The sequence below is a fragment of the Chanodichthys erythropterus genome, chromosome 2, assembly GCF_024489055.1.
Source record: "Chanodichthys erythropterus isolate Z2021 chromosome 2, ASM2448905v1, whole genome shotgun sequence".
Classification (NCBI taxonomy): domain Eukaryota; kingdom Metazoa; phylum Chordata; class Actinopteri; order Cypriniformes; family Xenocyprididae; genus Chanodichthys; species Chanodichthys erythropterus.
Window position 1 is genome coordinate 13,510,731 of NC_090222.1, and position 119,270 is coordinate 13,630,000.

At 37.1% G+C, this 119,270-nt stretch overlaps 5 protein-coding genes across 12 annotated transcripts in view; 4 read left to right on the plus strand and 1 right to left on the minus strand.

The window, feature by feature from the left end:
• The first annotated feature begins 3,649 nt into the window (after positions 1–3,649).
• ccdc106a (coiled-coil domain containing 106a) lies at positions 3,650–21,441 on the plus strand. Of its 5 annotated transcripts, none has more exons than XM_067401620.1 (10): positions 3,650–3,858; positions 4,507–4,584; positions 4,696–4,797; positions 6,955–7,140; positions 8,083–8,133; positions 10,681–10,911; positions 14,185–14,391; positions 14,497–14,800; positions 16,960–17,025; positions 17,163–17,953. In XM_067401620.1, exons 2-10 carry the CDS (start codon positions 4,530–4,532, stop codon positions 17,263–17,265), a joined length of 1,305 nt encoding a protein of 434 aa, XP_067257721.1. In that variant the 5' UTR covers positions 3,650–3,858; positions 4,507–4,529; the 3' UTR covers positions 17,266–17,953. The 5 variants fall into 5 exon arrangements, with proteins under 5 accessions (XP_067257721.1, XP_067257707.1, XP_067257729.1 ...); XM_067401606.1 differs by lacking the exon at positions 3,650–3,858 and adding an exon at positions 3,874–4,026; XM_067401628.1 differs by lacking the exon at positions 3,650–3,858 and adding an exon at positions 3,874–4,026 and having other exon boundaries at positions 16,960–17,012.
• A 439-nt stretch (positions 21,442–21,880) lies between these two features.
• Positions 21,881–37,523, minus strand: arhgef5 (Rho guanine nucleotide exchange factor (GEF) 5). 2 transcript variants are annotated; one of them, XM_067401586.1, is made up of 15 exons: positions 36,969–37,523; positions 32,901–36,053; positions 32,167–32,215; positions 31,627–31,667; positions 30,179–30,543; positions 29,142–29,302; positions 28,066–28,218; positions 27,829–27,958; positions 27,260–27,334; positions 27,042–27,131; positions 26,804–26,952; positions 26,574–26,717; positions 25,728–25,798; positions 25,537–25,641; positions 21,881–23,144 (listed from the first exon to the last, which is right to left on the minus strand). In XM_067401586.1, the coding sequence occupies exons 2-15, from the start codon at positions 35,893–35,895 to the stop codon at positions 23,008–23,010; spliced, it is 4,665 nt and encodes a 1,554-aa protein (XP_067257687.1). In that variant the 5' UTR covers positions 35,896–36,053; positions 36,969–37,523; the 3' UTR covers positions 21,881–23,007. The 2 variants fall into 2 exon arrangements, with proteins under 2 accessions (XP_067257687.1, XP_067257695.1); XM_067401594.1 differs by having other exon boundaries at positions 33,309–36,053; positions 36,969–37,521.
• A 5,773-nt stretch (positions 37,524–43,296) lies between these two features.
• Positions 43,297–51,472, plus strand: m6pr (mannose-6-phosphate receptor (cation dependent)). Its single transcript, XM_067392876.1, has 7 exons — positions 43,297–43,630; positions 45,375–45,541; positions 45,647–45,804; positions 46,218–46,324; positions 49,323–49,453; positions 49,565–49,691; positions 49,791–51,472. Exons 2-7 carry the CDS (start codon positions 45,393–45,395, stop codon positions 49,914–49,916), a joined length of 798 nt encoding a protein of 265 aa, XP_067248977.1. The 5' UTR covers positions 43,297–43,630; positions 45,375–45,392; the 3' UTR covers positions 49,917–51,472.
• A 4,029-nt stretch (positions 51,473–55,501) lies between these two features.
• casp2 (caspase 2, apoptosis-related cysteine peptidase) lies at positions 55,502–71,460 on the plus strand. 2 transcript variants are annotated; one of them, XM_067401660.1, is made up of 11 exons: positions 55,502–56,019; positions 57,744–57,905; positions 61,060–61,209; positions 62,023–62,098; positions 62,553–62,644; positions 62,767–62,946; positions 63,037–63,165; positions 63,311–63,401; positions 66,709–66,903; positions 67,016–67,125; positions 68,887–71,460. In XM_067401660.1, the coding sequence occupies exons 2-11, from the start codon at positions 57,753–57,755 to the stop codon at positions 69,019–69,021; spliced, it is 1,311 nt and encodes a 436-aa protein (XP_067257761.1). In that variant the 5' UTR covers positions 55,502–56,019; positions 57,744–57,752; the 3' UTR covers positions 69,022–71,460. The 2 variants fall into 2 exon arrangements, with proteins under 2 accessions (XP_067257761.1, XP_067257771.1); XM_067401670.1 differs by having other exon boundaries at positions 66,709–66,897.
• A 10,975-nt stretch (positions 71,461–82,435) lies between these two features.
• Positions 82,436–119,270, plus strand: part of clcn1b (chloride channel, voltage-sensitive 1b) — a 70,360-nt gene continuing 33,525 nt past the window's right edge. Inside the window, exons 1-16 of one of the 2 annotated variants that reach the window (XM_067401692.1) lie at positions 82,436–82,532; positions 82,768–82,820; positions 102,519–102,738; positions 102,843–102,974; positions 105,530–105,658; positions 106,137–106,270; positions 109,217–109,294; positions 109,746–109,824; positions 114,791–114,916; positions 116,209–116,293; positions 116,503–116,604; positions 116,799–116,883; positions 118,150–118,305; positions 118,415–118,484; positions 118,758–118,868; positions 119,015–119,228. In XM_067401692.1, the coding sequence (XP_067257793.1) occupies positions 102,675–102,738; positions 102,843–102,974; positions 105,530–105,658; positions 106,137–106,270; positions 109,217–109,294; positions 109,746–109,824; positions 114,791–114,916; positions 116,209–116,293; positions 116,503–116,604; positions 116,799–116,883; positions 118,150–118,305; positions 118,415–118,484; positions 118,758–118,868; positions 119,015–119,228 (1,565 nt within the window). In that variant the 5' untranslated portion in view covers positions 82,436–82,532; positions 82,768–82,820; positions 102,519–102,674. Of the gene's footprint in view, positions 82,533–82,767; positions 82,821–102,518; positions 102,739–102,842; positions 102,975–105,529; positions 105,659–106,136; positions 106,271–109,216; positions 109,295–109,745; positions 109,825–110,272; positions 110,352–114,790; positions 114,917–116,208; positions 116,294–116,502; positions 116,605–116,798; positions 116,884–118,149; positions 118,306–118,414; positions 118,485–118,757; positions 118,869–119,014; positions 119,229–119,270 lie in introns of both variants that reach the window. The other variant, XM_067401682.1, reaches the window with a different exon arrangement.

Sequence of the window (119,270 nt, forward strand, 5' to 3'; positions counted from 1 at the left end):
TGTACAACCGTGTAATGTGTATTATGTACTAAACAATGGTTCATTCTGAAATGCTTGAGTAAAATATAAATTTTATGTCCAATTAATAAATGTTTATCATTTTTAGTGTTCAAGCTTTGTGTTCAAGTTTTATATGAACTTAATATTTAATAAAATATATAATAAAAATATTTAAAAGGTTACAAAGAGGTTTAATACACACATAGGCTATCTATCTATCTAATTTCAGTTAGATCGTTTTAATAAAATATTTGACATTAACATGGTTTTAAACTTTAAAACACTCCAAAAGGAGCAATGACCTATGAAGATAAATTTGCTCCACCCATTTCCGGCCTCAGACTGTTAGTCTCGTGCTGTCATCCTCAGACTGTCATGACATATGGTTCTGCAGTTATTCCTATTTCCATTATGCGGGTCTTTGTCTTCTCAGGTGTGAATCATAACATTATTCATGAAGATTCACACCTCCATGCATTCTGTGTGTCTTGACAAAAAGTGTCTAACAAAATTTAAATCAATATATTGTTTTATATGAACGAGTAGGCAGGATAAATTTACATCATTTTGAAGTAAAAATTCTAGTCTACAACCTCCAATACAGTCTTTTGAACACATATTTAATATTTGTTTTTTGGCCTTATTTCAGTGACTTAAGTTTTTTGTTTTTTCAATAACCATGCATAAACCTCATTCCTTCAAAAATACAAACATGTACATACATGTTGCTCACATATTGTAGTAGCCTAGTTCGTGGTGAGTACAGTGTAATGACACTTTTTCCATTAATATGTTTATGAACATCTGAAAAAAGCACAAATGTCAGGGCATGTCAAAACTTCTCCAGGGCCCCAAATCAGCCTCAGAGAGTTATGGAATCCTGGCTGCAGTTCATCAGCAAGTTGCCACACATTCACGTCTGCACTGAAGCATCAGATTCCCAGCACCTGGGAACACTTGCACTAATTTCAATCTTTGTCACTCAATAAAGGCCCCTTCGGGGGAATTTCACTACGCATTGAGTCTGGCCCTCTTTTTTCCCGCCACAATCTCAATATATTATTATTATAATTGTATAAAACTATACTGACTGACAGAAAGAAGAGGAGATGACTTTACCTCAGTCCAACAAGATCTAATGTAGAGTTGTCCCTGATTCCATCATGAAGAATGAATGAATGGTTCAGGATTTCTTATATAAGAAATCGGTCTGGTCAGATTTTAGTAACTAAAATCACTAGCAAGGAACTGAATAAAAAACACCTTCACTACAATAAAGAAATGACGTGTCTTGCTCTAATTTAAGCATTCAATGAAGCACATCTAGTTTTTATTTGACTTAAACTGTGTATAAAGAAAAATACAGTCATGAGTCATCAAAAAAAAAAAAAAAAAAAAAGTTATTGTAAACCTTGGGAAAACCAGAATAAATGAGAATATTACTTTTGAACATCTGTTCCACTAACCTTGTTAACTTTAAAAGACATTGTGGTCAGCATGATATATGACTTTGAAATATTCAATATCAATTATGTATCATTAATAAATAATATAAAAGTAAGCTATTAATTTTGACATCATATATTTAGGCATTGTCTGGAAATAGAAGTTTCTGCTGAGAACGTTATTACGCATTCCCAAAAATGCCATACATTTTCATATTTCATATTACACATTTCAAGCCAAATGGAATGTACTGTAGTACAGCCATACACACAATACGACTTATTCCAGTAAACTGATGAGCGAAACTTTTAAGGGAAGTAAATCTCTAGCGATACCGCAAGTTTCCTGCTCAGCAATTCTAAAGCCATGATAATATTGTGGATCACTGGTCTCATCATTTTTTCATGAAAATGTGAAAATTCATAATTAACTGTCTTCCCATCATTGTATGAATGTAACTGAAATATAGGAACTTGAAGGGATAGTTCACCCAAAAATGAAACTTCTGTCATCATTTACTCCCCCTCAAGTTGTTCCACACCTGTATAAAGCAGAACAAAGAAATTTATACAGGTGTGGTACAACTTGAGGGGGAGTAAATGATGACAGAAGTTTCATTTTTGGGTGAACTATCCCTTTAATGTTGTGATTTTAATAGTTTAATAATTAGGAATCAGGAAACAGAGAGATTGACAACTGAAAATGGAGAACACAATTTTTTTATGAATTTTTTTATTTATTTTTTTAAATGAAAAACAATTCCAAATGATGTATTGTATGTATATTATGTATTATTCAGCATGAAGATTGACTGTTAATTAATCATGCGTGACTTAATAAATATGAATTTAATAATACCCTGAACACAATTCCTTTCAGTTCAGTTCTGCCTTATTAATTGACTCTGGTCCTATGTTTTATCATGTTCACTTGTTTACCCAACATATATAGCAAAAATATCTCTGTATTTGAATGTTAGTTTGGAGGACAAAATTTAAATAATAATAATGATGATTTTCTTTTCTTTTTTTTAATTAAAGTTTTGAACTCCTTACCCCTTGAGTCTGACAAGCTATCTTTCTCAATTCTGTAAAGTTTGTCGAGTCAGTAAAGATAATAAAGTAAGATAAACTAGTAAAGATGACAACTGGTTAAAACGCAATGCGCACAGAGCTGGATTTATCCAATCATCTGTCTACATCTGGGCTTGACTCTGCAGTAACCTGTCTTAGTAGCCATGGCCATGCCAAAATACTAGGCCTAATGACTAATGACTAAACTATAGTGAATAATGAGAATACACCATCTGAACCAGCTGTATATGGTGTGCACTGTGCAAACATCCTAAAAATAGTGCATTAATCCATTTTATGCATAAAACATAATCTTTGTGAAAACATCTGAATGTAAGATTCTGACAAAGTTTGTTGACCAAAGTCTTCTCAATACCATGTCAAACAAAGACATTCATTCAATTATTAATAGATCTCAGTGTGAGTTTTTGGAATAACATATTTAGTGATATAGAATGGGAAGAGTTTTGGCTTCTTCGACAAAAATTCTTCTTATCTAATAAAGTTGTTGAAGTCTCTATTAAAATTATCCAGAATTGTTATCCGATAAATTATAAACTTGCTAAATTTAACAATAGTATTTCACCCAATTGCTCATTTTGCCTTCAGTATGAAGAAACGATCAATCACTTGTTTTGGAACTGTACTTTCTGTAAAGTCTTCTGGATTGATTTTTCAAATTTTGTTAAAAAAATATTTATATCCAAACTTTTGTATAAGGCATTTAATATAATGTTTTTTGGTTATTCTTTGAATTTAGACCCTTCTCACTGTAAATTTATCATTAATTCATTGGTTTATTGTGCTAAATTTTACATTCATAAGTGTACATTTTCAAACAATTGTTTTTTTCTTTTTAGGAAAGATTTTGATGTGTATGTAAACTCTTTAAGAAACTCTAATAATTCTATTGCATGTAAGACTCTTTCATAAGTCTTATAAGATAACATAGTTTGCTTTTGGAGTATTGTTTGTAACCCTCATTGTCTTTGGTTCTTTGTCTTTGTTATTGTATTTGTTGTTCTTCTATTGCATAATAACAATAAAAAAAACATTCTGACAAAAAACATGTAGTACATGTAGTACGTGTGCATTCAGTATTAAGCACTCTGCGAGTTTCCCTCTTGTAATTTCGCAATTTGTGGTGATGTTCATGTACCTTATGATCTTCCCGCCATAGCCTATATGGGATCAACTAATCTCTTTTGCAGTTCCACACAATTTTATAACCAGTTATATAGACCTACTACTGCTATACTATATACTATATATTACTACTGTCCTTTTTGTGACATAAAAAAATCTTCAAGGCTTTTATTTTGAACGTGCATATTTTAAGGTGCGTAATTGTGTCTTCCTTCCCGTTGTTTTTAGTGCTGCTTGCTGCTGAGGTTAATTTACTTGTTATTGTTAGCAAGCTGGTTCTTCCACAAACACAGACAGATGAAAGTGCGCTGAGAGACGCTTCAAATACGTGACAGGGAAGCACGTCCACGAGTGAGCCACGGTTTGTACATGTTTTGTGTCATCACGTGACAGAAATACTGCGCTTGATTGTAGCTTCTGTCTGGAACGGTCTAAAGATTAGCCAGTTTGCTAGTCTTCTTTATGCAGTTAAATAATGGTGCATTATTATGCAGACACCACTACACTAACCATAGTATTATTGATTTTAAGAAGAGTGCAGCCCATGTAATATAACCTATCTTGTTGTTGTTATAAATGTTTTGATTGTGGATAGCTAATTAGTCTTAAAGTGAACGGTAGATACTGACAGTCAGTTTGACTGTTTTTACTATGTTTCGTGAGTGTTTAAGAGAAAAGACACGGATGCTAGTCATCTCACAGCTCGTTAGATAGTTCATGTACCTGATGTGTCGCTGCACGCGCATCTGCAGTCGATGCTCTGCAGAGGAAATTTTCCAAATAAAACGGATGTCATGAGTATTTTGGGCTTAATACAGACGCTCTCTGTGTCTCAACTCAGATTAAAACTGAACAGACGGAAATATGAATGATGCGGATTCAGCCACGAGGAAGCACGCGGGTTCCCGAGAGCTACAGAGTGAGTGCACGCGCTCTAATCGCAGTCGGTGTATTTACTTGTGAGCTGACACCTGTTCATTTCCCAGAAGAATAATGTGAATCCTGCGTGTTTTTAATCATCATTCCTCAGCACCCAAGAATGAGGATGCCTATGAAATCTCCATTCCCTTTGAAGACAACAACTTTGAGCAGCAGGGAGGCTTTTACAACCAAAATGACCAGAACTTTGATGGTCAGTATAGTTGATTTATCACTTCTTTTGTGTTCCATACTCTATGCACTTATACACTATGTACTTACACACTCACCATGTAGTGTATGATTTTCATAAGGTTTTTTTGTCATTCAACATCAGAGTCTGATAGCTCTCCCCCCTGCACTACGTAATTACAGGGTTAGTTCACTCCACAAAATTCTGTCATTAATATCTCATGCTCATGTCAACCCAAAACTTTAAGACTTTAAGATCTTCAAAAGATGTTTTTGATGAAATCTGAGAGCTTTCTGTCCCTCCATTGACAGTCTACGCAACTACCACTTTCAGGCCCCAGAAAGGTAGTAAAGGCATCATTAAAGTATCCATGTGACTCCAGTGGTTTAACCTCAATTTTATGAAGCAACACAAGTGTTTTGTTTGCGCAAAAAACATAATTTACCACTTTACGAAATATAAATCTCCAAGGCACATTCATGAGAGCATCACAACACAATATTACGATAGTACTATCGCATACTCTCTTGAGAAGGTATTTCTACTCTCTTAAGTAATTACTTCACGAACGCTAAAAAAATATGTTCTGTATACAGTAAGAATGTGTGTAGTATCTGGACATACTACATTCAGCATGTTGTCATTATCATGTGACATACTGCATCAGTTACGTCGCTTCGCTGCCATTCACAAATCCACTCCCGTGGCCTCATGGGATAGTTAAGTGTCCATCGTATGCACACTTCAGAATCTCGCCAGAAGTAATAGGTTATCCGGGTACTTCTTGCCTACTCTTTTATGAGTATTGAGAATTCGGACATACTTTTTTTTGTCATACTGTTTTTCACCTACTATATAGTAGGGAAGTATGTGATTTTGGATGCAGCTATCTTTTTTTTTCTTCAGTTAATTTAGTGCATCATCTGGGTATTCAAAGTGTACTTTTTATATTTGGAAGTTTCAGTGTGAACACACTATTTGCTCTATTTATACAACAAAATGTCATAGAATAATGCATAAGTACACAAATTTGGACATGCCTCTTGTGTCTTAGTGAACATTATATGGCTAGTTAATTGGGTGCAAAAATTAAAATTCTGTCATCATTAAAGGGATAGTTCACCCAAAAATAAAAATTTGATGTTTATCTGCTTACCCCCAGTGCATCCAAGATGTAGGTGACTTTTTTTCTTCAGTCGAACGCAAATTATGATTTTTAACTGCAACCGCTGCCGTCTGTCAGTCAAATAATAGCAGTAGATGGGAACTTCAACTATAACAGTAAATAAAACTTGCTTAGACAAATCCAAATTAAAACCTGCGGCTCGTGACGACACATTAATGTCCTAAGACACGAAACGATCGGTTTGTGCGAGAAACCAAACATTATTTATATAATTTTTACCTCTAATACACCACTATGTCCAACTTCGTTCAGCTTCCTGTTAGTGAGGTCAAAAAACGCATTCTGGTGACGGAAGTGATGTCTCGCCCATATACTTCAATGAGCGCGAGACATCACTTCCGTTGTCAGAGCGCGATCAGACCTCACTAGCCGGAAGCTGAACGAAGTTGGACACAGTGGTGTATTAGAGGTAAAAAATTATATAAATACTGTTCGGTTTCTCGCACAAACGACTGTTTCGTGTCTTAGGACATTAATGTGCCGTCACGAGCCGCAGGGTTTAATTTGGATTTGTCTATGGAAGTTTTTTCGACTCTTATTGTTCAAGTTCCCAATGACCGCCATTATTTGACTGACAGACGGCAGCGGTTGCAGTTAAAAATCATAATTTGCGTTCGACTGAAGAAATAAAGTCATCTACATCTTGGATGCCCTGGGGGTAAGCAGATAAACATCAAATTTTCATTTTTGGGTGAACTATCCCTTTAATAGCAGAGTCCACACCGCAACTATAATGGCACAGAGAAACAATATCATTGGAACCACTTTCAGAAACTCTTTCCAGCTGATGAACGATAAAAACATTGACAGCCAATCAGAATCCACCTGACTTTAAAGAGCTCAAGCATTTAAAGTGGCAGGCTTCATAAAATGTGCGCCTATAATTATCTTCTGTTGGCGTGCACACTAATATATATATCATTATAGTTATCATTACAGTTATCGTTCTTGGTGTGTAAGGGCCTTTAACCCTAATATATGTTGTGATACAGGTAGTGATCCTCCAGCACCGAGCAGCTCATACCTGTTAATCACTAACCTACGGACACAACTACAGATCTCACTGGAGAAAAATTCATGGCTGCAGAAGCGCATTGAGGACCTGGAGGAGGAGAGGGACTTCCTGCGCTGCCAGCTTGATCGGTTCATCTTCTCAACCAAGAGTCAGGAAAGCAATGGTAAGAAAGCTGCAGAGAGAAGAGACAGAAGCTGTGTCCCAATTCAGAGTCTGCATCCTTTGAAGGTCGGACCGAGCTATTAAATAGGACCGTTTAGCCTACGGAGGATTGTTCTTGTTGCCTAGTAACCGTGACAGCTGCAGTTGACGAGCACCAGTAAAGTTTGTTCTGGAATTTTTTTGAAAGTTATATTCAGCTGGAATAAAAACGGGGTTCACGACATGTCTAAATATATTCACCTTGGTCTATTTATGTACATAAAGTATGTACAACTGTATAAAATCATGTCTTAGTAAGATACAAGTCAACATTTTAACCACTTGATAGTTTTTTTTTTTTTTTTTTTAATTATTTGTATCAGACATTCAAGTAAGAAAAAAAATCTTGTCGTCAGTAGAGCGCAATGAATTCTGGGGTAGGCAAGGCCACAAAGGATCCATCTGTTGTATCCTTTACTGTCCGGGAAACGATGCATTTAAAGGATAATTCAAATTGGGACAGCCTTTGTCATACCTCTGTGACACAGTCGGCCTTTGAAGGATGCAGCCTCTGAATTGGGACGCAGCTAGAGTGTGAGCCAACACTGTGCTAATAGAGGATATTTTAGGGTACATTTACACAACAACGATGAACTAAAAACTGAAAAGTTTTTCCTTTGCGGTTCTGTTTTTAGTTGAAAATAGTGTATATAAAATCTTATATGGGCAAATTCAGTAAAAAATTCAATTCAGCTACTTAAATCACACCTCCTTTTTATGCACATGTATATTATGGACTGTCCTCTATCAATGGAAAGAATGTAATAAACAGTTTTATTTTAAAAAGATGTTCCTGTAAATTTTCTTGTGATCATGGCTGCAGTAAATCATATGATGCAGAAGTCGGTCTGGGTGTATTGATACAGATTAAAATTTAAGGCTAAAATTTCCTTTTTCTCTGTAGGCCATGATTCCAGGAGTTTTTCTTGGAGAAGGAGAAGAGAAAATGATCGGGGTAAAGTGTTATTTTAGTATTCATATACTATTACATTTTTTTTTTTAAATATGTACCTCTTTATATATACATAAAGTACAGTCCAAAAGTTTGGAACCACTTTTTTTCATCTGCTCACCAAGGCTACATTTATTGAATTAAAAATACAGTAAAAAGTCATATTGTGAAATATTATTACAATTTAAAATAACTGTGTACTATTTAAATATATTTGACAAAGTAATTTATTACTGTGATGTCAAAGCTGAATTTTCAGCATCATTACTCCAGTCTTCAGTGTCACATGATCCTTCAGAAATCATTCTAATATGCTGATCTGCTGCTCAAGAAACATTTAATGTGTACAATTGTACAAAATATTTGTGTACAATATTTTTTTTCAGGATTATTTGATGAATAGAAAGTTCAAAAGAACAGTGTTTATCTGAAATGTAATCTTTTGTAACATTATAAATGTCTTTACTGGCACTTTTGATTGATTTAATGCATCCTTGCTGAATAAAAGTATTCATTTCTTTCATTTCTTTTCAAAAAAATAAAAATAAAAATTATTACTGACCCCAAACTTTTGAATGGTAGTGTATAATGCTACAGAAGCTTTGTATTTCAGATAAATGCTGTTCTTTTGAACTTTCTATTCATCAAGGAATCCTGAAAAAAAAAAAAAAAGTACACAACTGTTTTCAACATTGAAAATAATCATAAATGTTTCTTGAGCAGCAAATCAGCATATTAGAATGATTTCTGAAGGATCATGTGATACTGAAGACTGGAGTAATGATGCTGAAAATTCAGCTTTGCATCACAGGAATAAATTACTTTGTCAAATATATTTAAATAGTACACAGTTATTTTAAATTGTAATAATATTTCACAATATTACTGTTTTTTACAGTATTTTTAATGAAATAAATGTAGCCTTGGTGAGCAGACGAAACTTTTTTTAAAAACATTAAAAATCTTAGTGGTTCCAAACTTTTGGACTGTACTGTATGTGTGTGTGTGTGTGCGTGTATATATATATATATATATATATATATATATATATATATATATATATATATATATATATATATATATATATATATATATATATATATATATATATATATATCATACACATACACACACACACACAGTGCCCTCCATAATAATTGGAACAGTAAAGACAAAATTGCTCTGTTAGCTGTGGTGTCAAGACATCTATAAATATGATAAATTTAGGGCAGAAGTACAGAATGTCACATTTTATTATTGGCTGTTTCAACACAAAATGTTTTACCAACTAAGAAGTACAGCTTTACAGTTTCATCCCTCTGCCTAATGTGAGCATAAGTACTGGGACGGTTTAACAAATGTAAAAGTGTAAAAGCTCATATTTAGTTGTAAATCCCTTGCAAGCAATCACAGGAGCGAGTCTTTGACCCACAGACTTCCCCAGACTCTTGCTTTCACACTTTGAAATGCTTTTCCAGGCCATTAATGCAGCCATTTTCAACAGTTGCTTATTTTGGGGAGTTTCTGCCTCCAGTCTCCTCTTCAGCTGGTGAAATGCTTGTTCAATAGGAATCTAAGACCCAACATTTCTTTACCATGATAATCTTGATTGAGTTAGCAGTAGTAGTGTTTTGGGTCATTGTCCTGTTGCCATATGAATCACTTCCCAGTGAGTCTGGTGGCATGACATGACATGCCCTCCACCATGCTTTCCAGATGAGGTTATATGTCTTGGATCATTTGCAGTTTCTTTTTTTCTCCACACTTTTGCTTTCCCACTTTGATAAAGGTCATTCTTTGTCTCATCTGTCCATAAAACTCTGTTTTAAAACTCTACTGGCTCATCTCTGTGTGTATTTGCAAATTCAAATTGGCTTTCCTATTTTTGGTACTGATCAGATGTTTGATCTTCTGTAATTCTGTTGGTGAAGTCTCTTGCGGACAGCAGATTGTGAGACCATCACTCCAGCTTTCTGGAGGTTGCTGTTGATTTTACTGACAGATATTTCATAGTTTTTTGTTTTTTTTCATTTTTTTCATTTAAGTCCTGAAATCCAGATTTCACCAGCTAAAGAGGAGACTACAGGCAGAAACTCCCCAAAACAAGCAACCATTGAAAATGGCTGCATTAAAGGCCTGGAAAAGCATTTCAAAGTGTGAAAGCAAGAGTCTGCTGATGTCTATGGGTCACAGATTCACTCCTGTGATTGCTTGCAAGGGATTTACAACTAAATATTAGCTTTTACACTTATACATTTGCTTTAAGTTAAACCTTCCCAGTACTTATGCTCACATTAGGCAGAGGGATGAAACTGTAAAAGTGCTTAAAAGTGTAGTTTCAGCTTTATTTCAGTTAACGGAAATGTTTTATTAGTTTTAGTTAACAATAATAACCCTGCGCAGAACATGAATAAACCCTAACTAAAACATCATACTTTAATAATTACAAGATGCTCCATTTCCATTCTGGTCAAAGTCTGTTCTGTGTACGATAAGGGGGAGAGTGTTTTCTGTAATATAAGGAATCAACTATAATCATTAACATTTCAGATCAACAAGCAGAGAGCCAGCGGCCGGCAAACCGTCAATCATTCCAGCAGAGGCCAACCCAACAGACTTCTGCCAATCCCAAGGCCTTGAGCTCTGTTCCTGGTCCAGTCAGTGCTCAGCTCAATTCCATGTTTGGACCCCCCCACCCTCAGCCTCTCTTACAGGGCCACGGTGGCGGCAGCACCAGCAGCAGCTGCAGTAGCAACAACAGGTCCCTCAATGAACTGCAAGGTGTGTCAGAAATGTTATTTTTTTTTATTCTAACATTTTCATTGTGGTTGAAATATATATGCCTAAAATTATTAAAGGTGCCCTAGAACTTTTTTTTAAAATATGTAATATAAGTCTAAGGTGTCTCCTGAATGTGTCTGTGAAGTTTGGCCCTTTAAATCTGGTGCTCCACGTCCCAAGAGCTCACGCTTGCCTTAAACAACATAAACAAAGTTCACACAGCTAATATAACCCTCAAAATGGATCTTTACAAAGTGTTCGTCATGCAGCATGTCTAATTGTGTAAGTACAGTGTTTATTTTGATGTTTACATTGATTCTGAATGACTTTGAGGCTGTGCTCCGTGGCTAACGGCTAATGCTACACTGTTGGAGAGATTTATAAAGAATGAAGTTGTGTTTATGAATTATACAGACTGCAAGTGTTTAATTATGTCTCCGTAATTATGTCTCTTGTCTCCGTGAATACAGTAAGAAACGATGGTAACTTTAACCACATTTAACAGTACATTAGCAACATGCTAACGAAACATTTAGAAAGACAATTCACAAATATCACTAAAAATATGATGTAATCATGGATCATGTCAGTTATTATCGCTCCATCTGCTATTTTTCGCTATTGTTCTTGCTTGCTTACCTAGTCTGATGATTCAAAGGATATAACTGCTAATATGAAGCCCACCAGGTCTCCTGGTGATGTGCTTCCTTCTTCTCTGTTTAAGCAGGTACTTGATTCAATTGGCCCAAGTATTCTGTCTATTATAAATACTAGTTTGTCATCTGGTGGTGTTCCGGTTAGTTTTAAGCACGCGGTTATTCAGCCCCTTTTAAAAAAAAAACAGCTTAGATCCCTTTGACATGAGTAGTTTCGTCCGATTTCAAAATTGCCTTTTATTTCAAAAATACTAGAAAAAGTTGTGCACGCACAGCTTAATGACTTTTTAATTAGGAATAACATCTGCGATAGATTCCAGTCAGGTTTTAGAGTTGGTCATAGTACAGAATCGGCTCTTTTGAGGGTGTCTAATGATATCCTACGAGGTGTTGATTCTGGAAACTGTGTTGTCTTGCTGTTGTTAGATCTTACAGCGGCATTTGATACAGTTGATCATAACATTCTCATGGATCGTCTTAGGAATCAGGTTGGTATTCAGGGCTTAGCCCTGAAATGGTTCTCTTCCTATTTAAAAAAATAGGACTCTTTCAGTCAGCTTAGGGGATTATTTTTCTTGCATTGCCCCCCTTGTGTGTGGGGTTCCACAGGGCTCAATACTGGGACCAATTTTATTTTCCCTTTATATGCTCCCTTTAGGTTCTATTTTTGAGAAATTTGGGATTCAGTATTATCTTTATGCAGATGATTCTCAAATTTATGTACCACTGAAACATGGGCATAAAAGTGCCATTCAGTCTCTTCATGCATGTTTGGCAGAAGTAAAGTGCTGGCTTGCAAATAACTTTCTCCAATTAAATGAGGATAAGACTGAGATCATTTTATTTGGAAATAAGGGGTGTGTGGATGATGACTGCCTGGGGATGTTTCCTGGGAAAAAATTGTCTAGCGTGAGGAACCTTGGTGTCATTTTTGACTCTGAGCTCAAATTTGAGCAGCAAATCAATGCTGTTGTTAAGAATAGTTTCTTCCATCTTAGATCAATATCTAAATTAAAATCTATTCTTACCTTTAATGATATGGAGAAGGTTGTTCATGCCTTTGTATCTTCACGTTTGGATTATTGTAATGTATTGTATTTGGGTGTGAGTCAGGCTTCTCTCTCCCGTTTGCAGCTCGTTCAGAACTCAGCTGCTAGACTTTTAACGGGTACTAAGAAGAGAGAACACATTACTCCGGTTTTAATTAAACTACATTGGTCACCCATACGTTACAGAATTCAATACAAAGCACTGTTGTACGTTTTTAAGTCCCTGAGTATGTTACTAATTTAATCAGCCGCTGTCAATCCAGCAGATCTCTGCGCTCAAACGATCAGTTGCTTCTTGTGGTTCCACGTACGCGTTTAAAATGTAAAGGTGATTGGGCGTAATCTGTTGCAGCTCCTAGGCTTTGGAATGACCTTCCTCTGTCTCTAAAAACTTGTCCTTCATTGGGTGTTTTTCAGAGTGCGCTTAACTTATTTGTTTTCTTTAGCTTTTGACAATGCTTTGTAAGTGTGTATGTCATATGTCTTTTTTTGTTTTTTATGTTCTTTTATACTTTCTGTACAGCACTTTGGTTCCACTTGTGGTGTTGAAAGTGCTTTATAAATAAAGTTGAGTTGAGTTGAGTACTTTGGCATATATTATTTAATAGTTTTCATGAGTTAAATTTTTAAATTTTTTTAAAAATATTAAAATGTTATTTTTGCATGATCATGCATCTAATTATTTGTCAGCCCTATTGCATTGTTACACTCCTGTTCGCTCAATTTGGTCATCAGACTCCAAACTCCTCATTGTTTCTCATTCCGTTTCTCATCCATGGGTGGCCAATCATTTAGTGTTATGGTCAACTCTGGCTTTTTGTGACATCACCTCCATTTTTTCCTTCAAGTCTCAAGTTAAAACACATCTCTTCTCACAGTATTTTCATCCTACTTCTGACTAGATTCCTATTTGTTTTGTTTGTTGTGTTTGTATTTCTGAATATTTAAAAATGGGTGTGTCCAAACTTTTGACTGGTAGTGTGTGTATATCATATAATGACAAAATTGCTGAAATTAACACATTTTACATGATATTAACTCAAAATTAATATTCTGTCAAGTGGACATGGTTATTATCAGGATTTGACGTTAATATAAAAAAATGGCCGGCCATCGCCTGATTTGTCCTAACGTGATACACTACGATTCAAAAATTGAGGTTGGTAAGGTTTTTAAAAAAAATATGTTTTTGAAAGTTTTTCTATTTGAATATATTTTAAAATGTAACTTATTCCTGTGATGCAAAGCTGAATTTTCAGCATCATTACTCCAGTCTTCAGAGTCACATGATCCTTCAGAAATCATTCTAATATGCTGATTTGCTGCTCAACATTTATTATTATCAGTGTTGAAAACAGTTGTGGTGAATAGAAAGTTCAAAAGAACAGCATTTATTTGAAATTAAAATCTTATTAATTTAATTTGTCCTTGCCAAACAAACATTAATTTCTTCCAAAAAAAGAAGAAAAGAAAATTGCTGATCCCACACTATTGAACAATAATGTACTATATATTACACAACTCAACTACTCAGCTTGACTCAACAACATTTACTTGTGCTTCCACAGAATCCCTCTCTCTTCTGGGAGATGAGGAGGATGACTATCTTGAGGATAGCTACTTGGAGGAAGAGGAAATGATGTCAGGAGAGGATGTGATAACAGACAACATGTCACTTCGGAATATCGGCGCAGCTGGAAGACCCTCCGGCAGTCATCCAGCTCTGAAGAGAAGGAGGGTTTTCAGAATCGCCAGAGGGAGAGAAAGACAGAGAGGTGAGCACGAGCATTCAGAGTCAGAAAACATGACAGCCAAGTGATTTTTCTCTTACTGAAGGCTTGTTCCTCTTTCTCTGTCTCTCTTTTTTGCTGCTGTTCCAGTGAAAGACGCAGCAGGTGTATTGTTCCGCTATAAAAAGATCCTGGTGACATACCAGAGGCTAAAGAATATGTCCAAGGCCTTCCAGATCCACGGTGTAGATCGTAATACGGTGGCCTCGACCACACCCATTGCTGAGCTTCTGCTGGTGGCTCCAGAGAAGGTGGCTGAGGTGGGCGAGTTCGACCCCTCTAAAGAAAAACTTCTGGACTATGCCCGACGCTGTTACATCGCCCTCGACCCACAGACTCTCAGCAAAGTGCAAGCTCTGAAGAAGAACAACCTCCTCCTACCCATCTCATACAGGTATAATACATGCATACATACAGACAGGTGTTTAGCAATCATAAGCTCCTTTAACACAGTAACCCCAGTAAATTACAGTAAAATTACCTGAACGACTTTTCCGGTAAATACACAAATTTGCTGTCCACACAAGCAACAGCATTCTTTGTAACGGCAAGATATCATTCACATGTCAATACCAAAATACTAGTTAGTCATTGGAAATTACCTTTTAAACGCTGAGCCGTTTTCTTCATCCACCTGGATGAGTAGCAGCACTTTAATAGTTTCACTATAACTTTTTTTTTTTTTTTTTTTTTTTTTTTTTTTTTACTTCTGAGTGACAGGCATAAGGGGATGATCACATAGAACAAGATTTTGCTCTTAAAAACATAAGATGCAAAATAGTTACTATAGTACTGCAGTTACTAAAGTATGCAATATTATCTGCAGAGTAACATTGCTGATGAATCTAAGATGCTGCGCTACGGTTAGACTAGCATGTTTACATAGAAATACAAGTACGACAGAGCTTTTGGTTGGCCCAAAGCAGAATTCTTACGTCAGCCCATTCTGACCTCGTATGTGCTCATACCGGTAATCTTTTTCTTTGTTCATACACCGCATCATACTGGTAATTCACTGGTAATATTACAATTTCTCATACCAGGAATTTGCCAGAACTAATTTAATGGTATTATGAAATTGTCTTGTTCACTCATGATCTCTTAACGGTAATTTACAAGTAAAGACTGTATGTGTGAAAGGGAGGGGCTATTGCAACACTTAATTTCCATTCTTCTAGAAGATAATCATTGTACATAATTAATAACCGCCTGGCTCACACTAGGCTGATTTATGCCCAGTTTTCCACTCCCGAGAATCTGAGAAAAAAATCTTGTCGAGGACCTCGATCGGCTCCGATGTTCGGCGCAGATTATCTGGTAATGTGAGGCATTCACAGATCGAATCTTGCACCTCCCGATCTGCTCTCACACAAATCGTGGCCGCTCCGATCATATCAAACATGTTTGATATTTAGGATTTTAAATCGGGGAAAATTACGTCAGTTCTTTAACAACAGCCAATGAGAGAAGTGAATGAGAGCGCTTTTGAAATTGCAACCGCGAAACCAACAACACAACTCCTTGAATAACACGTCTTCAAAAACATGACACAAACGTACGGACAAAGAGAAAACTGAGGAGAAATCGCTGTGGTTTTGAAATTACCGGGTGAGTGTAGAACGCTGCTAGCAAACGTAAACATACCTGTTTATGTCAGTGACGAATATGTTTACATCCACTTCCCAATGAAATCACGTGAGGTGCTCTTCTGGATGTGATGATCTTAATAATATTCTGTAGTGTGTGCTGCGCTACAAATTTAAAATCTTGTAGTGTGTGGATGTTTGAGATTTGTGAGAATAATATCTGCAACCAGATTTCATATTCGGTTAGGATTTAAAAACTCCTGTAGCGTGAGCCAGGCATAAGTAGTTAAAATTAATTACTTCTGGCCTGATAGCAATAAACCAAAGAACTGTTCTCAAGTTTGAAATGGCAGATATTCAAATTCTGTATTTTTTCTCTAGATAAATTAAAAACGGCTCACTAAAATTTTAAATGTTACAGATAAACTTATAATTTACAGTATGAAAAATGTATATTGATTTGAGATTTGCTAAAGATGTATCAATGTTGTTAAATTACTATTCATTTATTGTTTTTAAAGATTACCTTTGCTGCCATCCAGTGCTCACTTAAAGGTGCCCTAGAACCAGTTTTTACAAGATGTAATATAAGTCTTAGGTGACCCTGAATGTGTCTGTGAAGTTTCAGCTCAAAATACCCCATAGATTTTTTTTTTTTTATTAATTTTTTTAACTGCCTATTTTGGGGCATCATTAACTGTGCACCAATTCAGGCTGCGGCCCCTTTAAATCGCGCGCTCCTAGCCCCCCGAGCTCTTGACTATAATACAGTGCATTTACAAAGTTCACACAGCAGATATAACCCTCAAATGGATCTTTACAAGATGTTCGGATCATATGAGTATAGTATTTATGTGGATGTTTACATTTGATTCTGAATGAGTTTGATAGTGCTTCATGGCTAATGCTAACATTACACACTGTTGGAGAGATTTAAAGAATTAATTTGTGTTTATGAATTATACAGACTGCAAGTGTTTGATAATGAAAATAGCGACGGCTCTTGTCTCCGTGAATACAGTAAGAAACGATGGTAACTTTAACCACATTTAACAGTACATTATAAACATGCTAACGAAACATTTAGAAAGACAATTCACAAATATCACTAAAAATATGATGTAATCATGGATCATGTCAGTTATTATCGCTCCATCTGCTATTTTTCAGCTGTGCACATCCAGACGTTCTGCCCTTGTCTAATGCCTTGAACATGGGCTGGCATATGCAAATATTGGGGGAGTACATATTAATGATCCCGACTGTTACGTAACAGTCTGTGTTATGTTGAGATTCGCCTGTTCTTTGGAGGTCTTTTAAACAAATGAGATTTATATAAGAAGGAGGAAACAATGGAGTTTGAGACTCACTGTATGTCATTTCCATGTACTGAAATCTTGTTATTTAACTATGCCAAGATAAATTCAATATTTGATTCTAGGGCACCTTTAAAGTTAATCTAAATGGAAATAATGGAAATAGTGGAAATGGAAATAATGGAAATAGTGGAAATGAACATGAACAATTTAAATATCCAGTATTGTATAAATATACAATATTAATAGATACTAATAAGTAAAAACAAAAAAATCAACTCTAATATTGATAAACCTCTTTGGTACTGAAATATACTAATATCACTAGTAATTTATTTTGTAATTTTTGCAGACTTTTTTTTCCTACTGTTACTATAACTGTCCTCTGATTTTTATATAGCTTTATGAAAGATTTCTTGTTATCAGTGGGTCTTTTTCATGAAACATGAGCAGAATAAATATGTGTAAATCATAAAACCGTTCTTACATAAACTGTTGCATTGGATTTGATGCATCAATTTAGAAAAGAACAAATTTATAAATGGATCAGAAATACACATTCTTACATAATCATGAAGTGCAAAATCCTGTATTAACATTACTTTCGTAAGTACATAAAAACTGACCAATGTATTGTCTCTTTTTTTTATACTCCTTCAGGTTGAAAGGAACAGATAATCGATAATTGGAGGAATTAGTGGAGTGATTCTCATCCTGCTGTACAGTGAAACCCCTTCACTGTATTTTAATGTACCACAGTACACACATCTACCATCTCACCCTCCACATTGTGCTGTTCAGATCCACTGTGCTCTGAACCAAGTCTACTATTACCTCTGTTTACTCACTCATAGAGCAAGATGCTCACACTGGGCTACACACTTATGCTTTCAGGTTTGCTATTTTGTAAGAGTACTTGGTTCTCAAACCCATTTGTTTCATAATGGACTTAATAGTATCTGTTCTGATTGATTGTTGCTACGGTTGAAGCTAGGGATGTGATTCATTGTCGATTAATAATTGAATCGATGAACCTAACTGATGTTTACTGATTAAGCAAGGTCACCATCACAATGTGTAGTTTTGAAGTGCAAGCGGCTCATGCGCAAAACACGTAAGGCGCAAGGAAAAATTAAGTGAGTGTGCCATAATTATGTATTCTAAGTGTATTAATATCTCCAAGCCATGCAATGGAATAGATGGGCTAGCCATTCATTTCGAAACATAATTAACCAAGGGTCCAAAAAACACTAGCGATTTTAGTGAACATAAATACTACTTACAGGTACTTGTGTAAACACCACAATAAAAGTACATAGAATAAGTAAGTAAGTGAGGTTTGATCTTCCAGCGCTGTTTCAGCTGTGCGCTCCTATTCTGTGGCGCACGGTAAATCAAGACCTGAGCAATCAATCCAATCCAAGTGCGCTCCAGCTGTAAAACAGTGTTCGATTTGTTTCTAAACAACATCCCCACCAACTATACCCACCCACCATACCCGAGATCCAGTTTCCATTGGTTGAACTTTTAAATGACGTTGGAAAACACTGCTTCATGATCACAACGCAATCAAAACCTGAAAGTCCTGTAGCTTTAGCCAAGCAGCATGTCAAGTCACTCTGTGATCTACACATTGTCGTATGTGGCACAAAAGCATCATGTGTATACACATATGCCGACGGCCCTTTTTAAATACAAATGCTTGGTATAGTTGGTCTCTAACTGAAAGAAATATGCTGCTTGTATTCTGCTAGTTGAGACCTTTACAAAGATATAACACAAGTCTATCTGTTATGTACGATGATTTTACAGATCACATTTTCATGTAAAGCAGTTATTTTTTCAAGATATGAAAATATAGCATTTCTAATATGTCAGCAAATTTAAAGGCACTTGAAGAAGTGATGGTCATATTCCCTATATGCACTGTAAAGCCAGGCATCTAGGCTTTAAAACAACACCTATTTAGTGTTAGTTAAGCAAGTAGTTAAGTAACGTGATACACACTCCAAATCAGCTTCGGATTTAAGAGTGTTAGGTTAATGATTAATCAATTAATTAATTTAAACAACGATTGATTATGGGAATTTATGTAAATTGACATCTAGTTAAAGCTCAAGAAATTCACTTCAGTTAAACATCAAACTGAAATGTGCAATGACGACATCAGCCCTCTGTGCTGTGCAGCTCTGTAGCGGCAGACCTACGTGTTGCTCAGAGGTTCTCTGTTGGGTCATGAGATCCACTCGGTGGTCTCAAGTGTGTGTCCTTGTTCTGTCCAGACTGAAAGACTTTTGACTTGTTTTGACTTGATGTTTTTAGCATTCTGTTGACTAAGTAAAGTTGTATCTACATGTCATCTAACTCTTATTAGATTATTTGTTGAGTATTAGTAGACTGTTAGGGGTAGAGTTGGTAGACTAAGGGGTTTGGATTAATAGAATAAGTTGGCATGAACTTGGAAAGTTAATTATAGTCAGTAGAATGTCTGTTGGGAGCATCAAAATAAAGTGTTTGCAGATATTAAGCAGACAGTATAGTAATACTCCAATGAAAGTTAGTTGACATGTAGGTGCAACGTTACTTATAGTCAACATAATGTCTAAAGGGGACCATCGAAAATAAAGTGATACCAACATTTGAAATGTTGGATTTACTGAGAAGCGGTGCACTCACAGACCCATGCACTTCTTCCGTTTTAACACTGTGCTACTCTACACAAGCGGCACCTGTATGTGTCATTAGAACCCCATTGGATTTGATTTGTGGAGTGTTTGTGCATGTGTCTCCCTTAATCAAGCCCTGACTCCTATTAGACAACACTGACTTGTTCAGCATGTGAAAAGTTTATATAGTGTAAATCAGTGATAATACATGTTAAAACAGTTGGTAATAGTTCTGGTCTAGTCTAGTACCGCATAGTGCAGACGATGAGGAGTTGAGTGAGTGCATGAGTGAGTTCCTGTCTTACCTGGTGCTGAAGTTCTTATGAGTGTGTGCATCTTTGAGATTGTGTGTCAAATTCACTGTGTATGTCTGGATGAGTTTAAGATTAGACTATTCATGGCTCCTTTGAGCACATATTTAAACCTCCAAGTGGCTGATAAAAAAACAGCAAGTTTCCTTACCACCAGAGTGTTTTCAGGAACACTACAATAAGTTTCAGTTTGTTAACATTAGTTAATTATAACAAGCTAAACAATTAAGAATCATTTTTATAGCATTTATTAATGTAGGTTAATGTTAACCTTGTTTTTCATTGTTTGTTTTTGTTTATAGTACATTATTGTGTATTATACAACATGAAATGTTGTACTGTGTTTTGGGCATGGTGACAGCGCACTACTAATGCAACTCAACAAGGACTTGCACCTTTATTTTGCATCTGCCTTGGGCGGGAATTATTTAAATGAGGAATATTGTGATGTGTACATTCCCAGAAGAAAACTACAATCGAGGCGTTTCAGGGAGTTTAGAAACGGCACACATAGAGTATAATTCCCCTTGGAGTGGCTTTGTGCTTTGTAACTTTGCAGATCTTTTTCATGCTTAAAGGTTTAGTTCACCCAAAAATGAAAATACTGTCATTAATTACTCGCCCTCATGCTGCTTCACACCCGTAAGACCTTCGATCATCACAAAATAAGATATTTTTGATAAAATCCAATGGCTCAGTGAGGCCTCTATTGACCACAAGATAATTAACACTTTCAATACCCAGAAGACCATATTTAAAACAGTTCATGTGACTACAGTGGTTCAACTATAATGTTATGAAGCGACGAGAATACTTTTTGTGCGCCAAAAAAAAACCAAATAACGACTTTATTCAACAATATCTAGTGATGGGTGATTTCAAAACGCCTCTTCTTGAAGCTTTACGAATCTTTTGTTTCGTATCAGTGGTTCGTGTATCAAACTGCAAAAGTCAAGCCCCCTAGTGGTGAACCATTGAAATTTCAAAACACTTATGATGTAACGAAGCCTCGTTCACTGAAATCATGTGATTTTGGCAGTTTCGCTCCGAACCACTGATTCGAAACAAAAGATTCATAAAGCTTCGAAGCTTCATGAAGCAGTGTTTTGAAATCACCCATCACTAGATATTTTTGAATAAAGTCATTGTTTTGTCTTTTTGGCGCACAAAAAGTATTCTCGTCGCTTCATAACATTAAGTTTGAACCACTGTAGTCACATGAACTGTTTTAAATATGTCTTTAGTAGCTTACAGGTTTAGAACAACATGAGGGTGAGTAGTTAAAGACAGACTTTTCATTATGGGGTGAACTAACCCTTTATTTATACAGCAACATAACACTAAAGAAAGCTGAAAATGTAAAAAGAGCATAATTTATAAAAAATAAAAAAAATCCATTAGCTCATGAAACCTAATGTTAACAAATTGAACCTAATCATAAAGTGTTATGTTGTTCACATTATCTTGTACTTTTAATGTCATTTTACCCTCTGCAACCTTTGATTACGGGTCAGGGCTCAAGTAGATTTCAGTTTTGCCTCAGGAACCAATCATTTGTGGATATTTCAAGTACAATTCAGTTGATCATAAACCTATTTCATGTTTTTTTTTTTTTTTCTCCATGTAGCCATGAAGCTGTTTATGGTCTTTTCTTGTCATGCTGACAGAAACATTTATTAAATGAATTCGTATTGATTCTTCGTATTGTAAATGACACTAAAGCATTTGATTTCCTACTGAATCCTGTGCCTCTTTACTCTTTCATTCTGATTCCTTTTTCCTTGAGGTCTTGCTTCCTAACGACCTTCCCATAATTACAAATAAAAACCAAAGTGCACTTGATAAGAATAAAAATCTCATCTGCTAAACCATGAAATGTTCTTTCAAGAAACAAATTATCAGTTTATTACAGTTATATGCCACCCTGTTTGAACGGGGATGGAATTATTCCCTGAAAACATAATACTTTATATCTTTAAAGTTAAAAACCTATATTATGTACATTGTAGGTATTATGTACATTGTTACAACCTTGGGTGTTCTACCCTATTTTTGGTCTTAAAAATTAGCCATCTATAATTCATGATCCTGAATAAAATTAGTACAGTTTAAGGAAAAGATTTGTCCTTTTTGCATCTTTGTCCTGGAGCACAACAATCTCCTCTTTAAATCGTATTTCCAAGAGGCTGCAGTCAGAATTTGTATTCCATGTTGAAAGGAATGTAATGTTTATAAATTGCAGGTGTGCAGTATTCAGAATTTCTCAATGATTCCACTGTTATATATCCAGCTGTAGTTGCTCCTCAGTGAGATGACTCGCTCATTAAGAGGAAAACAGACTGTGGTCCAATTGTCTGTCCAGGTGTGACACCCCACTTCCAAGTTATAAGACAGACTTTACATGATGTTAACACAAACACTGTGGAAGCCGCATAGATACTCATTTGGTTGCGCCATTTGCACGACATCATGAGATATCCAAGAAGCTCTGTTGGTGCAATTCAGCATCTTTCCAGACCCTTTCTCAGGGTGTGGAGTACCATGACATGGGTGTGCCCATATCGCCCACATCACCCTTATCGGCTTGAGTATCTACACAAAATAAATAGAAACTTCCCACATAAATCCAAGTTCTTGAAAGTCTTTTTGGATAAGACTTTAACACAAAAAAATTGTGGTTGAAACTGTCCACCTGAGAACTGTGAAGATTGTACACATTGCTTCACATTGCTGCTGTAGCAATTCTCATAGTGTCCAGCAGGTTGCGCTTTCTTGTTTTGTCGCTGACTATCGTCTCCAGGTGAGCCTCCGGGGCCCAGCCTCGTTGCCTGTCTGACAGACGAGTTCCTTCCACCCAGCCTGAAGCAAAGGGAGAGAATTCCTTAAATGAAATTTTAGTCGAAGCATTCATTCCATTTGCAATTCAACAAGTCTGCTTGTAACAACATTAGCATCATGCCTGACATGTCTAATAAGAACTTGTTTCAGTAGTAGTTCCTAAGAATAGAAATATTCTCAGTGGAGTATTAATTCATTTTTTCAGTACTGTTAAGTCATTTCAAATCAATAACAGTTGTAAAATTAATCAATTATGAAATTAGTTCAATTCAGCAGTGAGTATCTCTGCAGACCTCAGTGGTGTCTCAATTCAGTTGAATAAGTGTATTTAATAAGTGTCTTTTTAAACCCCAACTTAGCAAGCCAAAGGTGACAGCAGCGGGGAACTCCATCAGGTGACACTGTACAGGGCACCTCATCAGTACTACAATCATATCATACAGTGTGACTATGGAAACTTGGAGTAAAATCTAGTCATGAAAGAATGTTTATCACCTTAAGTGTTTATCTCCAACCCTAATCAAACACGCATGAAAAACCTAATCAGTTTCTTACTTATGCCTAGTCCACACGTACACTGGTATTTTTATAAACAGAGTTTTCCTTCTTTCGTTTTTAAAAAACGAACATAAAAACACTATATGAAGTGCTGTCAAGAGCATGCCAAACCAACAGGTGGCAATATAACCCTAACCGCAAAGCCATTTAGAGCCAAATCCAACTTCTGAATTTTATTAGACATTCTACAACAGGCGTATTCAATCTTGCTCCTGAAAGGCCACCTTCAAGCAGAGTTTCGCTCCAGGCCTGATTAAACACACCTGAACTAGCTAATCAAGGTTTTCAGGATCACAAGAAACTTCCAGGCAGGTGTATTGAAGACAGTGGCGTGCACAAACCTCCACGAGGGCAGGGGTGCAATCGCGTTCTGGGGGGGATAAATGGGAACGTGGGGGCACCGCGATGCGTCCACAAAGGGCACTTTCGCGATCAAGGGGGCAGGGGCTCAACCCCCTATGGGAGTAGGATTGGACACTCCTTTTTTTCACCTAAATGATCCTAGAGTGCCCCCAACACTGAATATTTTATATATTTCCCTGATTCAGTGTTTTTCAGTCCTTGTCCTGGGGACACACCACTCTGCACATTTTGTATGTCTCTCTTATTTGACTGTTCTCTTCATGGAACTCTTACATAAAGAGCTGGTGATCCAAATCAGGTGTGTTAAATTAGAGTGACAACAAAGGCTGCATCTGAAAACTTAGGCAGCTGACTTGCTACCTCGCAGCGGTGGGTCCCCAGGACCAGGATTGAAAACAACTGCCTTATTTAAACATGCTGGATTCAACTCATCAGCACGTTAGAGCTGTGATGGGCAACTCTGTTTTTGGAGGGCCACTGTCCTGCAGAATTTAGGCCTAGTCCACACGTATACACATTTTTATAAACTGAGTTTTTCCACCTTTTAAAAAAAAAAATCATCCACACAAGCATGGTCCACATGAAAATGCAAAAACACACTATTAAACGCTTTCAAGAGCATGCCAAACCAACAGGTGGCGATATAACTAACCGTAAAGACATGTTGGCCAATCAGAAGCCTAAGTCTGCCATTGCACAGGCGCGCCTCATGTAAACAAAAAAAGATAGCGCCACACGATCTGACATCAAAAAAGGAGATCGCACTCCTGTGTTACATGCCAAAATCTCCGGTCTCACCGGCTACACGACAATACTGCAACCGGAGTTTCTGAAAATCTTCACCCTGGCAGGAGTTTTCAAAAAGGTTCGGTTTCAGTGACCTACTACTTTGTTTGCATGTGGATGAACTGCTATACCGCATAGAAAAAGCTGTAGTTACCCATGTTTGTGTGGACAGGGCCTTAGCTCCATCCCTAATCAAACACACCTGAAACCTAACTCTTTAGGATTGTTTGAAAATTACAGGCAGGTTTATTTGATTAGGGATGGAACTAAACTCTGCACAGTGTTCATCCAGGAATGAAGTTGCCCATTCCTGCATTAGGAGGCAACTGGTGTCAGATAAGGGAGACATCCTAAATGTGCACTGTTGAGCGTACTCCAGGAACAGGGTTGCTAAACACAGATACACACCATACTTGACCACACGTCACTACACTTTTCACAATATTGTAGGTTTGAATGCAGTGATCCAAGAACTATCACCATTGTAGCCTTGAGCAAGAAACTTAACTTTAGGTTACTCCAGAAGGACTGGTCCTGTAACTGTATGGTAATGTAAATGTGCTAATGTTCAGTAGTGGCGTTTTGAATGTGGTAGTGTACTGTGGTAGAAAACCAAACTGAGTTGGCCTCAGGTATAGTGATAGAAAAATAAATTCTATTCATGATCTTTCCTTTAGGTGTTCATGTGTTTAGTATTATAACTCACCATCACTACTCTGCTGGTGAACTAATAGAACGTCAGCTTTCTCTAAACTGAGTTCATCTGGTTGCTGGGCAACAAAGGCTTTGATGCACTGCATTTGTGCAAAGTCTGCAAATGGGAAAGGAGAAAAATATTAGCATTAGAATATTTATTTTGAAATTGCAATTTCCTTTAGAGCAGGAAGTGGCACATACCCTGAACTGCACTGAAGTCAATCTCAGGATAAGGACGTAAGAGTGCTGATATCCAACGTAGTTTATCAGCTCTGAGAGAAGATGTGATATGAGAGATGGGCACAGATTAGTTTAAGGCATCATTTTGCTCAACAAGATTGCAAAACACTAGACAACCTGACTGAACTAAATTTATGCTGTGCAATAAAGTTTTCCATGTGACAATGGGGGCATCTCAATCAGCTCCCTAATATCCTAAGTCATGAATCATTATATCGTGTACATGAATTCAGGCAATGGTAAGGACAGTAAAGGATGATGTCTCACTATTTGGGACATATGACAACGTCCTCATTGTACAACATTACTACTGGTATTTATGAACAACAGCAGATCTGATATCTTTCTGACATTATTTTTTAATGTCAGAAAGGTCATTTTTGATTAATTTTTGAACGTTTCGGAGCACTGGTAGGATTTTACAATTGAGACATACATTAAAATGGCTGACTCCCTGACCAGTGATCTGAGTATTCAACAATAAAGCTGATTGAGATGCACCCAAAGTTTACAAATGAGGAAACCCTACAGCAGGGGTGTTCGATTCTGCTCTTGGATGGCCACGTTCCTGCAGAGTTTAGCTCCAACACACCAGCCTGAAAGTTTCTAGTGATCCTGAAGAGTTAGTTCAGGTGTATTCAATTAAGGCAAGAGCTAAACTCTGCTGGAAGGTACCCTCCAGGAGGGTACTGGGACACCCCTGCCCTGCAGCCTTGTGGACTTCACAGGCAGGCGCACATGGCAGCGTGTTAACAAGACTGAAACTGATTTCTTCCCATAAATAAACATACGCATTGAAATACTTACTGGGTATCTGTCTTCAAAAGCAGGGCTTTTTGCGACATGTGCAGACGGAACAGGTTTTTCTGTAAGGAATGCAGTTTGAACCTGCAGTTCTCAACCCGCAGCTCTGATACTGGAGCATGATCGATAACTGTAAACCTACCCCCTCTGCAAACAGGAAGTTAAGCAAAGTTATGCACCATAAACATTTCATTTTTTTTTTAACTATGGATGTTAGTGAAGGTCAAACTTACTCTTTCCGCAAAGAGAGCAGGAGATAGTCATTAAAAAGGTGCATATAAACGCTTCTCTCATCTTCCCTGTCTCTCAGGGAAAAGTCTCTCAGTTCAGTCAGAGATCCCTCTCGTACCAGTCTGCGGGACTGACTGATCAATGGAAGAGTCTAACAGACACAAAAATGAAATATGGGGTCTTTATAAATATCATTATTATTTAGATGGCATTCAGAACAAATGAGGTTGCATTGCTTACCCTACACTCAAAGTCAACTTTGGCATTGAGAGTCACAAGCGACTCAATGTTCTTCATTTGAGAGATACTTTCATTACTTTCCTGGATCATCTGTAAAGCAGCAAGGAGGCATGGGACAGTGGTAAGAGAGAGAAACTGAGATAACTGATAAGAAATTCCAATGCAGATATGTGGGTGACATAACTACATATTTTCAAGTACATAAAGTGAAGTCTCACCTTCTCAAGTAGTTTCATGGCCTTAATGGCCTGTGCTTCATCCTTGGTTTTTGAAGCGGTTCTCTTTACAATATTCTGCCGACAAAAATAAGATAAGAGAGCATTTAAAATACAGCATGTTGTATTCTCTGTGAAAGGAGACAGAGGAAGTATAGTATATCATGTTGATATACTATTGGTTTAGTTGGACAATACAGATGAAGAAGGCTGGATACAAATTTCAAAGTCAAGAAAAAAAGGTAAACAGGTTGCCGTGATTTTGCCAAGTAAGACATGGTCCTGAATCAACATCTATTGTTGATCCTGGAACAACATTCCTGCTACTCCTAAACCTAACCCTACCCATAATTTAACTTAACTTCAGAGGCAAATGATACAGTAGGTGATGGTGTAGAAGCCCCTAAACCTTGTTGTTAGCCTAAACTTCACATTAACTTAAACTATCCCCTAAATCTGATTGGTTGATTGGAATGTTGTTCCAGGATCAACAAGGCATGGCATTCTCTTCAAAGGTAGAATATATCAAAAACAAATGTGATAGATTTAAACAGGACAGAGGAAGACAGTACCTGCACTAGCAGTTTGAGGCGGGTGATCCTTTGGAATGGCAGAATGAGGAAAGACCGTAAAGGCAGTCGTTGACAAACCGGGTTACGCTCTAACTTTTCCACAACTCTACGGAATTCATGACTCTCATCCCTATGAGAGATGGTTGAAAGAAGCAAAGAAATCATAGACAATCATGGACAAAAATAAAAGAGGAAAAGCACATTTTCCACTTTAGATAAGTGCAAACAAATACTCACATTAATCTTTGATACGTCTTGTCCTGATATGATTGGTTGGTAAGGTATGGCACGTAGACCTTTCGGAATCGTGTACAGTGTTTGATAATAACGTCGCAGACGGTAAAGTGCATTATGTCGTTCTCCACTGTTTCTTCCAGCTGAGACAGAAAACTAAATTAAAAAAGAAGCTTATATTAGTGGCATAATTCTGACGACGGGCCAGTTGTTCAAAAAGTTTAATCTGGATCAGAATGATCTGGATTCGGAAATCCCATGTTTTGCTATCCAGGATCAGGTAATCCAAAATCACCCTGATCCAGATACACACTTTTTCAGATTACCAAACAAATCTGGATTACTAGTGCTCTATGGAGCCCCTAAAGGGACATGGTGATGGGGAAAAAAAATATTTCAATGCTTTTGCGTTCTCTCTGAAAAGTTTCGTGTAGCGATCACTCCATCGCGTTCACTCGCAAAAAAGCTTGGTTGGTTCATCTCTTATGATTGTGCCAATGTAGTTTACTAACAGTGACAAAAAAAAAAAACACCTCAAATTAAATATATTTTTGTTTGATATTTACTGTTTGGGGATTATTTTATGACGGCAAAATCACTTTTTTACTGCAGACTACTAAATATGTGTGTGTATATTACATGATAGAAATGTTGTATTTTTTTATGTTTTAAAGCTGGATCAGTACAATCCTGATGTTTTGGATCAAAGGTATCCCAATCTTACTAAAAAGTTTTGAACAACACAAACTGATGATTTGATTCAGATCAAAAACCAAGATTGGATTTTGTGATCTAATCTGATTTCAAAATCCTTTTTCTTTTTCTTTTGAACAAAACATTTTCAAGATTTGATCCAATCCGATAGCCGAAATCTGATCAGATTACTTTTGAACAACTGGCCTCAGGATGTTGTCAGTTAAACTGGAAAAAGATGAAGATTTCATGCACATTTAGGGAGTCTTAAAGTTATCAAATGGCATCAGCAGCACACAGCAGATGTAGAGAACTGAATATTTTTTATCAAAAATAAAATGTTTTTCTTCAGTAATTCTGTTATTGTTTAATGACATGATTGTAACCTGTGACTGGTGGCTCTAACATCAATTAGCCTGGAGAACAGCCAGTTTTTGTCTTGTGAAGACAGGATAACGTTGAGCGGCTTGGACATGACAAAGTTCTCCACCACGATGTCCAAACTGCGGCAGTATGAAGCCTCAGAGGTCACGACCTCAAACCTCACCTGAAAAATACAGATTCTTTATGGTTATGTCCTTACTAATAACAAATGAATAATTACCTTTTTATTTTTCACAATAAGGGCAGAAACAGAATTACATAATGTCCAGATTATGTATTGTACATGAACACTTTAGCCTAGCTTAAAAATGTATGAATTTCATGGCATTTGATAACAAAATATCATAGTGAATTCTCTTCTGTAAACAAGTGTTAAACCTTTTCTCAGCTAACTTCACTTTTCATGACATTTTGTCAACCACCAAGGTCCTTTATTTGTGAATGTACGAGTCAGTTCCCCCTGAGTTGATTGTTTTAGCTTATGAAATGTTTTGTTGAAAAGCATGCTGCTGTTTTTCTTTAAAATATACGGCACTTGGTTTATACTGTTATTATCTAGCGCAATGGCATTCATATATTTTTAAGTATATGACTTAGGGTACGTTTACACGACAACCATGTACTAAAAACTGAAAAGTTTTCCTTTGAGTTTTTCACGTATAGACGGTTCACACAGATCCGCGAAAAAGACTAAAAATGCTGTATTATTCATGCCAGGCCAGTAGTTGGCGATGTTACTTTGTAAAGAAAAATTAACCACCTAGACTAAACACATAATACACATGCGCATGGTGTAACCGTTTTCACAAATTCTAATTTGAGACGATAACGGCATCGATTTTAAAAACTTGCACATTGAAACCCGTTTTCAAAAATGAGCATTTTCAGGCCCCCAAAACGCCATTGTTGTGTAAATGAACGGTCAAAATGCATAAAAAGTTTTTGGGTTTTAGTTGAAAATTGTGTCATGTAACAGCCCCTTAGTGTGTCAACATACATCTTTATGCAATGTTAGGTGATATTGAATTAATAATTCTACCTCCTGTAGACGTCTCTCATCTTCAGCGAGTATCTCAAAATCTGGGCTGTTCCTCACTCCCGGGAGCTCCTGCCACAGTGTGGGTGAGGAAGCAGAGATGGGCACGCGAGGGGAAGGGGGTCTGCCTATGGATTGCTGAGGCACATTAAGACTTTTAAAGGAGTTGGTTTGAGACAAAGTGTGGGGGTGCAGGAGGACTTGAGGAAGAGGTGGGAGGGGTCTGTGTGATAGCTTAGGGGAATGATTTGGGGAAGAAGATGAACGGATAGAGAAATTATCGCTGCTTATTGATATAGAATCGGTATGAGACAGCAGGATCTCTCTGTTCTGGGCCACCTCATTGTATTCCTGATACAACTGAGAGTCTGCAAGAGAAAAAGACAGAGAAATCATCTATATGGTTCTAGAGCATGGTTCTTACATTGATTTTATATTGGATATAGGGAAGGACTAGTAAAATGTTACAACAAATGTCCTTAAAATCAAGCAATGCCTTTATTAACATTACCAGGAACTACACAACCAACTAATAATTTGCACATAATACTTTGTGGTTGGCACAAACTAGCCATGTTTATTTTCATTGCATGTGATCTCGTATTTAATGTTGACTGGACAGTAATTTCTTTTACCTCGGGTTGTTTTGTTCATAGTTTACAAGGATGAGAGCATGTCATGCAACTTGTCTATGCTGGTATCTGCCTAATTTGGCTAGCTTTTACCAAAGAACAGCTGAGTTTTCTCCAGCCTCTAATAAGTCAGTTGAATTTGTTTTATCTAACTTTATGTTTATTTGTTGATTAATCATAAAATCGTGTCTAATTAGATACAGCAAAAGCAGAAAAAAGGCTAAACCAGTTTATCCACCAGTTGAGAAACTGAAAATTGAGGAGAGTACAAGAAGTCAGGCAGAGCATAGTTTGTGAACAAGTACAAGTCAGTATATCAATATAGCCAAAAAAGATTTACAAGCAAAAACATCCACAATTTTTTTTTTTCTTTTTTTTTTTTGTAACTCTAAGTGAGTATTTGCAGCTGTTTATCTGCAGTTCCAATTGATGTGCAAGCACAAACCTGTTCTTTGCCTAGAGGACTAGCAAAGTAGCATAGTTAGGAATTTCCTTCTCTGAACATCTGAACTGTAACCCATATATTAAGAACCATACATAACATCCAGTTATAATTATATTATGTACACTACAGTACAATGAGTACAGAGGGGCATGTAAAATGGTTCTTGTCAACAACAACAACAAAAAAAAAAAAAAAAAAAAGGAGGGGGGGGGGGTGTATGACTGGGAATTGTATGTCTTTGTAATGTTTTAATGAACTTTAAAACAGAATAGAATGAATAATCTGTAGTATGTTATAACCATGTACATGCATATTGTCATGCACATGTAAAGATGAGCCAAGTGTTGCATAACAAGAAAAAATCAGACACTTACTATAGAATTTAGAATTCCTCTTTTTTGTCCTCCCAATTTTCCTGAATGTAAGACAAAGAGAGAAAATTATAACTGTGATATCATGGTATTTGTATTTGTAAGACTGTCTGCAAACAAAATACTGTCAGTAGTGATGGAATGTATAAAATTTAGAAACATTACCAAGCCAAAACAAAAAGAAGAGTGGCTGGTTTCATGCTATCATTTCCATTTTTTGTTTATTTTGAGATATTATACCCCCTTATCAGTTATAACCACAAAACTCAATTTTCAACTGAATGATTTTAGCTAATCATTTTGCTAATCATGTAACAGGGGATAAAGAAACAAGCATGTCAACAAGTCTGCCCACCTGAGATGACATATCTAAAATAAAAGCAGCTTTTATTAGGCTATATGACTGGACTGGAGTCTTCATCTCAAAAGTACAAAACATTTTAATAAGGGACTAAATACTGAGTGCCCCTTATAAAGCGCATGTTTGTTGTGGTGTTTTTGGAATATGGGACATGTACATGCTGTAAAGTCTGGTTCTCTTACCTTAGATCCATTTCACTCCAGGTCAAACTTAATGCATCCTCCTCGCCATCTAAACAACCAAAACACAGAAATCAGCTGTTATTTAGCATCACACTTCCCTTAACCAAGATAGAATTAGAATTTAAGCAGCCTAAAACCAAGTAATACATCAACTCAAGCAAAACAGATGGGGAATGTTATATGTGGCCCTACACAAGTTGTAAAAAAGGGAAACACTTCAAGATCTTGCTTTCCAGTGTAAAAATTTGAAGAAAAAAAAAACAGGAAAAGGTACTGGGGGAGGACTTGTTCGTGAATAATTGAGAATGGTTTAGTTTGTGAAACAAAGGAAATCTGGCAGTTCAAAATTTTGCCTCTTCCAAGAAAGTCATGACTCTAACCCCCACACGAATCCTCAGGAGCCTTCTGTAGCTTCCAGGCTATTAGAATACGACCACCAAAAAATCAATCAAATCATAACTGAAGTGCAGACTTGTAACTGCTTATTACTGTTCAGTTGTTTGGGATACTCAGTTAGAAGTCAGGAAAATAAAGCTGACATTTTACCGCCCATGTTGACACTTATTTATGGGAAGATGACTCATAGAATTCTGTTACACTCTTGCATAAGCACATTTAGTCTCTACTTGACATTGCAGCACTGGTATATTAACTTTGATAGAATAGGTTCAGCAAGGGTGGAGCAAAGTGTTCATTGAATGTCCGATTTTATCTTCTTATGTTACTCCTCTCACCTGATATGTTGAATATTCTTGTCCTGCGGTCCCTTCCAACTCCTTCTCCCTCTTCCTTTTCTTCTTCCTCATCCTCTTCTTCTTGGGTTTTCTCCGTCTTTCGGAACCCTCGCCTCCTTATACGAGCCCCATTCCCCAAATCTTGAAAACTACTAGAGCTTAGAACGACTTTCTTTTTGCTATCTTTGTTCTTAGCAACTTGCTCTTCTACCTTCCTATCTGCCTCTCCTTCTAAGGAAACAGTGTACTGGATAGAATTAGGATCCAGCTGGTAATGTTCCTCACTCGATTCTCTCTCCATCCCTCCCTCTCTTTCTCCTCCCTCTGTCAGTTCTTCCTCCACCCTCAATTTGTCTATTTCTTTCCCACCCTCTGTTTGTGTATTGGTTTGTATGTCCATGTGTGTACCTCTTGTATTTTCTGTGTCCCCAAACTTCAGACCCAGGATCTCTTTCACCACGTTCTTGGCCCATCTAAGATGAGGAGCAGTAGAGCTTCGTTTTCGTTCCTCGGATGTGCTCCATGTGTCATCTGAATCAAAATGCTTAACTGTTTCTTCAGTAACTTCTTTTTCTCCTAGTTGTGATGTGTCTTCATTATGAGTCTCATGACATGGCCCTAAAGTTTCAGAAGGCTGTGTTGAGAAGAGTTGGGTGTCTTGTTCTGATTCCTCATGGGAAAGAATCGTTTGGCCTTCCAGTGATGTTACACCCTCTTTTGCCTGGTCATCAATTCCTGTTCCCTCCCCTTTGTCCTCATTAGGAGAAAGAGTGAGGTCATCCATCGCTCTTTCAATTTCTTGTTCACTGTGTTCAACCTTTTCAAATGCATTAGCAGTGCTCATTTCACCTTGGTTGTCCATGTTTTGACTTGAATGCTGATTGCCTGCTTCCTCAACAGTAGTATCTTCATACGCATTCTGTTTAGTTAGGATCTTGGGAAGGGTCTGAGCAATCACACAAAAAACTTTTAGGGGTCCTTTTGGAGCGCTACGATCTGCTCTCTTGTTCGCTTTTTTTTTTTTTTCCAGTTCTTCATCTGTCCTGATCTCTCTGCCCTGAGTGGCTCCTGAGTTTCCAGAGACATCATCAGCAACTCCACCATCCCAGAATTCTTTGCAGTCTTCAAAATCCTCTTCCTCGGCATCATCCCCTCCACTGGAGACAGTCACAAATCCATCATCTGCTGACATCATTCTGCCTTTCTCTGCTTCCGATTCTCCCTCACTTCCTTCCTCTTTCCCCACGTAGTCGTATCTATTGTTCTTTCTCTGTTCTTCCTCTTCCATGTTATTGGGCACATTTTCCCTTTCCATCTGCCACTCTGTTTCTAGGGCTTCTCTGTCACAAACCACGTTCCCTTCCATGCATTTCTCCTCCTGTTCTACCTCGACATCCCTCACAAACTCCCCAGCCATTTCAAGTTCTCTATACTTGTCCTCAAGACTCTTTTTGTTATTTTCTTTCTTTCTCTTGGGTTCTTCTTCATATCCAGTTGTCTTGCTTTCTTTGTATCTTTGGATGTACTTCTCTTTTTCTCTCTTCCTCTGTATGTACTCCTCTTCTAAATGGGATTCTTTTCTCTCACTTCGAGGTTCCAGCCACATTTTCCTTATCCTAGGTTTCTTTGTAACTGCCTCCTCAGCAGCAAAGCGTTCACCCCCCTCTTCTTCCCTCAGAGCACTCTTTACTTCCTGCTCTTCCTCTGTTCTTCCTGTCAGTTTCTCTTTATCAGTCTCAGAAGTGTTTTCTCGTTCTCTGTCCTCGGGGTTCTCTCTCATTGCCCTCCCTTGTTCATCACTTCCTGAAATCAGCTCTCCGCTACTTTGTCCACTCTTGTCCATTTTACTTCTCTCTGTCTCTCTTTTCTCTCTCCTCCGCCTCTCCTTCTCTTCAATCTCTCTTTCAGAATACCTATCCCTCTCTCTTATCCTTTCTCCATCTCTATACCTTCCTCTCTCAGTTGTGTATGAGTAAGCATCTCTGTCTATTCTTTTATCTTTGGAGTCTCTCATTCTATCTCTTGGTTTATCCATCTCTCGGAGTCGCTCCAAATTTCCCCCTTTTGGATCATAATAACCTGTTTCCCGGTAATCTCTTTCTCTTGGCATCACCATGTCTTGCCGTCTCTCTGCTTCTCTATCTCTACGTCTGTCTCTCTCTCTAACTCTCTGTACCTTTCGTTCTACATCGCTGTCTCCTTCACTCTTGTAGAGTTTGTGTCCATCTTTAGCATCCTCTTCTCTCTTCCTTTCCTTACCCCTGTCTCCATCACTGTCTCCTTCGCTTTTTGTATCTCTTTTCCTAGATCTCTCTCCCTCTCTCTGTCTCTCAGTCCTCCTTTCCCTATCGGAATAGCTTTCTATGTCTCGTTCCATGAGTCGAGGATAATGCCGGTCTTCCTTGTCTCTTTGTCTGAGTTTGTCTCTCTCTCTGTATGTCTCTCTTTCCCTCACGCCTGAAAGGTCATTATCCCCTGGATAACTTTCTCTCCTTCTTTCTCTCATTCCAGAATCAAACTCCTTATTTCGTTCCCTCTGTCTCTCTGGCTCCTCCTTCACAAGCCTTCTCATTTCATTTCTCTTCAACTCCTCCCTGTATCTTGTGCTTTCTCTTTCACTCACTGTGTCCATTTCTCTGTATCTCCTTCTTTCCCTCTCTCTTTCATTTTCATACAGGATGTCCTTCTGTCTTCCTATGTGACGCTCCCTTTTATAGTCTGAACCTAGTATCCTTCCATCTTTCTCTTTGCTTGTTTTTGTCATTCTCGGAAAAGTGTCTCCTTTTCTCCTCTCATTGTCTCGGCCTCCATATTCAGCCTGCTCTGACAATGATGGCTTTCCATTTGCACGTCGATCACCATCTCTCCACCTCTCTCTTTCTCTCCAGTCCATCTCTCCATCTCTTCTTCTGGTTGCAGGAAATTTCTCCCTCTCTCTAGTCCAATTATAGGCATCTGGCTCCACTTCTCCTTCTCTTTCTCTTGGTTTGTCCATCTTTTGGTGTTTCCAAGTCTTTCACGTAGGTCCTCTTTGCTGATTAGCTGGTCACAGTTTGCACTTGATTGACACAAACTGTCTAGTGCACCTTAAGAAGACTATATTTGCACAGTGTCTTGAATGGCCCAATTAGTTTGACTGTTTTCCATGGCAACCTATAAAGGATGAAACATGGTTCAGTTCCAAGTCAAAAAATAAACCAACTAAAAATCATATTCCAAGAGGATCACAGTCAAACATATTCTGGGAAATCTTTAAAAATTTAGAGTGTCTTGTTGCAACTTGTCAGATATACATCTTGGCAGCTTCCACAGTTACGATTAACGTGGCCTATTTTAAAAATATGTTGAGCTGAATATCTAACATTAATTTGGCAGATGCTTATCCGATGTGACTTGCATTGGATTCAAAGTATACATTTTTATCAGATTTTGTGTTCCCTAACAATTGAACCCATGACCTTGGCATTTCTTGCACCAGACACTACCAGATAAGTTACAGCACAATAGAAATATACAGTTCTTGTCAAATAAGTCACTTCAAATCGCATGATTATATTGTTACAATGCATGTATGATGCATACAATGCAACTTCTCTTAACAGTCCTATAAACTAATTCGAACTTTTACACTATGAAATATATCAATGCATTTGATATACAAACAGCCTGATTGTCAGTTCAGCAAAATGAAAACGTATCAGTGCTTTACAAAGAATGCAGCTAAACCAACCACTGCCCTATGCTATTCTTGTACCTTGTTCAGAGGCATTTCAAGTAATTCATGCTTAGGAAGAGCCAAAGCACTATTAAGAGTGGTTGAAGGAACATGGCTTCAACATAGCTGACTCATGTCAAGATGTAGTGAGTTATATAACGAAAAAGCATTAAGAAATTCATTCGAAAAATGAGGGCGGTGAATAGCATAATCACAGATAAATGTTCCCAAGCATGACAAGGCAATATCTGCCTGCGATGTGGACATGTTTGTTTACAAGAACAGTTTGTTTTACTAAAGTTACACCAAAAAGGAAAGAAGAAAAAGTTTGGGGAATAATGCAGAGGACTCACCTGAGAAGTGTCTTGGGGGACGCTTCTCCGTCTCTCCCCTTCTTTTTCTTCTCTTTCCAGACAAAGTGAATCTAGCAGGAATTGCACAACTCATAGACATTCCACATATCAGTGTTTGCCCATTGAGAGAACCAAAGTCGAGTGAGATAAATGATCTTCTGAAAACACTGATTTAATTATCCAGCCTGCCTCTGTCCTACTTAATCTGTTCATGTAATCAAAAATAGTTTTCAACACAGTAAAAAGTTTCTCAGTGTTCCTCTCTCTCTTTTTCTGTTTCTCTCTCTCGTCCCCTCCTCCCGCCCTTCTCAAATTCCCAAACAAGTTTGAACAGATTGACACTTATCTTCCTTCCCTCCTCCTGTTTCTGTTTTCCTTATACTTTTCCCCTCCAGCACTGTCTTAAAGAGGAGTCCACCGTCTGTTTAGACTTGTACGCAGCTTTTCTTCACTTCTCATAAACTCAGTAGACCCACAGTGATTGCGTTACAGCTTGTTCCAGTAATTCAGCCCTTCACTCACCTCACCCTCTCTGGCACTGCATGCTTCTGTCTCACAGAAACAGGAAACAGTGCACAGTCTGGGCGGCTCTCTTCTGTGCTGTGATTGGTGGGGTTGAATATGCTGGGTGTGTCTGATTTCTCAGGTAAAGGCATGAGAAATAGTGAGAGCAAAGGGGGAGGGGCGGACGAGTGTGAGTGTGTCAATACATCGTAACGTCGTCAGCAGCTTACGTAACACTACAAAAAAAAAAAAAAGAAAAGTATGAGTTCTCAGAAAAAGCTGTAAAAGTTAGTGGGAAGCACAGATGACACATTAGAAAGGATAAATTATAAAACATAGAACAATGATGTATTATAAAACTTTAGAAACTTTGCTCTTTATGTGCAAAACCTTTCAAAGTAAAATTTTGTGTATTACTAGAGTAAACTTTGTGGTTTAAGATGAAAATAGTTTTGAGTGGCGAGTAAGCAATATTGGATGCAGATTTTAATCCAAAATTCTTAAGTTTAATTGATTATTTTTGTTAAGTTTATTGAACCATACTGAACCATCTGAACAAGCTCAGCTCCAGAGTGAGCTGTTATCTGAAAGCAACCAAGCAAAACACAATCTAAACAAAACTTATACAGATCAATGAAATGTCCTGGTCAAAGGTTAAGAGAAATTATCAACCATCATCAAGCATGCTATATTGTAAGGCAAAAAAAGGACTAATTTGAGAAGACTGCAACAACTAATCAGATACTTCCAGTACAGTGATAAAGAGCATAACCTGACATCCTAAAAGGAGAAAAATATCATAGCCTTGGTTAGTTTCTAACTAGTATCACAAAAAAACTTATTGCAGGAGAACATATAAAGCATATAGGCTACAATACCAAAACACATCTCACAAAACTTTTGCACTTTAATGACTTTGATATTAATACAAAACTGATAAAAGAACTGACTGTATTAAAAAGATTGTTGCTTTTCTCTTTATAGTGAAGTCATGTGATGACCAGGCCTTAACTTGTGTAAAGAATCTTTCCAAACTCAGCAGGAGACTGAAAAACATTTGACATTTGGCATTTTTTCAATAAACATGCACAAAATAGGGCCTAAAACTCTTAAAACGCCCTTCTTGCATCTTTTTAAACAAATTAGTGATCATCACTCATGATAAGGAACACAATTTTATGAGCTGCTCAAATGTATGTCTTAATGTTTAAACCCCTGATTTAGGAGATTTCGCAATTATAATTAAATATTAATTAATTATGAGACCACAATAAAAATTAGGGATGCACCAATAAGAAAATGGCCGATATCGGTAACCGATAATCTTTTATATTTGAAAGCCGATAACCAATATATTGGCCGATAAATCTAAATCTAAATTACAAAAACAATAGTTTCACTATTAAAAGCTATGTCCCAAGCACACAATTATAATGTTCCATTATAATTTTATGTAGCCTATATTACAGACTTGTGCTGAACATGCTGCACTTAACTGTATTTTCCTTTTTGAAGTAACTCTAATCATTTTTCAAGCAATTCAAAACCATCATGGTAAACAGTCACAGTGCACATCTGAAGTGTCTCAGCTAAAGGAAATAATCCATTATTTATTGGCTTTAATATATATCGGACAAATTTTCTTATTGCGCTGATAACCATAACATTAAAAATGAACATATATCAGCCAATACCCATATGGTGGCCAATATATTGTGCATCTCTAATAAAAATGAAATAAACATCTAAATTAAAGGTGAGTATTTTATGTTATATTTTTCATAATAGATTATCAAACATATTTCATTTTTGTTACAACAAAAACATGGTATTTGTGCATCTGATGTTTTATATATGCAGCAATACGTGTAAAACTGTAAAAACTGACTTTTTGTTATGGTTCCTGCAGAGTTATTTTTATGCATACAGATTCATTATTGCCTTGGTGGTTTTCAAATTGTCTGTGGACAGCAAGTAGCCTAAGCTATGCATGTTCAGACAGAGTAGCAGTGAAACCCCAGTTTGCTGTTTTTGTTCTAAAGGTATCAAAACCACAACGCATATCTATTTTCATCTATCTTGCATCTATAGCATTTGACCTGTGTCCGAAATATTAAAAATGCTGCAGTCGGAGGATGCTTTGCAAGGTAGGAAGGCATCAACGCACATCTGAAACCAATGTTGGCTTCATGTCCTGTCACCTATACATTCATTTGATCAACTTTTGAAGGCAGCATAGATACAATGGGTACGGAAAGTATTCAGACCCCCTTAAATTTTTCACTCTTTGTTATAGTGCAGCCATTTGCTAAAATCATTTAAGTTCATTTTTTTTTCCTCATTAATGTACACACAGCACCCCATATTGACAGAAAAACACAGAATTGTTGACATTTTTGCAGATTTATTAAAGAAAAACTGAAATATCACATGATCCTAAGTATTCAGACCTTTTGCTCAGTATTTAGTAGAAGCACCCTTTTGATATAATACAGCCATGAGTCTTTTTGGGAAAGATGCAACAAGTTTTTCACACCTGGATTTGGGGATCCTCTGCCATTCCTCCTTGCAGATCCTCTCCAGTTCTGTCAGGTTGGATGGTAAATGTTGGTGTACAGCCATTTTTAGGTCTCTCCAGAGATGCTCAATTGGGTTTAAGTCAGGACTCTGGCTGGGCCATTCAAGAACAGTCACGGAGTTGTTTTGAAGCCCCTCCTTCGTTATTTTAGCTGTGTGCTTAGGGTCATTGTCTTGTAAACCTTCGGCCCAGTCTGAGGTCCTGAGCACTCTGGAGAAGGTTTTCGTCCAGGATATCCCTGTACTTGGCCGCATTCATCTTTCTCTCGATTGCAACCAGTCGTCCTGTCCCTGCAGCTGAAAAACACCCCCACAGCATGATGCTGCCACCACCATGCTTCACTGTTAGGACTGTATTGGACAGGTGATGAGCAGTGCCTGGTTTTCTCCACACATACCGCTTAGAATTAAAGCCAAAAAGTTCTATCTTGGTCTCATCAGACCAGAGAATCTTATTTCTCAACATCTTGGAGTCCTTCAGGTGTTTTTTAGCAAACTCCACATGGGCTTTCATGTGTCTTGCACTGAGTAGAGGCTTCCGTCGGGCCACTCTGCCATAAAGCCCCGACTGGTGGAGGGCTGCAGTGATGGTTGACTTTCTACAACATTCTCCCATCTCCCGACTGCATCTCTGGAGCTCAGCCACAGTGATCTTTGGGTTCTTCTTTACCTCTCTCACCAAGGCTCTTCTCCCCCGATAGCTCAGTTTGGACGGACGGCCAGCTCTAGGAAGGGTTATGGTCGTCCCAAACGTCTACCATTTAAGGATTATGGAGGCCACTGTCCTCTTAGGAACCTTAAGTGCAGCAGAATTTTTTTTTGTAACCTTGGCCAGATCTGTGCCTTGCCACAATTCTGTCTCTGAGCTCTTCAGGCAGTTCCTTTGACCTCATGATTCTCATTTGCTCTGACATGCACTGTGAGCTGTAAGGTCTTATATAGACAGGTGTGTGGCTTTCCTAATCAAGTCCAATCAGTATAATCAAACACAGCTGGACACAAATGAAGGTGTAGAACCATCTCAAGGATGATCAGAAGAAATGGACAGCACCTGAGTTAAATATATGAGTGTCACAGCAAAGGGTCTGAATACTTAGGACCATGTGATATTTCAGTTTTTCTTTTTTAATAAATCTGCAAAAAATGTCAACAATTCTGTGTTTTTCTGTCAATATGGGGTGCTGTGTGTACATTAATGAGGAAAAAAATGAACTTAAATGATTTTAGCAAATGGCTGCAATATAACAAAGAGTGAAAAATTTAAGGGGGTCTGAATACTTTCCATAACCACTGTATATCCTTTGCTGCCTTTGGTATCTCACAATCCTGTGCATTCTGTGACAGTTGAGCTAAAAATTAAAGATGGCGTCTGAAAGTTGGGGTTGGTAGTCAGTTTGAGTGTAAATGTAAATTTTTCCACTACTGATGTCATTCCTAGCGAGAAATTAGTATTGTAGTAGCCTAATTAAATATTCTTTTAGTTCACCAAAGCTTGCTCTATTTTGCTGTAGATCATTAAACCATTACGCTGCCTCAGAAGTCTGTCCAAAATCAGTTTCATGAGATGTCTTTGTGCGCAAATGCTGCCTACAATGCCATTGCCTGATAAGGCAGAAGGGCATCAAGGGCACCAAAGTATAGTTCACTTTTTACGATTGTCAGCTTACAGTGCACGATGCAAATTTCATCATCAGAAGAGTACACACATACTGTACGTGCACAGGATTTTTGTAACTGTGTGTACTTGTACGCAGGTCGCACATGCACATTTAATAGTTTTTTTGCATTAATTAGTTTATCCACAAGGTGGCAACCGTGCCCCGGGAGTGTTGATTCACAAGGTCAAAGAAAAACTGCATAAACAGAACAGACCAGAACGCATGCAAGCTACAGCGACAATGGAGGCCTACACAGACGATAGTTTATGCGAATAGGTCAGAAAGTACCCTCATTTGTACAACTCTAGCATGAAAGAATACAAAGATGTTTACATGCGTTGAAGCAAAGACTATAGACTAACAAGGCGCATTACTCGTATTGTTTTGAATGGGAGAACGAAAGCAGACTGCCGGGTTGGCTCACGTCGGCAGCATCTGTGTCCAAAGTTGCCTTGATACACCAAACCAACGTTCGACAGCCGACAGACAAGTAGCACGTCTGTTCTGCGCCTGCGTAAGATGAAATGCCTTTCCGATCCAGCAGGTGGCAGTATCTGAACAGCCAATCAGAATGATCAGATGGCCCGACGGATCGACGAGCTCCGACGCGGATTCAACATGTCGAATCGGCCGAAAAAAAGCCGACGAGGACCAACTTCAGCCGACGGTGCGGAACACACTGAAAAAAATTAGTCGGCTGACAAACAAAAACTGCCCGACGGCCGACCGTCGGGTTGGTGTGTTCCTGCCTTTTGAAACAAAATTTATGAGATGGTTGTTGTCAGATTTCATTGTTGATTTCAAATATGAAATTTAATTGAAATATTTGCAAACAGCTTTGGAGAATTTGATGTTTCAAAGAGATAGGAGCTGCACTTGAATGCCTGAGAGGCGTTTCAAAGATGGCCGCCAAGTGAAATAACTGGTCTTAAAGTGACTTTCCCTGTTGAAAAATACAGCATATGCTGGTAAGGTATAGGTTTTGAAGCTGGGATGCAGCATAGGACCATCATAGGACCAGCAGGACCAGTATAAACCAGCTCAAACTAGCATCCCAGCTTCAAAACCTACATTACCAGCATATATGCTGTTTTTTTCAACAGGGTTGGTTGTAGCTTGTGGCGAAGGATGCGCATACGTCAAATGCCTGTGTATGCATACGAGTCAAATGAAGTATACTTTCCAAGGCCGTGCGTTTGACTGTACACATATAGGCTACTAAAAAAAACTAAAGCCCAGGTCACACCAACCTAGCTATTACACCAGAAGACCTAATACAGGGGTGCCCAATCCTGTTCCTGGAGATCTCAGTTATTAAAAGTATGATTCTTATTTACCCAAATGTATTCTTTGGTTGCTATTCCTTTATTCTTTTTAAAAATAAAACTTATTTTTCATCCTCACTTCTTTGTCTGACTGGACCTTTTGTCATGCAATTTACTTTTACGATAATATCTAAGTCAAACAGGATAGCTGACTGAGCCTTATCAGGTAAGGACACGTCTTGTTTGATGATCAACTAGATCTACAACACTAGCTTGTAACTAAGGCAGCGCTCAGACTTGTTTGAGCAGCACTCAATATCCCATGTTCACGTGCTGCTCGTCAGCTTCCGCGTCATGCACAGTCACATGTGGCGCCTGTTTAGTTTCACTTCCGCGTTTGAACAGAAACAATTAAATCCTTTAAATCATGCAATCTTTTTAATGCTAACATAGTACGAAGTTTGTTTATTCAATGTGTGATAATCGATACCAGCGGATATTTTGACGTAATGTCGTTAAGTGTTGTTTAAGGACGTCAACTAGTGCGACAGCTTTGGAAAGAGAAGAACCCCAGGCAGGGTTCTACATCTAGACAACTAGTTGAAACCTTCCACTTTTAATTTATATACAGTAAACACTGGCATAAGAATTCTGAAAGGTACGTTTGTGTTTGGCTTTGTGCATTTATTTGATTTTATATACATTAGCTGAAATGTGACAGCTTATGCTAATAGCAGCTTGTTTATCTGGTTTCCTAACTAAAGTTCTTAATTACCGTTTACTTCATTGCTTACTTGAACTTGGATCAATGCAGTTTACCTTTTTATTGTCTTTTTCGGAACCGTTTTCAGTGATATTGCATTAAGATTACATCGTTTTTGACATTAGAACCAGGCTTTGTAGTAAACATACAGAGTAAAAACAATTTTCCACGAATTTTATAAAATTGTACTTTAGAAATAAAGTAATGGTTTCCATCTGTGGTCTTTACAAATATCACGTATTTTTGAAAAAACAGTAATGACCTTTCAACTTTGGCCTTTCAGAGTGTTATGCAGCCAAAAATATGAGCCAGATTTGAACAAACATATTTCTTGTTTTAAGAGTTTTTGATTTATTTTTTGTGTGAAATACACATAAGATGTGCACCATTAAAAAAAAAAAAAAAAATGAATAAAATGTTATAAAATATGCAAGCTGTTATGAGATACCAAAAGTGAAGAAAAAAGGACAATGTTTGTCTAATTTTTGTCCCAGAGTTTTTTATTAATCATATAATACATGATTTTAATACATGATAAAATATTTATTATATATATTCTATGCACATATTGTGTCAGTTTTTTGTTACACTGCCCACATTTCTATCATGGGGTTATGTACAGTTGTGGTCAGAATTATTGTCACCCTTGGTAAATATGATCAAAGATGACTATAAAAATAAATCTGCATTGTTTATCCTTTTGATCCTTAATTGATAAAATTACCAAAAATCTAACCTTTCATTGAAGGAAAAGGATTGAAAGTGGGGGGAAAATCACATATGAAATAAATGTTTTTCTCCAAAACACGTAGGCCACAATTATTGGCACCCTTTTATTAAATACTTTTTGCAACCTCAAGGTAACAGCTCTGAGTCTTCTACTATAATGCCTGATGAGTTTGAAGAACACCTGACAAGAGATCAGAAACCATTCCTTCCTGCAGAATCTCTCCAGATCATTCAGATTCCCAGATCCATGTTGGTGGTTCTTCTCTTCAGATCACTCCACTCATTTTCTTTAAGGTTTAGGTCAGGGGACTGGTATGGCCATGTCGGAAGCTTCATTTTGTGCTCAGAGACACATTTTTGTGTTGGTTTTGATGTTTTTTTTGGATCATTGTCCTGATAGAAGATCCAACCACGGCCCATTATTGGATTTCTAGCAGAAGCGTTCAGGTTTTGATTTTTTATCTGTTGATATTTGATAGAATCCATGATACCATGTATCTGAACAAGATGTCCAGGACCTCCAGCAGAAAAATAAGCCTACAACATTAAAGATCCAGCAGTATATTTAACCGTGGGCATGGGGTACTTTTTATCCATGTGTGCACCAAACCCATCTGGTGGGTTTGCTGCCAAAAAGCTCTTTTTTTAGTTTCATCTGACCAAACGGTCCCGTTTGAAGTTCCAGTCCCCCACTTTCAATTCATTTCCTTCAATGAAAGGTTAGATTTTTGCTAATTTTATGAATTAAGGATCAAAAGGATAAACAATGCAGATTTATTTTTAGAGTCATCTTTTATCATATTTACCAAGGGTGCCAATAATTCTGACCACCACTGTATGTACTGTATGTATGTATCAGTCAGTCATTGGATAAATTCACCAAGTTTATTTAATGCCCTTTTCCCATCAGGCACCACCTCTGAAAGTCATGTTGCTGTCTGTGAGAATAATCACTCCTCTTTTTGTACTACTTGCTGGAGTGCAAGCGAAGTACAACACGGACAACTGCAAGCTGATTTCAGCCAGCGAATCTGGGACTAAAACGCTCCATTTTTTGGAGCCTCTCACCAATAAAACGTAAGCCAGTTTTTTGCAAGTTATTCTTTCATTCATGCTTGCAGGTTGTGATGGTCTTGTTATAGTTTGAAACTTCCTAACTATCCTTATATTCTCTCTGAACAGCTTCACCGCAACAGGACAAGAGAAGGAGCCATATGAATACATTTTTCAGGTGTGTGGAGATGCTGGTGGAGAAAAGAACGCAGGTCTTGTGCAGAAAGACAAAGATGGAAAGCTGGTCCAAATTGGAAGCTACAATACAACACGAGCTACTAAAGGAAGTATGTTACGTTGCTTGACCTTGCGAAATGACATGTCACCATTTGCTTCTTTTTGCTACAGGTGGATTTTTCTGAACCCATTATGGTCTTCAGTATCTCTTTCCAATTGAATTTCATATTAAATTGATGGTTAATTCAGTAGTCATTCATATGAACGTTCATTTATAATAATGACAACTGCAATTTTCTTTTTATGGTTTGCTGATTCTTCTGCGGATTGCGGATTTTAAGTTTAGTTACATAGTAGTAGATGACAGGGATTTATTTTTCATTTATGTTATGATTTATGTTCTTTTGCAATGCAACACCTATAATACACACATTAAATTTCACTACATTACAGAACTTATTCTGGGTGTCATAGGAAGTCTTGTTAATTTTCTACATTAGTTCTCCTTTTATTCTTGGTGCAGGTGACTGGGTTTTGCTCGTCTATGAGGGGGGCGAGAGATATGACACCCACTGTTCAAAAGAGCCAAGAAAAGCCATGATTATGATTTCATGCAGCACGAGTGCTGAGGTATGAACTTTTTATGCATTTGAAATGGTACAGATAGCATGTTGAGATGTATACATGAGGAAATGCTTGCTAGGATTTGAGGGATTATCTGTTATGATTATTTGTAAGATTATTTGTAAGAAATGTTGAGTTTGGCATTCCTTGTTGCATTAAATGACAGTAGTGACAATTCAGAAACACTGACCCCCCCCAAAAAAAAAAAAAAAAACTTTGCATGCCTGTAACTCAAGAAGTATTAAAGATATCTTAACATCCTTTTAGATGTTGTTTTTTTTTTTATATTTTTAAATAAATAAGAATAAAAGAACTTGCTATTTGGTATTAATTAGTATTATTTTACTATTATAGTATTTATTCATATTTTAAATGTGCTTTAATTTTTATATTTTCATTTTAGGTACATTTTAGTAGTTTTGTTATATGCTTTTGTTTTCTTTTATTTTGAGTAATTTTAGTCTTTGAGTAATTTTTACTTCAATATAAACGCATTTCATTTCTAATTTTCTTTTAAGTTTTTTTCATTTAATATTTCTATTTTATTTCAGCTTATTTCAATTACTGAAAACAATTTTAATAGTTTTATTTTTAGTTAACAGTAACAACACTGACTTCTTACACTACTCAAGCTTTCCATTTAAAACATGTAGTTCTTTTACTTGAGGCATTTTCTTCAATATAATGTCAGGACAGTTATATCACTGACATTTTTACTTTATATCCCTAAAATAATTCAAATAAAAAATGCATCTATGAAATGACTTTCAATGTTTTTTAAATAGATTCGGACAAGTAAAAAAAAAAATATATATATATAATCATTTTATTGACCCTCATAACATAAACATTAGTTGTACTTCTGTCAAAACGTGACCCACATGACTTTAATATTGTTGCTGAAAATTGTGTAATATGGAATATGGTGTTATTGCATACTGCTTTATAATATACTACAATACACTACAATATGTAAATACTATTTTAAATATAGCTGTGAGCAGCAATTATCGGGGTTCAAGCTCTTTAAGGCCTTTAAGCATATTCCTAAAAAGGTATTATGTTTTATTTAGCAAGCCTGTAGCCATCTTGCCATCATTACAGCCAATACAGGCAATTTACCATAGGAAATATGTGTTTTAAAGCTTTTTAACAGTTATCTAGTTTGAGCCAAAAACCTAGGATCATTTCGCCAAAGTTGTTTTTTTAAAAAAAAATATTATCTCCAATATTTAACGATTCATTTGACAGCGGTGGTCCTAGAGGCAAACTTGCTTAGACTGAGGAGTTCTGCCCTGTGGTATGAACGTCATGGGCCTGTGCAAAAAAATCATCTGATACACAATCCTTTACGCATGTGAAAAACACAAAGGCTCCCCCTGGTGGCCGTATTTTTTTCCCCCTGTTGTAGCAACACCAAGCGGCCAGTCGCCGCGTCCTTTTTCGCACGACCACAGAATGAACTCTTTCATAGATGTGCTGAGTTTGGTGGAAATATTGCATGCTGTTCATGAGTTATAGCCACTTTATTAAAATTGGCTCCGCCCCACTTCAAGTCCTGGTGGCCTTTAGGGATCGTGAATCGAAATTTCAACTTTTTTTTTTGATAATTAATGAAAGTCAGACTCCAGAGAATCTCGCTGCACTGGTTGGGTTCCGATTGGGCCAAAAACCTAGGACTAGTTTGCAAAAGTAGGTTTTTCAAAAAATCCAAAATACCCCAAAATTTCACGAAAATAACGATCGAATCCGAGGCATGTATTTTGTCTGTCTTGAGCCAATGATTCCAACAATATAAGACACTTGAGCCTATGCCTAAAAGTTGAGCGATTTCATACCTTTGACCACTGTAGCGCCCCTGTCATACCGATCGGGGCGAACCTTGGTGACATTGTAGGTGGTGTGAGTACAAAGTTTAAAGTCTCTATGACTTAAAGGGATCGTTCACCCAAAAATGAAAATTTGATGTTTATCTGCTTACCCCCAGTGCAACCAAGATGTAAGTGTCTTTGTTTCTTCAGTAGAACACAAATGATGATTTTTAACTGCAACCGCTGCCGTCTGTCAGTCGTATAATGCAAGTCAGCGGGAACTTGGACTATAAGAGTAAATAAAACACGACAGACCAATCCAAATTAAACCCTGCGGCTCGTGACGACACATTGATGTCCTTAAACATGAAATGATCGGTTTGTGCGAGAAACCGAATAGTATTTATATCATTTTTTACCTCTAAAACACCACTATATCCAACTGCGTTCAGCATTCGCTTAGTGAGGTCTGATCGTGCTCTGACAACAGCAGTGATGTCTCGTGCTTATACTTCAATGAGTGCTAGACATCCCTGCCGTTGTCAGAGCGCGATCAGACCTCATGAATCGAGTGATGAATGCCGTTGGATATAGTGGTGTATTAGAGGTAAAAAATTATATAAATACTGTTCAGTTTCTCACACAAACCGATCGTTTCGTGTCTAAGGACATCAATGTGTCGTCACGAGCCGCAGGGTTTAATTTGGATTTGTCTGTCGTGTTTTATTTACTCTTATAGTCCAAGTTCCCGCTGACTTGCATTATACCACTGACAGACGGCAGCGGTTGGAGTTAAAAATCATCATTTGTTTCTTCAGTAGAACACAAAGACACCTACATCTTGGATGCTCTGGGGGTAAGCAGATAAACATCAAATTTTCATTTTTGGGTGAACTATCCCTTTAAGGTTTGGTCTGCCTGATCACTTTTTTAGGGGAGAATGCTGATCCTTGGAAATTTTAACAATTATAAATAGCATCTAACAACTATTTACACTTAGTGCGAAAAAAAATAGCCACCGCCAAATTATATACCTTAAACATGGTTACTCGCATTAGTGCATTGTCATTTCTGGACTAAACAATTATCTCAGGTATGCAAGATAGCTTTTACCTTGACAATAACCAGAATAACCTACTAATTTCAACTCAGTCCTTGTCTTATCAATCATTAATTGCTTTGTGTTTTGTTAGGATAAATTTTCTGTGATTTTGGAGGACAATCAGAAGCAAGAGGACTGTTATTACCTGTTTGAGCTAGACACCAATGCAGTCTGTCCTGTAATCCCATCCAAACTCAGTGCCGGCTCCATATTCCTTATTGTGTGAGTGCTTCAACATTCTCAGAGAGATCATACCATTAATGGCTATCAAGGAGACACATGAATCACCTCTTCTCATACTTTACATGTAATGTTGCTGTTTGCTGTTCATAGTGTATTCTCCTGCCTGGCTGTATATATTACCGGTGGATTCCTCTATCAGCGACTGGTAGTTGGAGCCAAAGGAGTTGAACAGTTCCCCAACTATGGCTTTTGGTCACAGATTGGCAACTTATCTGCTGTAGGTTTCATTACGTGTGCACTTGTCTCAGCCTCTGACTCATGTTTCAGTCATTCTTCCTCTTTATGAACCAAATATACCCTTTTATTATCCTAACAGGACGGATGTGATTTCGTCTGCCGATCCCGTGGTAACAGAGAAGAACCCCCCACATACAGAGGTGTGGCTACCGAACCTCTTGGGGAAGAGCCAGAGGAAAGGGATGACCATTTACTTCCCATGTGACCAAATCGTAACAACCAATGAGAAGATGCTGGACAGTTATGGTTTTGAAACCCAAAGAGAGATGTTCAGTTCAGCAGGCGTGTTCCTAGTTCAGAAGTGCTGCTGTTTTTCCGTGTTTTTTTTTTTTTTTTTAACTTCCCAGTAGCACTTATTCTCTATTTATCCATTAAAAAGTTAATTTGGCATTTGTTTGTTAAATATACAAGTTTTCAGAAACCCAAAGACCTACAGATATATTTGATATTTATGACAAGATATCATCATAAGCATGCAACACTGCCCCTGTTTTCTGTCTTTATAGGGAGTAAAAGACATCAGTGCTGCTTGACTGTGTGATATGGTCACCACATAGATGTAGTTTGGTATAAAGTACTTATTTTGATTTGAACGGTTAATCAAGTTTTACTTGCAGTGTGAACACGTTTGATGAAACTGAAATGAAGTTTTTAAGCTTATGCTCCGAAACTCAATCGATTCAATGTTAAAAAATGATTTTTTCTATTTCAGAGTTTTCAAAAAAGTAACTGAAATTGATTATTTGAAAAATTATACTCACAAATATGCTTCGCTTTACATTCCAAATCGGCTGTTTTGTTGTGGAATATTGTGTTAGTGTGGAGAAGTTATAAGGATCAGGCCTACCTCTTCAGCCTGTTACAACCTATATGCGATGTTTCTGAATGATGGTATTAATGATAAATTGCGATCACGAATGTTATCAAAAAGATACATTTGAGGAAAATGCAGCTTTCGGAAGATAAAAAGTTGTTCTTGGAAAGAGCCATTTGTGGCACATTGACAACAATTAACAGTTAAAGTGGTGAAACAACTTGAAAGGAAATGTTTCCATTTGGTTGGCTTTCTTTTAATTTAGTTTTTTCTGAATTTTGGCTACTAGATGTTAATGTGTTAATGTGATTCTTTGACTGTGGGATCTATTTCATACGGTAGGTATTACTGTAAATCCTCACTGGAAACCACAGGACAAAATTTCAGATAATGACAGAGCAGCAGTATATTTTTCTTTCAACGCTTTTTGTTATTGTGTGTTTGAATGCACTGAAGCTTTAAGCTTGATTTTTGTTTTTAGTGGAGTCATAGATTTTCTTTATGCCCTTGAGGAGCTGAGATCATAAATGAGCATAAACACTTCTGTTTTTGAGCTGTAGATCATAGAATTACAACTCTTTACAAAATCAGGAGGAACAGAACTGATGGTTAGAAACTCAAGCCATACAAGGTGCTCTATTATTATGTATCATTGAAGTTTTGGTCTGTGTATAAAGGTGAGATAGAGGCTCCTTGAAAAAACACTTCTGTAGTATCAGATTAGAAATGCTGGTTTAGCTTCTGCATTAATAAGTAGAGTCCACTCCATATTAATAGCAGAAAGGTATGACGCATTTGGCTTGATGTTATCCTGATGTACTTCCTGAGATACAGGCCTGTGTGAGGGGTGACTTCACTGTACTTGCAACTGCTTTATTGTTCTTTACAATTTTAGTGTGAAAATATTCATTTTGTTTGCTTTGGAAAGTATGAATAAAGTGTTTGATTACTGATTTGTGTATGCACTACAGTTTTTGCTGGATATTCTAAAAATGATTTTCTATAGAAAACTTGTTTCTGGCTTGCACGACTAAAGCTTTACAACTTTTACTATTCTTTCAACTATTCTTTAACCAAAACAGGTCACTTTTATTATCTGCGTAGTTTCATGTTCTAAAATTTAAATTGAGGTTTTATGGCATATGCCATTTTGGGTGAAAATGAATATTATGTTACACAAAATTTCAGTGAAATTATTTTTAGGTATACAGTGCTGCTTGAAAGTTTGTGAACCCCTTGCAGAATCTGCAGAATGTTAATTATTTTAAAAAATAAGAGGGATCACAAAAAATACATGTTATTTTTTATTTAGTACTGTCCTAAATAAGTTTTTTTTTTTTTTTTTTTGTGATGGTTCTTCATGGGTCCCTTGTTTGTCCTGAGCAGTTAAACTGCCCAATGTTCTTAAGAAAAATACTCCAGGTCCTGCAGATTCTGCGATTTTCCAGCATCTTTGGCATATTTGAACCCTTTCCAGCAGTGACTGTATGATTTTGAGATCCATCTTTTTCACACTGAGGACAATTGAGGGACTCATACACAAGTATTAATGGTGCTAAAGAGGATGTTTTGTTTTGAAACTTGAAACTGTCTTTACTAATTAATAAAAGACTATTTATTATGTGCACTGAAAGGAATAATATTAATATACATCATCTGTGCACGAGGTAGGGCCTTAAAAACATCAGCCAGTCGTTTACGCGATCATCACGTAAACGATTGGCCCTTTGGCTTGTCAATCACTGCCATGACGTTCCTTGTGTGAGACGTGCGCGGCTGCGCGCTCCAGTAACTTTCCACACTCCACAGGCGCCGCATGCAATGTTTTTGTCAGGAGTAACAACTGCAGATTATGAGTTACCTGCGGTGAGTCCGACACAATGAATCCACTAACACGACACAGCGAATGCCGGTGGTAAACACTCGTGTTCCAATACTCATGCACAAGTTTTGGGAGGCGTTCCCTTGAAATGAGCTGTGAAGGAGGGGGGTTGTTCTTACGCATGCGCTCATTTCAAAAACTCACTAACAGTCTTTGGTTTCTCAGTCGACGAAAAGATCCTCTTTAGCACCTTTAAGGGCTACAACAAATGGCTGGTAGAGACTACAACAAGCTTCTTCCAGAGTTAGTGACATCACTAACCCTAAAATTTACATAAACCCTGCCCCGAGAACACGCAACAAAGGGGATGAGGCCATGTTGGGCTGCTTTAAGCCCAGGGTATACTTCATTTTTTTTCATGTACGCTAGTGTAAACACACAGACGAACGCACAGCCTTGGAAAGTATATTTCATTTGACTCGTACACATACACAGGCGTTCGACACGCATGTGTATTGAGAAATCATCACCTCATAATCACCCTCGTCTGGAAAGGGGGCCGGGGGCAGCAGCTCATTTGCATTTAAAGGGACACACAAAAATGGCGTGCTTTTGCTCACACACAAATAGGGGCAAATTTGATAAGCTATGATAAATGATCTGTGGGGTATTTTGAGCTGAAACTTCACAGACACATTCTGGAGACACCAGAGATTTATATTACATCTTGTGAAAAGGGGCATTATAGATTGCCTTTAAAAAAGGTTTGAACAATTACACTCTAAAAAATGTTGGGTTAAAAACAACCCAAGTTGGGTTGAAAATGGACAAACCCAGCGATTGGGTTGTTTTAACCCAGCAGTTGGGTTAAATGTTTGCCCAACCTGCTGGGTAGTTTTACTTAACTCAATTATTGTTTAAAAATTATTGTATTGCTTACTTAAAATGAACCCCAAATATCTTGCAAATTAACATTTATTAATATGTTGAATAAATGAACATTTTAATTTCATTTTAGATTAATTTTAAGTCAGCCATATAGTCATTTTCAAACAATAGTTGGGTTAAATAAAACTACCCAGCAGGTTGGGCAAACATTTAACCTAACAGTTGGGTTAAAACAACCCAATCGCTGAGTTTGTCCGTTTTCAACCCAACTTGGGTTGTTTTGATGCTCCAGAAGGAAACACGATGCATTAAGAGACCTGGGGTGAAAACTTTTGAACAGGATGAAGATGTCCAAATTTTTCTTTTTTTGTTTAAATATTATATATTTTTTTAGTACTGCCCTTCGGAAGCAACAGAAATACTTACATGTTTTCCGGAAGACAAATTTAGTTCAATTGACCTCGATTTTCAAATTTCAAAAAGTCTACAACCCCTGGTTCTTAATGCATCGTGTTTCCTTCTGGAGCTTCAGTGAATGTTTGAACCTTTTGCAATACTTGCGTATGAGTCCCTCAACTGTCCATAGTGTGAAAAGATGGATTTCAAAATCATGCAGTCACTGCTGTAAGGGGTTCAAATATGCAAAAGATGCTGGAAAATCAAGGAATTTGCAGGAACTGGAGGACTGTTCTGATTTCTCAATGTTAAGGATGTTAAGGAAAGTCTGAAATATGGAAACTTGCAGTGGTGTTATGTAACAAAGTAATAATACTTCGTTACTTGAGTATTTTTTGGGAGAATCTGTACTTTACTTGAGTTTTTATATTTCTGTCAAATTTTACTTTTATTCCGATACATTTTCCCAATGCATTTTCGTTACTTACTATGAAATAAAGTAGGAAGAACACAGACTGCAAGCAAGCATGTGCAAACAAGTGCTAGCACAACCGCGGTTGATTTCATTTTCCCGGTTGCGTCCGTTGCTGGAGTGGCTGAGAAGAGTGAGCTGTCATTATACAGTATGAGAGCGACCTCTAGAGGCGAAATAAAAACTATCACTGACGCATCGGAGAGTTTGTTTTGACAAAGATTTAAAACATAGACTACAAAATGGTACGTTATACAGTGTACACTACAGTACATGTTTTTATATCGTTATAAAGTAATTAGTTTGTTGATGCTGCATTAGTGAAGAACAGTAGTATTTTTGCCTTCGAGGCTGAGAGGATGCTAACATTAGTAGTATCTCAAGCAGTTAAAACAATGTGACAAAAACACCAACTATTTAATGTCACGATTGTTACCATTCATTTGCATTAGTTTATATCCATTTGTTCTCTTTCATGCATTCGTTATCCAGCAAAGTTGCATATTTAAACTGTATCCTTATCATGCAGTGATAGAAACATAACAAAAAAGAAATGCATTCGATTTCAGTTCTTTTTTTTATCAGCACTGTAACACATTTTGACTAGCTAATCATCAAGTTTTCTAAAATAGAGGCAAATAATGTGTGAAAGTATACAAATAATAGATGCTATGCCTTTGTGTGTAAAGATGGCAATTTGGATTTATATAAAATGTTAACACTTTACAATAAGAGTCCATTTATAACATTAAATAAGGTTAATAAAAGTATTGTTCATTGTTAATTTCAGCATTTACATTTTAACATTTTAAAGTTGTATTTTACATTAGTTATAATGCACTACGAATTAACATGAATGATCAATGTATAATTAACATATTAGTATTTTTTATATTTAAAACTTACAATAAACATTTTGTCTGTGTATAGAACAATTTTTAATATTTTTTAATACTTTTGCATTTTACATTTACTTGTACTTTTACTTTCAATACTTAAGTATGTTTCATTTAAAAAATATATATACTTTTCAATATACTCTTCTTAAAATTTTTACTCAAATAATATTCTAAACAGTAACTTTAACTTCTACCAAAGTCATTTTTAGTAAGATATCTATACTCAAGTATGGCTTTTAAATACTTTATACACCACTGAAAACTTGAAATAATAAAAAACTGCTCAGTGAACGGAAATGAGTCTTGTGCTGATATTTAATGTTCATTTTAAATCATGGAATCACTAAATTAACTGTCAGTGTGGAATTACACAAGTTTCAAATAAGTGGATGAAACATCAATATCAGCCCCTTTAGTGGGCGGACGGGGCTGTGATAGGCTGCTGCTCGCGTCAATCATCTTCACACAATTCTGATTGGCTGTTTAGCTGCATCAGTACCCGCGGAAGTTTGTACAGAGAGAATCGGAGTACTGTCAGTTATTTTTAAAATACTTGTCGGTTTTTCAGCACAAACACTGCCGTTCCGCGTGTAGCTACGAGAACCAAGACGAAAAACGAAGAGAAAATGAATTTTAAAAGGACGAATTCTGCGCCGAGAGCAACAAAGATCGCATGAAGTGTTAGCGCTTGACAGCTAATAGTATTGGGTAGCTCGTTGTTAATTAGTTTATTTTTTTTTATCGGTCGCCAACTTAATAAACCGCCTCGGAAAGCAGCAAAAAACGATTTGAGCTGCAGTTTAGCAGCTTTTCTGCTTGTATGCTTGAGTTAATGTCGGAAGTGTTCCATATTGACAGTTGTGATTTTTTTTGTTTTGATTAGCATGCTAAGCTAGTCGCAGCGCGAGCTGACATTCATCATTCTGGATCTACTTCAAATCAGCATCATCCTTCATACACCATTCGTGTAGTGTCATTTACTGTCATCTTCACTCGACGAGGACTGTAACACAACAGGTAAAGTGAACCTTGTAGGCATTATAACTTGACACGAGCAGAACGCTGTGTGAAGGCATGTGTGTAGATACCACCTGACTCTCCTCACCTGTGCGAGTGTGTGATTCGGGTTATTATAGCATGGAAGGTCTCTTTCACCCCAAAATCAAAAGAAAAGTGTAAAAAAAAAATTACATTGACAATACTAAACAAGTACTAAAATAAAATATTTATAATTTGATGTTAGAATAAGGTATACTTAAAAATAAATACATTTTATATATTTTAAAGGGTTAGTTCACCCAAAAATTTAAATAATGTAATTTATTATTCACCCTCATGCCGTTCCACACCTGTAAGACCTTCGTTAATCTTCGGAACACAAATTAAGATATTTTTGATGAAATCTGATGGCTCCGTGAGTCCTGCATAGGGAGCAATGACATTTCCTCTCCCAAGATCCATAAAGGTACTAAAAACATATTTAAATCAGTTCATTTGAGTACAGTGGTTCAATATTAATATTATATGGCGACGAGAATATTGTTGGTGCGCCAAAAAAAAACAAAATAACGACTTATATAGTGATGGCCGATTTCAAAACACTGCTTCAGGAAGCATCAGAGCATAATGAATCAGCATGTCGAATCAGCGGTTCGGAGTGCCAAAGTCATGTGATTTCAGCAGTTTGGCGGTTTGACACGCAATCCGAATCATGATTCGATACGCTGATTCATTATGCTACGAATCTTTCTGAAGCAGTGTTTTGAAATCGGCCATCACTATATAAGTTGTTATTTTGTTTTTTTGGCGCACCAAAAATATTCTCGTCGCCTTATAATATTAATATTGAACCACTGTACTCACATGAACCGATTTAAATATGTTTTAGTACATTAATGGATCTTGAGAGAGGAAATGTCATTGCTGGCTATGCAGGCCTCACTGAGCCATCGGATTTCAACAAAAATATCTTATTCCGAAGATTAATGAAATGTCTTACGGGTGTGGAACGGCATGAGGGTGAGTAAGAAATTACATTATTTTAATTTTTTGGGTGAACTAACCCTTTTGATTAAAAAACATTGTTTTTGATACATTACACTAATGAAATGTTACAAGGTATAATGTGTATAAGTGTATAAGGAAAAAATATATATGAATATTTATAATTATAATAATAAATTATCACTTATATTTTAATATTATTTTATTATTAAATTATATATATCTTCAAATGTGTATAGTTTAATATTTATATGTGTATGTATATACTGTTAAACCAAAAATAATTCAGACATTTTTTATATTTTTTTACTAGTGGGTGCAGGACACTAGTTCATTTATATAAGTGAGGACAGCAAAATAAACTGTGACATATTATACCCAAAAATAATTCATACTGTGGACTACCAGTAAAACTGCTAAAAATTTGGAACCAAAAATTATTCAGACACTTTGACCTGACCATATTTGCAAGTGTTTTCTGACATAATTAAGATAATTTTTTTTCTGACAGTTTAACTCTGAGGTCTTGTCATATTTTATTTCCTTTTTTTTAAACTATAGAGAATAAACTGAATTAATGAATGAAATGTAATACATTTTGGTTGGACTGTATGTATGTTTTTTTTCTTTTCTTTTATATTTTTATGATAAATGAAATCCTAAGTTAGTTTTATATAAACTGTCACATTGAATGTTTTGTAACTATTATGTCTGTCATTTCTTTCTTTTTAATTTAGTGATTCATCATGCTGGGAGAGTGTGGCATGAAAGAATGGGAGAGACTAGCACTCAGGAAGAACTCTGTCACGATGCTGCAGGACTTGGTGGTGGATGATCTTCTGATCCAGTGTCTGCAACAAGATGGAATCCTCACAGACAGCATGGCAGAGAGCATTATGGTAAGTGTGAAGCTTGATATTAGCTATATCCACATGGAATCTGCCTTCACCAATGCAGTGAAATGACCAGTCCTTTTGCCGTCATCACCCGGGTGTTGATAGTGTACGAGCGCAGGTGAGACCTAAACAGCACACGTTTCTATCTGCGTTTAAACTAAACTCATTTAAGCCTTGCCAATTTAAACATTCGAGTGCAAGCCGCTAAAGAGAACTAACACGCGCTGTGAGAAGATTTGTGCACTCATCCGAAGCGTGTGTACAGCGCGCAAATATTGAGGTCTCTTTCAAGTCTTGTGCTTCAATGGACAAATTCACACAAAATTATGTCAACATGCCTGTCTCGATGAGTATCCTAGCAAGCATAGTCGGTTATGTCTTAAGTGAACTTACACGCTCGAGAAAGAATGCATGTGTTCAGTATCATGTACTGTACTCATGTTCTGTATTGTCTTAAAGAGACAGCAGCCCTTGTATTCCTGCTGTATGAATGTGTTTTTAATATTAATCAAACAACAAAACACAAGGAAATCACTCATTGCTTATGACTGAATGACTTAATAATTAATAATGATTGATGTTTATTTAATTTATACAGTGAAGATTACATGCAATGTTGTTTTTACATTTTATTACCTACTTTATTCAGATTCTGTTTCAGATTCAGATACCTAAAAGCTTTATTTATTTGTATCTTTGCTTTACTGTATTTATTTGTGGCATTTGTTTATTTGTTCTTATTTTCTTTTATTTGACAGTAGTGATTTTTTTTACCTGAACATAGCACATACTGAACCGTACTGAAACCGTGAGCCTAAAACCGTGATACAAACCGAACCGTGAGTAATCTGAACCGTTGCAACCCTAATAGCAACTAGGGACAGTCACTGACATGTCTGTTCAATGGGGTTGGGAATCGAAAATCTATTCCAGTTCAGGAATCAGATACTAAAGTTCAGGAATTGGATACCTGTTAATTAACTTGTAAATTAAAATTTCAGTTCCACTTGATACCTGTGTGCGCATTTTAATGTGATTTTAAACCATTCAAGCCAAAGAAGATGTGAAAGAGAACTCAGTTTGGCACACGACACTTGAACGGAGAAATACAAACGTACAAAATTGTGTGATAAATATCCTCATAAACGAAGTCGGATGTCTTAACTGAACGTAAAAATTTGAGAAAGAAAACACATCTGTAACAGTTTATTGGATCTGTGCATTAGTTCTTAAAGTGACAGCAGTCTAATAAACCTGCTGCCTTCTGTTTCATTACTGTTAATCAAAGAACAAAAGAAAAAGAAAATCACTCACTGAATTTGATTGAATAACCTTTGTAATACAGATTCATCTATATTTTATTTATAAAAACAAAACTATGCATTATTTTACATTTGATTTCAATGACTGAACTTTTTTCAGTTGTTTTTATTTGTGCTATTGGTTATTTGCTTATTTGTTCTTATTGTAATACTGAATGTGCATTCGTCTTTAGTAATGTTTAAAATCGATCTACTAGTCTAGTATAGTATATTAATTGTTCTTTAGGCTTCTGATTTTTGTTCATGGTATGCAGCTGCAGCAGAATGTTTTGAAAAAATGACACAGAATAAATGTTTGATAAATGTTTGACTTATTTATTTATTTTTTTTATCATATTGGAATCGAAACTGGGTATGAATGGGGACGAATCTTTTGAATGAATGATTCAATGACAAATACATTTTTTAATAGTCACTTGTTGCCACCTAGTGGCGTAAGATGTAATTGATATAACCGTTATTTGAATCACTGTTCGTTTCAAAAGGTGGTTTGCTCCATTTTGATTGCTATCGTAGGCATTAGTGTTTATATCCTAAATATTACAATTTTATCTTGTACTTCTGTTATAATTTGAATATTTGTAACACAGAAATAACCACTGTGTTGTTCAAAACTGCTGTCTCTGGCTCAGCGCGGCAGCACGAACACAGATTTGAATTGTCCGGTATGATTTTGTCAAAGGTTTAATAGACACAGGCAAATCGTTGTCATTAATGAAATAATATCACATGGGTGCTTGAATCAAGATCATAATCTTTTTACGATTAATCGTGCAGCTCTAACAAAATGTAAGTAAGAGATTTTATTGTGCAGTGTAGATAGCTTTATTGATTATAAAAGGAGTGCTCTTTCCACGCTTTATATATAATCGATTCAGAATTTGAATAAAAGTTTGGTTTTTCATGCTGCTAAGAGGAAAAACGGCCACATACAGACTGCAGAGTTTCAAGTCAAAACCACATATAAATGTTTAATTCATTTTTGATGCATCTACTTTTGCCCCCTAAAGGGACCTTTGCAAAAATAAAAAAAATATACAGAGTTTCGCAGAAAGTATCTCGTATCGTTATCATACGAAAGTATGGTTATTAATTCATGCACATCCATACTGGCATTTTCTGCATAATTCTGAGCATGTAGATCTTTATTAATTTATCCATTGAAGCGGCAGTGGATTCCAGAATCGAATCCACTGCCGCTTCACCATACTCACATTTTCTTAATTTTGAGCAAATAGATCTTTATTAATTCATCCATGCTCACATTTTCTTCATAATTTTGAGCATAGATCCTTATTAATTAATAGAAAGTATGGCGTGCACACAAAACTCTGTATATTTTTTATTTTTCTGCAAATGTCCGTTTAGGGGCTCTGTATATTTTTATGTTCTTTGGAGTGTTACTTTTGGGGTCAGTTAGATATTTTATTTACTTTAATATTTATAATATTGTTAATATATTAATATTTATATTTTATTTAAAAAATACAATACATTTTCATGGTTCAGTCAATACTGTTTATTTTTACAAATAAACTTTAGCACTTATGTTTTCATTCAGTGTCAGTTTAAAAAAAAAAAGATTGGTTAATTAATCGGGGTTTTTTGCAGGTACTGCCCAGCTTAAGGCAGGTGCACACTGTGCACTTTTGGCCATGATTTGGTCGTCTGAGAAAAATTTTGAGAATCCTAAACGATTCCTATAATCCTAGGCTAAAATTTGTAGTCTTTGATCGCTAGTTTGACATGTTCACAGATCAAAATCCTTTGATTATAATGATTTGATTTTAATGCTTTGATTATTTTTAACCATGGCATCATTTTAATTCTTTCAGGCTAAATCAACGTCCCAAGGCAAGAGTCGCCATTTATTGTTTCTTTTGCCCAAACGTGGTCCTCGGGCATTTAGCAGCTTTTGTGCTGCCCTTACGGCGACAGAGCAACAGCACCTCTGCAGACTGCTAATGGACTTCACAGAGAAAGATGTGAGTTGGTGCCTTCATTTCAGAATCACACCCAATTAGACTGACTTGACAGGTTTCTATATGAACATAAAGGTTGCAGTGATCACATAGTGAGGGACTGGGAAAGTCTTCCTCAGCGATGACAGCACATCTGAAACTGGGAGGTGAGGTTAACAGATGTGCTGTATTCAGAGGAAGAAACTCTGCACTTGATGGCAAGAGAATAAAGCATATTTGTTTTGTTTATATTGTAAGTTTTATCGCTACCCCCCCATTTTACATTTTGCATAAGCCTAGTCCCAGACTAAAATGTTTGAGTGTGCCATAGTTTTGTCTCTAGATGCACACCAGTAATGTTTTTTTCTAATTGAACTAAGGCCTAATGGCTTAATCTAAGTTCTGTCTGTGAAACCGGGCCTAAGTTTAATAAATGATTTTAAGCATTTTCTTATCCAAAATACAAAATCTTCCCCAGACGATATGTGACAGGAAGAGTTGTAGGATCAATCTTATGACCATAGAGACATATAGAAATCGAGCCACCCACAGAGGTCAGAGCTGGGTTAGTGGAATAAAAGAGAGGGAGGGAGTGTAGGACTAAAGGGGAAGTTACTGTGCAGCAACATCAATATTGTGCATCAGTTCACCACACCCAAACTGAAGTGATTCTTTCACAAAAACTGAACAGACAAGTACAAACTCTCCTTTCCCCTGGAAAGTTACAGTGAGTAATACACTGACTTGAACTTTGTGTGGTGTGTATTCCCACATAAAGACTGTAGTTAATGTAGAAGAGTGATTTTTTTTTTTTATTTTTTTTTTTTATCTTTACAGAAAAGCTTTTCAGAGCCCTCACTGACTCGCCCTATTCAGGAATGTGTGATACCTGCGAAAAGAGCCAGGACTCATGGTGAGCGCTTTAGTGTGCTTTTATTTGTGTTTGTGCACAGAAAAACTCCATGCTGTGTTTGTACTATGCTGATGTCAGATTTTATGTGATGCGCACACAAACACTGATAAGCAGAGTTTACCAGTGCTGTTATATCAGTGTTATTTTTTAGTAATATTCATATACTTTTACAGTATTTATTGATGGTTTAAATTAACTTTTAGTTTTACATTTTCAGTTTTCATTTTAAAGCTACACTATGTAACATTTGGCCCTCTAGCGGTTGAAAGTTAAAACTGCATGAGTCTTGTAGACTCCGCACAGATGAATGCAGTTCAAGGCATCGCTGTACACATGATACTAGCGTTGTCAAAAGTACTGAAATTTAAAAAATATGGTGCTTTGAGTGCTATTGTATAATAAGCCTAATATATTTTGAGCTGAATGTGGATGAATTGTTTTTCTTATGTTTTAGAGTCAGTGGAGATGTGTTTAGATGCCGACTCTCCCATGACCACAGCTGTACTTCCCTGCACACCGGAATTTTACCAGTCCCGCAGATCACAGGTATAAGGACACAAACTCTCTTCTCTTCAGTGCACAGTCACACACAATACCCACTTTATTTACATATATTTTACACTATTTTAGCTCATTGTGAACCTCTATGCAAATGTCTTTCCTTTTAGGCCTACCCGATGCGCTCCTGCCCGCGAGGACTGGCCCTGGTGCTTAGTAATGTGAGGTTTGACTCTGCAAACACTGATTTGGACATCCGGAGGGGAGGGGAGGTGGATGAGGAGACGCTGAGGAGACTTTTCACAGAGCTGGATTTCACAGTCAGCCTGCACAAAGACCTAACAGCAGAGGTGAGTTAGACACGCTGCAGAGTCAGACTGCCCTGCAAAGCAAACTGATATTTTTATTTTTTATTTTTTTGATTTGTGTGCGTTTTTCAGGAAATGCGTGGGTGCCTAGAACAGTTTGCCCAGCGGCAGGAGCATGCAGATTATGACTGCGCTGTTGTGTGTTTACTGTCTCATGGTGTTGAGGGATCTATCTACGGGACCGACGGACAGCCGCTGGAGGTGCATCCTAATTTAAATACCTATTTCTTAGTTGTACATACAGTTGTACTTATATAATTATGTAAGTTCCTTGTGAAGTCAATTTACTGCCTTGCAAAAGATTCCTTTAGATAACAGAGTTTCATTCAATCTCTCTGTCTCTTAGTTGGACTGGGTGTTTGGGGTTTTTGATAACGCCCGCTGCCCTCTGCTCCAGAATAAGCCAAAGATGTTCTTCATTCAGGCTTGTCGAGGAGGTGAGAGTTATCAGTATTTAACCAGTGATTTTTAATATATTTTTAAATATACACTATCAGTCAAACATTTGGACACTCTCAGTGTTGTTATTTTTAACTAAAAGTAAAACTATAAAAAAATCATTTTCATTACATTACATTACATGTAGTCATTTAGCAGACGCTTTTATCCAAAGCGACTTACATACTTTTGTTCTCATGTTGATTTAATTGATTCTACTACTCTCATTTGTAAGTGCTGAGTGAAGTCACAGTTATGTGACTCATAGCGCTCAAGTGCTCATAGCGATTTTTTTTTTTTTTTTTTTTTTTAAATAAATACACAGATAGGAGAAGAATATTAGTCAAGGTAAGTGCTACTACTACTCGGTCAAGTGCTGACGAAAAAGATACGTCTTTAGCATTTTTTTCAAAATGGCTAGAGACTCAGCTGCTCGGATAGAGCGTGGCAGGTCATTCCACCAGCCAGGAACAGTCCCGGAGAAGGTCCGTGAGAGTGATTTTGTGCCCCTATGTGATGGCACCACAAGGCGCCGTTCACTTGCAGAACGCAGGTTTCTGGAGGGCGCGTAAGTCTGAAGTAGTGAGTTAAGGTATAGCGGTGCAGAGCCAGCTGTCGTTCTGTAAGCAAACATCAGAGCCTTGAATTGGATGCGAGCAGCTACTGGCAGCCAGTGCAGACTGATGAAGAGAGGTGTGACATGCACTCTCTTCGGTTCGTTGAAGACCAGTCTTGCTGCAGCATTCTGGATCAGTTGCAGAGGCTTGATAGTGCATGCTGGAAGGCCAGCCAAGAGAGCATTACAGTAGTCCAGTCTGGATAGAACAAGAGCTTGGACAAGAATTTGTGTGGAAATTCGTTAATTGAAATGAAGCTGAATTAAAATAAAGTAGAAATGTTAGATGAAAACCTTGAACTTTAAAATTGTAATAATTATAAAATAAGTTGAAGTACTAAAACTTCTAAAACTAGAAGAGATAAAATTTAAATCAAAATCAAAAGATGAAAAATAATAAAAATGACAAAAGCACATGCAAAATTACTGAAATGAAAATTAAAAATATATGAATAAATACTATAATATGTTAACAATGCTAAAATAACAATGGACTTACTTTTTTCTCTTTATCTTTAAAACCTTTTGATCTAAAGGTTTCAGTGGTTAGAATTAGTTTTGGATATAAATTGGAACTACGTATGAATATTGTTACGTCCTCCCATTTTTGTCCCGAGTAAATAGGGATCGAACGAAAAAAAAATATAAAATATCTTTAGCTCTCCATTCCCAGAGTCACAAAACCACCAGATGTTAGGTTTCAATTTAAGTGGCATGTCTGCTTTTTTATATGAAAAAGGAGTATGAACAGATATGAAAACAAGGATGACAAATAATTCAAAAACAGGAAAATTACCTCAAGTGGAGGTAAAAAAAACCTCTACCTAAAAGAATTAATACTAAATTACCTATCCACAAAAGAAAAAACAAATCAACATTTAACTTCCCTCCCTCCTTATCTAAACCATAACCAGGAAAAAAGATATCGGAATCCTCCACCCTACATTACCCACAAATTTATGATAGGAGTTATCCACTCAAAGAAAACATAACTCATGTAACCCAACACAACAACCAGTAGCGCGACAAGCGCTACGCTCCTCTGGGACTGGAGAGCGAAAGATCACACGCCATGTTGTCTCTCCTCGCCAATGCTCTCTCTGCGGTTTTATGCCATAATAATCAGGAAATGCACCAATCAGTGCGCAGATAGCGTTCATATGACTAAAGAAGCACAGGTGATAACCCTTACCCTTAACCTGTCAGGAAAGCATATACACAAAAAAAGAGGGAAAAGAAAAAACAAAAAAGAGAGAACACCACAAACACAAACAATATTTTAAAAATTAAAAAAAAAAAAAACACATATGCAGGGCTTAAAGATTTCCGGCCCCATGCCGGATCTCCGGTGTGCGGCATTTGGCTGCGGAAAAAATTATAGTCCTACATTTGTCTTGACTTGCTATTGTGCTTCATTTCATTCATACAGTTTGCACTCATTCATTTATCATATCGTACAATGTTTTTAACATTTAAACAGACATTAAATAGTAGAAAGTGTGTATGGTGTAGTGTTTTAGTTGATAGCTGCCTACTTTTGACAAAGCTGATTTCTGAGAGACTCGAGAGAAACGCGGCTATTTGATTTACGAGCGCGCTGCTCATTTTATAGTTTTCACCCGTTTGTGTTTCATGTCTATCATCTCACAAGGTTTAAACATTTAAATACATATCAAATAGTAGAAAATGTTTATGATACAGTATTTTATCGATGTATTAGACTAATTTTGTGAAAGCTCTGATTTCTGAGCGCGGCTATTTGATTTGCACTGTGCTCAGTTTACACTCATTCTCTTCACACACACACATTAGACTATTGTGTAATAATTTTAGAGATTTATGTAATTTTGTGCTATCCCTTGGCTCACATGTTACTCATCAAACACAAGGAGTGACTGACTATTTTCCCATACACTGGAGTGAGACTATGGACGTCTCTCGAGCTGTTGCGATCTTTGTAGCGCTTTAGTTCACGCAGAGAGCACATGAACCGACCACATAGCCTACCTGTCAACACTCCCGTTTTTGCCATTTTGCTCCCGTATTTCACTCCCATCTCCCGCCCCCCTCCCGTTTTGCTATTTCTCCCAGGAAACTCCCGTAATTTGTATGGCCCAAACATCGTTATATAATCAAATAATTATATCATTCCAAGGTTGTCCGCTTGCTAGATCTTGTATGAAATGCATTCTATTTGCGCAATCGACACATCACACAAATTCAAACCCATTTGTGACCTCAACCTGGCAACCTTACAACCCTGTTGCACGGTTGATATCTGCGCAGTCGATGCGAGAAGTTGAATCAAGGCAAGCATCACAATGAACCTCACAAGAATCAAAAATAGGCTACTTAAACTGGAGTGAGATCATAGACATCACGTCTCTGTCGCAATCTTTCCTGGTGTTCTGTGGCGTGTGACAGCACCATCAGTTCAAGCAGAGTGCACGAACCGATCATCTCTTCCACTTTATTTTTACAACTTGAAATAAACATGAATGAACCTCTGAAGGTATGTTGAAAGATACAGTATAACCTAAAAAAAAAAAAAACTAGGTTTTTAAGCACTATAACTTTATTGTATTTTAACTTGGCCATGAAATCTGAATCTTGAAATCTAAGTCTAAAATTGTGTTGGCATGGTGTTAATCACTAACAAACAAGCAAAAAAACATTTCTTTATATTTCAGAGGAGATGGACAACGGTGTGGACCAGTTGGATGGCCAGGAGCGGACTCAATCTCCAGGCTGTGAACAGAGGGATGCTGGGAGGGAGGAGGAGAGGGACAACAAAGAGAGGGCAGAGAAAGAAAGGGAGAGAATGAGAGTCAAATTGCCTCAGAGATCCGATATGATCTGCGGCTTTGCCACCCTCAAAGGTTTCAGTGTGTACACGTCGTTGTATATTCCTAAATCACACATTCAGTGATTTTATTTTCATTCATGTCACATGCAGATTGCTGACGTGTTGCATTTTGTGTGTGATTTGTGCTTCAGGCACTGCTGCGATGAGAAACACCAAGAAAGGGTCCTGGTTTATTCAGGAACTGAACACTGCCATCAGACAGAGAGCCAATGACACACACCTGTCAGATATACTTGTGCAGGTAAAACTTTTTAGTCAACTGTTTTTTCCTCAAGCGTGCCGATGGATTGTGTCATGTGCCACTGACATTGTTGTGGCGCATGTGGCACCTCCAATAACCCAGTGACAATTGCTGTCTGCCGGAGCATTATGTAAATGGTGTAAAATATGCATTTAACAGCAGAAAGATATTTAATTATTAATACGTTGCTTACAAACATAGTTCATGTACGTTCCTCAAAAGCCTGGTCTTATCAAATTTGATACTCAAATTTTAGTATGATTTTTGTAAAAAAAAAAAAAAAAAAAATTATGCATGTATAATTAAGTATGTTGAAATATTAGTAACCATATTAATAATTTACTTGATAAAAATCAGTAAAGATTTCATAGCTAAAAGACGTGTACCACAACCTGAAGGTGGACATTTTTAGAATTATGCTAAAAGGCCTTTTAATTACTAAAAAAGTATAAACTATTAATCAGATGACAGAAGGCATGTAGTAGATTGTGCACAACAGGTTTTCAGCGAAGTTTTGATCATGTTGATAATATATAGTTTATTAAAAGGGAGTGATAGTTCACCAAAATTGAAAATTATAACATGATTTACTCACCCTCAAGCCATCCTAGGTGTATACCCTAGCTTTTGGCACACGGTTGTACACCTCGATTTGCGGTGGAAGGGTAATCCCTGACCCAACGCATGACGCAATGAAATGAATGACGAACACAGAGGCGCAGAGGTTAGAGCAAAACAAAACACTGGTCATGAATTAGATGTCTAAAATGAGAAATTTTAAAGAGAAATGTTGGATGTTTCCGATATATGTGACCCTGGACCACAAAACCAGTCATAAGTCGCACAGGTCTATTTGTAGCAATAGCCAACATTACATTGTATGGGTCAAAATTTTTCGATTTTTCTTTTATGCCATAAATCATTAGGATATTAAGTAAAGATCATGTTCCATGAAGATATTTTGCAAATTTCCTACCATAAATATATAAAAAATTATTTTTGTGAGTAGATATGCATTGCTAAGGACTTCATTTGGACAACTTTAAAGGCAATTTTCTCAATATTTTGATTTTTTTTTTTTTTTTGCACCCTCAGATTTTCAAATAGTTGTATCTCAACCAAATATTGTCCTATCCTGACAAACCATAAATCAATGGAAGGCTTATTCAGCTTTTAGGTGATGTATAAATCTCAATTTCAAGAAATTTACCCTTATGATGACTGGCTTTGTGGTCCAGGGTCACATATAAGAGGAGCTTGAGTGTGTTGCCCAGCTATATTTGTTCAAACCAGGAGAGATGTCTAAGCTTACAATACTCCTGCATCCTGCGTAATGCATCGCTTCAGGGGTTGCTCATTTGGCACAAGTGGACTTGACAGTATGTGTATGATCGTCTGGCGGATGCTAATTATTTTATTTTATAAAGTTATAAATATGTATATTTTTCTTACAAAAATCCTTCACTTTGCTTCAGAAGGCCTTTATTAACCCCCTTGTGGATTATATTTATGATGGACAGATGCATTTTAAAACATGCCCCCCGTTCACTACCATTATAAAGCTTGGAAGATTCAGAATATTTTTTAAATATTACTCCGATTGTGTTTGTATGAAGATAGTCATACACACCTAGGATGTCTTGAGGGTGAGTAAATCATGGGATAATTTTCATTTTTGGGTGAACTATCCCTTTAGAAATGTGTTCATTTAATATGATAGAGTAGGCTTTATGGGTTTTGAACAGATTTTGTTCTCTATAGGTGAATGGTCGAATTAAAAGCAGAGAGGGATACGCACCTGGTTCAGCCCATCATCGCTGTAAAGAGATGTCAGAGTTCACCAGCTCCCTCTGCAAAGACCTCTACCTCTTCCCTAAGTACTACCCCAACAACTAGACACTTGCACACACTCCCCATGCACAAACCACATACAGAACACACTGCCCTCAGAGCTGATTTTGATGTAGTAGCGGGAGCTCAGCGCACACGTGTGTACATCCATCACTTGCTGTAAGACAAACAGAGTCACGTAAATCTACTTAGACACATTCCATGAGTCATCAATTTCACATTCCTCAGCACAATGACGTTCATTACGATGTGTGTGTACACTATTTACCATGGATTTGCTAAGATCAGTTTTTAGAGCTTTTTCTAGTTGCACTAGAAAATATTAAGTATTCATTTGCCATATCTTTGTTTGCCTTGCTCATTCTCTTTTTTTTTTAATCAATGAAATTAGGAAAGAGTAAAGGAAAGAGTAAAGATGCCATTTGAGTGAAAAAAAAAAATATGTGAAAAAATATCCATTTGATTTGTTTTTTTTTTTATATTTCAGTTTTTTTTACAATATTTTTTTTTTATATATATATTCAACAGCTGTGTAAAGTTTGGCACAGCATCATCTTTTTTTTTTTTTTTTTTAAACAAAGCCAACTGATTTTGAATCTTTTTTTTTTTTTGCATATATTTATTTTTATAGTTTTTTCATTGTACAGTTTCCCCCCCCCCTCAGTAGTTCTTGTTCTTCTGTATTTTTTTTGTAATTGAGAAGCCTTTTTAAAGCCAAACCATCAATGGTACATTCAGAGCAGCTTAATGACAAACCCTCCACATGTCACACAGACGGTTGCATTGCATAAACATGCATATTAACATTGTGCCAGTACCATACAATACTCCTCCTTACATTTCACTCAGTGGATTCGAGCAGAGCAGATCTGTTTTTACTGATTTTAGGTTTCCTTAATGCAAATTTACATACATTATATCAACATATTTTCTGTTAGTACTTTGGCATGGCATGTTAATTCACTTAATTCAGTTACTCTGTATGCACCATGGCAGCTGTTTTTGAACTTTAATAGGGCTTCCTGACTCAGAGTGACACTATTTCACCATTTGTTTGGCATATAATAGTTAATTTTCAAACCTTTTTTATATGATGCATATCAATACACTTGATCATTCTACAGATATTTCTGTAATTCCAAAACTTCCAGATTGAAGTTGCATTCCAAATGGTGTTTCTGCTCATTTTTCTAAGGGCCCTTCATGTGGGGTATTGCCAAAATGAAATCTATGTATTCTCAGTTTTATAATTGTGCCTGTATATATGCTCCAGTTTTTGCCCCTCTCTCTTGCACATTCCTTTTCACTTTATACATTCTGTGTGCCAATGAATGTACATTATTAAGATTGAAAGTATGCAAAAAGACTGAAAAAACCTGCAGGTGGCAGTAGAGAGCTTTTGGGCTTCATCAGCACACCTCGTGTCACAGCGGTTGCAGTGTTTAGACACACAGTCTTCCTGTCCTGCACACACAACATTATTCCTCCTGGGAAAGCAGACTGTAAATTGAGTGTGCCGTTATCCCTCTGTGTGCGTCTTCCTTATCCAGTAGGTATCACTTTTAGGTTAAATGACCTTTGACCTTTTGACACTGCCATGCCTCAAACAATCTTCTACATTTCACACTCGTCACCTTTAGCATGAGTTATCACTCAATATGATTATTTTATTTAACTGTTTTATTTTATATTTACTGTTTTAGCCGCCAAAATGTTCTATGTAGATTTACACTGTTCATCGCTTTCAATCAGCTATTGCTTTGTTTGGTTTTGTAAGCTTCTTTGAACTGGGAGAATAATATGGGCATATGTACATTTTAAAATATATTAAATTCATAAATTTTAAAATGAGGGATTGGTGCAGATACATAATTTATAAAAGATTACTTTCATGATGGAAACGGTGCCAATGGTTTTAAAAAAATTCAAGTATTTAAACAAATTACTGGTTATTTGATGAAATCTAGAAGTAATTTTCAGAAGTCATGATTATTTTAAAATCAAAAACAAGTGAAATAGAAAATGTGTATAACAGTGTAGCAGTATTTGATGCTGCAGTCATTATATTGAGACAACGCCAGCACATGTATGTTCTCCATAATCTGTTTAAAATGAAAGGAAAGTTGGGTTCATTTTAAACCTCTCCTGTAACTGTATCTTTTCTCAGGCTTTGTTCACCTAGTTTTGAATGTGTGTTCAGAATTGTGACCCTGGTCCCTACAGGTTCTTGTTGTGGTAACATGTTTAAAAAAGTTCCCCTATGAAAGTGTTAACCTACATAGGTACATATTATTTATTCCAGTTAAGTCCCTCCCATCCTGACTGTGCCAGATGAGTGCCTAGTAAACTTGATACTAATGTTTTATTCACTGCCGTTGTCATGTGTACTAACCAGCTATAAAGGGTGCTTAAATCAACTATAGGGAAATTGTCATTTTTGTATTTTTGTAATTCAAAAGCTGTCATATAATAAAAATATTGTTCCAAAGCCACTTGATTTGTGTTGTTTCTTTCTTTCTATCATTTGCAGTGTTGAGGAAAGTTCATTTTAAAAGTAATACATTACAATATTGTGTCACTTAGTACTACAGCAAATCTGTCAGTCAATAAATAGGAAAACAAAGTAACTTGTGTTACTTGTTTGCAAAATTAAAATGCATTACTTGTTACTTAAAAAGTAACCTGATTACTTAATTCACGTTACTTGTAGTGCGTTACCCCCAACAACTCATTTGCATGTATAAATGTATCGGTTGTTTTGCGTTTGAGTAACACTTTGTATTGTCTGGTTGGTTATAATTGGGTGTGTAAGTGTCATAGCCATGTTGGATGTTCTGTATTTAAGTATTGACTTGTTTAGTATTAGATGCCTCGCACTCCCTCTCCCTCTCTGTTTTTCAGAGTTGTCCTCGGCTTCCGTGGTGATGCATTTTTATCCGCATGCTCGGGTTTCTCTGTCCTGCCGTGGCTGCAGGATCGGCCGTCATTGTGCCTATCCCATAACACCTACCCACCCGACCTGTTAGCACGACTCCATGAAGTCTTTGCCGCCGGGATCAGATGGTATGTAATGTGTGGAGGATTATTTTAATCACTTTGTTTTTAAGCTTTATTTAGCTGTTTTTCCAGGTACATCCTGACAAATCAGTTTACAGACCCAGTTGTGATATTAAAAATGAAAACCTACACAATGCATTTCAGATTCACTTGAAGGCATAAAGGGTCATATATGAGTCCAGACTTGGTTTTGCTGCACTTTTTTTTTTTTGCCATTTAGCTTGTCAGATTAGTGGACGCGCCATCCGTACGTCCCCCTAGAGCAGAGATTCCCAAATGGGGCTTTGAGTTGATGAATGGCTAATTAAACCAAAGGTAAAATTAAAATGGTTACACTTTAACATTAATTAGTTAACTACATTAGTTAAAGGATTAGTTCACTTTCAAATTAAAATTTCCTGATAATTTACTCACCCCCATGTCATCCAAGATATTCATTTCTTTCTTTCTTCAGTCGAAAAGAAATTAAGGTTTTTGATGAAAACATTCCAGGATTATTCTCCTTATAGTGGACTTCAATGGAGCCCAAACGGTTGAAGGTCAAAATTAGTTTCATTGCAGCTTTAAAGCGTTCTACACGATCCCAGACGAGGAATAAGGGTCTTTTCTAGAGAACTCATTTTCTAAATAATAAATAAATATATATATATATATATATATATATATATATATATATATATATATATATATATATATATATATATACGTTTTAACAATAAATGCTCATCTTGAACTAGCTCTCTTCTCTATTTGAATTCCAGCATCTACACCTCCACAGGTCAAAGTTTGAACTAATTGTTATATACTTGCCCTAGCATATTGTTTATGACAATTTAGTTCATACTTTGACCTGAGGAGGGCAGTAATACACTTAGCAGTGTCTACACTGCTGGAATTCAAAAAGAGAAGATGAAGAGATCTAGTTCAAGATGAGCATTTATGGTTAAAACGTATATAATTTTTTTAGAAAATGAGCGATGGTTTCTCTATGGTTTCTTCCTTATTTATCGTCTGGGATCGCTGTAAACTGTAATTTTGACCTTCAACTGTTTGGGCTCCATTAAAGTCCACTATATTTCTTTTCAGCTGAAGAAAGAAAGGCATGGACATCTTGGATGACATGGGGGTGAGTAAATTATTAGGAAATTTGAATTTGAAAGTGAACTAATCCTTTAACATGAGCTAACAATGAACTGCACGTCTACAGCATTTATTAATCTTTGTTAATGTTAATTTCAACATTTACTAATACATTATTAAAAACCAGTTAATACACTGAACTAACATGAACAAACAATGAACAACTGTAGTTTCATTAACTAATTTTAACGAAGATTAGTAAATACAGTAACAACTGTATTGCTCATTGTTAGTTCATGTTAGTTAATACATTAACTCATGTTTAACTAATGAAACTTATTGTAAAGTGTTGCCATTAAAATCAGTAAATGTAGCTGCACAATTGATTGAAATAAAACTGAAATCGCAATATAACTTGGGGTTATCAATTCAAAGGCTGCACTTTAATTAAAGAGGTATATAGTCTGTTGCAATGTCCGTATCAGAGTGAAGAGTGTCACATGTGTTACATATGTGCAGTGTTTTAGCATCTCACAGCAGTGTTTTAGTATTGAAATACATTATTTTTAAAAATATTTGAATTAGATTTTTGTATTACACTTTTTTTTTAGTTTTAGTAATTTTGATATGTTTTTGTAATTTATTTAATTTCTTTTAGCTTTTAGCTTAATTAGGTGTAACTAATTACTGTAATTTAATTACTTTTCCCTTGAAAAAGTAAAGTAAGGGATTACTCTTACTATAGAACAAATCTATATAAAACAATAGTGTATTTAACATCAAAATGTAATATCTAATGTTAAAATGTATGTTTTTAATGTAACATCCCTTTACACACTTTGGTCAGTTAAAAAAATAACAACAATAAAAAATACCCAACACTGGTTGTAGTCATTTTTATTTCAGTTTTAGTCATTTTAGTACATCAAATTAAAGTATGTATCATGAAAGTCTGACTTTTTTCATGTTTAAGTGCTATAATCAGGTCCCCGATGCATCAACCAACCCAGAAAATGAGAAAAAGGACAACCAAGTCAGGGCACCTGCAGGATTTTATCTCAGGGTACGCACAGAACTAGCACCACCCACCTTTTTTTTTTTTTTTTCTGTCCACAAAAAACAATTAAATCATTGCGTTGGTGGGAACGATTTAATGCTGTACAAATCGACTGATCGACTGTCTCTTTCCTGTACCCCGCTTAGAAAATCTGCACTGTGCTTGTGTAGATAGATGCTTCATGAAATGTATTTATTTATTTATTTATTTTTAAAACATTATCTCTGAGCGGCTTTGTCCTGAAATGTGCTTATTGTTTTCAGAGAAACGTGATTAGTGAAAAATGAAGCCTCGCATTGTTTCCAGTCATGTGAATGCTTCACTTTTTGTGTCAGAATGTTTGAACCCAGACCATTACTATATGGAAGTTCAAGTCCATTTACTAAACATTAAATATATAAGCCTGTAGCCTATATTACATTGTCATATGTTCTGTCATATAAACAGTATAAAAACAATAAAATAATAGCACAATTTACTTGCCTCAAACAACTCGGTAGGTATTATTAGTATCATTATAATTATTGTTTTTGTTGATCCATTTTATTTAATGCCAAACTTTAATATGTGAATTATATTATCAGAAAACTGAACACATTTAGCGTCGTCAGGCTTTTATTTGTGCTTAATGGATAAAACAACGGAGCTGCGAACTCAGATTTATGGCTGCTGTAAATTTTACCTGCCTCAGGATGGCACTGTTTTCGACACTCCTGATATTTTGAAACCTTTCCCGAAACATTTAGAGAAAAGCTTCAAAGATTTAAGAGGCTTCAATAGTTTTAGGCCTTTTTGCAAATATTTCAATCGAATTTAGCTGTTTTAGAGAGCGTTTACTCATTTTGAGCCTGTTTTTAAAGTAAACTAGCCAATCGGATTTCTTTTTACCCATATCCCCCACATCCACCCATGCGCACATACACACATTTGACTTTACAACACACAAACGCACACCTTTATTTATTCTCATTCTCTCTTGCTCTCTTAACATGTCATGAGTGTACACAGTTAGATTTTAATAAACAATTTAAAAATTATGTTAAAGGTGCCATCGAATGAAAAATTTAATTTACCCTATGGCATAGTTGAATAACAAGAGTTCAGTACATGGAAATGACATACAGTGAGTCTCAAACACCATTGTTTCCTCCTTCTTTTATAAATCTCATTTGTTTAAAAGACCTCCGAAGAACAGGCGAATCTCAACGTAACACCAACTGTTACGTAATCGGGGTGTACGCCCCCAATATTTGCATATGCCAGCCCATGTTCAAGGCATTAGATAAGGGCAAAACATCTGGATGTGCACAGCTGAATCATCAGACTAGGTAAGCAAGCAAAGACAACAGCGAAAAATGGCAGATGGAGCAATAATAACTGACATGATCCATGATAACATGCTATTTTTAGTGATATTTGTAAATTGTCTTTCTAAATGTTGCTAATGTACTGTTAAATGTGGTTAAAGTTACCATCGTTTCTTACTGTATTCACGGAGACAAGAGCCGTCATTATTTTCATTATTAAACACTTGCAGTCTGTATAATTCATAAACACAACTTCATTCTTTATAAATCTCTCCAACAGTGTAGCATTAGCCGTTAGCCATGGAGCACAGCCTCAAATTCATTCAGAATCAAATGTAAACATCCAAATAAATACTCTACTCACATAATCCGATGTATGCATGCAGCATGCATGACGAACACTTTGTAAAGTTCCATTTTGAGGGTTATATTAGCTGTGTGAACTTTGTTTATGGTGTTTAAGGCAAGCGCGAGCTTCGGGGGCGGGGAGCACGAGATTTAAAGGGCCAGCAGCCTGAATCGGCTCATTTCTAATTATGCCCCAAAATAGGGTGACCACCTGCTAATAAGCCCAAGGGGGGACAAGGGCTATGTTTCTGAGGGACAATGTGGGACACTGCCTGGCGAGGCGGTGACTCCACCCCATGGGCAGACTCACTGATAATGGTTTACTCATTTCTAGCACATACACCAACATGTGTAATTGCTGATGTATGCTCATGAATAGGCCAACCAATGTGTATTTTTTTTTCTAAATGTATGTCCTATATGTATATACATATACATACATGCACAATCAATTGGTAGTTATTAATAGAATAACGAGGACACAAACATTTACATTGTCGCGTTCGGTCCCATTTATTTGCATACACATACCTACACCGTTTTAGTCCCAAAGTGTGCACATTTGTAGAAATACACATTTTGCATTCAGATTGCATTATGGTTTCATAATTACCAAGGTCATAAAATATAAATTGCTAGGGGGGTTCGGGGGAACCCCGAGAAAATTTAGATTTCTCTGGTGTACATATGTGCATTTTTAAGACGTTTTAAGGCCAACAAATTGGATAACAATAGCTTTAAAACCATGTTAACAAATACATGCATTCACAGTTTTGAGGCAGCTTTAATCGCATGTGTGACTTAACTTACAACAGAACACTGACGGTCATTGCTCGTATTCTTTTGGGCTTTATTTAAGCTATAATAAAGTAATTATGCAGCGCGCGCCGGCGCATTTGCGCATGCAATTCTTGAGTGCGCGCCGCAAGCACAGAATAACAGCTGATTGGACCTGTTCATTTTTCTGAATTTTACTGACATAGTCTGACAACATCTCATCTGACCGCAGTTCAGTGTTGTTCAACTGAAGCTCCCTCGTCGTCACTTGTAGCCTATCTTTTCCAATTTTCATTGATTCCACTTATTCGTTTAAAAAGCTGATTCATTCAGTAAAGAAACAGCGGCATTTGTTGCTCAGGGACGCAATTTAATGCTCTGGATTTGATCTGAACTATATTCGTTGGCGAAATTGTGCAGAAACAGGCAATGATGTCTAAAATGTAAACATGAATACAATTTATATAACATTTGTCATGCTGATGTCTGGAGAAAAACGGCACTCTTCATGTGATATTTATTAACACAGTGAAAGCGTGCACTCTAAGGGCCCTATCTTGCACCCAGCGCAATTGACTTTGTACACCGACGCATGTATCATTCCTATTTTGCACCCGCGCAAAGCGGACTTTTCCCTCCACAGAAGCACGTCGGTAAGTTAGGAAATACACTTGCGCTCCCGGGGGCGGTTCAGCGCAAAGAGGAGGCGTGTTCCGGCGCAAACGTTCCCTGGTGCTATTTTGCTGTTCCATTAAACAATTGCGCCACTGACCAGAAAAAACCTAGTCTAAAGTCAGTTGCGCGTTGTTCATTATGCTATTTTAAGGGCGCATGCTTGACCATAATGTATAGCGTGCACAACGCGCATACACTTTGTTCATGTAATCTACACAGATGCAACAGTTATTTTTGCAAATCATAAATTGTTACACTAAAAAAATATGAACACATGAGATGTCGGAAATCATTGTGGTGTGCCACGAAGATGTGAAAAAACCTGTTTAACCGACGCGATTTTGGGTGGGTTTCTCCCATCCCCATACAACACAACTTCTCTGTCTTTCACTGCTCTTACAAGAACATCAGTCTCCTCGGCTGTGAACCGCTCCTGGCGTGCGCCTGGTAAATACGCCATAATAATAGCAATCCATAATGGAACTTGCGCACCTGCTTTTAAAGGGAATGTTGGATGACGCTCTGATTGGTTTATTTCACGTTACGCCCAAACCACACCTATGAATAATGAAGCTACTTCAGACCAACCCATTTTAGATTTGCGCCGGGCGCAAGAGCCATTTATCCCGCCGGGAAAATAGCAACAGCGCCGAGACCCGCCCACAAAGTTACTTGCGCTTTGCGCTTTGACACTTGCGTTTCAGATCGTTAAAATAGGGCCCCAAATGCGCACCGACATTGTCTAATCTACAAGACAGCATCACATACAGGGATGTCAGATCGATTGTGCATCGATAAAAAAACAATTATGATAAAATCGCACACCCCTAACCTACCCTCTTCACAGTATAAATAACATTTGAAATTCAGGTCTGTAGACATTACTATTGAGACTCTTGGTGGCAGTGAAACAGCTACTCTGATGGCGTCAGTCAATCTTTTTTGGTGGCATTTTATTTTCTTTCACTTCGTGAACTTGTGAATTTACATTATGCATTTAAATTAATAGTACCCAATGCAAAATCATACTGGGGTGGCCACAGGGGTGGCCGTGGCCACCCCTTGGGGGCGCCCCTGTGCGTGACACAGTCTCAATTTGCGGGACGCATGAATTGGGCTTCAAACGCTGTGCGCGCACGCGCTACGCGGGACGGGTGGTCACCCTACCCCAAAATAGGCAGTTAAAAAAAATAATTTAAAAAAATCTATGAGGTATTTTGAGCTGAAACTTCACAGATACATTCAGGGGACACCTTAGACTTGTATTACATCTTGTAAAAAAAGTTTGATGGCACCTTTAAAAATAAAAACGGCATTAATTAGCTCCCTCTCATGGTACGCGCAGTTTGTACAGCCGTACAGGTGCCACTGAACCCAGTAACTTTGTTTTGGCAAGCCTTCCTGTGCAAGCATGTGAAAAAATTAGCCACTCAGATTTCGCTCCCCTTGTGAAGAAGGAACAAGATCTTATTATAATATTACCGCCCCTTAATCTGCACATTTCCACCCATGGTGCCGTCATTTTGTTTTCACAAGAGAAAACTGTACCAGTTCTAACGCCATGGCAAAATTTCGAGCAAGGCATGGTAACTGTTCTGTCGTTGGCTGCACAGATGAGCACAGAACACTATTTAGAGTCTCTTTAGCTTGGATAGCCTGCAAGTTGACCCTAGCAAGCTTGATTGCTAAAAAAGGAGCATTTCTGTCAGATCGATATTTTTGAAAAAATATTAGACCATAGCATTTAATAGCAATCATAAATGATAGCCTGGCTCTGTTTGGCAAACAGGTACGCTATGTATGTTGGTGGTTATACAGGTTTTGCACAAAAGATCAACATTGAATCAACTCATTGCATTGAGTTGCATTCTAAAAATTGTAACTTCTTTTTCCCGAGTCTCTCCATCAGTGTCCGACTCTGGTTTGAACAATGTAAGGCTGAGCACCATTACTGACAATCATCGTTTTGGCTGCGTGAGATTCTCCAGCTTTGTTGTTGTTGAGCAACCGAAGCACAAGCTGTTAAAGCTCTGTTAAAGTAGCTGCAGCTCACTTGCATTAAAAGGGACACACACAAAAAGGCGTGGTTTTGCTCACACGCAAATAGGGGCAAATTTGACAAGCAATAAATTATCTATATACTTTGAGCTGAAACTTCACAGACACATTCTGGAGACACCAGAGACTTATATTACATTTTGTGAAAAGGGGCATTATAGGTCCCTTTTAAACTAAATGAAAATGAGAAATATTGCTTTGGCAACTAGCTGAAATAAAATATATATATTTTTAATATTTTTCTCACCAACTCCATCTCTGTATGTGCAATGAGTTTAACGTTCATTTTGGGTTCACTTTGTACTTTTACATAATTTCCAACATTTCTGTAGATAGAAGTTTACAGCATTTCACCACTATTCCACCAAAATAAAAGCTTTAGGATTTGAATGTTTGAAAGTGAAGAACTCAAGACATAAATATTAGTATTGTCACTTGCAGTGTAAAATAAAATTATTATAATCGTCAAATATTTCTGTTGTAAATTACAAATGTTCTGTAAAATAATAAAGAATATTAAAAGAATACTATATAAAGTTCCATTTTTATAATTGGGGTTAATAAAATACTACTAATAATATGCCATATATACGTGCAGCCAATATATAAATACTTTTCAAATGAAAGCAATCAAAATAAAAAGCTTACTAAAAAAAGAGATTTAATATTTTATCTGTTTACTTGCATATCATGTGACCATTAACCAACATCAGAGAGAACCATGAACATGCGGATGTGTCCTTAAATATTCAATATATATAGTAAATATTTTAAATATAGTAAATATTTTACAGCTGAGGAGTTTGGCTGACTTTAAACGTTTGGGAACCCCTGCCCTAGGGTATTGTCCGTAAACATTTCAGTCTCTAGAAGCCATCCAGAATGTCGAGGGAATTGGCAGAGAGTTTACATATTCGTCATATTCGACCATTCATCAGAGTCGTGGGTGAATCACAGCAAGAGTGTGTTGTGATTTAAGTCTGTGTGGGGCATCTGAGTTTCCTCGCTGCTGAATTAAATGCTCTTGTATTGAGTCACGTTGCTCCCCCCTACCGCCTTCCAAAACGCATACTCACTCATCATGTTACACGGGTGCCCCCGAGAGGGTGGTGTCTTGTCAAAAAAACACCCGTGCTCGCCAGAAGCAACGAAAACAAGAAGAGGTAGAAGCAAAACGGAAATCCAGTTGGGAGGGGTTCAGGCCTGCAGATAGATGGGGAGGCATGTTGCCGCTAGTAACGGCTGAGAGCGGGGATGTCGCTAATGTGAGATGAGACGTGCGATTAGCCGTGTGTCGCGGCTAAGAAAAGACAAGCAGATCTGGATTTGCATGATCTATTTAACACAAGTACTCTTATTTGCGCTCATCTGTTTCAATCACTCTCTTCGTCAGCTCTCTGAGTCTTGCTGTTTTTTTTCTCACTGATGTTACTCATCCACTCATCATAGTGATTTTTATCTGTTTTTTTCTCTTGCCCTCTTTGATTGATCCTTCTTTTTCATCTATTTCCTGTATCCTGAAAGTGTTTATTCTAGGATTTGGATTATGTTTCCTATTGACTACAGAATGTGTTTGTGTTGATAAAATTGATTGTTCCCTAACAAGAATTTACCATGGTAACCGTAGATTCCTCCAGAATACTGCAGTTGTGAGTTATTAACATTGTAAAACTATTTAAAAAATCCCTAATATTTCCAGGTTTTCCAAGATTGGGGAATTTCAAAAGTGTGGTTTACAGCACTGGAAAAGTAACGGAAATAAAATCTAAGAATAAAATCATTGAAACTTTTCTGTCATTTGGGTCATTTTTTTATGAATTTGAAAAACTTTTATACATTTATAGTGCATTTAAAGAATATATTTTAGGTTTAGGTTTACCATGGTCTTGGAAATATCGAGGAATTCATAATGAATTAAATTAAATACAGTCTTAAAATGACAAAAATAAATGTCCATATTATTTTATGTTTAATCTCTCTCTCTTTATTTATTTATTTATTTATTTATTTTACACACCACTGAAAAAAATCATAAATCCAGTGCTGAGAAAGTGTGTGAACCCAGAATATAAGAAGCTTCCAGAATAATTTTTATAATTTTTATGATAATTATGGTGTATTTAAGGTATACATTTGACAAGGTTTCCATGGTCATTGAACACATCAGGTTAAAAAAAGAAAAAGTAATTCTAAAATTGTGATTTCCTGGCCTGTTTTAAAAATAAATACAATATTTACCAATATTTACCAATTCCAGGTTTACAGCACTGGAAAAGTAATGTAGATTAATTCAATCTAACAATGAAATCATTGAAACTTTGAAACATTTCTGTCATTCAGGTAATTTTTATGCATTTAACAAACTTTTATCCAAAGCAAATCTTTTATGTTTGTAGTGCATTTAGGTTTCCCATGGTCTTGGTAATATCAGGGAATTTATAATTTAATTAATATAATCTTAAAGGGTCAAAGAAAAGTCATGTAAATGTCCATATTATTTCTCTCAACCGGTCTGTTTAAAAAATTTAAAAATATTAAAACTTCATGGACATTTCAGTCTGATTTCTAAATATGCTTGACTGTGATGTGATTTCAATCTCTGTAAAAACAATTTTTAAAATCCTTATCCCGTACTGTAGGATTGGAAAAGTTATGGAAACTCATAGCTCAAAATGATTGAGAACCCTGACTTTGTGCTACTAGTTTCCCTAACTGCAGTTCGAGCTAATACCAAATTTACTAAAACCAAGTACTGGACAGAAACTATGGTTACCATGGTAAAGTTATGTAAGAGTTATGATTGTCTGCTTGTTTGTGATGTGTTTGCATTCTCTGCACCTTCATGTGTGCTGTCGGTGCAGTGTTTTACAGGTAGGCCGACACTTTGACAGTTTGAGGATGGTGTGCATTAGTGTTCCAGAGTATCTAATTGAAGAATCACACGTCTCAGCATTTTTCTCGCATGTGTGTGTTGCGGGTACTGTAACATAAGAGTGAGACAGCGTGTGTATCTCGCACTTTGAGCAGGGTGGTGTGTGTGTGTAACTGAATAAACGGGTAAGAGTCGGTCAGTGTATGTGTTTCATATGCTGTAACACAGGAGTGAGACTGTGTGTGTTTATTTTTGGCTCAGTGCGAGCGTGTCGATGGCTGCCGATGCGTCGCAAAGGAAAGCTCTGAGATACCAGCAAACCCTGGTCAGTCACTGTCTTTCTGTGCCTCTTTCTCTCTCCCGTTGTTTTGTTGTCTTACGCCGAGGCGTTTCTCTGTCTTGCTGTTGGTGGGTGGCTTGCTGAGGTTTGTCATGGTCAGTCTGGTCTGTTCTAACCTAGAAACGCTTGTCTTCCCAAAATACGACTCTTTAAATAATGGGTCTCAAAGTCTTTCACTTCACTAGCCTCGGCTTTAATTGATTTTCCATTCTATTCTTAGTGGCGACACACACATGGAGCTCACTGGGCTGTTCTAGCACAACTCATGAATAGGTATGAGAATTGTTGTAACCTGTGTCAACACCCTGCTGATTAAAGGCAATGTGTCTCGTAAACATCCATTAGAGTCAATACTGTGGATTTGTGCTTCCTTATCAGATGTTTATTGGCAGAGAACCATGCTTGTGTGTTCTACTTTCCAACTTTTTGTCTTTTTAATGCTTCTCTGTCATTTTATGAACACTTTAGGCAGCTTCCAGTTGGGACATTTTCTGTCCAAAATCTGTTCACTGGATTTCTACAGGTCATTTGGGGTGGAAAAGGTCTCAGGTTTTTGAAGATTCTGTAAAATATCTCGAAATGCCCTTGAGGATTATTTGCAATGTCGTAGACTTGCTCAACTAAGCAGATTTGTGGACCAAACCTCGTGATTTGTGCGTATTCGTGCGAACCTACGCAGTACATCTCTGCTGCTATATGCTAGCAGAAACCTGAGCATGCAGGTTAAATATACGCCTTGCCCTCTCCATTGAGCTGCTCTCGGTGGCTGCTATACGGCCAAGAGGAACGTATGGTCAGCTGGTCAGGTGCATTAAGCTGTTTGTTAGAGTTTGGTTCCATTGGACAGCTTATTAGGAAGGCCTAAAGATTGTATTCAAGTAAAAGGAAATTAATTGAACACAAAAGGTCAAGTGTCAGAAGCAAGGGCGAGAGAAAAGTCGTAAATTTGGTGTGTGAGAAAGTGAGACGAGGGGGCGAAAGAGCGTCAATTCTTTAGCTGTCAGTTTTGCACTGTCACAAGTCATTAAGTTCCCACACACAACCCTCCCCTCAACCTTCCATTTCTCCACCTGTCTTCCTCTCTTCTCTCGCTCGCGAGTTCCCACATCGATTTTCCTCTTCTGCCGCACAATATGGGAAGATCGCCAGAGCCGAGAGCTTTTTTTAACCTCTGTAAATTTTACGCATAAACGCATTACTGCCCCTGCCGTCCCCTTTCTGTCTGTTTCACACACGCAGGAGATTCCTGCAGGGAAGACGATCCAGTCAGAGGAAAAACTTGACCAGTAGACCTATTCATAGGCTTTATGTGAATGTTTACCTCTGTATAATCAGATTTAATATGCTATTACTTTGTTGCTGCTGAAAGAGTATTTTTCCACCCAAGACATTACAAGTGTGTGTAGAGTCAGATTTTGCCAACTCGAAGGGATAATTCTCCTAAAAAATAAAAATTCTGCTCATGCCATTCCAAAACTATATGTTTTATTTCTCATGCAGAACACAGAAGATATTTTTAAGAATGTTGGTAACCAAACAGTTTTGGTTACCATTGTATTGACTTACATTGTATGGACAAAAAAGATTAAGACTGTTGTAGAACAGAAAAGACATTGGACCCCGCTGACATTCATTATGTTCATTATGTGGAAAACACTTTTCATATACAGGTTTGGAACAAATGGGTGAGTAAATGATGACAGAATTTTCATTTTTTTTATCTAAAAATGAAGAACTACGGAGCAACTAAAGGGAAATTGTGATGGGGAAGAAATTTGAGATGGAAGGAAAATTATTTCAATACTTTTGCGTTTGTGTTAACCCTAGAATCTTTGCATTCACTCGCTAAGCTTTTACATTCAATTTTGTGAAGGAAATGAGGTGGGAGGAAAAGCTATATTTCAAAACTATTGCATTTCCCTGCGAAACGTTGCATTCTCTTGCAAAACTTTTGCATTTTCTCACTAAATTATGTTCCTGCAGAAACTTTGCAGTCTCTCGAAAAACATTTGTGTTATCTTTGCTAATCTACTGCGTTTCCCTGAGAAACTTTGCATTCATTCGCAAAACAGTCCCCTCTCTCGCAAAACTATTGTTTCCTTGAGAAACTTTGCGTTCACTCGCAAAACAGTGCCCTCTCTCGCAAAACTATTGTTTCCCTGAGAAACTTTGCATTCATTCACAAAACAGTCCCCTCTCTCGCAAAACTATTGTTTCCTTGAGAAACTTTGTGTTCACTCGCAAAACAGTGCCCTCTCTCGCAAAACTATTGTTTCCTTGAGAAACTTTGTGTTCGCTCGCAAAACAGTCCCCTCTCTCGCAAAACTATTGTTTCCTTGAGAAACTTTGCGTTCACTCGCAAAACAGTGCCCTCTCTCGCAAAACTATTGTTTCCCTGAGAAACTTTGCATTCATTCGCAAAACAGTCCCCTCTCTCGCAAAACTATTGTTTCCTTGAGAAACTTTGCGTTCGCTCGCAAAAATATTGTTTCCTTGAGAAACTTTGCGTTCTCTCGCAAAACTATTGTTTCCTTGAGAAACTTTGCGTTCACTCGCAAAACCATCCCTTCTCTCGCAAAACTATTGTTTCCTTGAGAAACTTTGCATTTACTCACAAAACAGTCCCTTCTCTCGCAAAACTATTGTTTCCTTGAGAAACTTTGCATTTACTCACAAAACAGTGCCCTCTCTCGCAAAACTATTGTTTCCTTGAGAAACTTTGCGTTCACTCGCAAAACCATCCCTTCTCTCGCAAAACTATTGTTTCCTTGAGAAACTTTGCATTTACTCACAAAACAGTCCCTTCTCTCGCAAAACTATTGTTTCCTTGAGAAACTTTGCATTTACTCACAAAACAGTGCCCTCTCTCGCAAAACTATTGTTTCCTTGAGAAACTTTGCGTTCACTCGCAAAACCATCCCTTCTCTCGCAAAACTATTGTTTCCCTGAGAAACTTTGCGTTCACTCGCAAAACCATCCCTTCTCTCGCAAAACTATTGTTTCCTTGAGAAACTTTGCATTTACTCACAAAACAGTGCCCTCTCTCGCAAAACTATTGTTTCCTTGAGAAACTTTGCGTTCACTCGCAAAACAGTCCCCTTCTCTCGCAAAACATTTGTGTTTCCCTGAGAAACTTTGCGTTCGCTCGCAAAACAGTCCCCTTCTTTCTAAAACTATTGTTTTCTTGAGAAACTTCGCATTTACTCGCAAAACAGTCCCATTCTTTCGCAAAACTATTGTTTCCTTGAGAAACTTTGCGTTCACTCGCAAAACCGTCCCTTCTCTCGCAAAACTATTGTTTCCTTGAGAAACTTTACATTTATTCACAAAACAGTCCCCTCTCTCACAAAACTATTGTTTCCTTGAGAAACTTTGCGTTCACTCGCAAAACCGTCCCTTCTCTCGCAAAACTATTGTTTCCTTGAGAAACTTTGCATTTACTCACAAAACAGTCCCTTCTCTCGCAAAACTATTGTTTCCTTGAGAAACTTTGCGTTCGCTCCCAAAAATATTGTTTCCTTGAGAAACTTTGCGTTCACTCGCAAAACAGTCCCTTCTTGCAAAACATTTGCGTTTCCCTGAGAAACTTTGCGTTCACTCGCAAAACAGTCCCTTCTCTCGCAAAACTATTGTTTCCTTGAGAAACTTTGCGTTTACTCGCAAAACAGTCCCTTCTCTCGCAAAACTATTGTTTCCTTGAGAAACTTTGCGTTCACTCACAAAACCGTCCCTTCTCTCGCAAAACTATTGTTTCCTTGAGAAACTTTGCATTTACTCACAAAACAGTCCCTTCTCTCGCAAAACTATTGTTTCCTTGAGAAACTTTGCGTTCGCTCCCAAAAATATTGTTTCCTTGAGAAACTTTGCGTTCACTCGCAAAACAGTCCCTTCTCTCGCAAAACTATTGTTTCCTTGAGAAACTTTGCATTTACTCACAAAACAGTCCCCTTCTTTTGCAAAACTATTGTTTCCTTGAGAAACTTTGCGTTCACTCGCAAAACAGTCCCCTTCTCTCGCAAAACTATTGTTTCCTTGAGAAACTTTGCGTTCACTCGCAAAACAGTCCCCTTCTCTCGCAAAACTATTGTTTCCTTGAGAAACTTTGCGTTCACTCGCAAAACCATCCCTTCTCTCGCAAAACTATTGTTTCCTTGAGAAACTTTGCATTTACTCACAAAACAGTCCCTTCTCTCGCAAAACTATTGTTTCCTTGAGAAACTTTGCGTTCGCTCCCAAAAATATTGTTTCCTTGAGAAACTTTGCGTTCACTCGCAAAACAGTCCCTTCTTGCAAAACATTTGCGTTTCCCTGAGAAACTTTGCGTTCACTCGCAAAACAGTCCCTTCTCTCGCAAAACTATTGTTTCCTTGAGAAACTTTGCGTTTACTCGCAAAACAGTCCCTTCTCTCGCAAAACTATTGTTTCCTTGAGAAACTTTGCGTTCACTCACAAAACCGTCCCTTCTCTCGCAAAACTATTGTTTCCTTGAGAAACTTTGCGTTCACTCACAAAACCGTCCCTTCTCTCGCAAAACTATTGTTTCCTTGAGAAACTTTGCGTTCGCTCCCAAAAATATTGTTTCCTTGAGAAACTTTGCGTTCACTCGCAAAACAGTCCCTTCTCTCGCAAAACTATTGTTTCCTTGAGAAACTTTGCATTTACTCACAAAACAGTCCCCTTCTTTTGCAAAACTATTGTTTCCTTGAGAAACTTTGCGTTTACTCGCAAAACAGTCCCCTTCTCTCGCAAAACTATTGTTTCCTTGAGAAACTTTGCGTTCACTCGCAAAACAGTCCCCTTCTCTCGCAAAACTATTGTTTCCTTGAGAAACTTTGCGTTCACTCACAAAACCGTCCCTTCTCTCGCAAAACTATTGTTTCCTTGAGAAACTTTGCATTTACTCACAAAACAGTCCCCTTCTCTCGCAAAACTATTGTTTCCCTGAGAAACTTTGCGTTTACTCGCAAAACAGTCCCCTTCTCTCGCAAAACTATTGTTTCCCTGAGAAACTTTGCGTTTACTCGCAAAACAGTCCCCTTCTCTCGCAAAACTATTGTTTCCCTGAGAAACTTTGCGTTTACTCGCAAAACAGTCCCCTTCTTTTGCAAAACTATTGTTTCCTTGAGAAACTTTGCTTTTACTCGCAAAACAGTCCCCTTCTCTCGCAAAACTATTGTTTCCTTGAGAAACTTTGCGTTTACTCGCAAAACAGTGCCCTCTCTCGCAAAACTATTGTTTCCTTGAGAAACTTTGCGTTTACTCGCAAAACAGTCCCCTTCTTTTGCAAAACTATTGTTTCCTTGAGAAACTTTGCGTTCGCTCGCAAAACAGTGCCCTCTCTCGCAAAACTATTGTTTCCTTGAGAAACTTTGCGTTCACTCGCAAAACAGTGCCCTCTCTCGCAAAACTATTGTTTCCTTGAGAAACTTTGCGTTCACTCGCAAAACAGTCCCCTTCTCTCGCAAAACATTTGTGTTTCCCTGAGAAACTTTGCGTTCGCTCGCAAAACAGTCCCCTTCTTTCTAAAACTATTGTTTTCTTGAGAAACTTCGCATTTACTCGCAAAACAGTCCCATTCTTTCGCAAAACTATTGTTTCCTTGAGAAACTGCGTTCACTCGCAAAACCGTCCCTTCTCTCGCAAAACTATTGTTTCCTTGAGAAACTTTACATTTATTCACAAAACAGTCCCCTCTCTCACAAAACTATTGTTTCCTTGAGAAACTTTGCGTTCACTCGCAAAACCGTCCCTTCTCTCGCAAAACTATTGTTTCCTTGAGAAACTTTGCATTTACTCACAAAACAGTCCCTTCTCTCGCAAAACTATTGTTTCCTTGAGAAACTTTGCGTTCGCTCCCAAAAATATTGTTTCCTTGAGAAACTTTGCGTTCACTCGCAAAACAGTCCCTTCTTGCAAAACATTTGCGTTTCCCTGAGAAACTTTGCGTTCACTCGCAAAACAGTCCCTTCTCTCGCAAAACTATTGTTTCCTTGAGAAACTTTGCGTTTACTCGCAAAACAGTCCCTTCTCTCGCAAAACTATTGTTTCCTTGAGAAACTTTGCGTTCGCTCCCAAAAATATTGTTTCCTTGAGAAACTTTGCGTTTACTCGCAAAACAGTCCCTTCTCTCGCAAAACTATTGTTTCCTTGAGAAACTTTGCGTTCGCTCCCAAAAATATTGTTTCCTTGAGAAACTTTGCGTTCACTCGCAAAACAGTCCCTTCTTGCAAAACATTTGCGTTTCCCTGAGAAACTTTGCGTTCACTCGCAAAACAGTCCCTTCTCTCGCAAAACTATTGTTTCCTTGAGAAACTTTGCGTTTACTCACAAAACCGTCCCTTCTCTCGCAAAACTATTGTTTCCTTGAGAAACTTTGCATTTACTCACAAAACAGTCCCTTCTCTCGCAAAACTATTGTTTCCTTGAGAAACTTTGCGTTCACTCACAAAACCGTCCCTTCTCTCGCAAAACTATTGTTTCCTTGAGAAACTTTGCGTTCGCTCCCAAAAATATTGTTTCCTTGAGAAACTTTGCGTTCACTCGCAAAACAGTCCCTTCTCTCGCAAAACTATTGTTTCCTTGAGAAACTTTGCATTTACTCACAAAACAGTCCCCTTCTTTTGCAAAACTATTGTTTCCTTGAGAAACTTTGCGTTCACTCGCAAAACAGTCCCCTTCTCTCGCAAAACTATTGTTTCCTTGAGAAACTTTGCGTTCACTCGCAAAACAGTCCCCTTCTCTCGCAAAACTATTGTTTCCTTGAGAAACTTTGCGTTCACTCGCAAAACCGTCCCTTCTCTCGCAAAACTATTGTTTCCTTGAGAAACTTTGCATTTACTCACAAAACAGTCCCTTCTCTCGCAAAACTATTGTTTCCTTGAGAAACTTTGCGTTCGCTCCCAAAAATATTGTTTCCTTGAGAAACTTTGCGTTCACTCGCAAAACAGTCCCTTCTTGCAAAACATTTGCGTTTCCCTGAGAAACTTTGCGTTCACTCGCAAAACAGTCCCTTCTCTCGCAAAACTATTGTTTCCTTGAGAAACTTTGCGTTTACTCGCAAAACAGTCCCTTCTCTCGCAAAACTATTGTTTCCTTGAGAAACTTTGCGTTCACTCACAAAACCGTCCCTTCTCTCGCAAAACTATTGTTTCCTTGAGAAACTTTGCGTTCACTCACAAAACCGTCCCTTCTCTCGCAAAACTATTGTTTCCTTGAGAAACTTTGCGTTCGCTCCCAAAAATATTGTTTCCTTGAGAAACTTTGCGTTCACTCGCAAAACAGTCCCTTCTCTCGCAAAACTATTGTTTCCTTGAGAAACTTTGCATTTACTCACAAAACAGTCCCCTTCTTTTGCAAAACTATTGTTTCCTTGAGAAACTTTGCGTTTACTCGCAAAACAGTCCCCTTCTCTCGCAAAACTATTGTTTCCTTGAGAAACTTTGCGTTCACTCGCAAAACAGTCCCCTTCTCTCGCAAAACTATTGTTTCCTTGAGAAACTTTGCGTTCACTCACAAAACCGTCCCTTCTCTCGCAAAACTATTGTTTCCTTGAGAAACTTTGCATTTACTCACAAAACAGTCCCCTTCTCTCGCAAAACTATTGTTTCCCTGAGAAACTTTGCGTTTACTCGCAAAACAGTCCCCTTCTCTCGCAAAACTATTGTTTCCCTGAGAAACTTTGCGTTTACTCGCAAAACAGTCCCCTTCTCTCGCAAAACTATTGTTTCCCTGAGAAACTTTGCGTTTACTCGCAAAACAGTCCCCTTCTTTTGCAAAACTATTGTTTCCTTGAGAAACTTTGCTTTTACTCGCAAAACAGTCCCCTTCTCTCGCAAAACTATTGTTTCCTTGAGAAACTTTGCGTTTACTCGCAAAACAGTGCCCTCTCTCGCAAAACTATTGTTTCCTTGAGAAACTTTGCGTTTACTCGCAAAACAGTCCCCTTCTTTTGCAAAACTATTGTTTCCTTGAGAAACTTTGCGTTCGCTCGCAAAACAGTGCCCTCTCTCGCAAAACTATTGTTTCCTTGAGAAACTTTGCGTTCACTCGCAAAACAGTGCCCTCTCTCGCAAAACTATTGTTTCCTTGAGAAACTTTGCGTTCACTCGCAAAACAGTCCCCTTCTCTCGCAAAACATTTGTGTTTCCCTGAGAAACTTTGCGTTCGCTCGCAAAACAGTCCCCTTCTTTCTAAAACTATTGTTTTCTTGAGAAACTTCGCATTTACTCGCAAAACAGTCCCATTCTTTCGCAAAACTATTGTTTCCTTGAGAAACTTTGCGTTCACTCGCAAAACCGTCCCTTCTCTCGCAAAACTATTGTTTCCTTGAGAAACTTTGCATTTACTCACAAAACAGTCCCTTCTCTCGCAAAACTATTGTTTCCTTGAGAAACTTTGCGTTCGCTCCCAAAAATATTGTTTCCTTGAGAAACTTTGCGTTCACTCGCAAAACAGTCCCTTCTTGCAAAACATTTGCGTTTCCCTGAGAAACTTTGCGTTCACTCGCAAAACAGTCCCTTCTCTCGCAAAACTATTGTTTCCTTGAGAAACTTTGCGTTTACTCGCAAAACAGTCCCTTCTCTCGCAAAACTATTGTTTCCTTGAGAAACTTTGCGTTCACTCACAAAACCGTCCCTTCTCTCGCAAAACTATTGTTTCCTTGAGAAACTTTGCATTTACTCACAAAACAGTCCCTTCTCTCGCAAAACTATTGTTTCCTTGAGAAACTTTGCGTTCACTCACAAAACCGTCCCTTCTCTCGCAAAACTATTGTTTCCTTGAGAAACTTTGCGTTCGCTCCCAAAAATATTGTTTCCTTGAGAAACTTTGCGTTCACTCGCAAAACAGTCCCTTCTCTCGCAAAACTATTGTTTCCTTGAGAAACTTTGCATTTACTCACAAAACAGTCCCCTTCTTTTGCAAAACTATTGTTTCCTTGAGAAACTTTGCGTTCACTCGCAAAACAGTCCCCTTCTCTCGCAAAACTATTGTTTCCTTGAGAAACTTTGCGTTCACTCGCAAAACCGTCCCTTCTCTCGCAAAACTATTGTTTCCTTGAGAAACTTTGCATTTACTCACAAAACAGTCCCTTCTCTCGCAAAACTATTGTTTCCTTGAGAAACTTTGCGTTCGCTCCCAAAAATATTGTTTCCTTGAGAAACTTTGCGTTCACTCGCAAAACAGTCCCTTCTTGCAAAACATTTGCGTTTCCCTGAGAAACTTTGCGTTCACTCGCAAAACAGTCCCTTCTCTCGCAAAACTATTGTTTCCTTGAGAAACTTTGCGTTTACTCGCAAAACAGTCCCTTCTCTCGCAAAACTATTGTTTCCTTGAGAAACTTTGCGTTCACTCACAAAACCGTCCCTTCTCTCGCAAAACTATTGTTTCCTTGAGAAACTTTGCGTTCACTCACAAAACCGTCCCTTCTCTCGCAAAACTATTGTTTCCCTGAGAAACTTTGCGTTTACTCGCAAAACAGTCCCCTTCTTTTGCAAAACTATTGTTTCCTTGAGAAACTTTGCGTTCACTCGCAAAACAGTCCCTTCTCTCGCAAAACTATTGTTTCCTTGAGAAACTTTGCATTTACTCACAAAACAGTCCCCTTCTTTTGCAAAACTATTGTTTCCTTGAGAAACTTTGCGTTTACTCGCAAAACAGTCCCCTTCTCTCGCAAAACTATTGTTTCCTTGAGAAACTTTGCGTTCACTCGCAAAACAGTCCCCTTCTCTCGCAAAACTATTGTTTCCTTGAGAAACTTTGCGTTCACTCACAAAACCGTCCCTTCTCTCGCAAAACTATTGTTTCCTTGAGAAACTTTGCATTTACTCACAAAACAGTCCCCTTCTCTCGCAAAACTATTGTTTCCCTGAGAAACTTTGCGTTTACTCGCAAAACAGTCCCCTTCTCTCGCAAAACTATTGTTTCCCTGAGAAACTTTGCGTTTACTCGCAAAACAGTCCCCTTCTCTCGCAAAACTATTGTTTCCCTGAGAAACTTTGCGTTTACTCGCAAAACAGTCCCCTTCTATTGCAAAACTATTGTTTCCTTGAGAAACTTTGCTTTTACTCGCAAAACAGTCCCCTTCTCTCGCAAAACTATTGTTTCCTTGAGAAACTTTGCGTTTACTCGCAAAACAGTCCCCTTCTTTTGCAAAACTATTGTTTCCTTGAGAAACTTTGCGGTCACTCGCAAAACAGTCCCCTTCTCTCGCAAAACTATTGTTTCCTTGAGAAACTTTGCGTTCACTCGCAAAACAGTCCCCTTCTCTCGCAAAACTATTGTTTCCTTGAGAAACTTTGCGTTCACTCGCAAAACCGTCCCTTCTCTCGCAAAACTATTGTTTCCTTGAGAAACTTTGCATTTACTCACAAAACAGTCCCTTCTCTCGCAAAACTATTGTTTCCTTGAGAAACTTTGCGTTCGCTCCCAAAAATATTGTTTCCTTGAGAAACTTTGCGTTCACTCGCAAAACAGTCCCTTCTTGCAAAACATTTGCGTTTCCCTGAGAAACTTTGCGTTCACTCGCAAAACAGTCCCTTCTCTCGCAAAACTATTGTTTCCTTGAGAAACTTTGCGTTTACTCGCAAAACAGTCCCTTCTCTCGCAAAACTATTGTTTCCTTGAGAAACTTTGCGTTCACTCACAAAACCGTCCCTTCTCTCGCAAAACTATTGTTTCCTTGAGAAACTTTGCGTTCACTCACAAAACCGTCCCTTCTCTCGCAAAACTATTGTTTCCTTGAGAAACTTTGCGTTCGCTCCCAAAAATATTGTTTCCTTGAGAAACTTTGCGTTAACTCGCAAAACAGTCCCTTCTCTCGCAAAACTATTGTTTCCTTGAGAAACTTTGCATTTACTCACAAAACAGTCCCCTTCTTTTGCAAAACTATTGTTTCCTTGAGAAACTTTGCGTTTACTCGCAAAACAGTCCCCTTCTCTCGCAAAACTATTGTTTCCTTGAGAAACTTTGCGTTCACTCGCAAAACAGTCCCCTTCTCTCGCAAAACTATTGTTTCCTTGAGAAACTTTGCGTTCACTCACAAAACCGTCCCTTCTCTCGCAAAACTATTGTTTCCTTGAGAAACTTTGCATTTACTCACAAAACAGTCCCCTTCTCTCGCAAAACTATTGTTTCCCTGAGAAACTTTGCGTTTACTCGCAAAACAGTCCCCTTCTCTCGCAAAACTATTGTTTCCCTGAGAAACTTTGCGTTTACTCGCAAAACAGTCCCCTTCTCTCGCAAAACTATTGTTTCCCTGAGAAACTTTGCGTTTACTCGCAAAACAGTCCCCTTCTTTTGCAAAACTATTGTTTCCTTGAGAAACTTTGCTTTTACTCGCAAAACAGTCCCCTTCTCTCGCAAAACTATTGTTTCCTTGAGAAACTTTGCGTTTACTCGCAAAACAGTGCCCTCTCTCGCAAAACTATTGTTTCCTTGAGAAACTTTGCGTTTACTCGCAAAACAGTCCCCTTCTTTTGCAAAACTATTGTTTCCTTGAGAAACTTTGCGTTCACTCGCAAAACAGTGCCCTCTCTCGCAAAACTATTGTTTCCTTGAGAAACTTTGCGTTCACTCGCAAAACAGTCCCCTTCTCTCGCAAAACATTTGTGTTTCCCTGAGAAACTTTGCGTTCGCTCGCAAAACGGCCCCCTTCTCTGGCAAAACTGTTTCCTTGAGAAACTTTGCATTTACTCGCAAAACAGTCCCCTTCTCTCGCAAAACATTTGTGTTTGCTTGAGAAACTTTGCGTTCGCTCGCAAAACAGTCGCATTCTCCCACAAAATATTTGTGTTTTCTCACTAAATTATTGTGTTCCCCTGAGAAACTTTGCGGTATCTCATAAAACATTTGTTTTCTTGCGAAACTATTGCGCTTCCCTGAGATTCTTTGCGTTCGCTCACAAAACAGTCGCATTCTTCTGCAAAACATTTTTTTTTCTCACTAAAGTATTGTGTTCTCCTCAGAAACTTTGCTGTGTCTTACAAAACATTTGCGTTCTCTTGCAAAACTGTTGCGTTTTACTGAGAAACTGAAATAAAACTTTAACCCCCACCTCATTTCCATCACAAAAGTAAATGCAAAAGTTTAGTGAGAGAATGCAAAAGCAGTGAAACATTATTTTCCTCCCATCTCTTTTTTTCCAACCATCACTATGTGTCTGTATCATAGTTTCTGTGAGGTCAGGTTTAGAGTTGGAGGGTGGAAAATATAATTTGCTTGGTGTAAAAGAAAAGAAGTCAATGGAAAGTTTCCATTACGATGGAAAAACTAATGAGTGTAAATGCTCTAAGATGATAGGTGTATTCGTTTACAGCAGTGTTTGCTTATACCAATGTTAACAGCACTACGTGTTGTTTTTAATGGTCACAGTTATGTGATTTCACTTCCAGGTCACACAGCTGCTGATGACCTCTTCTTTAGCACAGAGGCCTCTGGGAGTTTTACTGCTGAATGACAGCAATGAACAGACTGAGAGTGAAATGGTGAGAGTAGAGGAAGTGTGCAGGAGATAAAAGGGTTGTTGTGTTTGAACTTTCACTTCATTATTGGGCAGAAATGCAAATAATAATGTTTTGATGATGAATTAGCATATTCCTGAGCTTCTGAGAATTGCAGACTACAGACTTGTGCAATATCTAAATCCAAACAGGTTTTTTAACCAACTTATTTTGCTTAAGGTTTTGTGAAATGTTTTTTTTTTGGTAGCACTTTTTAATAACTTTATGTAATTATTGATAATTAATAAACGCCTAACTGAGCAGTAGTTCAAATACTTTCTAAAAAGGGACATGTTGTATGAAAATACACATGAAATGCTTCATTTCTTGTTGTCAAATTATCAATATTTCGATATTTATCGATCCTGAAATATCTGGAATGGTTCCAATTCTCTTTTTCTGTAGTATCGATATACCAATACCAGCTGCGCATTCTCACTCTCTCTTCTCTACGACGACGAATTCACACATACCCGCCTCCTCTTACTCACTTGTCTCATTCGCTCCGGTTAAGTAGTGCTTGTGTTGCGCATAATTTTTGTTATTCCCGCAGGTTTCACGCTCACACCAAAAGCTAAATTTTTTTATAACTTATACTGTTTTTTATAACTTATATTGTTTTTTAATTTTAAAAGTTGTCGCCTTTAATAGCGTTTTGCGTCTGCTGATACTGAAATGAATACCTGCTTACCTTATTTGTTTTTGACTTGGTTAAATATACACATTCTTCATGGTATCGTTTGCAGGGAAGAGAAGCTATTTTATCCCATTGAATGATAATTTGGTGTTTTAGTATTCCGTTCACAATGTTGATCTGGTTACCATGAGAACAGTGTCACACGCTGCTGCTTCAGCCATCATACGGTAGAAAATGTCCAAATAAATAAATGTTTAACAAGCTGACAGAAGTCGATTCAACAACAAAGACAACACTTTCAAAAACATTCAGCTATGTGATTATTTTATTGAGTGATAGGGAGTGGGTTAAATCAGTGACATTATTAGATTTGATATACGGCGTCTTCCCATCACCTCCTCAATCTGCTTCCCTTAGTGTGTTTTTACACGTATAAAAGGCAACAATTGTATTACACCGTCCAGTTTTTTCTTTGAACGTTGATGTGAGCTCCTGTTGCAATTCTCGATTCAGCATAAATTACCTACAATGGCATTTTTCACAATCGCAACAGAAAATCAAAAATACTACCCCAACTTCACTAGCAGAAAGGCAGCGCGATATAAACAAACCAAACTAGAACTGATCACGGCGTGACAGCAGCTTCACATTGTCTATATCTACCTCCTCGATGGCAGGAATTCTTTCAATTCAGCGGAAAAGTTGCTCCTCTTCATAACATAAAGATCATGTCCAACATATGTCATGATTTTCTGTTTATACCTTTCTAAACCAGCACAGAAAAGGCTTTTCTCCATCTCTTCCTTTCTAATTTTCACTGCTTACCCTCCACCGGTATTTTGCGCGTCACCAGAACCACGTGATTGCAAACAACCTATTGGATCCTTGCACAAGCTCTTAAAGTGACAGCAGCATAATAAACCTGCTGCTGTCTCTCATATGTTAATCAAAGAACAAAAGACAGAGAGAATCACTCGCTGCTCTTGACTGAATAACTTTTGTAACTTCAATTGTAACTTTTAATTTGTTTATTTGTTCTTATTTTATTACTGACTGTTTACCTGTTTTTTTGTTTGTTTTTCTTTTGTAAATGTAGTTCAACAATTCAAATAAAGCCTCCTTGTGTCACAAAATTACCCAAATTATTAAAAAATTATGATATGATAATTTTACTGGATTTTTCAACTTCGATAAGATATCTTGAAAAATACCATGGGGAAAACTGCCATATATACCACCAGGTATATATAGCAGTTTTCCCCATGGTATTTTTCAAGATATCTTATCGAAGTTGAAAAATCCAGTATCGTGACAACACTACCGTTCAGCATAGTATAGTCTTGCGTAGCCAGTTTTTGACCATCAACATAAAGTCTGGTCCACTTTTTTATGTGTTGTTTTTAAGGGTGGGTAACTTGTTGATAGGCCATCTTAAACTTGCACAGCACTGTCTGCTTTACAGAAAACACACACAAATAAATGTGCCTGAATGTGTGTAAGTTCATAATCAGAATTTCTAATTGTCCAAAAGTAATAAAACTGATTATTTTAATGACAAATCCAAATATGCAATTCTGTGCATTTTTTTTTCTTCTAATATATTTCTGATTTAATACCTTGGCTGGTAACCTGACAAATTCAGTAATTTTTTCTTCATCAAAAGCACTTATAATCTTAACCCAATACCTTGTAAACATGAATTTGTTTCCAGATGGACTGGCAAAAATCTTAAATCGCCCAGTTAGATTAGAGCAATCCGTGTTAATGAAAGGACAGTGTAGAGGTGAAAGGCACTGCTGGGGATGTCACTTTACGTCACAAAGCTGATGAGCAGCATAAAACTGCACACATCAATCAACACCATTAATGCAGATTTAAGCGAATTCAACTTAAGCGCAGATGACAACGAATGAAATGCCGCAGAAAATGCTTCCACATACAGATACCTGCAGTGGACTGACCGCCAGACAGGATTAGGAAACCACAGTCCTGTGAATTAACAGCCGCTGACAGCCCACTGTCAACCACACTCTGTAAATGAAGTGCTCTGCATTATGGGTAATGTGGTTTACTTGTGTGTTAACCTACAGGACACCTCCTATAAGGCAGATACAGTTACTAATATTTGAATATTTTGTGAAGGTGAAAAGGAGAAGGAAAGGAGGAACCGAGGTACAAAGCAGACGCAATAAAAAGAAGATAGGAACATACTGACAGGAAAAAGAGCAAGATGATAAGGGGGCCCATCAACACTTTTGAGACTGTTCTGAATTTTGATCAGATTCTGGTGAGGTTAAACATTATTATACTTCTTCTAGCTTTTTTCTCGGCATAAACATTTTGGTACCAAAATACTTGTTACCAAATACTGTATGGTATTTCATTAACAGGGAGTAATGGATGTTGATAATGTTCTATTTCATATCTCTTAAATGGAAACTTGGGATGAGGGTTAATCTGTAGTGTCACAGTTAAATTACTTTTTTTTTTTTTTTTCCTGGAAGTTTCAGTTGAAGTTTCTGCTTAAAGAAAACACAGCAATACATATATGTGTGTATATATATATATGTGGTAACACTTTACAGGTTCATTAGTTAACATTAGTTAACGTGAACTAATAATGAACTGCACTTCTACAGCATTTACTAATCTTTGTAAATGTTAATTTCAACATTTACTAACACATTATTAAAATCTCGTTAACATTAATGCACTGTGAACTAACATGAACAAATGTATTTTCATTAACTAACATTAACGAAGATTAGTAAATACAGTAACAAATGTATTGCTCATGGTTAGTTCATGTTAGTTAATACATCAACTAATGTTTAACTAATGAACCTTGTTGTAAAGTGTTACCATATATGTATGTGTATAAATATTCCCCCATTGCATTATTATACATTATATTTAACATTATATACAGTAGTTTAATGTAGTACTGACTCTAAAACTCTGTAAACTTAAATTTTTTTCTTACACAGCAATTTTCATTTTGAGTGAACTATACACAATACACATTGTTGTATTTTTGTATTGAAAAATTTTGTGACAATATATTGTTACACCCCTAATATGTATAAGTTCAGTTGCTCATAACTACTATATAAACATTAAATTATAGTAATTAACATTATTACTAATTAATATGAATGTAATTATATTAATATACCAATAATATGTGTTAAGTTTATATGTGTTTGCATTGGCGCCGATCCTGTGGACACGGAAAGACATTTTAACCAATCAAGAAATCGATTCAGTTGATACTATAGTAATATCATACTGCCGTAACTGATTTGACAAACTTTCCAGTGCGTATTTGTGCTTGCACTCTGGAGAACATCAAATGTTTCTTTTTACAGCGTGCTTTTGCAGTGGTGAGCAATGTAGCCAATCACAAACACCAAAAGGTGTTTAATTTAGTTGTTTTCCCAGAGCTGAGTTCTGCATTTTCGCGAATCTTCTCAATAACAAATAAAGTGTAGACATAATGTACGTAATAGATTTATTGTGCAGTGTAGACAACTATATTGATAATAACGGAACTTTCTGAGATTGTGATTAACTGAGATGAGTGACAGCTTTTTAGTGATTATTAATGGAGCATCTTTTTGAGTATTTGGCTGTGTTTGGTTGGTAATGTATTTGCACATTTGAAAGTTTCCAATAAAAAATGGAAGACGCATGTGCGTTTCTCATTGCGTGGGGTGGGGGGATGGGTTTGGGTATGAAGTGTGGGCTTCCACAGGCAACGATTTACGTTTCTGCCAATGTGTGTTTTTGTTTTAATTATTATTTAGAGAAAGATGACCAGTCTGTTTCGATCTCCTCATCAGTCTGTCAGTGAATGGGGCAGATTGTATTATTATACTTACACACACACTTATACACTCACTGACCAGCATAACTGTGTTTTAATTAACTCTCAAAGTCACTATGTCCTTCAATGCTTTACGTCTGTTAGCAACTTTCACTCTCTCTACTCAGTCTTCCTGTCTTTCTTCCTCTCTCTTGTTTTTGGAGTTTTTTTTTTTTTTTTGGTCTCGAATCCTATTATATGGTTGAATTCAAATCGTTTAATTGATTTCAGTTGTTTGGCGAAGACACCATCTGATCTTTAAGAACTGAGCTGTGAGTTTTGTCAGGCCCAATGAGTTTTAGGCCAAAGTTGTAAAGTTAAGCCTTCACTGTGAAAATCAGTTAGAGGAATGAGGAAAACAGGTGTTTGAGAGAGAAAGAGAGCGAGAGAGAATATGTTGTCCTAAAGTAAATGTTTTTCTGTTATGGGACAGTCTCTCTCACGCTGTCATCCTGTATCAGTGTACTGACTTCAGAAAATTGAAGAGGCAATGATAGAGTCAGCCTTGGGTCTTCTCATTATATGACGCAAACTCTAGTATCTTATCATGGTAATGTAATAGATGAGAGAGGAATTAAAAGACAAAGTTTGTAAAATATTTTGTTCAGCATACTTATTCTGTCAGGTTTTTTCACTCTCAGGGTTTTTGTTAAATCATTGGTTGTTCGAGGGTGTGTGTGTGAATTCAAGTGTAGTGTATAAATGCTGCTGTATAGCTGGATGTCTCCAATCTCTATGCAGTATGTTCAAGACTGCAGCTACACAAGAGGTGGGTTTGCATTAGACTCTATTATGGATGCTTGTCATAGAGCACATTTTGAAAGTATTACTAATTAGAATGAAAGTGCACAAGTAAGCCGAATTCTTAGTATTACTAATTAGTATTTCTTTCAGTAATTACTTATTAATAATTAAGATTACATTTACTTTAATAAACACACACACACACACACACACACACAAGATGAGTTGAAATTAATATACACTGCCGTTCAAAGGTTTGGTATCTGTAAGATTTTTTAAAATATGTCTCTTATTCTCACCAAGGCTGCATTTGTTTGATTTAAAAAGCTGTAATATTGTGAAGTATTACAATTTAAAATAATGTTTTTTGATTTTTTTTTGAATATTATGAAATGTAATTTATTCCTGTGATGTCAAAGCTGAATTTTCAGCATCATTACTCCAGTCTTCAGTGTCACATGATCATTCAGAAATCATTCTAATATGCTTTTTTTATAGTCAGGAAACATTTCTGATTATTATCAATATTGAAATCATTTGTGTACAATTTATGTTTAAAGAAATGAATACTTTTATTCAGCAAGTATGCATTAAATTAATCAAAATTGACAATAAATACATTTATAATGTTACAAAAGATTCTATTTCAAATAAATGCTGTTCTTTTGAACTTTCTATTCATCAAATAATCCTGAAAAAAATTGTACACAACTGCTTTCAACATTGGTAATAATAATAAATGTTTCTTGAGCATCAAATCAGCATATTAGATTGTTTTCTGAAGGATCATGTGACACTGTTTGACAATGTAATAAACCATAAAAACAGTTATTTTAAATTGTAATAACATTTCATAATATTACTGTTTTTACTGTATGTGTGTAATCAAATAAATGTAGCCTTGGTGAGCATAAGAGACTAATTTCACAAACATAAAATCTTACCGATCCCAAACTTTTGTATGGCAGTGTAAATTCTGGCCCACATTTTGTGTTTTTATCACAACTTCCAGAAAAGTCAAATGTTTGTTCTTGGATTGTGCATTTGGAAAACTGTATTTTAAATGTAACTTATTTGTATCATTTAGTTATCAGGTCTTAATGATAATACAATTATTTCATTGACTGATAAAGCTAATAATTAAATCCCCCAAATTTGTTGGCCATTCATGATGTCATTTTTATCTTATTTTAATTCTACATGCTCTTATTTATTCATATATTTATGTGTCACACTTTACATATAACTAAATACATCAAACACAACAATATTTTGAGTCATACATACTGTATACATCGAGCATTTCTTGTTTTTGAGTGTGCATGAGGCGGCTGAATCTGATCCCTTCAGTCTCGCACCATGTGGGGTCTGTGCTGCTCGAGAATGTGTGTATGTAGGCGTGTGTATTAGGTGTAATGGAAGGAAGGTGAAGAATGTCTTCATGGATCACTTCCTCTTTTACTGGCCAATAGCCAGAGTATTGTCTATCCTGATGGACAGCTCAGTATTTTTGCATTTGTATACTTGTGTAGTAAGAAATCAGAATTGATAATTATTATCTTTATATGGCCTTCATTTAGTTTGCAACGTTTTCTATGTTCCAGTCCATTTCCGATGGGAAAAAAATCAGGTCTCGCACTATTTTTGTTTTTTCTCATTCAATATGTCACATGAATATATGCAATACAATAGGGTAGAAAAGTTGAACGCATTTTCTGGTTCATGGCGACTTTAATCTGTTCTTTCTTTCTTTTGGGGTGTTTGGCTTTTTTTGGGGGGGTTTGTGCAATATACTTGTACAGTTTGAGGGCTAGACTTTCAGGGTGAATCTTGTGTGTGTCGGAGTACTGTATGATTGAGAGTATCTCTGGGGAGCGCTTTTTCCATTCTGCCCTGTTAGACAGCCTGACTATTTCTGTCTGACATATACAAATGACTGTAACTCATCACCACACACTTCCATTGATTCACTTCACATTTCCACTTCCACGAGTATTCACACACACGATCACACTGAACCAATGAGCACTCTGAACTCTGAAAGTTACGTAAAATCAGGATTTTTCACTACTGAATTGCAATAGTCTACATCATCAAGAATATTTACACATGCTCTGTTTTGCATTTTCACTGCAGTAACAGCAGATTTTACCTCCCTTTTCTTCACTTTGCTGATTAATGTAGGTGTCGTGTTGTCATCTCTGTTCTTGGCGTTCTGTCTCTTTCAGCTGTATGGGGAATATCGGGAGCAGCTGGGTAATGTTGCCAGACGAGAGGCCACACGTCTGTTGACTGAAAGGCAACGGAAGAGGCATGCCGGCAATGCCAAGGCAACCAGGAGAGGCCATGGCCGAGCACATCATGCCAGTCTGGATGTGGGGCCCATGACACCAGGTTTAAGCCCCTCCTCCTCTATAAAGAAGCCACACCCCTATTCCAAATGCCAGGGTGAGTGACTGAAGAAAACTCATTCTGGTTACCTAAAAATCACATGCACTGTTCTAAAGTACAGATAAAATGCAATGTCTAGTGTGAATGTGTTTGTTTTGCAGACTGTCTAGCCCGTATCCAGAGGTATATTGTGACAAAGCTGGGGGAGGACTGGATCTTCTTGGTTCTTTTGGGACTCACTATGGCTCTGGTTAGCTGGAGTATGGACTATGCCAGTGCCAAGAGCCTACAAGGTATATCACAGTATGTGCCTATTTGGTGACACTTAGGGTGTTTTCACACTAGCACTTTTGGTGCGCACCTGGGTTCGACTGACATCAGAGATCGGTTCCTTTGGATTATGTGAACCCTACTTTCAAAACTCGGGTGAGCACTCAAGAACCATGTCCAAGTCTGCCTAAAATTGTGGTATGGATATGAACCATAGACGGACAACGTGTCTCCATTTCCTTCCACTGTAGAAAAATTAAGTTAAAATATCCTAGTTACGGTGGTTGCCAATTACTTTTGCTGATAAATAAACATGAGTTTCTCGATCCAGGTAACATAGTCGAGTAAACATAGTTAATTTACATATGCTACCGGCATTGTAACAATACAAAGTGTTTTGAAAATTGGCGAAGTTACACTTTAATGATACACTATGACAAACAAAATGAAGTATATACACAATAAGGGATATATACCACACATTCACTTTTGGATACGTTTTCAAGGATCTTGTGAAATGGCATTACGGTCCAAATCAAAGGTTATCACCAACAGGGGCCCTGGTTTGGGCATCTCTGATTTTGAAAGACCACTAATTCTAAGAAGAACTATTCTTTGGAGCTGAAGGGAGGACACCACATCAGAGAGCCAATTACTGATACTGGGAACAGAGACAGAGTTCCATCTCTTAAGGATAATTCTCTTGGCAATTGTCTTGCCAAAATGAAATAATAAAGGTACCCTTCACAATTCACAGTGACTTGTGCTGTAATACACATAATTTTGCTATGCTCTAAATAATCAAGAATAATAATAAGAAAAATATAAATAGTTATACAAGTTAAACATTATATTAATTATTACGGTATATTTATGCATTAAAATCTGTCAGAAAAATGTACAAAAATTGTATCTTTAAGGGTGCAACACACAGCAAAATCTCCAGAGTTAAATCAACTTTGTTCAGAGTACATATGGTCCCTCTCTAAATAGTGTTAAAATGACACTGAAGCAGAGTTAAAGTTAATGAGATAATTAAACAGTTAAGTAAGTGATGATTGTGCATTAGTGATGAACACCTGCTGTTAACAAGCAGAATAACTAAAGAAAATAGAAACACAAGAACTACAATTGACTTCAGTCACATCCTTATTATTTGCTTAATTATCTCATTAACTTTAACTCTGCTTCAGTGTTACTTTAACACTGTTTAGAGAGGGACCATATTTACTCTGACCAGAGTTGATTTAACTCTGGGGATTTTACTGTGCACCTTGTCACCGGGGAAGTATGCAAAGGCACAAAGGTTCCTTAATTATGCATAATTATTCCTTGCATATTTGTATCCTAGAAGTAAAATGTTTTTGAATGAATGACGTATAATCAATTTAATTTAATCAACACCCACTTTAATTTGTCATGTCATACGTTATCATGTCTTATAATACTGTTATATTGCAAATGTTAAAAAATATTGGTAACACTTTACAATAAGGTTCATTAGTAACACTAATTAACTACATTAGTTAACATAAACTAATAATGAACTCCACTTCTACAGCATTTATTCATCTTTGTTAATGTTAATTTCAACATTTACTAATACATTATTAAAATCTTAAGTTAATGCACTGTGAACTAACATAAACAAACAATGAATAACTGTATTTTCATTAACGTTAACAAAGATTAGTAAATATAGTAACAAATAAATAATAAAGGTAATAAAGGCCTTCTGAAGTGAAGTGATGTGTTTGTGAAAAAAAAATCCATATTTAACAAGTTATGAAGTAAAATATCTAGCTCCCGCCAGACTGCCTTCCGTATTCAAGTTACAGAGAAACTACTGTCGCGTCAGTTACACTTTTTCCGTAAGTTAAATAGGGAAGGCGTATGATGTAGCGCAAGTTCTTTGGAACTGCTAGAGTTTTACACTTTCTTTACATTGAATACAGAAGGCGGTCTGGCAGAAGCTAGATATTTTACTTCATAACGTCTTAAATATGGATAATTTCTTTACACAAACGTTTCGCTTCAGATGGCCTTTATCAAGGCGTGAGGAATATGTTTATGATGGATGGATGTGGATGGAGACACTTTCTTCAGCTCATGCTTGGGATATTTATTAATATTTCTCTGATTGTTCATCAGAAAGAAGAAAGTCATATACATCTAGGATGGCTTGAGGGCGAGTAAAGCTTAGATTCATTTTCATTTGAAAGTGAACTAATCCTTTAAAGGCTTTTTAATTGCTAAAAAAAGTATAAACTATCAATCAGATGACAAGGCATGTACATTAGTACATGATTATTATTGATCATGTTGATAATTTAGGCCTTATGATACAGTAGACTTTATAGGGTTAATAGTTAGTAATGACTTTTAACTGAGATGCTAATTGTATAAAATGACATCTTTGAGTTGTACTTGTAACTTGTAACAGATGACAAATATTGGTCAAAAGTTATTTTTTTAAACATTAAACTTCTTTCCTTCCCCACTTACAGTGGGACCTGCTTAATTGTAAGCAATTGTAAGATCTTTTCTTCTACCTCTCTCTTTTTCCTCTCTGTAACAGCATATAAGTGGATGTACGGAGAACTGAAAGGGAATGTGGCTCTGCAGTATCTGGCCTGGGTCTCGTATCCCATCATCCTCGTTGTGTTTGCATCCCTCTTCTGCCATCTGGTCGCTCCGCAAGCTATAGGTATGCACATTTCATCATCCTCTCATTCCTGCTTTTATTTCTCTATTTTCTTTCTTTTTTATCTCTGTCCTTTTCACTTGTACACTTCTATTTTGGTTCTCTGTTTTTAAATCTGTCAGGCCTTTTTCTCTGTTCTGTCATCTTTTCCTAGCTATTAAATTATATTCAGTCTTTGTCTAGATGTTGTCCTCAATCCACCTCAACCACCCACAATACATCAAATCTTCCAACCCTCTTTCCAAAATGTGATCATCATGGTCTCGTTTTCTCCTGCTTTCTCTCACCTCTCCATGCCACAATTGTTTTAATAGCTTTTTCATGTGCCCCACATCAGACTAGAGGATACACGGCAGTCTTTTTTCATCTTTAATAATCACCGTGACAGGATCTACACTGTGTAAAATTCTGTTTGTGTTTTTATAGATTAATTTCAAGCTCCTCGTTCCCTCCCTCTTTAAATCTTTTATCTGTCCCTCAGGCTCTGGGATCCCTGAACTCAAGACCATCCTCAGAGGTGTGGTGTTAAAGGAGTATCTGACGCTCAAAGCATTCGTGGCTAAAGTCATTGGTCTTACGGCTGGTCTGGGCAGTGGTATGCCCATCGGAAAGGAGGTGGACCTCTTCTACTTCTATTTTATTTTATTTAATATATAAATGTATAACATTTTATTGAATTTGAAATATGTAGATTGTTTTAGAAGTTAATTAATTAAATTTTCTTTTCTTTTTTTTTTTTTTTTTTACTGTAACAAAGTTTAACTTAATGAAGATTTTGTCTGTCTTTTTTCCTGTTATAGGGTTAGTTCACCCAAAAATGAAAATTCTGTCATTAATTACTCACCCTCATGTCATTCCAACCCGACTTTAGTCCATCTTCGGAACTTAAATGAAGATCTTTTTGGTGAAATCTGAGAGCTTTCCATCCCTCCATAGACAGCCTGCACAACTGACACTTAGATTATTCAAAAAGTTCGTAAAGAGATTGTAAAACTAATCCATATGAATTGAGCGGTTTAGACCAAATTTTCTGAAGAGACACGATCGCTTGATATGATGAACAGATTGAATTTAGGCTTTTATTTACATTTATACTACGGGCTGTTGAATGCTCAAATCTGATTGGTTGACGAACGTTCTGAGGTGTGCAATTATTTTCAGGGAAACGCACGGCTAAAGTAGTTCCAGGCAGGTCTTGACCGCATTTCAGTTCCATATCACTTCGCCAAATGATTTCAGTTATTTCAAAAGGTCCTTACAGCCTACAACAGCTAAAGAAACAAAACCCACAATGACACTGACAAGCAAATAAATATAGTAAACAGTACGATAAAAACTCTCTTTCCGCTCTCTCTTTCTTGCACACTCAAACACGCACACATACAGTATGGACGCACACTCGCACAGAAACGTGTTGTCTGCACTGATCTGATGAATTAATTAATAAAATAGTTAAAGGTGCCCCAGAATAAAAAATTAAATTTTTCTTGGCATAGTTGAATAACAAGAGTTCAGTACATGGAAATGACATACAGTGAGTCTCAAACTCCATATTTTCCTCCTTCTCATATAAATCTCATTTGTTTAAAAGACCTCCGAAGAACAGGCGAATCTCAACATAACGACTGTTACGGGGTGTACGCCCCCAATATTTGCATATGCCAGCCCATGTTCACGGCATTACACAAGGGCAGGATGTCTGGATGTGCAAAGCAGAATCATCAGACTAGGTAAGCAAGCAAGAACAATAGCGAAAAATGGCAGATGGAGCGATAATAACTGACATGATCCATGATATCATGATATTTTAGTGATATTTGTAAATTGTCTTTCTAAATGTTTCGTTAGCATGTTGCTAATGTACTGTTAAATGTGGTTAAAGTTACCATCGTTTCGTACTGTATTCACGGAGACAAGACTGTCGTTATTTTCATTATTAAACACTTGCAGTCTGTATAATTCATAAACACAACTTCATTCTTTATAAATCTCTCCACTAGTGTGTAATGTTAGCTTTAGCCACGGAGCACCATCAAACTCAGAATCAAATGTAAACATCCAAATTAATACCATACTTACGCAATTAGACATGCTGCATGACAAACACTTTGTAAAGAACAATTTCCAACTCCATTAGTAACTGTATCAACTGTATTAGTCTGCTATCAAGGCTCAAGCCTCCGTTACTAGTTCTAAAATGATGTTTTGGAATTAGCAACGGAGGCCTGAGATGAGATGCGTAAAAAAATAGTCCTATACACAAGAGTGTTTTAAGGTCAAAAACCTGAAAAATGTCTTGAAATACAACATCAGAACAGTGTCTTGAGGTGTGGTAACCGCAGTGTATGGGGAATAATTGACTCCGGGCTGTTAAATTGTTAGAAAATAATGCATACCTCCGCTTTGTGTTGTGGCTGCATTACCAACTCGGGTGTGCATTATTTTCTAATAATTCAACGGCCCGTCGTCAATAATTCCTTACATAAATACTCATCAACTCACACATCAGTTGTGATAAACAGAAGCTCAAGGATGTTTGCTTGACGCGTGCGAGAACCAGTGAGGTTCATTCTCGCGTGTTACGCAGCACGTTTGAGCTTCCGGAAGAGGTTTGTTCTCGCGTGTCAAGCAGTTTCAGTTGAGCTTCTGTTTATGTTCGCTGATCAATGTTTATATGTGAATAAAAGCCTACATTCAATCTGTTCATCAAATAAAGTAATTGAGTCTTGTAAGAAAAAATGATGAGGACGTTGAAGATCTCTATGAAGAAGTTTATTGCAGCGTAGCAGTGACAAAGTACACATAGCACCTTGGGTTCATAGGAGTCGGAATGAACCCAGAACATCCAAATCTCAAACCTTTTATCCTGTTATAGTTTACCACTCTTCATGTAAATGTAGTTTCTCCTGTTTTATCAGTTGTGGTCTGTATGTTAATGAAGTTGTGACACCTCATTGTCTGAGATGGTTCTCTGTGTCCCACACCCATTCCCATTCTACAATTGATTACCATTTGCTCAGGATTTGATCAACCAAATGGTACATAAACAATATACCAGTTGATTTTCTTCTTCTCTATGATAATTAAGCCATTTTGGGGATGAGCTCATTCTAAAATATACTAAGTGTATACTAAAATATGAAGTGGAATCTGGGTCGAGGCAGACTACAATTTCCTACAGTCTCTTCAGAAAATTTGGACTAAATCGCTCAATTCATATGGATTAGTTTCATGATCTCTTTAGGAAGTGTCAAAGTGTCAGTTGCATAGCTGTCAATGGAGGGACAAAAAAGCTCTGTCTATCTATCTATCTAATCTACAGTATATCTGACTGTCTATCTATCTATCTCTCTGTCTGTCTGTGCATCCATCCATATTCTAATTCTCATATTCTCCTTTTCATCCATTAGTCAGACATCTTGCTAACTGGTTGCATCACTAATTGCAGCTCTTTGTCTAATTCAGAGAAATTAATTTTGTTACATAAATTCTCTTCATAGATACAGTACATTATTCATCTGCTGCAGATTTATTGATTAATAACCTCCATTGAATCCTCAGGGTCCTTTTGTGCATATTGCCAGTATTTGTGCGGCAGTGCTGAGCAGGGTCATGTCCATCTTCACCGGTGTGTATGAGGTAAAAATCAGCCCCTGTGAGTTGTTTGTCTGTGTGTGTGTGTGTGTGTGTGTGTGTGTGTGTGTTTGTGTGGCATGAATGTGTGAGTTTCAGAAGCTGCTGACCTTAATTGCTGATCTAAGATCAAGTTACCTCTCATTGGCATATAAAGTACCACTCCGGTCTCTGATCAACAGTTAAGAACTGCTTTTGAATGTTATAGTCAGTGTAATATTACAGTCTGTGTGTGTGTGTTTAATGTTCATGAATTTAAATATATTCTAGAGACATACTAATTGCATATTTCTCTGCTCTCATTCCCTGTATCCTCATCTTATCCCTGTCTCATTGTCTCTCCCCTAACACCTCATTATTTTCGTCTGTCTGTAATAATAGTGATGGTATTTTTTGGCATGCGTCTTGAATTTGTGTGTCCTAATGCTGTTATTTTAACCCCACCCAAATCACCCAGAATAGTGCCCATGTTCAGGATCTGCTGGTGTGTGCCTGTGCGGTGGGAGTGGCCACCTGTTTCGCTGCCCCAGTGGGAGGCAAGTCCCAGCATGCATTGCATTGTACCATGTATATGTATATTCAAAACATAATGTTCATCTCTCTCTCATCTCCTTTCTCTTGTTTAGTGTATTTGTGCTTAGTTGGTATGTGTGTAAAGCTTTGGTTTGCCTTTCGTTGCCACATTGAACAAATCCACAAAATTGTTTGTTCACTTAATCCTTTTGTTTTTCCTTTGCTTCCCTTTATCCATCATTCCCTTTATTTTCTCCTTACATTCGGCTCTACTCTGTCTTCTTATTTCTCTTTCATCTGTACTTCTCTCTCCCTCCCACGCAATGTACCCGCTGACATTCCAAATCTATTCTTCTTTTACATCCCTTCATCTCCCTCCCCTCTAACACCCTCGTTCTCCTTTTTGCTTTCACCTCAAACTCCCTCTCTCTTTTCCCTCTCTCTCTCTCTCTTCTGTCTTGGTGTCAGTAGAACCCCTATGGTTACACAGACATACTGACAGTAGGATGTGCTGTTGGGGTGGGCTGCTGTTTTGGGACTCCCCTTGGAGGTAAAAAATCTCCCCTTCTTTCTGTCCCTGTTTGATTTCAGTTCCTCTTCATTCTCTTTCAGCTTGATGCCTGCTGAATAATTAACCTCATCAACTGTTCACAGTTAAAAGCAACCGTGTGTTATAAATTCCTATGCTGTGCATGTTTTATGTATCTTAAACAGTGTGAATACTCAGAGGAGAGCATGATAAAGAGGGTGCTAAAACATTTGAAGTACTTTTAGAGAGTGCATGTGGATTTTTAAAAGTGTATGTGTGTAATGTAAATTGCTTATGAGCTTGCATAACTCTCAATTTGTTTTTTCTCGTTAAAATTTTGAAGTGAAGTTAAATTTCTTTTTTTTTCTTCTTTTTTCTGATGATGATGATAAAATACTTAGCTTAAAGGGGTCATGAAATACATTTTCAGGTCTTTATACTATGTTTCTGGAGGTTAGCTTATGAAGTTTTAAGCGCCAACAATTCAAATGTTTGTAAAAACTGATCTTTTTCTATCCTCATTTTCACTCTTCATTTCAAGGGGATTTTACATTTTCCAGAAATGCAATTAAACGCAATTAAATGCATGATTGTCAAATTTAATTGCACAGTATCCATGTAACCACGTGCATAGAATACACCGACATATATTCAACTTGACTACGCTTTCTTCACACAATATATTAAAATTCAGCTAAAGAAAACATTGTTAATTCCATGTATGTACTGATTTGATTAGCAACACTCAATGACACTCTTGGGGCCCTATAATACAACCGGTGCAATGCGACGCAAGGCATTTTCCCGTTCAGCACCACGTCCTTAAATTAGTAAATGCATTTGCGCCAGTTAGCGCGCCCATGGGCGTGCTGGTCTAAAAAAGAGGTGTGTTCAGGCGCATTGCCGGCGCATTGCTATTTTAAGGAGCTGAAAATAGACTGCGCCATAGACCAACTCAAACCTGGTCTAAAGTCTAAAGCCAATGGCGCAATATTTTTTTGTTAGAGCGCGTTGGTAGAAACTGCACCTCTGGGCGCATCCACAGTGTGCGTTGACTTTGCTTATTACACACAGGGATGCGCATCACACAAACATGCCAAATATTAAAAACAAAAGGATTACAGTGTAAAAGAATATTATTGTGTAGGCTACATAATTATAAAAATGTAATGATGAATAGTCATTGCGTGTATTAGAATTAGGCTACCTATTTTCAATTCAGCCTATTACTACTTATAATGATGAACGAAATTGGCTAATCAATTGAACAATCGTGCCATTACACACACATATATATTAACTGACTCATCGCCAACAAATTCCGCCATGTAAATAGCACTCCGCCATGGCGCGAGCGCATCTCGCTCTTAAAGGGAATGGGAGATGACACTCTGATTGGTTTATTGAACGTTACGCCCATTACTCATTAAGAGAATAGGGACAACCCATTTCAAAAATGCGCCCCGGCGCATGGACCGTTTTTCCGTCGTTAAAATAGCAAAAGTGGATTTGGACATGCCCTGAGTGCACCTACGCCGTGCGCTTTACACTTCGCGTTTAGATAGTTAAAATAGGGCCCTTGGTCTCATAATAGCTTTAAACGCTGCTAAACATTTAATACAAACACACTTATAGATTATAAAAAAAATTACCTACCGGCATTGCCTCAGAGGACAAAATACTTGGCACTGCCGGAGATTTCAGCACAAAATATTTAGAAAAACCGGCAACACATAGAGCATAATTAAGAAAACAGTCTGGTATGAAATGACACAAACAACAAAATAAACTTCAGCCATTTATTTCTAATACTTTGTTCTTTTGGAAGAGTATATCCAGTTTTTGGAGGTGCAGTTTGTCTACATCCAGGGACAGAAACACTTTGGACAGTCTTTCGACATCTCACAACTGTATCTGAGTGTCTGAGAGAAAATCGTGATCCTGGCATTTCAGAAGGGTGGAAAACAAAAATTCATATTTTAAAATGGGAATTAGCTTTGAGATATGATACTTGGCAGTATGTATTTATTGTAGTGTAACACTTATATGTGTAAATATCAAGGACTTTTTGATTTTCCATTTCATGACCCCTTTAACATCCAGAAAGATCTATAAACAACTGGTAGGTGAATTTTCCAAAACATGTGTAAACACTGTGGTGGCAATATTACTCTTATTATTACTATTATAATATTATCACAGAGTGCAATAGTGGCCATCCATATTTTAATTTTTCAGTGGCCTTGGTTCCAGAAGTATTTTTCCCATAGAGATTTAAAAAAAAGTCTTTGTTGAAAGACATGAACCAGACCATTCAGCTGTTAGGTGAATCACAACAAAGTATTTGAAAATCAGACAAAATACAAATGTACAGGAATGTTTTTAACAGCTTTAATGAGAGAACCACAGTCTCATGAAGCATTGCAAAAGACCCTCTAATTGAAAACGGAAAAATATAAAACTTTAAACATTATTATTTAATAAAAAGAGTTGAAAGAATGCAGACTAGTGGCTTCAACAGAAGCAAAAAACCTTGTAGCTCATAGAAGGTCTGTCTTTAAAGGATTAGAAGTTATTGTTAAAAAAGATTGAGAAAATGAGTGGGATTTTTACTTTCCTAACCGGAATGTATTGCACTCTTTAGACCTTAGTCAGGGTAGTGCCATTTTTCATTTTTGACAAAAATGACAACAAGACTAAAGTGTAGAAGTGTGTGATAGAAGTATGTTCAATGGATTGTACTGTTGTTTAATTAAAGAATTGTTCAGCCGATGAAACATCTTTCCAAAAGACTTTCAGTAGAGGAACACTCCATAAAACAGTTTTGAAAGTTTTGAAATTTACATGATTGAGTACCTTTGTACATTGCATGCTATTGTAAATGACTGTAAGCCTGTCCCTCACAGCCTTGTTTTCATCCACATAAAATGGTGTCTACCCTGACTAAGGTCTATTACTATGGTGGTTTGTTTGTGCATCTTGACCAGCCTGACACAGCAGCCAATTCAAAAATCACTTTTCAAATCGTTTTGAACCCTTTGTTCAATAAAAATGAAACCTAGGACACCTGATTCCTCTCAACATACTGATTACATCCAACATCTTATATAAGTCTCTGCCCATTACAGTAGTTGCCATTTTGTATTAATTCCTTCAAACTTTGTCCAGTTCTTACAGAAATTGGCTCAGATAATGTTTGGGGACCCCCCCAGCCCCCAAATAGCTTAGCATGTTAATTCTTTATAATGTGGCCATAAGCTACATTATTGGTTAAATTAGCTTAGCATGCTAACCAGTTAACATGCTAACTGATGCCATTCTTGCCTTGAAACCTCTTTTCGGTAATATGGAAAACGTGTGTCCTCTGTGGTGTGCTGTGATAAGCGACAAGCCCAAAAACTTTCAGGTCATGGGTTTAAATGCTGTGTGGAACATGCCCAGACCACAAGAGTTTCTGTTGCCAGAAAGTTGCTTCTGTTTCAAACATTGCTTAAAATACAAGCAGTGCATTTATACACAAAATCTTAAAGGGTTAGTTCACCCAAAAATGAAAATAATGTAATTTATTACTCACCCTCATGCCGTTCCACACCCATAAGACCTTCGTTCATCTTTGGAACACACATCAAGATATTTTTGTTGAAATCCGATGGCTCATGAAGCCTGCATAGCCATCAATGACATTTCCTCTCTCAAGATCCATTAATGTACTAAAAACATATTTAAATCAGTTCATGTGAGTACAGTGGTTCAATATTAATATTATAAAGCGGCGAGAATATTTTTGGTGTGCCAAAAAAACAAAAAAAAAACAACTTATATAGTGATGGCCGATTTCAAAACACTGCTTCATTAAGCTTCAAATCATGATTCAGATCACGTGTTAAACCACCAAACTGCTGAAATCATGTGACTTTGGTGCTCCGAACCACTGATTCGACACACTGATTCATAACGCTCCGAAGCTTCATGAAGCAGTGTTTTGAAATCAGCCATCACTATATAAGTCTATATATATATAGATATATAGTTGATTTAATTTTACTATTAAACTAACCCTCTCTCTAAAATAGTGTTTTGTGCTTTTAAGATTCACATTGTAGAGCCTTTGACTGTGTAGTTTGATCCACTTTGATGTGCTTGCTGTGACCGTTATGCTTGCTGTACCTGCTGTGCTTAAAATGCTTGAAGTGCTTGCAGTTGCAGTGGTAGCTGTGGTTGTGTTGCCTTTTGGGCTTGGCCCAAGTTGTTGCTTGCAATTATATTTTTAAATTATTGTTAATAACAATCTATTTATTAATTATTGGTTTATTATTATTTATTAAATATTTTTTATAAATTGTTGTTAATTACCTGTCACCTCTTTTGCACCCTTCTGTTCTCACTCTAAATAGCTTTCTCTGCTTTTATTTAACTTCCTTTTTTTATCTATATTTATTCTTGCTCTCTGTGTCTCTCAGGTGTGTTGTTCAGTATTGAGGTCACGTCAACATATTTTGCAGTGAGGAATTACTGGAGAGGATATTTCGCTGCCACATTCAGTGCCTTCATTTTCCGAGTACTGTCAGTGTGGAACAAAGATTCCGGTGAGACACACACACAAGCATATATGATAAATTAATAATAAATTAATTTCATGGTATATGTCAAGCTGTCCACTGCTTACTGATCTCTATAAATGAAATACATTAAACAACATTTAGTTTCGGTCCTCAATTTTTATAAGCCAAGGAGTGTTTTAAAAGTGCTAGTGCAACCCAGCAGCACTGGGACATTTCACTCTTTGTATTACTCTGTGTTTGCAGTCTGTGTATTAGTGGTGGAGATTTTTTGCAGGTTACATTGTTACACCGGTAGATGAGTGAGTCACTGAATCATTCACTCTACTCTAATCATTATCCTACTTTACCTTTATTTGAAATGGTTTTCATTTGAGGAGCAAAAATATTATTGTTTTTAAAATGTAAATTACTCATTATTAACTTATATCGCAATATCGCACATTCAATCTTAGTGTTGTTCTGAAAGAGTTAGTTCACCCAAAAATTAAAATTCTGTCATTAATTACTCCCCTTCATGTCGTTCGACACCCGTAAGACCTTCACTCATCTTCGGAACACAAATTAAGAATTTTCTTTTATAAAATCCGATGGCTCAGCGAGGCATCCATTACCAGCAAGATAATTAACACTTTCAGTGCCCGAGAAGGTACTAAAGACACATTTGAAACATTTAAAGTTCATGTGACTACAGTGGTTCAACCTTAATGTTATGAATTGACGAGAATACTTTTTGTGCGCCAAAAAAACAATAACGACTTTATTCAACAATATCTAGTGATGGGCGATTTCAAAACACTGCTTCATGAAGCTTCGAAGCTTTACAAATCTTTTGTTTCGAATCAGTGGTTCGGAGCGTGTATCAAACTGCAAAAGTCACGTGATTTCAGTAAACGAGGCTTCATTACGTCATAAGTGTTTCGAAATTTCAATAGTTCACCACTGGGGGTTGTGATTTTGGCAGTTTGATACACGCTCCGAACCACTGTTTCGAAACAAAAGATTCGTAAAGCTTCGAAGCTTAAGGTTGAACCACTGCAGTCACATGAACTGTTTTAAATATGTCTTTAGTACCTTTTTGGGCACTGAAAGTGTTGCTGTCAATGGAGGCCTCACTGAGCCATCGGATTTTTTTATCAAAAATATCTTAATTTGTGTTCCGAAGATGAACGAAGGTCTTACGGGTGTGGAATGACATGAGGGTGAGTAATAAATGACAGAAGTTTCATTTTTGGGTGAACTAACCCTTTAATATATGCACTGCTCAGCACTTGTGTGATTTTGCTTGAATATGAATTAAATGGTTTTCTTTTCCACAGTCACGATAACAGCACTGTTTCGTACAAACTTCCGTATGGACTTCCCTTTTGACCTGCAGGAACTGCCAGCTTTTGCAATAATCGGGTGTGTGGGTTAGTGTATGTGCATGTATGTTTGTGTATATATCATATATGCGTACTTACCCTCCTAAAAGAAAACCTTTAACATAAATATAGCATTGATAGAAAATGTTTTATAAAAATGTTGTATCTTCAAATACTGTAGATGTTTCAATTTTTGTTCCCTGGCTGATATATTTCAAAATGTGTGTGTGTGTGTGTGTGTGTGTGTAGGATCTCATGTGGGTTTCTAGGGGCATTCTTTGTTTATCTGAATAGACAAGTTGTCCTGATCATGAGGAGACCTACGGCTCTTACGCGCTTTCTCACAAAACAGCAAGTCACAGATTACACATGAATAAACTGTTTTTTTAATCAAATGTTTTTATTGTTCTATGCTTACTTTTTATTCCACTATTTCACTTGAATTGCATATGACATTAAAAACAACATTAATAACTTCAAAACATCATTATAACACACCATCACAGTAGTAATTAATTACATCTGTGTGTGTTTGTTTGTTGTAGCCGGTTGATTTACCCTGGTGCCGTGACACTAATTATATCCTCCTTCACATTTCCTCCGGGCTTCGGCCAGTTCATGGCTGGAGAGGTGTGTATTTAATTTTTAAGTAGACATCCATAGAGCATTGTTACTCAAACATAACCAGTTTTTGTTTGCAAGAGACAATTTTTAAAAACAGCCTTTGAACATGCACTAAATTATTGATGTAATAGTTTTGCTTTGGAATTGAGATTTTAAAAGTGCACTCAGTAAGATTTTCTTATCTTTTACTTTGCTTGTTCATCATTGTAGTTTGTTTTTATATTGAGAACAAGCTTGTTTGCTGAACTTAAAGGGTTAGTTCACCCAACAAAAAAAAAACTTCTGTCATTAATTACTCACCCTCATGTTGTTCCACACCCGTAAGATCTTTGTTCATCTTCGGAACACAAATTAAGTTATTTTTGATAAAATCCGATGTTATGAATTGACGAAAATACTTTTTGTGTGCCAAAAAAAATAAAATAAATAAATAACGACTTTATTCAACAATATCTAGTGATGGGCGATTTCAAAACACTGCTTCATGAAGCTTTGTAGATTTATGAATCTTTTTTTTTTCGAATCAGTGGTTTGGAGTGTGTATCAAACTGCTGTGCTTGTTAAATTGTTTGGTTTGTTTGTTCATTTAGATTTACTTTTATGCATATGCTAAAGTTTATGTCAAGTAAACATTATTATTATTATTATTATTATTGCTTTTATCTATGGAACCTCACGCATGACGTGAATGAAAAAAATGGATTTCGTAGCTACAAATGAAGAATTAATTCCTACAACTTATTAATTTATTTCCACGTTTTATTAATTTGTTCTTAAATCATTGGCCACGTTGTACTAAATTATTCCCTAATTTTAATTTAGTTAAATTGTAGCCACAGTATCTGGTTTTCCCCCAACATGTAATCTGTAAGTCTTCGTAACTATTGGTAATTCTTGACACATTCGAAACAACTGGTCATGTGACCCCAACATGGTGGCACCCATATAGTGAATTAATGACACACTAGATTCTTCATCTCATCTGGAGTATTCATCATAATTTTGTGTAAAACTAGTCATTTAAAATTACTGAGTGCACCTTTAAATTGTTAATACATCATTGCGCAGTTCCAACACCATTCTATAAGAGAAATGTTTCACTTTCTGAATGTCAACTTCAGCCAATTTAGCCTAGATAAGCTATATTAAGCCACAACACTGCCATTAAAGAGCCGCAATAGAGCAAAAAAGCATCTGCTGTTTCCTTGATACATCATGAAAGAGTCCTTAGGTAGTCTTTCATATGTTTAAGGTTTCTCTTTTGTCACACAGCTGATGCCCAGAGAGTGCATTAATTCACTATTTGATAACTTCACTTGGACAAAGATCTGGGGTTCACCGGCTCCTCCTGGATTGGGTCGCTCTGCTGCCTGGCTCCACCCACAAGTCAGCGTCTTTGTCATCCTCCTCCTCTTCTTTGTGATGAAGGTGCTCATCCATCATTTTACTGCAAGGCAAAGTTTTCTATAGCCAAGTTACATAACGTATGCTTTGTAAATGCTAATTTCCTTTTCCTCCCCCTTTTCCTCATACATAGTTCTGGATGTCTGCTGTCTCTACAACAATGCCGGTCCCTTCTGGAGCATTCATGCCTGTTTTTATATTGGGTCAGTCATTCTTTTCTCTTTTTTAAAGCATTAACATTTTATTTTTTTATGCTTTTTTAAATGATACTAAAAGGCCTTTTTCTTACTATAAAAATGTATGAACTATCAATCAGAGGACAGAAGGCATGTAGAAGATTGTGTTACAACAGGATTCTCAGATTTTAGACATTTTTGCCGTATAGGTTTAAAATAATTACATGATGAGATAATACATATCATAATTTTAATAGTAATGTGACTGAGATAATATGATAATGGTTCTGAAACAAGCAGGAGCAGCATTCGGCCGTTTGGTGGGTGAGATCATGGCCACGCTTTTCCCGAATGGAATTCTGTTTGATGGGATCGTGTACCAAATCCTGCCTGGAGGCTACGCAGTGATAGGTCTGCAAATATTCCCCTTTCAGCCAATCCTTCACACCCCTAAAATCCATTTTTACTCTTATAGTAGCAGATTTATACTTCTCATATGCTTCCCCTTCAAAATTTTCAAAATTGGACCCTTTGCTTGTCCGTGTGTGTGTGTGTAGGGGCAGCAGCTATGACAGGAGCTGTCACACACACTGTTTCAACTGCAGTGATCTGTTTTGAACTGACGGGTCAAATCTCACACATCTTGCCCATGATGGTGGCCGTGATTCTTGCCAACATGGTGGCACAGGGTCTACAGCCTTCTCTTTATGACTCCATCATTCAAGTCAAAAAGCTGCCGTATCTCCCAGAGCTCGGCATTGGCCACATCAGGTACTGCTATTAGACCTCTGAAGACTGGCATATTTAGATACG

Coding starts and splice junctions, on each gene's coding strand:
- ccdc106a (XM_067401620.1), top strand. CDS start 4,530: ATGAATGATGCGGATTCAGCCACGAGGAAGCACGCGGGTTCCCGAGAG. Junction 4,585..4,695: donor GGGTTCCCGAGAGCTACAGA/GTGAGTGCACGC, acceptor ATCATTCCTCAG/CACCCAAGAATGAGGATGCC. Junction 14,392..14,496: donor AGGGAGAGAAAGACAGAGAG/GTGAGCACGAGC, acceptor CTGCTGTTCCAG/TGAAAGACGCAGCAGGTGTA.
- arhgef5 (XM_067401586.1), bottom strand. CDS start 35,895: ATGGACAAACCAAGAGAAAGAGAAGGAGAAGTGGAGCCAGATGCCTAT. Junction 31,668..32,166: donor TGGAGTGAAATGGATCTAAG/GTAAGAGAACCA, acceptor TCTTACATTCAG/GAAAATTGGGAGGACAAAAA. Junction 26,953..27,041: donor AAGTTGACTTTGAGTGTAGG/GTAAGCAATGCA, acceptor TGTGTCTGTTAG/ACTCTTCCATTGATCAGTCA.
- m6pr (XM_067392876.1), top strand. CDS start 45,393: ATGTTGCTGTCTGTGAGAATAATCACTCCTCTTTTTGTACTACTTGCT. Junction 45,542..45,646: donor GAGCCTCTCACCAATAAAAC/GTAAGCCAGTTT, acceptor CTCTCTGAACAG/CTTCACCGCAACAGGACAAG. Junction 49,454..49,564: donor GGCTCCATATTCCTTATTGT/GTGAGTGCTTCA, acceptor TGCTGTTCATAG/TGTATTCTCCTGCCTGGCTG.
- casp2 (XM_067401660.1), top strand. CDS start 57,753: ATGCTGGGAGAGTGTGGCATGAAAGAATGGGAGAGACTAGCACTCAGG. Junction 61,210..62,022: donor TGGACTTCACAGAGAAAGAT/GTGAGTTGGTGC, acceptor TTATCTTTACAG/AAAAGCTTTTCAGAGCCCTC. Junction 67,126..68,886: donor TGTCAGATATACTTGTGCAG/GTAAAACTTTTT, acceptor TGTTCTCTATAG/GTGAATGGTCGAATTAAAAG.